Below are 144,179 nucleotides of genomic sequence, written 5' to 3'. Positions count from 1 at the left end.
TACGCCAGAACCACTCGGCAGACACGCCGGAACCACCTGCCGGGCATGCCGGAACCACCTCTCAGAGGTGCCAGAACCACATGCCGGACACTCCGGAATCACCTGCCGGGCATGCCGGAACCACCTGCCGGACATGCCGGAACCAGCGGCTCGACTCGCCGGAACCATTGCCGGACATGCAAAATCACCTGCCGGCTATGCCAGAACCACTTGGGGAACACTCCAGAATCACCTGCCGGGCATGGCCGAACCACCTCTCAGACATGCCGGAACCACATGCCGATGACACAGGAAGCACCTGCCGAGCAGGCCAGAACCACCTGCTCGACTCGCCAAAACCACCTGCTGGACATGCCAAAATCAACTTCCGGCTACTCCACAAGCATTTGGTGAACATTCGGAATCACATGCCGGGCTGACTGGAACCACCTGCCGGTCACGCCAACATCACCTGCCAGCTATGCCAGAACCACTTGGCGGACACCATGGAAACACCTGTCGGGCCGGCCGGAACCACCTATCAGACGTGCCAGAACCATGTGCCTGAGATGCCGGAACCACTCCCCGAACAGACCGAAACCACCTGCCAGACCCACCTGAACCACCTGCCGAGCACGCCGGAACCACCTACTCGACTCGCTGGAACCACCTACCTGACACGCTAAAATCATCTGCCGGGTATGCCACAACCACTTGGTGGACACTCCGGAATCATCTGCCAGACACGCCAGAACCAGCTCTCAGACACACCAGAACCACCTGCCAGACACGCCGGAAGCACCTGCTGAGCATGCCTGAGCCAAATGCTCGACTTGCAAGAAACACCTGCCAGACACGCCAAAATCACCTGCCGGGTACGCCAGAACCACGTGGCGGACACTCCGGAATCACCTGTCGGGCATGCCGGAACCAACTCTCAGACGTGCCAGAACCTCGTGCCGGTCACGCCAGAACCACCTGCCGGACACACCGGAACCACCGGCTCGACTCGCGGAACCACCGCCGGACATGCAAAATGACCTGCCGGCTACGCCAGAACCACTTGGCGAACACTCCGGAATCACCTGTCGGGCATGCCGGAACCGCCTCTCAGACTTGCCAGAACCATGTTCCGGACACGCCGGTACCACCTGCCGAGAATGCCGGAACCACCTGATCCACTCCCCAGAACCACCTGCTGGACACGCCAGAATCACCTGCCGACTACGCCAGAACCACTAGGCAGACACTCCGGAACCACCTGCCGGGCATGCTGGAACCACCTCGCAGAGGTGCCAGAACCACATGCCGAACACTCCGGAATCACCTGCCGGGCATGGGGGAACCACATCTCAGAGGTGCCAGAACCACATGCCGGACACTCCGGATTCACCTGCCGGGCATGACGGAACCATCTCTCAGCCGTGCCAGAACCATGTTCCGGACACGCTGGTACCACTTGCCGATCTCGCCGGAACCACCTGCTGGACACGCCAAAATCACCTGCCAGCTACGCCAGAACCACACGGCAGACACTCCGGCATCACCTGCCGGGCTGGCTGGAACCACCTACCGGTCACGCCAACGTCGCCTTTCACCTACGCCAGAACCACTTGGCGGACACTCCGGAAACACCTCTCCGGCCGGCCGGAACCACCTCTCAGACGTGCCAGAACCATGTGCCTGAGATGCCGGAACCACTCCCCGAACAGACCGAAACCACCTGCCAGACCCGCATGAACCCCCTGGCGAGCACGCCTGATCCACCTGCTCAACTAGCCGGAACCACCTTCCTGACACGCCAAAAGCAACTGCCTGCTACGCCGCAACCATTTGGTGAACTCTTCGGAACCACCTGCCGGGCATGCCGGAACCACCTCTCAGACATGCCGTTACCACATGCCAATGACACCGGAAGCACCAGCCGAGCACGCCAGAACCACCTGCTCGACTCGCCAAAACCACCTGCTGGACACGCCAAAATCACCTGCCGGCTACGCCACAACCATTTGGTGAACTCTTCGGAATCACCTGCCGGGCTTGCTGGAACCACCTGCTGGTCACGCCACCATCACCTGCCAGCTATGCCAGAACCACTTGGCGGACACCATGGAAACACCTGTCGGGCCGGCCGGAACCACCTCTCAGACGTGCCAGAACCATGAGCCTGAGATGCCGGAACCACTCCCCGAACAGACCAAAACCACCTGCCAGACCCGCCTGAACCCCCTGGCGAGCACGCCTTATCCACCTGCTCAACTAGCCGGAACCACCTTCCTGACACGCCAAAATCACCTGCCAGGTATACAAGAACCGCTTGGTGGACACTCCGGAATCATCTGCCGGAGATGCCAGAACCAGCTCTCAGACACACCAGAACCACGTGCCAGAGACGCCGGAAGCACCAGCTGAGCATGCCTGAGCCACCTGCTCGACTCGCAAGATACACCTGTCGGACAGGCGTAAATCACCCGCCGGGTACGCCAGAAACACTTGGCGGACGCTCCGGAATCACCTGTCGGGCGTGCCGGAACCACCTCTCAGACTTGCCAGAACCATGTTCTGGACACGCCGGTACCACCTGCCGAGTATGCCGGAACCAGCTGATCCACTCCACAGAACCACATAGTGGACACGCCAAAATCAACTGCCGGCTACGCCAGAACCACTCGGCAGACACTCCGGAATCACAGGCCACGCATTCCGGAACCACCTCTCAGAGGTGCCAGAACCAAATGCCGGACACTCCGGTATCACCTGCCGGGCATGCCGGAACCACCTCTCAGAGGTGCCAGAACCACATGCCGGACACTCCGGAATCACCTGCCAGGCATGCTGGAACCACGTGCTGGACATGCCGGAACCACCTGCCGGACATGCCGGAACCACCTGCCGGACATTCCAGAACCACCGGCTCGCCTCGCCGGAACCATTGCCGGACATGCAAAATCACCTGCCGGCTACGCCAGAACAACTTGGCGAACACTCCGGAATCACCTGCCGGGCATGGCGGAACCACCTATCAGACATGCCAGAACCACATGCCAATGACACCGGAAGCACCTGCCGAGCATGCCAGATCCACCTGCTCGACTCGCCAAAACCACCTGCTGGACACGCCAAAATCACCTGCCGGCTACGCCACAAACATTTGGTGAACTCTTTGGAATCACCTGCTTGGCTGGCTGGAACCACCTGCGGTTCACGCCAACATCACCTGCCAGCTATGCCAGAACCACTTGGTGGACACCATGGAAACACCTGTCGGGCCGGCCGGAACCACCTATCAGACGTGCCAGAACCATGCGCCTGAGATGCCGGAACCACACCCCGAACAGACCGAAACCACCTGCCAGACCCGCCTGAACCACCTGCCGAGCACGCCGGAACCACCTACTCGACTCGCCGGATCCAGCTACATGACACGCTAAAATCACCTGCCGGGTATGCCACAACCACTTGGTGGACACTCCGGAATCATCTGCCGGACATGCCAGAACCAGCTCTCAGACACACCAGAACCACGTGCCAGACACGCCGGAAGCACCTGCTGAGCATGCCTGAGCCAAATGCTCGACTTGCAAGAAACACCTGCCAGACACGCCAAAATCACCTGCCGGGTACGCCAGAACCACGTGGCGGACACTCCGGAATCACCTGTCGGGCATGCCGGAACCAGCTCTCCGACGTGCTAGAACCTCGTGCCGGTCACGCCAGAATCACCTGCCGGACAGACCGGAAACACCTGCTGGATACGCCGCAACCACCGGCTCGACTCGCCGGAACCACCGCCGGACATGCAAAATGACCTGCCGGCTACGCCAGAACCACTTGGCGAACACTCCGGAATCACCTGTCGGGCATGCCTGAACCACCTCTCAGAGGTGCCAGGACCAAATGACGGAGACTGCGGAATCACCTGCCGGGCATGCCAGAACCACCTGCCGGACATGCCAGAACCACCGGCTCGACTCGCCGGAACCATTGCCGGCCATGCAAAATCACCTGCCGGCTACGCCAGAACCACTTGGCGAACACTCCGGAATCACCTGCCGGGCATGGCGGAACCACCTCTCAGACATGCCGGAACCACATGCCAATGACACCGGAAGCACCTGCCGAGCACGCCAGAACCACCTGCTCGACTCGCCAAAACCACCTGCTGGACATGCAAAAATCAGACTCCGGCTACGCCACAACCATTTGGTGAAAACTTCGGAATCACCTGCCGGGCTGGCTGGAACCACCTGCCGGTCACGCCAACATCACCTGCCTGCTATTCCAGAACCACTTGGCGGACACCATGGAAACACCTGTCGGTCCGGCCGGAACCACCTATCATACGTGCCAGAACCATGTGCCTGAGATGCCGGAACCACTCCCCGAACAGACCGAAACCACCTGCCAGACCCGCCTGAACCACCTGCCGAGCACGCCGGAACCACCTACTCGACTCGCTGGAACCACCTACCTGACACGCTAAAATCACCTGCCGGGTATGCCACAACCACTTGGCGAACACTCCGGAATCACCTGTCGGGCATGCCGGAACCACCTCTCAGACTTGCCAGAACCATGTTCCAGACACGCCGGTACCACCTGCAGAGTATGCCGGAACCACCTGATCCACTCCTCAGAACCACCTGCTGGACACGCCACAATCACCTGCCGACTACGCCAGAACCACTCGGCAGACACGCCGGAACCACCTGCCGGGCATGCCGGAACCACCTCTCAGAGGTGCCAGAACCACATGCCGGACACTCCGGAATCACCTGCCGGGCATGCCGGAACCACCTGCCGGACATGCCGGAACCAGCGGCTCGACTCGCCGGAACCATTGCCGGACATGCAAAATCACCTGCCGGCTATGCCAGAACCACTTGGGGAACACTCCGGAATCACCTGCCGGGCATGGCGGAACCACCTCTCAGACATGCCGGAACCACATGCCGATGACACAGGAAGCACCTGCCGAGCACGCCAGAACCACCTGCTCGACTCGCCAAAACCACCTGCTGGACATGCCAAAATCAACTTCCGGCTACTCCACAAGCATTTGGTGAACATTCGGAATCACATGCCGGGCTGACTGGAACCACCTGCCGGTCACGCCAACATCACCTGCCAGCTATGCCAGAACCACTTGGCGGACACCATGGAAACACCTGTCGGGCCGGCCGGAACCACCTATCAGACGTGCCAGAACCATGTGCCTGAGATGCCGGAACCACTCCCCGAACAGACCGAAACCACCTGCCAGACCCGCCTGAACCACCTGCCGAGCACGCCGGAACCACCTACTCGACTCGCTGGAACCACCTACCTGACACGCTAAAATCATCTGCCGGGTATGCCACAACCACTTGGTGGACACTCCGGAATCATCTGCCAGACACGCCAGAACCAGCTCTCAGACACACCAGAACCACCTGCCAGACACGCCGGAAGCACCTGCTGAGCATGCCTGAGCCAAATGCTCGACTTGCAAGAAACACCTGCCAGACACGCCAAAATCACCTGCCGGGTACGCCAGAACCACGTGGCGGACACTCCGGAATCACCTGTCGGGCATGCCGGAACCAACTCTCAGACGTGCCAGAACCTCGTGCCGGTCACGCCAGAACCACCTGCCGGACACACCGGAACCACCGGCTCGACTCGCGGAACCACCGCCGGACATGCAAAATGACCTGCCGGCTACGCCAGAACCACTTGGCGAACACTCCGGAATCACCTGTCGGGCATGCCGGAACCGCCTCTCAGACTTGCCAGAACCATGTTCCGGACACGCCGGTACCACCTGCCGAGAATGCCGGAACCACCTGATCCACTCCCCAGAACCACCTGCTGGACACGCCAGAATCACCTGCCGACTACGCCAGAACCACTAGGCAGACACTCCGGAACCAACTGCCGGGCATGCTGGAACCACCTCGCAGAGGTGCCAGAACCACATGCCGAACACTCCGGAATCACCTGCCGGGCATGGGGGAACCACATCTCAGAGGTGCCAGAACCACATGCCGGACACTCCGGATTCACCTGCCGGGCATGACGGAACCATCTCTCAGCCGTGCCAGAACCATGTTCCGGACACGCTGGTACCACTTGCCGATCTCGCCGGAACCACCTGCTGGACACGCCAAAATCACCTGCCAGCTACGCCAGAACCACACCGCAGACACTCCGGCATCACCTGCCGGGCTGGCTGGAACCACCTACCGGTCACGCCAACGTCGCCTTTCACCTACGCCAGAACCACTTGGCGGACACTCCGGAAACACCTCTCCGGCCGGCCGGAACCACCTCTCAGACGTGCCAGAACCATGTGCCTGAGATGCCGGAACCACTCCCCGAACAGACCGAAACCACCTGCCAGACCCGCATGAACCCCCTGGCGAGCACGCCTGATCCACCTGCTCAACTAGCCGGAACCACCTTCCTGACACGCCAAAAGCAACTGCCTGCTACGCCGCAACCATTTGGTGAACTCTTCGGAACCACCTGCCGGGCATGCCGGAACCACCTCTCAGACATGCCGTTACCACATGCCAATGACACCGGAAGCACCAGCCGAGCACGCCAGAACCACCTGCTCGACTCGCCAAAACCACCTGCTGGACACGCCAAAATCACCTGCCGGCTACGCCACAACCATTTGGTGAACTCTTCGGAATCACCTGCCGGGCTTGCTGGAACCACCTGCTGGTCACGCCACCATCACCTGCCAGCTATGCCAGAACCACTTGGCGGACACCATGGAAACACCTGTCGGGCCGGCCGGAACCACCTCTCAGACGTGCCAGAACCATGAGCCTGAGATGCCGGAACCACTCCCCGAACAGACCAAAACCACCTGCCAGACCCGCCTGAACCCCCTGGCGAGCACGCCTTATCCACCTGCTCAACTAGCCGGAACCACCTTCCTGACACGCCAAAATCACCTGCCAGGTATACAAGAACCGCTTGGTGGACACTCCGGAATCATCTGCCGGAGATGCCAGAACCAGCTCTCAGACACACCAGAACCACGTGCCAGAGACGCCGGAAGCACCAGCTGAGCATGCCTGAGCCACCTGCTCGACTCGCAAGATACACCTGTCGGACAGGCGTAAATCACCCGCCGGGTATGCCAGAAACTCTTGGCGGACGCTCCGGAATCACCTGTCGGGCGTGCCGGAACCACCTCTCAGACTTGCCAGAACCATGTTCTGGACACGCCGGTACCACCTGCCGAGTATGCCGGAACCAGCTGATCCACTCCACAGAACCACAATGTGGACACGCCAAAATCAACTGCCGGCTACGCCAGAACCACTCGGCAGACACTCCGGAATCACAGGCCACGCATTCCGGAACCACCTCTCAGAGGTGCCAGAACCAAATGCCGGACACTCCGGTATCACCTGCCGGGCATGCCGGAACCACCTCTCAGAGGTGCCAGAACCACATGCCGGACACTCCGGAATCACCTGCCAGGCATGCTGGAACCACGTGCTGGACATGCCGGAACCACCTGCCGGACATGCCGGAACCACCTGCCGGACATTCCAGAACCACCGGCTCGCCTCGCCGGAACCATTGCCGGACATGCAAAATCACCTGCCGGCTACGCCAGAACCACTTGGCGAACACTCCGGAATCACCTGCCGGGCATGGCGGAACCACCTCTCAGACATGCCGGAACCACATGCCAATGAAACCGCAAGCACCTGCCGAGCACGCCAGAACGACCTGCTTGACTCGCCAAAACCACCTGCAGGACACGCCGAAATCACCTGCTGGCTAGGCTCACAACCATTTGGTGAACTCTTCGGAATCACCTGCCGGGCTTTCTGGAACCACGTGCCGGTCACACAAACATCACCTGCCAGCTATGCCAGAACCACTTGGCGGACACCATGGAAACACCTGTCGGGCCGGCCGGAACCACCTATCAGACGTGCCAGAACCATGTGCCTGAGACGCCGGAACCACACCCCGAACAGACCGAAACCACCTGCCAGACCCGCCTGAACCACCTGCCGAGCACGCCGGAACCACCTACTCGACTCGCCGGATCCAGCTACATGACACGCTAAAATCACCTGCCGGGTATGCCACAACCACTTGGTGGACACTCCGGAATCATCTGCCGGACATGCCAGAACCAGCTCTCAGACACACCAGAACCACCTGCCAGACACGCCGGAAGCACCTGCTGAGCATGCCTGAGCCAAATGCTCGACTTGCAAGAAACACCTGCCAGACACGCCAAAATCACCTGCCGGGTACGCCAGAACCACGTGGCGGACACTCCGGAATCACCTGTCGGGCATGCCGGAACCAGCTCTCCGACGTGCTAGAACCTCGTGCCGGTCACGCCAGAATCACCTGCCGGACAGACCGGAAACACCTGCTGGATACGCCGCAACCACCGGCTCGACTCGCCGGAACCACCGCCGGACATGCAAAATGACCTGCCGGCTACGCCAGAACCACTTGGCGAACACTCCGGAATCACCTGTCGGGCATGCCTGAACCACCTCTCAGAGGTGCCAGGACCAAATGACGGAGACTGCGGAATCACCTGCCGGGCATGCCAGAACCACCTGCCGGACATGCCGGAACCGCCTCTCAGACTTGCCAGAACCATGTTCCGGACACGCCGGTACCACATGCCGAGAATGCCGGAACCACCTGATCCACTCCCCAGAACCACCTGCTGGACACGCCAGAATCACCTGCCGACTACGCCAGAACCACTAGGCAGACACTCCGGAAACACCTGCCGGGCATGCTGGAACCACCTCTCAGAGATGCCAGAACCACATGCCGAACACTCCGGAATCACCTGCCGGGCATGGGGGAACCACATCTCAGAGGTGCCAGAACCACATGCCAGACACTCCGGATTCACCTGCCGGGCATGACGGAACCATCTCTCAGCCGTGCCAGAACCATGTTCCGGACACGCTGGTACCACCTGCCGATCTCGCCGGAACCACCTGCTGGACACGCCAAAATCACCTGCCAGCTACGCCAGAACCACACGGCAGACACTCCGGCATCACCTGCCGGGCTGGCTGGAACCACCTACCGGTCACGCCAACGTCGCCTTTCACCTACGCCAGAACCACTTGGCGGACACTCCGGAAACACCTCTCCGGCCGGCCGGAACCACCTCTCAGACGTGCCAGAACCATGTGCCTGAGATGCCGGAACCACTCCCCGAACAGACCGAAACCACCTGCCAGACCCGCATGAACCCCCTGGCGAGCACGCCTGATCCACCTGCTCAACTAGCCGGAACCACCTTCCTGACACGCCAAAAGCAACTGCCTGCTACGCCGCAACCATTTGGTGAACTCTTCGGAACCACATGCCGGGCATGCCGGAACCACCTCTCAGACATGCCGTTACCACATGCCAATGACACCGGAAGCACCAGCCGAGCACGCCAGAACCACCTGCTCGACTCGCCAAAACCACCTGCTGGACACGCCAAAATCACCTGCCGGCTACGCCACAACCATTTGGTGAACTCTTCGGAATCACCTGCCGGGCTTGCTGGAACCACCTGCTGGTCACGCCACCATCACCTGCCAGCTATGCCAGAACCACTTGGCGGACACCATGGAAACACCTGTCGGGCCGGCCGGAACCACCTCTCAGACGTGCCAGAACCATGAGCCTGAGATGCCGGAACCACTCCCCGAACAGACCAAAACCACCTGCCAGACCCGCCTGAACCCCCTGGCGAGCACGCCTTATCCACCTGCTCAACTAGCCGGAACCACCTTCCTGACACGCCAAAATCACCTGCCAGGTATACAAGAACCGCTTGGTGGACACTCCGGAATCATCTGCCGGAGATGCCAGAACCAGCTCTCAGACACACCAGAACCACGTGCCAGAGACGCCGGAAGCACCAGCTGAGCATGCCTGAGCCACCTGCTCGACTCGCAAGATACACCTGTCGGACAGGCGTAAATCACCCGCCGGGTACGCCAGAAACACTTGGCGGACGCTCCGGAATCACCTGTCGGGCGTGCCGGAACCACCTCTCAGACTTGCCAGAACCATGTTCTGGACACGCCGGTACCACCTGCCGAGTATGCCGGAACCAGCTGATCCACTCCACAGAACCACATAGTGGACACGCCAAAATCAACTGCCGGCTACGCCAGAACCACTCGGCAGACACTACGGAATCACAGGCCACGCATTCCGGAACCACCTCTCAGAGGTGCCAGAACCAAATGCCGGACACTCCGGTATCACCTGCCGGGCATGCCGGAACCACCTCTCAGAGGTGCCAGAACCACATGCCGGACACTCCGGAATCACCTGCCAGGCATGCTGGAACCACGTGCTGGACATGCCGGAACCACCTGCCGGACATGCCGGAACCACCTGCCGGACATTCCAGAACCACCGGCTCGCCTCGCCGGAACCATTGCCGGACATGCAAAATCACCTGCCGGCTACGCCAGAACCACTTGGCGAACACTCCGGAATCACCTGCCGGGCATGGCGGAACCACCTCTCAGACATGCCAGAACCACATGCCAATGACACCGGAAGCACCTGCCGAGCCCGCCAGATCCACCTGCTCGACTCGCCAAAACCACCTGCTGGACACGCCAAAATCACCTGCCGGCTACGCCACAAACATTTGGTGAACTCTTTGGAATCACCTGCTTGGCTGGCTGGAACCACCTGCGGGTCACGCCAACATCACCTGCCAGCTATGCCAGAACCACTTGTCGGACACCATGGAAACACCTGTCGGGCCGGCCGGAACCACCTATCAGACGTGCCAGAACCATGTGCCTGAGATGCCGGAACCACACCCCGAACAGACCGAAACCACCTGCCAGACCCGCCTGAACCACCTGCCGAGCACGCCGGAACCACCTACTCGACTCGCCGGATCCAGCTACATGACACGCTAAAATCACCTGCCGGGTATGCCACAACCACTTGGTGGACACTCCGGAATCATCTGCCGGACATGCCAGAACCAGCTCTCAGACACACCAGAACCACGTGCCAGACACGCCGGAAGCACCTGCTGAGCATGCCTGAGCCAAATGCTCGACTTGCAAGAAACACCTGCCAGACACGCCAAAATCACCTGCCGGGTACGCCAGAACCACGTGGCGGACACTCCGGAATCACCTGTCGGGCATGCCGGAACCAGCTCTCCGACGTGCCAGAACCTCGTGCCGGTCACGCCAGAATCACCTGCCGGACAGACCGGAAACACCTGCTGGATACGCCGCAACCACCGGCTCGACTCGCCGGAACCACCGCCGGACATGCAAAATGACCTGCCGGCTACGCCAGAACCACTTGGCGAACACTCCGGAATCACCTGTCGGGCATGCCGGTACCACCTCTCAGACTTGCCAGAACCATGTTCCGGAAACGCCGGTACCACCTGCCGAGTATGCCGGAACCACCTGATCCACTCCACAGGATCACCTGCTAGATACGCCAGAATCACCTGCCGGCTACTCCAGAACCACTCGGCAGACACTCCGTAACCAACTGCCGGGCTTGCCGGAACCACCTCTCAGAGGTGCCAGAACCACATGCCGGACAATCCGGAATCACCTGCCGGGCATGATGGAACCACGTGCTGGACATGCCGGAACCACCTGCCGGACATGCCGGAACCACCTGCCGGACATGCCGGAACCACCTGCCGGACATTCCGGAACCACCGGCTCGACTCGCCGGATCCATTGCCGGACATGCAAAATCACCTGCCGGATACGCCAGAACCACTTGGCGAACACTCCGGTATCACCTGCCGGTCATGCCGGAACCACCTGCCGGACATGCCGGAACCACCGGCTCGACTCGCCGGAACCATTGCCGGACATGCAAAATCACCTGCCGGCTACGCCAGAACCACTTGGCGAACACTCCGGAATCACCTGCCGGGCATGGCGGAACCACCTCTCAGACATGCCGGAACCACATGCTAATGACACCTGAAGCACCCGCCGAGCACGCCAGAACAACCTGCTTGACTCGCCAAAACCACCTGCTGGACACGCCAAAATCACCTGCCGGCTAGGCCACAACCATTTGGTGAACTCTTCGGAATCACATGCCAGGCTGGCTGGAACCACCTGCCGGTCACGCCAACATCACCTGCCAGCTATGCCAGAACCACTTGGCGGACACCATGGAAACACCTGTCGGGCCGGCCGGAACCACCTATCAGACGTGCCAGAACCATGTGCCTGAGATGCCGGAACCACTCCCCGAACAGACCGAAACCACCTGCCAGACCCGCCTGAACCACCTGCCGAGCATGCCGGAACCACCTACTCGACTCGCTGGAACCACCTACCTGACACGCTAAAATCACCTGCCGGGTATGCCACAACCACTTGGTGGACACTCCGGAATCATCTGCCAGACATGCCAGAACCAGCTCTCAGACACACCAGAACCACCTGCCAGACACGCCGGAAGCACCTGCTGAGCATGCCTGAGCCAAATGCTCGACTTGCAAGAAACACCTGCCAGACACGCCAAAATCACCTGCCGGGTACGCCAGAACCACGTGGCGGACACTCCGGAATCACCTGTCGGGCATGCCGGAACCAACTCTCAGACGTGCCAGAACCTCGTGCCGGTCACGCCAGAACCACCTGCTGGACATGCCAGAACCACCGGCTTGACTCGCCGGAACCACCGCCGGACATGCAAAATGACCTGCCGGCTACGCCAGAACCAGTTGGCGAACACTCCGGAATCACCTGTCGGGCATGCCGGAACCACCCCTCAGACTTGCCAGAACCATGTTCCGGACACGCCGGTACCACCTGCAGAGTATGCCGGAACCACCTGATCCACTCCTCAGAACCACCTGCTGGACACGCCACAATCACCTGCCGACTACGCCAGGACCACTCGGCAGACACGCCGGAACCACCTGCCGGGCATGCCGGAACCACCTCTCAGAGGTGCCAGAACCACATGCCGGACACTCCGGAATCACCTGCCGGGCATGCCGGAACCACCTGCCAGACATGCCGGAACCAGCGGCTCGACTCGCCGGAACCATTGCCGGACATGCAAAATCACCTGCCGGCTATGCCAGAACCACTTGGGGAACACTCCGGAATCACCTGCCGGGCATGGCGGAACCACCTCTCAGACATGCTGGAACCACATGCCGATGACACCGGAAGCACCTGCCGAGCACGCCAGAACCACCTGCTCGACTCGCCAAAACCACCTGCTGGACATGCCAAAATCAACTTCCGGCTACTCCACAAGCATTTGGTGAACACTTCGGAATCACCTGCCGGGCTGTCTGGAACCACCTGCCGGTTACGCCAACATCACCTGCCAGCTATGCCAAAACCACTTGGCGGACACCATGGAAACACCTGTCGGGCCGGCCGGAACCACCTATCAGACGTGCCAGATCCATGTGCCTGAGATGCCGGAACCACTCCCCGAACAGACGAAACCACCTTCCAGACCCGCCTGAACCACCTGCCGAGCACGCCGGAACCACCTACTCGACTCGCTGGAACCACCTACCTGACACGCTAAAATCACCTGCCGGGTATGCCACAACCACTTGGTGGACACTCCGCAATGATCTGCCAGACATGCCAGAACCAGCTCTCAGACACACCAGAACCACCTGCAGACACGCCGGAAGCACCTGCTGAGCATGCCTGAGCCAAATGCTCGACTTGCAAGAAACACCTGCCAGACACGCCAAAATCACCTGCCGGGTACGCCAGAACCGCGTTGCGGACACTCCGGAATCACCTGTTGGGCACGCCGGAACCAACTCTCAGACGTGCCAGAACCTCGTGCCGGTCACGCCAGAACCACCTGCCGGACACACCGGAACCACCGGCTCGACTCGCGGAACCACCGCCGGACATGCAAAATGACCTGCCGGCTACACCAGAACGACTTGGCGAACACTCCGGAATCACCTGTCGGGCATGCCGGAACCGCCTCTCAGACTTGCCAGAACCATGTTCCGGACACGCCGGTACCACCTGCCGAGAATGCCGGAACCACCTGATCCACTCCCCAGAACCACCTGCTGGACACGCCAGAATCACCTGCCGACTACGCCAGAACCACTAGGCAGACACTCCGGAAACACCTGCCGGGCATGCTGGAACCACCTCTCAGAGATGCCAGAACCACATGCCGGACACTCCGGATTCACCTGCCGGGCATGACGGAACCATCTCTCAGCCGTGCCAGAACCATGTTCCGGACACGCTGGTACCACCTGCCGATCTCGCCGGAACCACCTGCTGGACACGCCAAAATCACCTGCCAGCTACGCCAGAACCACACCGCAGACACTCTGGAATCACCTCCGGGCTGGCTGGAACCACCTACCGGTCACGCCAACGTCGCCTTTCACCTACGCCAGAACCACTTGGCGGACACTCTGGAAACACCTCTCCGCCGGCCGGAACCACCTCTCAGACGTGCCAGAACCATGTGCCTGAGATGCCGGAACCACTCCCCGAACAGACCGAAACCACCTGCCAGACCCGCATGAACCCCCTGGCGAGCACGCCTGATCCACCTGCTCAACTAGCCGGAACCACCTTCCTGACACGCCAAAATCACCTGCCAGGTATACCAGAACCACTTGGTGGACACTCCGGAATCATCTGCCGGACATGCCAGAACCAGCTCTCAGACACACCAGAACCACGTGCCAGAGACGCCGGAAGCACCAGCTGAGCATGCCTGAGCCACCTGCTCGACTCGCAAGAAACACCTGTCGGACATGCCAAAATCACCTGCCGGGTACGCCAGAAACACTTGGCGGACGCTCCGGAATCACCTGTCGGGCGTGCCGGAACCACCTCTCAGACTTGCCAGAACCATGTTCTGGACACGCCGGTACCACCTGCCGAGTATGCCGGAACCAGCTGATCCACTCCCCAGAACCACCTAGTGGACACGCCAAGAGCAACTGCCGGCTACGCCGGAACCACCGGCTCGACTCGCCGGAACCACCGCTAGACATGCAAAATGACCTGCCGGCAACGCCAGAACCACTTGGCGAACACTGCGGAATCACCTGTCGGGCATGCCTGAACCACCTCTCAGAGGTGCCAGGACCAAATGCCGGAGACTGCGGAATCACCTGCCGGGCATGCCGGAACCACCTGCCGGACATGCCGGAACCACCGGCTCGACTCGCCGGAACCATGGCCGGCCATGCAAAATCACATGCCGGCTACGCCAGAACCACTTGGCGAACACTCCGGAATCACCTGCCGGGCATGGCGGAACCACCTCTCAGACATGCCGGAACCACATGCCAATGACACCGGAAGCACCTGCCGAGCACGCCAGAACCACCTGCTCGACTCGCCAAAACCACCTGCTGGACATGCAAAAATCAGATTCCGGCTACGCCACAACCATTTGGTGAAAACTTCGGAATCACCTGCCGGGCTGGCTGGAACCACCTGCCGGTCACGCCAACGTCACCTGCCTGCTATGCCAGAACCACTTGGCGGACACCATGGAAACACCTGTCGGGCCGGCCGGAACCACCTATCAGACGTGCCAGAACCATGTGCCTGAGATGCCGGAACCACACACCGAACAGACCGAAACCACCTGCCAGACCCGCCTGAACCACCTGCCGAGCATGCCGGAACCACCAACTCGACTCGCCGGAACCACCTACCTGACACGCTAAAATCACCTGCCGGGTATGCCACAACCACTTGGTGGACACTCCGGAATCATCTGCCGGACATGCCAGAACCAGCTCTCAGACACACCAGAACCACGTGCCGGACAGGCCGGAAGCACCTGCTGATCATGCCTGAGCCACATGCTCGACTTGCAAGAAACACCTGCCAGACACGCCAAAATCACCTGCCGGGTACGCCAGAACCACGTGGCGGACACTCCGGAATCACCTGTCGGGCATGCCGGAACCAACTCTCAGACGTGCCAGAACCTCGTGCCGGTCACGCCAGAACCACCTGCTGGACACGCCAGAACCACCGGCTTGACTCGCCGGAACCACCGCCGGACATGCAAAATGACCTGCCGGCTACGCCAGAACCAGTTGGCGAACACTCCGGAATCACCTGTCGGGCATGCCGGAACCACCTCTCAGACTTGCCAGAACCATGTTCCGGACACGCCGGTACCACCTGCAGAGTATGCCGGAACCACCTGATCCACTCCTCAGAACCACCTGCTGGACACGCCACAATCACCTGCCGACTACGCCAGGACCACTCGGCAGACACGCCGGAACCACCTGCCGGGCATGCCGGAACCACCTCTCAGAGGTGCCAGAACCACATGCCGGACACTCCGGAATCACCTGCCGGGCATGCCGGAACCACCTGCCGGACATGCCGGAACCAGCGGCTCGACTCGCCGGAACCATTGCCGGACATGCAAAATCACCTGCCGGCTATGCCAGAACCACTTGGGGAACACTCCGGAATCACCTGCCGGGCATGGCGGAACCACCTCTCAGACATGCTGGAACCACATGCCGATGACACCGGAAGCACCTGCCGAGCACGCCAGAACCACCTGCTCGACTCGCCAAAACCACCTGCTGGACATGCCAAAATCAACTTCCGGCTACTCCACAAGCATTTGGTGAACACTTCGGAATCACCTGCCGGGCTGTCTGGAACCACCTGCCGGTTACGCCAACATCACCTGCCAGCTATGCCAAAACCACTTGGCGGACACCATGGAAACACCTGTCGGGCCGGCCGGAACCACCTATCAGACGTGCCAGATCCATGTGCCTGAGATGCCGGAACCACTCCCCGAACAGACGAAACCACCTTCCAGACCCGCCTGAACCACCTGCCGAGCACGCCGGAACCACCTACTCGACTCGCTGGAACCACCTACCTGACACGCTAAAATCACCTGCCGGGTATGCCACAACCACTTGGTGGACACTCCGCAATGATCTGCCAGACATGCCAGAACCAGCTCTCAGACACACCAGAACCACCTGCAGACACGCCGGAAGCACATGCTGAGCATGCCTGAGCCAAATGCTCGACTTGCAAGAAACACCTGCCAGACACGCCAAAATCACCTGCCGGGTACGCCAGAACCACGTTGCGGACACTCCAGAATCACCTGTTGAGCACGCCGGAACCAACTCTCAGACGTGCCAGAACCTCGTGCCGGTCACGCCAGAACCACCTGCCGGACACACCGGAACCACCGGCTCGACTCGCGGAACCACCGCCGGACATGCATAATGACCTGCCGGCTACACCAGAACGCCTTGGCGAACACTCCGGAATCACCTGTCGGGCATGCCGGAACCGCCTCTCAGACTTGCCAGAACCATGTTCCGGACACGCCGGTACCACCTGCCGAGAATGCCGGAACCACCTGATCCACTCCCCAGAACCACCTGCTGGACACGCCAGAATCACCTGCCGACTACGCCAGAACCACTAGGCAGACACTCCGGAAACACCTGCCGGGCATGCTGGAACCACCTCTCAGAGATGCCAGAACCACATGCCGGACACTCCGGATTCACCTGCCGGGCATGACGGAACCATCTCTCAGCCGTGCCAGAACCATGTTCCGGACACGCTGGTACCACCTGCCAATCTCGCCGGAACCACCTGCTGGACACGCCAAAATCACCTGCCAGCTACGCCAGAACCACACCGCAGACACTCTGGAATCACCTCCGGGCTGGCTGGAACCACCTACCGGTCACGCCAACGTCGCCTTTCACCTACGCCAGAACCACTTGGCGGACACTCTGGAAACACCTCTCCGGCCGGCCGGAACCACCTCTCAGACGTGCCAGAACCATGTGCCTGAGATGCCGGAACCACTCCCCGAACAGACCGAAACCACCTGCCAGACCCGCATGAACCCCCTGGCGAGCACGCCTGATCCACCTGCTCAACTAGCCGGAACCACCTTCCTGACACGCCAAAATCACCTGCCAGGTATACCAGAACCACTTGGTGGACACTCCGGAATCATCTGCCGGACATGCCAGAACCAGCTCTCAGACACACCAGAACCACGTGCCAGAGACGCCGGAAGCACCAGCTGAGCATGCCTGAGCCACCTGCTCGACTCGCAAGAAACACCTGTCGGACATGCCAAAATCACCTGCCGGGTACGCCAGAAACACTTGGCGGACGCTCCGGAATCACCTGTCGGGCGTGCCGGAACCACCTCTCAGACTTGCCAGAACCATGTTCTGGACACGCCGGTACCACCTGCCGAGTATGCCGGAACCAGCTGATCCACTCCCCAGAACCACCTAGTGGACACGCCAAGAGCAACTGCCGGCTACGCCGGAACCACCGGCTCGACTCGCCGGAACCACCGCTAGACATGCAAAATGACCTGCCGGCAACGCCAGAACCACTTGGCGAACACTCCGGAATCACCTGTCGGGCATGCCTGAACCACCTCTCAGAGGTGCCAGGACCAAATGCCGGAGACTGCGGAATCACCTGCCGGGCATGCCGGAACCACCTGCCGGACATGCCGGAACCACCGGCTCGACTCGCCGGAACCATTGCCGGACATGCAAAATCACCTGCCGGCTACGCCAGAACCACTTGGCGAACACTCCGGAATCACCTGCCGGGCATGGCGGAACCACCTCTCAGACATGCCGGAACCACATGCCAATGACACCGGAAGCACCTGCCGAGCACGCCAGAACCACCTGCTCGACTCGCCAAAACCACCTGCTGGACATGCAAAAATCAGATTCCGGCTACGCCACAACCATTTGGTGAAAACTTCGGAATCACCTGCCGGGCTGGCTGGAACCACCTGCCGGTCACGCCAACGTCACCTGCCTGCTATGCCAGAACCACTTGGCGGACACCATGGAAACACCTGTCGGGCCGGCCGGAACCACCTATCAGATGTGCCAGAACCATGTGCCTGAGATGCCGGAACCACACACCGAACAGACCGAAACCACCTGCCAGACCCGCCTGAACCACCTGCCGAGCACGCCGGAACCACCAACTCGACTCGCCGGAACCACCTACCTGACACGCTAAAATCACCTGCCGGGTATGCCACAACCACTTGGTGGACACTCCGGAATAATCTGCCGGACATGCCAGAACCAGCTCTCAGACACACCGGAACCACGTGCCGGACAGGCCGGAAGCACCTGCTGATCATGCCTGAGCCGCATGCTCGACTTGCAAGAAACACCTGCCAGACACGCCAAAATCACCTGCCGGGTACGCCAGAACCACGTGGCGGACACTCCGGAATCACCTGTCGGGCATGCCGGAACCAACTCTCAGACGTGCCAGAACCTCGTGCCGGACACGCCAGAACCACCTGCCGGAAAGACCGGAAACACCTGCTGGACACGCCAGAACCACTCGGCAGACACTCCGGAATCACATGCCAGGCATCCCGGAACCACCTGTCAGAGGTGCCAGAACAAAATGCCGGACACTGTGGTATCACCTGCCGGGCATGCCAGAACAAACTCTCAGAGGTGACAGAATCACATGCCGGACACTCCGGAATCACCTGCCGTGCCTGCCGGAACCACCTGATCCACTTCTCAGAACCACCTGCTGGACATGCCATAATCACCTGCCGGACATGCCGGAACCACCGGCTCGACTCGCCGGAACCATTGCCGGACATGCAAAATCACCTGCCGGCTACGCCAGAACCACTTGGCGAACACTCCGGAATCACCTGCCGGGCATGGCGGAACCACCTCTCAGACATGCCGGAACCACATGCCAATGAAACCGCAAGCACCTGCCGAGCACGCCAGAACGACCTGCTTGACTCGCCAAAACCACCTGCAGGACACGCCGAAATCACCTGCCGGCTAGGGCACAACCATTTGGTGAACTCTTCGGAATCACCTGCCGGGCTTTCTGGAACCACGTGCCGGTCACACAAACATCACCTGCCAGCTATGCCAGAACCACTTGGCGGACACCATGGAAACACCTGTCGGGCCGGCCGGAACCACCTATCAGACGTGCCAGAACCATGTGCCTGAGACGCCGGAACCAGACCCCGAACAGACCGAAACCACCTGCCAGACCCGCCTGAACCACCTGCCGAGCACGCCGGAACCACCAACTCGACTCGCTGGAACCACCTACCTGACACGCTAAAATCACCTGCCAGGTATGCCACAACCACTTGGTGGACACTCCGGAATCATCTGCCGGACATGCCAGAACCAGCTCTCAGACACACCAGAACCATGTGCCAGACACGCCGGAAGCACCTGCTGAGCATGCCTGAGCCAAATGCTCGACTTGCAAGAAACACCTGCCAGACACGCCAAAATCACCTGCCGGGTACGCCAGAACCACGTGGCGGACACTCCGGAATCACCTGTCGGGCATGCCGGAACCAACTCTCAGACGTGCCAGAACCTCGTGCCGGTCACGCCAGAACCACCTGCTGGACACGCCAGAACCACCGGCTCGACTCGCCGGAACCACCCCCGGACATGCAAAATGACCTGCCGGCTACGCCAGAACCACTTGGCGAACACTCCGGAATCACCTGTCGGGCATGCCGGTACCACCTCTCAGACTTGCCAGAACCATGTTCCGGACACGCCGGTACCACCTGCCGAGTATGCCGGAACCACCTGATCCACTCCACAGAACCACCTGCTGGATACCCCAGAATCACCTGCCGGCTACTCCAGAACCACTCGGCAGACACTCCGTAACCAACTGCCGGGCTTGCCGGAACCACCTCTCAGAGGTGCCAGAACCACATGCCGGACACTCCGGAATCACCTGCCGGGCATGCCAGAACCACCTCTCAGAGGTGCCAAAACCACATGCCGGACAATCCGGAATCACCTGCCGGGCATGCTGGAACCACGTGCTGGACATGCCGGAACCACCTGCCGGACATGCCGGAACCACCTGCCGGACATTCCGGAACCACCGGCTCAACTCGCCGGATCCATTGCCGGACATGCAAAATCACCTGCCGGCTACGCCAGAACCACTTGGCGAACACTCCGGTATCACCTGCCGGTCATGCCGGAACCACCTGCCGGACATGCCGGAACCACCGGCTCGACTCGCCGGAACCGTTGCCGGACATGCAAAATCACCTGCCGGCTTTGCCAGAACCACTTGGCGAACACTCCGGAATCACCTGCCGGGCATGGCGGAACCACCTCTCAGACATGCCGGAACCACATGCTAATGACACCTGAAGCACCCGCCGAGCACGCCAGAAAACCTGCTTGACTCGCCAAAACCACCTGCTGGACACGCCAAAATCACCTGCTAGCTACGCCAGAACCACACGGCAGACACTCTGGAATCACCTCCGGGCTGGCTGGAACCACCTACCGGTCACGCCAAAGTCGCCTTTCACCTACGCCAGAACCACTTGGCGGACACTCGGGAAACACCTCTCCGGCCGGCCGGAACCACCTCTCAGACGTGCCAGAACCATGTGCCTGAGATGCCGGAACCACTCCCCGAACAGACCGAAACCACCTGCCAGACCCGCCTGAACCCCCTGTCGAGCACGCCTGATCCACCTGCTCAACTAGCCGGAACCACCTTCCCGACACGCCAAAATCACCTTCCAGGTATACCAGAACCACTTGGTGGACACTCCGGAATCATCTGCCGGACATGCCAGAACCAGCTCTCAGACACACCAGAACCACGTGCCAGAGACGCCGGAAGCACCAGCTGAGCATGCCTCAGCCACCTGCTTGACTCGCAAGATACACCTGTCGGACAGGCGAAAATCACCCGCCGGGTACGCCAGAAACACTTGGCGGACGCTCCGGAATCACCTGTCGGGCGTGCCGGAACCACCTCTCAGACTTGCCAGAACCAAGTTCTGGACACGCCGGTACCACCTGCCGAGTATGCCAGAACCAGCTGATCCACTCCCCAGAACCACCTAGTGGACACGCCAAAATCAACTGCCGGCTACGCCAGAACCACTCGGCAGACACTCCGGAATCACATGACAGGCATTCCGGAACCACCTCTCAGAGGTGCCAGAACCAAATGCCGGAGACTCCGGTATCACCTGCCATGCATGCCGGAACCACCTCTCAGAGGTTCCAGAACCACATGCCGGACACTCCGGAATCACCTGCCGGGCATGCTGGAACCACGTGCTGGACATGCCGGAACCACCTGCCGGACATGCCGGAACCACCTGCCGGACATTCCGGAACCACCGGCTCGACTCGCCGGATCCATTGCCGGACATGCAAAATCACCTGCCGGCTACGCCAGAACCACTTGGCGAACACTCCGGTATCACCTGCCGGTCATGCCGGAACCACCTGCCGGACATGCCGGAACCACCTGCTCGACTCGCCGGAACCATTGCCGGACATGCAAAATCACCTGCCGGCTACGCCAGAACCACTTGGCGAACACTCCGGAATCACCTGCCGGGCATGGCGGAACCACCTCTCAGACATGCCGGAACCACATGCTAATGACACCTGAAGCACCCGCCGAGCACGCCAGAACAACCTGCTTGACTCGCCAAAACCACCTGCTGGACACGCCAAAATCACCTGCCGGCTAGGCCACAACCATTTGGTGAACTCTTCGGAATCACATGCCAGGCTGGCTGGAACCACCTGCCGGTCACGCCAACATCACCTGCCAGCTATGCCAGAACCACTTGGCGGACACCATGGAAACACCTGTCGGGCCGGCCGGAACCACCTATCAGACGTGCCAGAACCATGTGCCTGAGATGCCGGAACCACTCCCCGAACAGACCGAAACCACCTGCCAGACCCGCCTGAACCACCTGCCGAGCACGCCGGAACCACCTACTCGACTCGCTGGAACCACCTACCTGACACGCTAAAATCACCTGCCGGGTATGCCACAGCCACTTGGTGGACACTCCGGAATCATCTGCCAGACATGCCAGAACCAGCTCTCAGACACACCAGAACCACCTGCCAGACACGCCGGAAGCACCTGCTGAGCATGCCTGAGCCAAATGCTCGACTTGCAAGAAACACCTGCCAGACACGCCAAAATCACCTGCCGGGTACGCCAGAACCACGTGGCGGACACTCCGGAATCACCTGTCGGGCATGCCGGAACCAACTCTCAGACGTGCCAGAACCTCGTGCGGGTCACGCCAGAACCACCTGCCGGACACACCGGAACCACCGGCTCGACTCGCGGAACCACCGCCGGACATGCAAAATGACCTGCCGGCTACGCCAGAACCACTTGGCGAACACTCCGGAATCACCTGTCGGGCATGCCGGAACCACCTCTCAGACTTGCCAGAAACATGTTCCGGACACGCCGGTACCACCTGCAGAGTATGCCGGAACCACCTGATCCACTCCTCAGAACCACCTGCTGGACACGCCACAATCACCTGCCGACTACGCCAGAACCACTCGGCAGACACGCCGGAACCACCTGCCGGGCATGCCGGAACCACCTCTCAGAGGTGCCAGAACCACATGCCGGACACTCCGGAATCACCTGCCGGGCATGCCGGAACCACCTGCCGGACATGCCGGAACCAGCGGCTCGACTCGCCGGAACCATTGCCGGACATGCAAAATCACCTGCCGGCTATGCCAGAACCACTTGGGGAACACTCCGGAATCACCTGCCGGGCATGGCGGAACCACCTCTCAGACATGCCGGAACCACATGCCGATGACACAGGAAGCACCTGCCGAGCACGCCAGAACCACCTGCTCGACTCGCCAAAACCACCTGCTGGACATGCCAAAATCAACTTCCGGCTACTCCACAAGCATTTGGTGAACATTCGGAATCACATGCCGGGCTGACTGGAACCACCTGCCGGTCACGCCAACATCACCTGCCAGCTATGACAGAACCACTTGGCGGACACCATGGAAACACCTGTCGGGCCGGCCGGAAACACCTATCAGACGTGCCAGAACCATGTGCCTGAGATGCCGGAACCACTCCCCGAACAGACCGAAACCACGTGCCAGAACCGCCTGAACCACCTGCCGAGCACGCCGGAACCACCTACTCGACTTGCTGGAAACACCTTCCTGACACGCTAAAATCACCTGCCGGGTATGCCACAACCACTTGGTGGACACTCCGCAATGATCTGCCAGACATGCCAGAATCAGCTCTCAGACACACCAGAACCACCTGCCAGACACGCCGGAAGCACCTGCTGAGCATGCCTGAGCCACATGCTCGACTTGCAAGAAACACCTGCCAGACACGCCAAAATCACCTGCCGGGTACGCCAGAACCACGTGGCGGACACTCCGGAATCACCTGTCGGGCATGCCGGAACCAACTCTCAGACGTGCCAGAACCTCGTGCCGGACACACCAGAACCACGTGCCGGAAAGACCGGAAACACCTGCTGGACACGCCAGAACCACTCGGCAGACACTCCGGAATCACATGCCAGGCATCCCGGAACCACCTGTCAGAGGTGCCAGAACCAAATGCCGGACACTGTGGTATCACCTGCCGGGCATGCCAGAACAACCTCTCAGATGTGACAGAATCACATGCCGGACACTCCGGAATCACCTCCCGTGCCTGCCGGAACCACCTGATCCACTTCTCAGAACCACCTGCTGGACATGCCGGAATCACCTGCCGGACATGCCGGAACCACCGGCTCGACTCGCCGGAACCATTGCCGGACATGCAAAATCACCTGCCGGCTACGCCAGAACCACTTGGGGAACACTCCGGAATCACCTGACGGGCATGGCGGAACCACCTCTCAGACATGCCGGAACCACATGCCAATGAAACCGCAAGCACCTGCCGAGCACGCCAGAACGACCTGCTTGACTCGCCAAAACATGTCGGGCATGCCGGAACCAACTCTCAGACGTGCCAGAACCTCGTGCCGGTCACGCCAGAACCACCTGCCGGACACACCGGAACCACCGGCTCGACTCGCGGAACCACCGCCGGACATGCAAAATGACCTGCCGGCTACGCCAGAACCACTTGGCGAACACTCCGGAATCACCTGTCGGGCATGCCGGAACCGCCTCTCAGACTTGCCAGAACCATGTTCCGGACACGCCGGTACCACCTGCCGAGTATGCCAGAACCAGCTGATCCACTCCCCAGAACCACCTAGTGGACACGACAAAATCAACTGCCGGCTACGCCAGAACCACTCGGCAGACACTCCGGAATCACATGACAGGCATTCCGGAACCCCCTCTCAGAGGTGCCAGAACCAAATGCCGGAGACTCCGGTATCACCTGCCATGCATGCCGGAACCACCTCTCAGAGGTTCCAGAACCACATGCCGGACACTCCGGAATCACCTGCCGGGCATGCTGGAACCACGTGCTGGACATGCCGGAACCACCTGCCGGACATGCCGGAACCACCTGCCGGACATTCCGGAACCACCGGCTCGACTCGCCGGATCCATTGCCGGACATGCAAAATCACCTGCCGGCTACGCCAGAACCACTTGGCGAACACTCCGGTATCACCTGCCGGTCATGCCGGAACCACCTGCCGGACATGCCGGAACCACCGGCTCGACTCGCCGGAACCATTGCCGGACATGCAAAATCACCTGCCGGCTACGCCAGAACCACTTGGCGAACACTCCGGAATCACCTGCCGGGCATGGCGGAACCACCTCTCAGACATGCCGGAACCACATGCTAATGACACCTGAAGCACCCGCCGAGCACGCCAGAACAACCTGCTTGACTCGCCAAAACCACATGCTGGACACGCCAAAATCACCTGCCGGCTAGGCCACAACCATTTGGTGAACTCTTCGGAATCACATGCCAGGCTGGCTGGAACCACCTGCCGGTCACGCCAACATCACCTGCCAGCTATGCCAGAACCACTTGGCGGACACCATGGAAACACCTGTCGGGCCGGCCGGAACCACCTATCAGACGTGCCAGAACCATGTGCCTGAGATGCCGGAACCACTCCCCGAACAGACCGAAACCACCTGCCAGACCCGCCTGAACCACCTGCCGAGCACGCCAGAACCACCTACTCGACTCGCTGGAACCACCTACCTGACACGCTAAAATCACCTGCCGGGTATGCCACAACCACTTGGTGGACACTCCGGAATCATCTGCCAGACATGCCAGAACCAGCTCTCAGACACACCAGAACCACCTGCCAGACACGCCGGAAGCACCTGCTGAGCATGCCTGAGCCAAATGCTCGACTTGCAAGAAACACCTGCCAGACACGCCAAAATCACCTGCCGGGTACGCCAGAACCACGTGGCGGACACTCCGGAATCACCTGTCGGGCATGCCGGAACCAACTCTCAGACGTGCCAGAACCTCGTGCCGGTCACGCCAGAACCACCTGCCGGACACACCGGAACCACCGGCTCGACTCGCGGAACCACCGCCGGACATGCAAAATGACCTGCCGGCTACGCCAGAACCACTTGGCGAACACTCCGGAATCACCTGTCGGGCATGCCGGAACCACCTCTCAGACTTGCCAGAAACATGTTCCGGACACGCCGGTACCACCTGCAGAGTATGCCGGAACCACCTGATCCACTCCTCAGAACCACCTGCTGGACACGCCACAATCACCTGCCGACTACGCCAGAACCACTCGGCAGACACGCCGGAACCACCTGCCGGGCATGCCGGAACCACCTCTCAGAGGTGCCAGAACCACATGCCGGACACTCCGGAATCACCTGCCGGGCATGCCGGAACCACCTGCCGGACATGCCGGAACCAGCGGCTCGACTCGCCGGAACCATTGCCGGACATGCAAAATCACCTGCCGGCTATGCCAGAACCACTTGGGGAACAATCCGGAATCACCTGCCGGGCATGGCGGAACCACCTCTCAGACATGCCGGAACCACATGCCGATGACACAAGAAGCACCTGCCGAGCACGCCAGAACCACCTGCTCGACTCGCCAAAACCACCTGCTGGACATGCCAAAATCAACTTCCGGCTACTCCACAAGCATTTGGTGAACATTCGGAATCACATGCCGGGCTGACTGGAACCACCTGCCGGTCACGCCAACATCACCTGCCAGCTATGCCAGAACCACTTGGCGGACACCATGGAAACACCTGTCGGGCCGGCCGGAACCACCTATCAGACGTGCCAGAACCATGTGCCTGAGATGCCGGAACCACTCCCCGAACAGACCGAAACCACCTGCCAGACCCGCCTGAACCACCTGCCGAGCACGCCGGAACCACCTACTCGACTCGCTGGAACCACCTACCTGACACGCTAAAATCACCTGCCGGGTATGCCACAACCACTTGGTGGACACTCCGGAATCATCTGCCAGACACGCCAGAACCAGCTCTCAGACACACCAGAACCACCTGCCAGACACGCCGGAAGCACCTGCTGAGCATGCCTGAGCCAAATGCTCGACTTGCAAGAAACACCTGCCAGACACGCCAAAATCACCTGCCGGGTACGCCAGAACCACGTGGCGGACACTCCGGAATCACCTGTCGGGCATGCCGGAACCAACTCTCAGACGTGCCAGAACCTCGTGCCGGTCACGCCAGAACCACCTGCCGGACACACCGGAACCACCGGCTCGACTCGCGGAACCACCGCCGGACATGCAAAATGACCTGCCGGCTACGCCAGAACCACTTGGCGAACACTCCGGAATCACCTGTCGGGCATGCCGGAACCGCCTCTCAGACTTGCCAGAACCATGTTCCGGACACGCCGGTACCACCTGCCGAGAATGCCGGAACCACCTGATCCACTCCCCAGAACCACCTGCTGGACACGCCAGAATCACCTGCCGACTACGCCAGAACCACTAGGCAGACACTCCGGAACCACCTGCCGGGCATTCTGGAACCAACTCTCAGAGGTGCCAGAACCACATGCCGAACACTCCGGAATCACCTGCCGGGCATGGGGGAACCACATCTCAGAGGTGCCAGAACCACATGCCGGACACTCCGGATTCACCTGCCAGGCATGACGGAACCATCTCTCAGCCGTGCCAGAACCATGTTCCGGACACACTGGTACCACCTGCCGATCTCGCCGGAACCACCTGCTGGACACGCCAAAATCACCTGCCAGCTACGCCAGAACCACACGGCAGACACTCCGGCATCACCTGCCGGGCTGGCTGGAACCACCTACCGGTCACGCCAACGTCACCTTTCACCTACGCCAGAACCCCTTGGCGGACACTCTGGAAACACCTCTCCGGCCGGCCGGAACCACCTCTCAGACGTGCCAGAACCATGTGCCTGAGATGCCGGAACCACTCCCCGAACAGACCGAAAACACCTGCCAGACCTGCATGAACCCCCTGGCGAGCACGCCTGATCCACCTGCTCAACTAGCCGGAACCACCTTCCTGACACGCCAAAAGCAACTGCCTGCTACGCCGCAACCATTTGGTGAACTCTTCGGAACCACCTGCGGGGCATGCCGGAACCACCTCTCAGACATGCCGTTACCACATGCCAATGACACCGGAAGCACCTGCCGAGCACGCCAGAACCACCTGCTCGACTCGCCAAAACCACCTGCTGGACACGCCAAAATCACCTGCCGGCTACGCCACAACCATTTGGTGAACTCTTCGGAATCACCTGCCGGGCTTGCTGGAACCACCTGCTGGTCACGCCACCATCACCTGCCAGCTATGCCAGAACCACTTGGCGGACACCATGGAAACACCTGTCGGGCCGGCCGGAACCACCTCTCAGACGTGCCAGAACCATGAGCCTGAGATGCCGGAACCACTCCCCGAACAGACCAAAACCACCTGCCAGACCCGCCTGAACCCCCTGGCGAGCACGCCTGATCCACCTGCTCAACTAGCCGGAACCACCTTCCTGACACGCCAAAATCACCTGCCAGGTATACAAGAACCGCTTGGTGGACACTCCGGAATCATCTGCCGGAGATGCCAGAACCAGCTCTCAGACACACCAGAACCACGTGCCAGAGACGCCGGAAGCACCAGCTGAGCATGCCTGAGCCACCTGCTCGACTCGCAAGATACACCTGTCGGACAGGCGTAAATCACCCGCCGGGTACGCCAGAAACACTTGGCGGACGCTCCGGAATCACCTGTCGGGCGTGCCGGAACCACCTCTCAGACTTGCCAGAACCATGTTCTGGACACGCCGGTACCACCTGCCGAGTATGCCGGAACCAGCTGATCCACTCCACAGAACCACATAGTGGACACGCCAAAATCAACTGCCGGCTACGCCAGAACCACTCGGCAGACACTCCGGAATCACAGGCCACGCATTCCGGAACCACCTCTCAGAGGTGCCAGAACCAAATGCCGGACACTCCGGTATCACCTGCCGGGCATGCCGGAACCACCTCTCAGAGGTGCCAGAACCACATGCCGGACACTCCGGAATCACCTGCCAGGCATGCTGGAACCACGTGCTGGACATGCCGGAACCACCTGCCGGACATGCCGGAACCACCTGCCGGACATTCCAGAACCACCGGCTCGCCTCGCCGGAACCATTGCCGGACATGCAAAATCACCTGCCGGCTACGCCAGAACCACTTGGCGAACACTCCGGAATCACCTGCCGGGCATGGCGGAACCACCTCTCAGACATGCCGGAACCACATGCCGATGACACCGGAAGCACCTGCCGAGCACGCCAGATCCACCTGCTCGACTCGCCAAAACCACCTGCTGGACATGCCAAAATCAACTTCCGGCTACTCCACAAGCATTTGGTGAACACTTCGGAATCACCTGCCGGGCTGTCTGGAACCACCTGCCGGTCACGCCAAAATCACCTGCCAGCTATGCCAGAACCACTTGGCGGACACCATGGAAACACCTGTCAGGCCGGCCGGAACCACCTATCAGACGTGCCAGAACCATGTGCCTGAGATGCCGGAACCACTCCCCGAACAGACCGAAACCACTTGCTAGACCCGCCTGAACCACCTGCCGAGCACGCCGGAACCACCTACTCGACTCGCTGGAACCACCTACCTGACACGCTAAAATCACCTGCCGGGTATGCCACAACCACTTGGTGGACACTCCGGAATCATCTGCCAGACATGCCAGAACCAGCTCTCAGACACACCAGAACCACCTGCCAGACACGCCGGAAGCACCTGCTGAGCATGCCTGAGCCAAATGCTCGACTTGCAAGAAACACCTGCCAGACACGCCAAAATCACCTGCCGGGTATGCCAGAACCACGTGGCGGACACTCCGGAATCACCTGTCGGGCACGCCGGAACCAACTCTCAGACGTGCCAGAACCTCGTGCCGGTCACGCCAGAACCACCTGCCGGACACACCGGAACCACCGGCTCGACTCGCGGAACCACCGCCGGACATGCAAAATGACCTGCCGGCTACGCCAGAACCACTTGGCGAACACTCCGGAATCACCTGTCGGGCATGCCGGAACCGCATCTCAGACTTGCCAGATCCATGTTCCGGACACGCCGGTACCACCTGCCGAGAATGCCGGAACCACCTGATCCACTCCCCAGAACCACCTGCTGGACACGCCAGAATCACCTGCCGACTACGCCAGAACCACTAGGCAGACACTCCGGAACCACCTGCCGGGCATGCTGGAACCACCTCGCAGAGGTGCCAGAACCACATGCCGAACACTCCGGAATCACCTGCCGGGCATGGGGGAACCACATCTCAGAGGTGCCAGAACCACATGCCGGACACTCCGGATTCACCTGCCGGGCATGACGGAACCATCTCTCAGCCGTGCCAGAACCATGTTCCGGACACGCTGGTACCACCTGCCGATCTCGCCGGAACCACCTGCTGGACACGCCAAAATCACCTGCCAGCTACGCCAGAACCACACGGCAGACACTCCGGCATCACCTGCCGGGCTGGCTGGAACCACCTACCGGTCACGCCAACGTCGCCTTTCACCTACGCCAGAACCACTTGGCGGACACTCCGGAAACACCTCTCCGGCCGGCCGGAACCACCTCTCAGACGTGCCAGAACCATGTGCCTGAGATGCCGGAACCACTCCCCGAACAGACCGAAACCACCTGCCAGACCCGCATGAACCCCCTGGCGAGCACGCCTGATCCACCTGCTCAACTAGCCGGAACCACCTTCCTGACACGCCAAAAGCAACTGCCTGCTACGCCGCAACCATTTGGTGAACTCTTCGGAACCACCTGCCGGGCATGCCGGAACCACCTCTCAGACATGCCGTTACCACATGCCAATGACACCGGAAGCACCTGCCGAGCACGCCAGAACCACCTGCTCGACTCGCCAAAACCACCTGCTGGACACGCCAAAATCACCTGCCGGCTACGCCACAACCATTTGGTGAACTCTTCGGAATCACCTGCCGGGCTTGCTGGAACCACCTGCTGGTCACGCCACCATCACCTGCCAGCTATGCCAGAACCACTTGGCGGACACCATGGAAACACCTGTCGGGCCGGCCGGAACCACCTCTCAGACGTGCCAGAACCATGAGCCTGAGATGCCGGAACCACTCCCCGAACAGACCAAAACCACCTGCCAGACCCGCCTGAACCCCCTGGCGAGCACGCCTTATCCACCTGCTCAACTAGCCAGAACCACCTTCCTGACACGCCAAAATCACCTGCCAGGTATACAAGAACCGCTTGGTGGACACTCCGGAATCATCTGCCGGAGATGCCAGAACCAGCTCTCAGACACACCAGAACCACGTGCCAGAGACGCCGGAAGCACCAGCTGAGCATGCCTGAGCCACCTGCTCGACTCGCAAGATACACCTGTCGGACAGGCGTAAATCACCCGCCGGGTACGCCAGAAACACTTGGCGGACGCTCCGGAATCACCTGTCGGGCGTGCCGGAACCACCTCTCAGACTTGCCAGAACCATGTTCTGGACACGCCGGTACCACCTGCCGAGTATGCCGGAACCAGCTGATCCACTCCACAGAACCACATAGTGGACACGCCAAAATCAACTGCCGGCTACGCCAGAACCACTCGGCAGACACTCCGGAATCACAGGCCATGCATTCCGGAACCACCTCTCAGAGGTGCCAGAACCAAATGCCGGACACTCCGGTATCACCTGCCGGGCATGCCGGAACCACCTCTCAGAGGTGCCAGAACCACATGCCGGACACTCCGGAATCACCTGCCAGGCATGCTGGAACCACGTGCTGGACATGCCGGAACCACCTGCCGGACATGCCGGAACCACCTGCCGGACATTCCAGAACCACCGGCTCGCCTCGCCGGAACCATTGCCGGACATGCAAAATCACCTGCCAGCTACGCCAGAACCACTTGGCGAACACTCCGGAATCACCTGCCGGGCATGGCGGAACCACCTCTCAGACATGCCGGAACCGCATGCCAATGACACCGGAATCACCTGCCGAGCACGCCAGATCCACCTGCTCGACTCGCCAAAACCACCTGCTGGACATGCCAAAATCAACTTCCGGCTACTCCACAAGCATTTGGTGAACACTTCGGAATCACCTGCCGGGCTGTCTGGAACCACCTGCCGGTCACGCCAACATCACCTGCCAGCTATGCCAGAACCACTTGGCGGACACCATGGAAACACCTGTCAGGCCGGCCGGAACCACCTATCAGACGTGCCAGAACCATGTGCCTGAGATGCCGGAACCACTCCCCGAACAGACCGAAACCACTTGCTAGACCCGCCTGAACCACCTGCCGAGCACGCCGGAACCACCTACTCGACTCGCTGGAACCACCTACCTGACACACTAAAATCACCTGCCGGGTATGCCACAACCACTTGGTGGACACTCCGGAATCATCAGCCAGACATGCCAGAACCAGCTCTCAGACACACCAGAACCACCTGCCAGACACGCCGGAAGCACCTGCTGAGCATGCCTGAGCCAAATGCTCGACTTGCAAGAAACACCTGCCAGACACGCCAAAATCACCTGCCGGGTATGCCAGAACCACGTGGCGGACACTCCGGAATCACCTGTCGGGCACGCCGGAACCAACTCTCAGACGTGCCAGAACCTCGTGCCGGTCACGCCAGAACCACCTGCCGGACACACCGGAACCACCGGCTCGACTCGCGGAACCACCGCCGGACATGCAAAATGACCTGCCGGCTACGCCAGAACCACTTGGCGAACACTCCGGAATCACCTGTCGGGCATGCCGGAACCGCCTCTCAGACTTGCCAGAACCATGTTCCGGACACGCCGGTACCACCTGCCGAGAATGCCGGAACCACCTGATCCACTCCACAGAACCACCTGCTTGACACGCCAGAATCACCTGCCGACTACGCCAGAACCACTAGGCAGACACTCCGGAAACACCTGCCGGGCATGCTGGAACCACCTCTCAGAGGTGCCAGAACCACATGCCGAACACTCCGGAATCACCTGCCGGGCATGGGGGAACCACATCTCAGAGGTGCCAGAACCACATGCCGGACACTCCGGATTCACCTGCCGGGCATGACGGAACCATCTCTCAGCCGTGCCAGAACCATGTTCCGGACACGCTGGTACCACCTGCCGATCTCGCCGGAACCACCTGCTGGACACGCCAAAATCACCTGCCAGCTACGCCAGAACCACACCGCAGACACTCTGGAATCACCTTCGGGCTGGCTGGAACCACCTACCGGTCACGCCAACGTCGCCTTTCACCTACGCCAGAACCACTTGGCGGACACTCTGGAAACACCTCTCCGGCCGGCCGGAACCACCTCTCAGACGTGCCAGAACCATGTGCCTGAGATGCCGGAACCACTCCCCAAACAGACCGAAACCACCTGCCAGACCCGCATGAACCCCCTGGCGAGCACGCCTGATCCACCTGCTCAACTAGCCGGAACCACCTTCCTGACACGCCAAAATCACCTGCCAGGTATACCAGAACCACTTGGTGGACACTCCGGAATCATCTGCCGGACATGCCAGAACCAGCTCTCAGACACACCAGAACCACGTGCCAGAGACGCCGGAAGCACCAGCTGAGCATGCCTGAGCCACCTGCTCGACTCGCAAGAAACACCTGTCGGACATGCCAAAATCACCTGCCGGGTACGCCAGAAACACTTGGCGGACGCTCCGGAATCACTGTCGGGCGTGCCGGAACCACCTCTCAGACTTGCCAGAACCATGTTCTGGACACGCCGGGACCACCTGCCGAGTATCCCGGAACCAGCTGATCCACTCCCCAGAACCACCTAGTGGACACGCCAAGAGCAACTGCCGGCTACGCCGGAACCACCGGCTCGACTCGCCGGAACCACCGCTGGACATGCAAAATGACCTGCCGGCTACGCCAGAACCACTTGGCGAACACTCCGGAATCACCTGCCGGGCATGACGGAACCATCTCTCAGCCGTGCCAGAACCATGTTCCGGACACGCTGGTACCACCTGCCGATCTCGCCGGAACCACCTGCTGGACACGCCAAAATCACCTGCCAGCTACGCCAGAACCACACCGCAGACACTCTGGAATCACATCCGGGCTGGCTGGAACCACCTACCGGTCACGCCAACGTCGCCTTTCACCTATGCCAGAACCACTTGGCGGACACTCCGGAAACACCTCTCCGGCCGGCCGGAACCACCTCTCAGACGTGCCAGAACCATGTGCCTGAGATGCCGGAACCACTCCCCGAACAGACCGAAACCACCTGCCAGACCCGCATGAACCCCCTGGCGAGCACGCCTGATCCACCTGCTCAACTAGCCGGAACCACCTTCCTGACACGCCAAAATCACCTGCCAGGTATACCAGAACCACTTGGTGGACACTCCGGAATCATCTGCCGGACATGCCAGAACCAGCTCTCAGACACACCAGAACCACGTGCCAGAGACGCCGGAAGCACCAGCTGAGCATGCCTGAGCCACCTGCTCGACTCGCAAGAAACACCTGTCGGACATGCCAAAATCACCTGCCGGGTACGCCAGAAACACTTGGCGGACGCTCCGGAATCACCTGTCGGGCATGCCTGAACCACCTCTCAGAGGTGCCAGGACCAAATGCCGGAGACTGCGGAATCACCTGCCGTGCATGCCGGAACCACCTGCCGGACATTCCGGAACCACCGGCTCGACTCGCCGGAACCATTGCCGGCCATGCAAAATCACCTGCCGGCTACGCCAGAACCACTTGGCGAACACTCCGGAATCACGTGCCGGGCATGGCGGAACCACCTCTCAGACATGCCGGAACCACATGCCAATGACACCGGAAGCACCTGCCGAGCACGCCAGAACCACCTGCTCGACTCGCCAAAACCACCTGCTGGACATGCAAAAATCAGATTCCGGCTACGCCGCAACCATTTGGTGAACTCTTCGGAATCAACTGACGGGCTGGCTCCAGAACCACTCGGCAGAAACTCCGGAACCACCTGCCGGGCATGCCGGAATCACCTCTCAGAGGTGCCAGAACCAAAGGCCGGACTCCGGTATCACCTGCCGGGCATGCCGGAACCCCATGCCGGACATGCCGGAACCACCGGCTCGACTCGCCGGAACCATTGCGGGACATGCAAAATCACCTGCCGGCTTCGCCAGAACCACTTGGCGGACACTCCGGAAACACCTGTCGGGCCGGCCGGAACCACCTCTCAGACGTGCCAGAACCATGTGACTGAGATGCCGTAAACACACCCCGAACAGACCGAAACCACCTGCCAGACCTGCCTGAACCCCCTGGCGAGCACGCCTGATCCACCTGCTCAACTAGCCGGAACCACCTTCCTGACACGCCAAAATCACCTGCCAGGTATACCAGAACCACTTGGTGGACACTCCGGAATCATCTGCCGGACATGCCAGAACCAGCTCTCAGACTTGCCAGAACCATGTTCTGGACACGCCGGTACCACCTGCCGAGTAAGCCGGAACCAGCTGATCCACTCCCCAGAACCACATAGTGGACACGCCAAAATCAACTGCCGGCTACGCCAGAACCACTCGGCAGACACTCCGGAATCACAGGCCAGGCATTCCGGAACCACCTCTCAGAGGTGCCAGAACCAAATGCCGAAGACTCCGGTATCACCTGCCGGGCATGCCGGAACCACCTCTCAGAGGTGCCAGAACCACATGCCGGACACTCCGGAATCACCTGCCGGGCATGCTGGAACCACCTGCTGGACATGCCGAATTCACCTGCCGGACATGCCGGAACCACCGGCTCGACTCGCTGGAACCATTGCCGGACATGTAAAATCACCTGCCGGCTATGCCTGAACCACTTGGGGAACACTCTGGAATCACCTGCCGGGCATGGCGGAACCACCTCTCAGACATGCCGGAACCACATGCCAATGACACCGGAAGCACCTGCCGAGAACGCCAGAACCACCTGCTCGACTCGCCAAAACCACCTGCTGGACATGCAAAAATCAGATTCCGGATACGCCACACCCATTTGGTGAAAACTTCGGAATCGCCTGCCGGGCTGGCTGGAACCACCTGCCGGTTACGCCAACGTCACCTGCCTGCTATGCCAGAACCACTTGGCGGACACCATGGAAACACCTGTCGGGCCGGCCGGAACCACCTATCAGACGTGCCAGAACCATGTGCCTGAGATGCCGGAACCACACACCGAACAGACCGAAACCACCTGCCAGACCCGCCTGAACCACCTGCCGAGCACGCCGGAACCACCAACTCGACTCGCCGGAACCACCTACCTGACACGCTAAAATCACCTGCCGGGTATGCCACAACCACTTGGTGGACACTCCGGAATAATCTGCCGGACATGCCAGAACCAGCTCTCAGACACACCAGAACCACGGGCCGCACAGGCCGGAAGCACCTGCTGATCATGCCTGAGCCACATGCTCGACTTGCAAGAAACACCTGCCAGACACGCCAAAATCACCTGCCGGGTACGCCAGAACCACGTGGCGGACACTCCGGAATCACCTGTCGGGCATGCCAGAACCAACTCTCAGACGTGCCAGAACCTCGTGCCGGACACGCCAGAACCACCTGCCGGAAAGACCGGAAACACCTGCTGGACACGCCAGAACCACTCGGCAGACACTCCGGAATCACATGCCAGGCATCCCGGAACCACCTGTCAGAGGTCCCAGAACCAAATGCCGCACACTGTGGTATCACCTTCCGGGCATGCCAGAACAACCTCTCAGAGGTGACAGAATCACATGCCGGACACTCCGGAATCACCTGCCGTGCCTGCCGGAACCACCTGATCCACTTCTCAGAACCACCTGCTGGACATGCCGGAATCACCTGCCGGACATGCCGGAACCACCGGCTCGACTCGCCAGAACCATTGCCGGACATGCAAAATCACCTGCCGGCTACGCCAGAACCACTTGGCGAACACTCCGGAATCACCTGCCGGGCATGGCGGAACCACCTCTCAGACATGCCGGAACCACATGCCAATGAAACCGCAAGCACCTGCCGAGCACGCCAGAACGACCTGCTTGACTCGCCAAAACCACCTGCAGGACACGCCGAAATCACCTGCCGGCTAGGCCACAACCATTTGGTGAACTCTTCGGAATCACCTGCCGGGCTTTCTGGAACCACGTGCCGGTCACACAAACATCACCTGCCAGCTATGCCAGAACCACTTGGCGGACACCATGGAAACACCTGTCGGGCCGGCCGGAACCACCTATCAGACGTGCCAGAACCATGTGCCTGAGACGCCGGAACCACACCCCGAACAGACCGAGACCACCTGCCAGACCCGCCTGAACCACCTGCCGAGCACGCCGGAACCACCTACTCGACTCGCTGGAACCACCTACCTGACACGCTAAAATCACCTGCCAGGTATGCCACAACCACTTGGTGGACACTCCGGAATCATCTGCCGGACATGCCAGAACCAGCTCTCAGACACACCAGAACCATGTGCCAGACACGCCGGAAGCACCTGCTGAGCATGCCTGAGCCAAATGCTCGACTTGCAAGAAACACCTGCCAGACACGCCAAAATCACCTGCCGGGTACGCCAGAACCACGTGGCGGACACTCCGGAATCACCTGTCGGGCATGCCGGAACCAACTCTCAGACGTGCCAGAACCTCGTGCCGGTCACGCCAGAACCACCTGCCGGACACGCCAGAACCACCGGCTTGACTCGCCGGAACCACCGCCGGACATGCAAAATGACCTGCCGGCTACACCAGAACGACTTGGCGAACACTCCGGAATCACCTGTCGGGCATGCCGGAACCGCCTCTCAGACTTGCCAGAACCATGTTCCGGACACGCCGGTACCACCTGCCGAGAATGCCGGAACCACCTGATCCACTCCCCAGAACCACCTGCTGGACACGCCAGAATCACCTGCCGACTACGCCAGAACCACTAGGCAGACACTCCGGAAACACCTGCCGGGCATGCTGGAACCACCTCTCAGAGATGCCAGAACCACATGCCGAACACTCCGGAATCACCTGCCGGGCATGGGGGAACCACATCTCAGAGGTGCCAGAACCACATGCCGGACACTCCGGATTCACCTGCCGGGCATGACGGAACCATCTCTCAGCCGTGCCAGAACCATGTTCCGGACACGCTGGTACCACCTGCCGATCTCGCCGGAACCACCTGCTGGACACGCCAAAATCACCTGCCAGCTACGCCAGAACCACACCGCAGACACTCTGGAATCACCTCCGGGCTGGCTGGAACCACCTACCGGTCACGCCAACGTCGCCTTTCACCTATGCCAGAACCACTTGGCGGACACTCCGGAAACACCTCTCCGGCCGGCCGGAACCACCTCTCAGACGTGCCAGAACCATGTGCCTGAGATGCCGGAACCACTCCCCGAACAGACCGAAACCACCTGCCAGACCCGCATGAACCCCCTGGCGAGCACGCCTGATCCACCTGCTCAACTAGCCGGAACCACCTTCCTGACACGCCAAAATCACCTGCCAGGTATACCAGAACCACTTGGTGGACACTCCGGAATCATCTGCCGGACATGCCAGAACCAGCTCTCAGACACACCAGAACCACGTGCCAGAGACGCCGGAAGCACCAGCTGAGCATGCCTGAGCCACCTGCTCGACTCGCAAGAAACACCTGTCGGACATGCCAAAATCACCTGCCGGGTACGCCAGAAACACTTGGCGGACGCTCCGGAATCCCCTGTCGGGCATGCCTGAACCACCTCTCAGAGGTGCCAGGACCAAATGCCGGAGACTGCGGAATCACCTGCCGTGCATGCCGGAACCACCTGCCAGACATGCCGGAACCACCGGCTCGACTCGCCGGAACCATTGCCGGCCATGCAAAATCACCTGCCGGCTACGCCAGAACCACTTGGCGAACACTCCGGAATCACGTGCCGGGCATGGCGGAACCACCTCTCAGACATGCCGGAACCACATGCCAATGACACCAGAAGCACCTGCCGAGCACGCCAGAACCACCTTCTCGACTTGCCAAAACCACCTGCTGGACATGCAAAAATCAGATTCCGGCTACGCCGCAACCATTTGGTGAACTCTTCGGAATCAACTGACGGGCTGGCTCCAGAACCACTCGGCAGAAACTCCGGAACCACCTGCCGGGCATGCCGGAACCACCTCTCAGAGGTGCCAGAACCAAAGGCCGGACTCCGGTATCACCTGCCGGGCATGCCGGAACCCCATGCCGGACATGCCGGAACCACCAGCTCGACTCGCCGGAACCATTGCCGGACATGCAAAATCACCTGCCGGCTTCGCCAGAACCACTTGGCGGACACTCCGGAAACACCTGTCGGGCCGGCCGGAACCACCTCTCAGACGTGCCAGAACCATGTGACTGAGATGCCGTAAACACACCCCGAACAGACCGAAACCACCTGCCAGACCTGCCTGAACCCCCTGGCGAGCACGCCTGATCCACCTGCTCAACTAGCCGGAACCACCTTCCTGACACGCCAAAATCACCTGCCAGGTATACCAGAACCACTTGGTGGACACTCCGGAATCATCTGCCGGACATGCCAGAACCAGCTCTCAGACTTGCCAGAACCATGTTCTGGACACGCCGGTACCACCTGCCGAGTAAGCCGGAACCAGCTGATCCACTCCCCAGAACCACATAGTGGACACGCCAAAATCAACTGCCGGCTACGCCAGAACCACTCGGCAGACACTCCGGAATCACAGGCCAGGCATTCCGGAACCACCTCTCAGAGGTGCCAGAACCAAATGCCGAAGACTCCGGTATCACCTGCCGGGCATGCCGGAACCACCTCTCAGAGGTGCCAGAACCACATGCCGGACACTCCGGAATCACCTGCCGGGCATGCTGGAACCACCTGCTGGACATGCCGAATTCACCTGCCGGACATGCCGGAACCACCGGCTCGACTCGCTGGAACCATTGCCGGACATGTAAAATCACCTGCCGGCTATGCCTGAACCACTTGGGGAACACTCTGGAATCACCTGCCGGGCATGGCGGAACCACCTCTCAGACATGCCGGAACCACATGCCAATGACACCGGAAGCACCTGCCGAGCACGCCAGAACCACCTGCTCGACTCGCCAAAACCACCTGCTGGACATGCAAAAATCAGACTCCGGCTACGCCACAACCATTTGGTGAAAACTTCGGAATCACCTGCCGGGCTGGCTGGAACCACCTGCCGGTTACGCCAACGTCACCTGCCTGCTATGCCAGAACCACTTGGTGGACACCATGGAAACACCTGTCGTGCCGGCCGGAACCACCTATCTGACGTGCCAGAACCATGTGCCTGAGATGCCGGAACCACACACCGAACAGACCGAAACCACCTGCCAGACCCGCCTGAACCACCTGCCGAGCACGCCGGAACCACCAACTCGACTCGCCGGAACCACCTACCTGACACGCTAAAATCACCTGCCGGGTATGCCACAACCACTTGGTGGACACTCCGGAATCATCTGCCGGACATGCCAGAACCAGCTCTCAGACACACCAGAACCCTGTGCCAGACTCGCTGGAAGCACCTGCTGAGCATGCCTGAGCCAAATGCTCGACTTGCAAGACACACCTGCCAGACACGCCAAAATGACCTGCCGGGTACACCAGAACCACGTGGCGGACACTCCGGAATCACCTGTCGGGCATGCCGTAACCACCTCTCAGAGGTGCCAGAACCACATGCCGGACACTCCGGAATCACCTGCCTCGCATGCCGGAACCATCTCTCAGACGTGCCAGAACCATGTTCCGGACACGCCGGTACCACCTGCCGAGCTCGCAGGAACCACCTGCTGGACACGCCAGAACCACCGGCTCAACTCGCCGGAACCACCGCCGGACATGCAAAATGACCTGCCGGCTACGCCAGAACCACTTGGCGAACACTCCGGAATCACCTGCCGGGCATGCAGGAACCACCTCTCAGAGGTGCCAGAACCACATGCCGGACACTCCGGAATCACCTGTCGGGCATGCCGGAACCACCTCTCAGACTTGCCAGAACCATGTTCCGGACACGCCGGTACCGCCTGCAGAGTATGCCGGAACCACCTGATCCACTCCTCAGAACCACCTGCTGGACACGCCACAATCACCTGCCGACTACGCCAGAACCACTCGGCAGACACTCCGGAACCACCTCCTGGGCATGCCGGAACCACCTCTCAGAGGTGCCAGAACCACATGCCGGACACTCCGGAATCACCTGCCGGGCATGCCGGAACCACCTGCCGGACATGCCGGAACCAGCGGCTCGACTCGCCGGAACCATTGCCGGACATGCAAAATCACCTGCCGGCTATGCCAGAACCACTTGGGGAACACTCCGGAATCACCTGCCGGGCATGGCGGAACCACCTCTCAGACATGCCGGAACCACATGCCGATGACACCGGAAGCACCTGCCGAGCACGCCAGAACCACCTGCTCGACTCGCCAAAACCACCTGCTGGACATGCCAAAATCAACTTCCGGCTACTCCACAAGCATTTGGTGAACACTTTGGAATCACCTGCCGGGCTGTCTGGAACCACCTGCCGGTCACGCCAACATCACCTGCCAGCTATGCCAGAACCACTTGGCGGACACCATGGAAACACCTGTCGGGCCGGCCGGAACCACCTATCACACGTGCCAGAACCATGTGCCTGAGATGCCGGAACCACACACCGAACAGACCGAAACCACCTGCCAGACCCGCCTGAACCACCTGCCGAGCACGCCGGAACCACCTACTCGACTCGCTGGAACCACCTACCTGACACGCTAAAATCACCTGCCGGGTATGCCACAACCACTTGGTGGACACTCCGGAATCATCTGCCAGACATGCCAGAACCAGCTCTCAGACACACCAGAACCACCTGCCAGACACGCCGGAAGCACCTGCTGAGCATGCCTGAGCCAAATGCTCGACTTGCAAGAAACACCTGCCAGACACGCCAAAATCACCTGCCGGGTACGCCAGAACCACGTGGCGGACACTCCGGAATCACCTGTCGGGCACGCCGGAACCAACTCTCAGACGTGCCAGAACCTCGTGCCGGTCACGCCAGAACCACCTGCCGGACACACCGGAACCACCCGCTCGACTCGCGGAACCACTGCCGGACATGCAAAATGACCTGCCGGCTACGCCAGAACGACTTGGCGAACACTCCGGAATCACCTGTCGGGCATGCTGGAACCACCTCTCAGAGATGCCAGAACCACATGCCGAACACTCCGGAATCACCTGCCGGGCATGGGGGAACCAAATCTCAGAGGTGCCAGAACCACATGCCGGACACTCCGGATTCACCTGCCGGGCATGACGGAACCATCTCTCAGCCGTGCCAGAACCATGTTCCGGACACGCTGGTACCACCTGCCGATCTCGCCGGAACCACCTGCTGGACACGCCAAAATCACCTGCCAGCTACGCCAGAACCACACCGCAGACACTCTGGAATCACCTCCGGGCTGGCTGAAACCACCTACCGGTCACGCCAACGTCGCCTTTCACCTACGCCAGAACCACTTGGCGGACACTCTGGAAACACCTCTCCGGCCGGCCGGAACCACCTCTCAGACGTGCCAGAACCATGTGCCTGAGATGCCGGAACCACTCCCCGAAAAGACCGAAACCACCTGCCAGACCCGCATGAACCCCCTGGCGAGCACGCCTGATCCACCTGCTCAACTAGCCGGAACCACCTTCCTGACACGCCAAAATCACCTGCCAGGTATACCAGAACCACTTGGTGGACACTCCGGAATCATCTGCCGGACATGCCAGAACCAGCTCTCAGACACACCAGAACCACGTGCCAGAGACGCCGGAAGCACCAGCTGAGCATGCCTGAGCCACCTGCTCGACTCGCAAGAAACACCTGTCGGACATGCCAAAATCACCTGCCGGGTACGCCAGAAACACTTGGCAGACGCTCCGGAATCACTGTCGGGCGTGCCGGAACCACCTCTCAGACTTGCCAGAACCATGTTCTGGACACGCCGGTACCACCTGCCGAGTATGCCGGAACCAGCTGATCCACTCCCCAGAACCACCTAGTGGACACGCCAAGAGCAACTGCCGGCTACGCCGGAACCACCGGCTCGACTCGCCGGAACCACTGCTGGACATGCAAAATGACCTGCCGGCTACGCCAGAACCACTTGGCGAACACTCCGGAATCACCTGTCGGGCATGCCTGAACCACCTCTCAGAGGTGCCAGGACCAAATGCCGGAGACTGCGGAATCACCTGCCGGGCATGCCGGAACCACCTGCCGGACATGCCGGAACCACCTGCTCGACTCGCCAAAACCACCTGCTGGACATGCAAAAATCAGATTCCGGATACGCCACACCCATTTGGTGAAAACTTCGGAATCGCCTGCCGGGCTGGCTGGAACCACCTGCCGGTCACGCCAACGTCACCTGCCTGCTATGCCAGAACCACTTGGCGGACACCATGGAAACACCTGTCGGGCCGGCCGGAACCACCTATCAGACGTGCCAGAACCATGTGCCTGAGATGCCGGAACCACACACCGAACAGACCGAAACCACCTGCCAGACCCGCCTGAACCACCTGCCGAGCACGCCGGAACCACCAACTCGACTCGCCGGAACCACCTACCTGACACGCTAAAATCACCTGCCGGGTATGCCACAACCACTTGGTGGACACTCCGGAATAATCTGCCGGACATGACAGAACCAGCTCTCAGACACACCAGAACCACGGGCCGCACAGGCCGGAAGCACCTGCTGATCATGCCTGAGCCACATGCTCGACTTGCAAGAAACACCTGCCAGACACGCCAAAATCACCTGCCGGGTACGCCAGAACCACGTGGCGGACACTCCGGAATCACCTGTCGGGCATGCCGGAACCAACTCTCAGACGTGCCAGAACCTCGTGCCGGACACGCCAGAACCACCTGCCGGAAAGACCGGAAACACCTGCTGGACACTTCAGAACCACTCGGCAGACACTCTGGAATCACATGCCAGGCATCCCGGAACCACCTGTCAGAGGTGCCAGAACCAAATGCCGCACACTGTGGTATCACCTGCCGGGCATGCCAGAACAACCTCTCAGAGGTGACAGAATCACATGCCGGACACTCCGGAATCACCTGCCCTGCCTGCCGGAAACACCTGATCCACTTCTCAGAACCACCTGCCGGACATGCCGGAATCACCTGCCGGACATGCCGGAACCACCGGCTCGACTCGCCGGAACCATTGCCGGACATGCAAAATCACCTGCCGGCTACGCCAGAACCACTTGGCGAACACTCCGGAATCACCTGCCGGGCATGGCGGAACCACCTCTCAGACATGCCGGAACCACATGCCAATGAAACCACAAGCACCTGCCGAGCACGCCAGAACGACCTGCTTGACTCGCCAAAACCACGTGCAGGACACGCCGAAATCACCTGCCGGCTAGGCCACAACCATTTGGTGAACTCTTCGGAATCACCTGCCGGGCTTTCTGGAACCACGTGACGGTCACACAAACATCACCTGCCAGCTATGCCAGAACCACTTGGCGGACACCATGGAAACACCTGTCGGGCCGGCCAGAACCACCTATCAGACGTGCCAGAACCATGTGCCTGAGACGCCGGAACCACACCCCGAACAGACCGAAACCACCTGCCGGACCCGCCTGAACCACCTGCCGATCTCGCCGGAACCACCTGCTGGACACGCCAAAATCACCTGCCAGCTACGCCAGAACCAGACCGCAGACACTCTGGAATCACCTCCGGGCTGGCTGGAACCACCTACCGGTCACGCCAACGTCGCCTTTCACCTACGCCAGAACCACTTGGCGGACACTCCGGAAACACCTCTCCGGCCGGCCGGAACCACCTCTCAGACGTGCCAGAAGCATGTGCCTGAGATGCCGGAACCACTCCGCGAACAGACCGAAACCACCTGCCAGACCCGCCTGAACCACCTGCCGAGCACGCCGGAACCACCTACTCGACTCGCTGGAACCACCTACCTGACACGCTAAAATCACCTGCCAGGTATGCCACAACCACTTGGTGGACACTCCGGAATCATCTGCCGGACATGCCAGAACCAGCTCTCAGACACACCAGAACCATGTGCAAGACACGCTGGAAGCACCTGCTGAGCATGCCTGAGCCAAATGCTCGACTTGCAAGAAACACCTGCCAGACACGCCAAAATCACCTGCCGGGTACGCCAGAACCACGTGGCGGACACTCCGGAATCACCTGTAGGGCATGCCGGAACCAACTCTCACACGTGCCAGAACCTCGTGCCGGTCACGCCAGAACCACCTGCCGGACACGCCAGAACCACCGGCTCGACTCGCCGGAACCACCCCCGGACATGCAAAATGACCTGCCGGCTACGCCAGAAACACTTGGCGAACACTCCGGAATCACCTGTCGGGCATGCCGGAACCACCTCTCAGACTTGCCAGAACCATGTTCCGGACACGCCGGTACCACCTGCAGAGTATGCCGGAACCACCTGATCCACTCCTCAGAACCACCTGCTGGACACGCCACAATCACCTGCCGACTACGCCAGAACCACTCGGCAGACACACCGGAACCACCTGCCGGGCATGCCGGATCCACCTCTCAGAGGTGCCAGAACCACATGCCGGACACTCCGGAATCACCTGCCGGGCATGCCGGAACCACCTGCCGGACATGCCGGAACCAGCGGCTCGACTCGCCGGAACCATTGCCGGACATGCAAAATCACCTGCCGGCTATGCCAGAACCACTTGGGGAACACACCGGAATCACCTGCGGGGCATGGCGGAACCACCTCTCAGACATGCCGGAACCACATGCCGATGACACCGGAAGCACCTGCCGAGCACGCCAGAACCACCTGCTCGACTCGCCAAAACCACCTGCTGGACATGCCAAAATCAACTTCCGGCTACTCCACAAGCATTTGGTGAACACTTCGGAATGACCTGCCGGGCTGTCTGGAACCACCTGCCGGTCACGCCAACATCACCTGCCAGCTATGCCAGAACCACTTGGCGGACACCATGGAAACACCTGTCGGGCCGGCCGGAACCACCTATCAGATGTGCCAGAACCATGTGCCTGAGATGCCGGAACCACTCCCCGAACAGACCGAAACCACCTGCCAGACCCGCCTGAACCACCTGCCGAGCACGCCGGAACCACCTACTCGACTCGCTGGAACCACCTACCTGACACGCTAAAATCACCTGCCAGGTATGCCACAACCACTTGGTGGACACTCCGGAATCATCTGCCGGACATGCCAGAACCAGCTCTCAGACACACCAGAACCACGTGCCAGACACGCCGGAAGCACCGGCTCGACTCGCCGGAACCACCGCCGGACATGCAAAATGATGTGCCGGCTACGCCAGAACCACTTGGCGAACACTCCTGAATCACCTGTCGGGCATGCCGGAACAGCCTCTCAGACTTGCCACAACCATGTTCCGGACACGCCGGTACCACCTGCCGAGTATGCCGGAACCACCTGATCCACTCCCCAGAACCACCTGGTGGACACGCCAAAATCAACTGCCGGCTACGCCAGGACCATTTGGTGAACTCTTCGGAATCACCTGCCGGGCTTGCTGGAACCACCTGCTGGTCACGCCAACATCACCTGCCAGCTATGCCAGAACCACTTGGCGGACACCATGGAAACACCTGTCGGGCCGGCCTGAACCACCTCTCAGACGTGCCAGAACCATGAGCCTGAGATGCCGGAACCACTCCCCGAACAGACCAAAACCACCTGCCAGACCCGCCTGAACCCCCTGGCGAGCACGCCTGATCCACCTGCTCAACTAGCCGGAACCACCTTCCTGACACGCCAAAATCACCTGCCAGGTATACAAGAACCGCTTGGTGGACACTCCGGAATCATCTGCCGGAGATGCCAGAACCAGCTATCAGACACACCAGAACCACGTGCCAGAGACGCCGGAAGCACCAGCTGAGCATGCCTGAGCCACCTGCTCGACTCGCAAGATACACCTGTCGGACAGGCGTAAATCACCCGCCGGGTACGCCAGAAACACTTGGCGGACGCTCCGGAATCACCTGTCGGGCGTGCCGGAACCACCTCTCAGACTTGCCAGAACCATGTTCTGGACACGCCGGTACCACCTGCCGAGTATGCCGGAACCAGCTGATCCACTCCCCAGAACCACCTGGTGGACACGCCAAAATCAACTGCCGGCTACGCCAGAACCACTCGGCAGACACTCCGGAATCACAGGCCACGCATTCCGGAACCACCTATCAGAGGTGCCAGAACCACATGCCGGACACTCCGGAATCACCTGCCAGGCATGCTGGAACCACGTGCTGCACATGCCGGAACCACCTGCCGGACATGCCGGAACCACCTGCCGGACATTCCAGAACCACCGGCTCGCCTCGCCGGAACCATTGCCGGACATGCAAAATCACCTGCCGGCTACGCCAGAACCACTTGGCGAACACTCCGGAATCACCTGCCGGGCATGGCGGAACCACCTCTCAGACATGCCAGAACCACATGCCAATGACACCGGAAGCACCTGCCGAGCCCGCCAGATCCACCTGCTCGACTCGCCAAAACCACCTGTGGGTCACGCCAACATCACCTGCCAGCTATGCCAGAACCGCTTGTCGGACACCATGGAAACACCTGTCGGGCCGGCCGGAACCACCTATCAGACGTGCCAGAACCATGTGCCTGAGATGCCGGAACCACACCCCGAACAGACCGAAACCACCTGCCAGACCCGCCTGAACCACCTGCCGAGCACGCCGGAACCACCTACTCGACTCGCCGGATCAAGCTACATGACACGCTAAAATCACCTGCCAGGTATGCCACAACCACTTGGTGGACACTCCGGAATCATCTGCCGGACATGCCAGAACCAGCTCTCAGACACACCAGAACCACGTGCCAGACACGCCGGAAGCACCTGCTGAGCATGCCTGAGCCAAATGCTCGACTTGCCAGAAACACCTGCCAGACACGCCAAAATCACCTGCCGGGTACGCCAGAACCACGTGGCGGACACTCTGGAATCACCTGTCGGGCAGGCCGGAACCAGCTCTCCGACGTGCCAGAACCTCGTGCCGGTCACGCCAGAATCACCTGCCGGACAGACCGGAAACACGTGCTGGATACGCCGCAACCAGCGGCTCGACTCGCCGGAACCACCGCCGGACATGCAAAATGACCTGCCGGCTACGCCAGAACCACTTGGCGAACACTCCGGAATCACCTGTCGGGCATGCCGGTACCACCTCTCAGACTTGCCAGAACCATGTTCCGGACACGCCGGTACCACCTGCCGAGTATGCCGGAACCACCTGATCCACTCCACAGAACCACCTGCTGGATACGCCAGAATCACCTGCCAGCTACTCCAGAACCACTCGGCAGACACTCCGTAACCAACTGCCGGGCTTGCCGGAACCACCTCTCAGAGGTGCCAGAACCACATGCCGGACACTCCGGAATCACCTGCCGGGCATGCCGGAACCACCTCTCAGAGGTGCCAGAACCACATGCCAAACACTCCGGAATCACTTGCCGGGCATGACGGAACCATCTCTCAGCCGTGCCAGAACCATGTTCCGGACACGCTGGTACCACCTGCCGATCTCGCCGGAACCACCTGCTGGACATGCCAAAATCACCTGCCAGCTACGCCAGAACCACACGGCAGACACTCCGGAATCACCTGCCGGGCTGGCTGGAACCACCTACCGGTCACGCCAACGTCGCCTTTCACCTACGCCAGAACCACTTGGCGGACACTCCGGAAACACCTCTCCGGCCGGCCGGAACCACCTCTCAGACGTGCCAGAACCATGTGCCTGAGATGCCGGAACCACTCCCCGAACAGACCGAAACCACCTGCCAGACCCGCATGAACCCCCTGGCGAGCACGCCTGATCCACCTGCTCAACTAGCCGGAACCACCTTCCTGACACGCCAAAAGCAACTGCCTGCTACGCCGCAACCATTTGGTGAACTCTTCGGAATCACCTGACGGGCTGGCTCCAGAACCACTCGGCAGACACTCCGGAACCACCTGCCGGGCATGCCGGAACCACCTCTCAGAGGTGCCAGAACCAAATGTGGGACTCCGGTATCACCTGCCGGGCATGCCGGAAACACCTGCCGGACATGCCGGAACCACCGGCTCGACTCGCCGGAACCATTGCCGGACATGCAAAATCACCTGCCGGCTTCGCCAGAACCACTTGGCGGACACTCCGGAAACACCTGTCGGGCCGGCCGGAACCACCTCATAGACGTGCCAGAACCATGTGCCTGAGATGCCGGAAACACACCCCGAACAGACCGAAACCAACTGCCAGACCTGCCTGAACCCCCTGGCGAGCACCCCTGATCCACCTGCTCAACTAGCCGGAACCACCTTCCTGACATGCCAAAATCACCTGCCAGGTATACCAGAACCACTTGGTGGACACTCCGGAATCATCTGCCGGACATGCCAGAACCAGCTCTCAGACTTGCCAGAACCATGTTCTGGACACACCGGTACCACCTGCCGAGTAAGCCGGAACCAGCTGATCCACTCCCCAGAACCACCTAGTGGACACGCCAAAATCAACTGCCGGCTACGCCAGAACCACTAGGCAGACACTCCGGAATCACATGCCAGGCATTCCGGAACCACCTCTCAGAGGTGCCAGAACCAAATGCCGGGCACTCCGGTATCACCTGCCGGGCATGCCGGAACCACCTCTCAGAGGTGCCAGAACCACATGCCGGACACTCCGGAATCACCTGCCGGGCATGCCGGAACCACCTGCCGGACATGCCGGAACCACCGCCTCGACTCGCCGGAACCGTTGCCGGACATGCAAAATCACCTGCCGGCTATGCCAGAACCACTTGGGGAACACTCCGGAATCACCTGCCGGGCATGGCGGAACCACCTCTCAGACATTCCGGAACCACATGCCAATGACACTGGAAGCACCTGCCGAGCACGCCAGAACCACCTGCTCGAGTCGCCAAAACCACCTGCTGGACACGCCAAAATCACCTGCCGGCCACGCCACAACCATTTGGTGAACACTTCGGAATCACCTTCCGGGCTGGCTGGAACCACCTGCCGGTCACGCCCACATCACCTCTCAGCTACGCCAGAACCAATAGGCGGACACTCCGTAAACACCTCTCCGGCAGGCCGTAACCACCTCCCAGACGTGCCAGAACCATGTGCCTGAGACGCCGGAACCACTCCCCGAACAGACCGAAACCACCTGCCAGACCCGCCTGAACCCCCTGGCGAGCACGCCTGATCCACCTGCTCAACTAGCCGGAACCACCTTCCTGACACGCCAAAATAACCTGCCGGCTACGTCACAACCATTTGGTGAACTCTTAGGAATCACCTGCCGGGCTGGCTCCAGAACCACTCGGCAGACACTTCGGAACCACCTACCGGGCATGCCGGAACCACCTCTCAGACATGCCGGAACCACATGCCAATGACACCGGAAGCACCTGCAGAGCACGCGAGAACCACCTACTCGACTCGCCAAAACCACCTGCTGGACACGCCAAAATCACCTGCCGGCTACGCCACAACCATTTGGTGAACACTTCGGAGTCACCTGCCGGGATTGCTGGAACCACCTGCCGGTCACGCCAACATCACCTGCCAGCTATGCCAGAACCACTTGGCGGACACCATGGAAACACCTGTCGGGCCGGCCGGAACCACCTATCAGATGTGCCAGAACCATGTGCCTGAGATGCCGGAACCACACCCCGAACAGACCGAAACCACCTGCCAGACCCGCCTGAACCACCTGCCGAGCACTCCGGAACCACCTACTCGACTCGCCGGAACCACCTACCTGACACGCTAAAATCACCTGCCGGGTTTGACAGAACCACTTGGTGGACACTCCGGAATCATCTGCCGGAGATGCCAGAACCAGCTCTCAGACACACCAGAACCACGTTCCAGACACGCCGGAAGCACCTGCTGAGCATGCCTGAGCCAAATGCTCGACTTGCAAGAAACACCTGCCAGACACGCCAAAATCACCTGCCGGGTACGCCAGAACCACGTGGCGGACACTCCAGAATCACCTGTCGGGCATGCCGGAACCAACTCTCAGACGTGCCAGAACCTCGTGCCGGTCACGCCAGAACCACCTTCCGGACAGACCGGAAACACCTGCTGGATAGGCCGGAACCACCGGCTCGACTCGCCGGAACCACCGCCGGACATGCAAAATGACCTGCCGGCTACGCCAGAACCACTTGGCGAACACTCCGGTATCACCTGCCGGGCATGACGGAAGCACCTCTCAGAGGTGCCAGAACCACATGCCGGACATGCCGGAACCACCGGCTCGACTCGCCGGAACCAATGCCGGACATGCAAAATCACCTGCCGGCTATGCCAGAACCACTTGGGGAACACTCCGGAATCACCTTCCGGGCATGGCGGAACCACCTGTCAGACATGCTGGAACCACATGCCAATGACACCGGAAGCACCTGCCGAGCACGCGAGAACCACCTGCTCGACTCGCCAAAACGACCTTCTGGACACGCCAAAATCACCTGCCAGGTATACCAGAACCACTTGGTGGACACTCCGGAATCATCTGCCGGACATGCCAGAACCACCTCTCAGACTTGCCAGAACCATGTTCCGGACACGCCGGTACCACCTGCCGAGTATGCCGGAACCACATGATCCACACCCCAGAACCACCTGCTGTAGACGCCAGAATCACCTGCCGGCTACGCCAGAAGCACTCGGCAGACACTCCGGAACCACCTGCCGGGCATGCCGGAACCACCTCTCAGAGGTGCCAGAACCACATGCCGGACACTCCGGAATCACCTGCCAGGCATGCCGGAACCATCTCTCAGATGTGCCAGAACCATGTTCCGGACACGCCGCTACCACCTGCCGAGCTCGCCGGAACCACCTGCTGGACACACCAAAATCACCTGCCGGCTACGCCAGAACCACACGGCAGAAACTCCGGAATCACCTGCCGGGCTGGGTGGAACCACCTGCTGGTCACGCCAACATCACCTTTCAGCTACGCCAGAACCACTTGGCGGACACTCCGGAAACACCTGTCGGGCCAACCGCAACCACCTCTCAGAGGTGCCAGAACAAAATGCCTGACACTCCGGAATCACCTGCCGGGCATGCCAGAACCAACTGCTGGACATGCCGGAACCACCGGCTCGACTCGCCGGAACCATTGCCGGACATGCAAAATCACCTGCCGGCTGCGCCAGAACCACTTGGCGAACACTCCGGAATCACCTGCCGGGCATGGCGGAACCACCTCTCAGACATGCCAGAACCACATGCCAATGACACGGGAAGCACCTGCCGAGCACGCCAGAACCACCTGCTCGACTCGCCAAAACCACCCTATGGACACGCCAAAATCACCTGCCGGCTACGCCAGAACCACACGGCAGACACTCCGGAATCACCACCCTGGCTGGCTGGAACCACCTGCCGGTCACGCCAACATCACCTTTCAGCTACACCAGAACAACTTGGCGGACACTCCGGAAACACCTCTCCGGCCGGCCGGAACCACCTCTCAGAATTGCCAGAACCATGTTCTGGACACGCCGGTACCACCTGCCGAGTATGCCGGAACCAGCTGATCCACTCCCCAAAACCACCTAGTGGACACGCCAAAATCAACTGCCGGCTACGCCAGAACCACTCGGCAGACACTCCGGAATCACATGCCAGGCATTCCGGAACCACCTCTCAGAGGTGCCAGAACCAAATTCCGGACACTCCGGTATCACCTGCCGGGCATGTCGGATCCACCTCTCAGAGGTGCCAGAACGGAATGCCGGACACTCCGGTATCACCTGCCGGGCATGCCGGAACCACCTCTCAGAGATGCCAGAACCACATGCCGGACACTCCGGAATCACCTGCCGGGCATGACGGAACCACCTGCCGGTCATGCCGGAACCACCAGCTCGACTCGCCGGAAACATGGCCGGACATGCAAAATCACCTGCCGGCTATGCCAGAACCACTTGGGGAACACTCCGGAATCACCTGCCGGGCATGGCAGAACCACCTCTCAGACATGCCGGAACCACATGCCAATGACACCAGAAGCACCTGCCGAGCACGTCAGAACCACCTGCTCGACTCGCCAAAACCACGTGCTGGACACGCCAAAATCACCTTCCAGCTACGCCACAACCATTTGGTGAACACTTCGGAATCACCTGCCGGGCTGGCTGGAACCACTTGCCGGTCACGCCAACATCACCTGCCGGCTATGCCAGAACCACTTGGCGGACACCATGGAAACACCTGTCGGGCCGGCCGGAACCACCTATCAGACGTGCCAGAACCATGTGCCTGAGATGCCGGAACCACACCCCGAACAGACCGAAACCACCTGCCAGACCTGCCTGAACCCCCTGCCGAGCACGCCGGAACCACCTACACGACTCGCTGGAACCACCTACCTGACACGCTAAAATCACCTGCCGGGTATGCCACAACCACGTGGCGGACACTCGGGAATAACCTGTCGGGCATGCCGGAACCAACTCTGAGACGTGCCAGAACCTCGTGCCGGTCACGCCAGAACCACCTGCCGGACAGACCGGAAACACCTGCTGGACACGCCGGAACCACCGGCTCGAGTCGCCAGAACCACAGCCGCACATGCAAAATGACCTGCCGGCTACGCCAGAACCACTTGGCGAACACTCCGGAATCACCTGTCGGGCATGCCAGAACCACCTCTCAGAGGTGCCAAAACCACATGCCAGACAATCCGGAATCACCTGCCGGACATACCGGAACCACCTGCTGGACATGCCAGAACCACCGGCTCGACTCGCCGGAACCAGTGCCGGACAGGCAAAATCACCTGCCGGCTACGCCAGAACCACTTGGCGAACACTCCGGAATCACCTGCCGGGCATGGCGGAACCACCTCTCAGACATGCCGGAACCGCATGTCAATGACACCGGAAGCACCTGCCGAGCACGCCAGAACCACCTGCTTGACTTGCCAAAACCACCCGCTGGACACGCCAAAATCACCTGCCGGCTACTCCAGAACCACTCGGCAGACACTCCGGAATCACCTGCCGGTCTGGCTGGAACCACCTGTCGGTCACGCCAACATCACCTTTCACCTACGCCAGAACCACTTGGAGGACACTCCGGAAACACCTGTCGGGCCGGCCAGAACCACCTCTCAGACGTGCCAGAACCATGTGCCTGAGATGCCGGAACCACTCCCCGAACAGACCGAAACCACCTGCCAGACCCGCCTGAACCCCCTGTCGAGCACGCCTGATCCACCTGCTCAACTAGCCGGAACCACCTTCCTGACACGCCAAAATCACCTTGCAGGTATACCAGAACCACTTGGTGGACACTCCGGAATCATCTGCCGGACATGCCAGAACCAGCTCTCAGACACACCAGAACCACGTGCCAGAGACCCCAGAAGCACCAGCTGAGCATGCCTCAGCCACCTGCTTGACTCGCAAGATACACCTGTCGGACAGGCGAAAATCACCCGCCGGGTACGCCAGAAACACTTGGCGGAGGCTCCGGTTTCACCTGTCGGGCGTGCCGGAACCACCTCTCAGACTTGCCAGAACCAAGTTCTGGACACGCCGGTACCACCTGCCGAGTATGCCAGAACCAGCTGATCCACTCCCCAGAACCACCTAGTGGACACGCCAAAATCAACTGCCGGCTACGCCAGAACCACTCGGCAGACACTCCGGAATCACATGCCAGGCATTCCGGAACCACCTCTCAGAGGTGCCACAACCAAATGCCGGACACTCCGGTATCACCCACCGGGCATGCCGGAACTATCTCTCAGAGGTGCCAGAACCACATGCCGGACACTCCGGAATCACCTGCCGGGCATGCTGGAACCACGTGCTACACATGCCGGAACCACCTGCCGGACATGCCGGAACCACCTGCCGGACATTCCGGAACCACTGGCTCGACTCGCCGGAACCATTGCCGGACATGCAATATCACCTGCCAGCTACGCCAGAACCACTTGGCGAACACTCCGGTATCACCTGCTGGGCATGCCGGAACCACCTCTCAGAGGTGCCAGAACCACATGCCGGACACTCCGGAATCACCTGACGGGCATGCCAGAACCACATGCCGGACATGCCGGAACCACCGGCTCGACTCGCCGGAACCAATGCCGGACATGCAAAATCACCTGCCGGCTATGCCAGAACCACTTGGGGAACACTCCGGAATCACCTTCCGGGCATGGCGGAACCACCTGTCAGACATGCTGGAACCACATGCCAATGACACCGGAAGCACCTGCCGAGCACGCGAGAACCACCTGTCCGACTCGCCAAAACCACCTTCTGGACACGCCAAAATCACCTGCAGGCTACGCCACAACCATTTGGTGAACACTTCGGAATCACATGCCGGGCTGGCTGGAACCACCTGCCGGTCACGCCAACATCACCTGCAAGCTATGCCAGAATCACTTGGCGGACACCATGGAAACACCTGTCGGGCCGGCCGGAACCACCTATCAGACGTGCCAGAACCATGTGCCTGAGATGCCGGAACCACACCCCGAACAGACCGAAACCACCTGCCAGACCCGCCTGAAGCACCTGTCGAGCACGCCGGAACCACCTACTCGACTCGCTGGAACCACCTACCTGACACGCTAAAATCACCTGCCGGGTATGCCACAACCACTTGGTGGACACTCCGGAATCATCTGCCGGAGATGCCAGTACAAGCTCTCAGACACACCAGAACGACGTGCCAGACACGCCCGAATCACCTGCTGAGCATGCCTGAGCCAAATGCTCGACTTGCAAGAAACACCTGCCAGACACGCCAAAATCACCTGCCGGGTACGCCAGGACCACGTGCCGGACACTCCGGCATCACCTGTCAGGCATGCCAGAACCAACTCTCAGACGTGCCAGAACGTCGTGCCGGTCACGCCAGAACCACCTGCCGGACACGCCGGAACCACCGGCTTGACTCGCCGGAACCACCGCCAGACATGCAAAATGACCTGCCGGCTACGCCAGAACCACTTGGCGAACACTCCGGAATCACCTGTCGGGCATGCCGGAACCGCCTCTCAGACTTGCCAGAACCATGTTCCGGACAAGACGGTACCACCTGCCGAGTATGCTGGAACCACCTGATCCACTCCCCAGAGCCACCTGCTGGACACGCCAGAATCACCTGCCGACTACGCCAGAACCACTCGGCAGACACTCCGGAATCACCTGCGGGGCTGGCTGGAACCACCTGCCGGTCACGCCAACATCACCTTTCAGCTACGCCAGAACCACTTGGCGGACACTCCGGAATCACCTGTCGGGCCGGCCGCAACCACCTCTCAGATGTGCCAGAACCATGTGCCTGAGATGCCGGAACCACTCCCCGAACAGACCAAAACCACCTGCCAGACCCGCCTGAACCCCCTGGCGAGCACGCCTGATCCACCTGCTCAACTAGCCGGAACCACTTTCCAGACACGCCAAAATCACCTGCCAGGTATACCAGAACCACTTGGTGGACACTCCGGAATCATCTGCCGGACATGCCAGAACCAGCTCTCAGACACACAAGAACCACGTGCCAGAGACGCCGGAAGCACCAGCTGAGCATGCCTGAGCCAAATGCTCGACTTGCAAGAAACACCTGCCAGACACGCCAAAATCACCTGCCGGGTACGCCAGAACCACGTGGCGGACACTAAAGAATCTCCTGTCGGGCATGCCGGAAGCAACTCTCAGACATGCCAGAACCTCGTTCCGGTCACGCCAGAACCACCTGCCGGACACGCCGGAACGTCCGGCTCGACTCGCCGGAACCACCGCCGGACATGCAAAATGACCTGCCGGCTCCACCACAACCACTTGGCGAAAACTCCGGAATCACCTGTCGGGCATGCCGGAACCGCCTCTCAGACTTGCCAGAACCATGTTCTGGACACGCCGGTACGACCTGCCGAGTATGCCGGAACCACATGATGCACTCCCCAGAACCACCTGCTGGACATGCCAGAATCACCTGCCGACTATGCCAGAACCACTCGGCAGACACTCCGGAACCACCTGCCGGGCATGCCTGAACCACCTCTCAGAGGTGCGAGAACCACATGCCAGACACTACGGAATCACCTGCCGGGCATGCCGGAACCACCTCTCAGAGGTGCCAGAACCACATGCCGGACACTCCGGAATCACCTGCCGGGGTTGCTGGAACCATCTCTCAGACGTGCCAGAACCATGTTCCGGACAGGCCGGTACCACCTGCCGAGCTCGCGGGAACCACCTGCTGGACACGCCAAAATCACCTGTCGGCTACACCAGAACCACGCGGCAGACACTCCGGAATCACCTGCCGGGCTGGCTGGAACCACCTGCCCGTCACGCTAACATCACCTTTCAGCTACGCCGGAAGCACTTGGCGGACACTCCGGAAACACCTGTCGGGCCGGCCGGAACCACCTCTCAGACGTGCGAGAACCATGTGCCTGAGATGCCGGAACCACACCCCGAACAGACCGAAACCACCTGCCTGACCCGCCTGAACCACCTGCCGGGCAGGCCGGAACCACCTACTCGACTCGCTGGAACCACCTACCTGACACGCTAAAATCACCTGCCGGGTATGCCACAACCACTTGGTGGACACTCCGGAATCATCTGCCGGACATGCCAGAACCAGCTCTCACACACACAAGAACCACGTGCCAGACACGCCGGAAGCACCTGCCGGATATGCCGGATCCACCTGCCGGACATGCCGGAACCACCGGCTCGACTCGCCGGAACCATTGCCGGACATGCAAAATCATCTGCCGGCTATGCCTGAACCACTTGGGGAACACTCCGGAATCACCTGCCGGGCATGGCGGAAGCACCTCACAGACATGCCGGAACCACATGCCAATGACACCGGAAGCACCTGCCGAGCACGCCAGAACCACCTGCTCGACTCGCCAAAACCACCTGCTGGACACGCCAAAATCACCTGCCGGCTACGCCACAACCATTTGGTGAACACTTCGGAATCACCTGCCGGGCTGGCTGGAACCACCTGCCGGTCACGCCAACATCACCTGCCAGCTATGCCAGAATCACTTGGCAGACACCATGGAAACACCTGTCGGGCCGGCCGGAACCACCTCTCAGACGTGCCAGAACCATGTGCCTGAGATGCCAGAACCACTCCCCGAACAGACCGAAACCACCTGCCAGACCCGCCTGAACCACCTGCCGAGCACGCCGGAACCACCTACTCGACTCGCTGGAACCACCTACCTGACACGCTAAAACCACCTGCCGGGTATGCCACAACCACTTGGTGGACACTCCGGAATCGTCTGCTGGACATGCCAGAACCAGCTCTCAGACACACCAGAACCACGTGCCGGTCATGCCAGAACCACCTGCCGGACACGCCGGAACCACCGGCTCGACTCGCCGGAACCACCGTCGGACATGCAAAATGACCTGCCGGCTACGCCAGAACCACTTGGCGAACACTCCGGAATCACCTGTCGGGCATGCCGGAACCACCTCTCAGACTTGCCAGAACCATGTTCGGGACACGCCGGTACCACCAGCCGAGTATGCCGGAACCAGCTGATCCACTCCCCAGAACCACCTAGTGGACACGCCGAAATCAACTGCCGGCTACGCCAGAACCACTCGGCAGACACTCCGGAATCACATGCCTGGCATTCCGGAAACACCTCTCAGAGGTGCCAGAACCAAATGCCGGACACTCTGGAATCACATGCCAGGCATTCCGGAACCACCTCTCTGAGGTGCCAGAACCACATGCCAGACACTGCGGAATCACCTGCCGGGCATGCCGGAACCACCTGCTGTACATGCCGGAATCACCTGCCGGACATGCCGGAACCACCGGCTCGACTCGCTAGAACCATTGCCGGACATGCAAAATAACCTGACGGCTACACCAGAACTACTTGGCGAACACTCCGGAATCACCTGCCGGGCATGGCGGAACCACCTCTCAGACATTCTGGAACCACATGGCAATGACACTGGAAGCACCTGCCGAGCACGCCAGAACCACCTGCTCGACTCGCTAAAACCACCTGCCGGCTACGCCAGAACCACTCGGCAGACACTCCGGAATCACATGCCGGGCATTCCGGAACCACCTCTCACAGGTGCCAGAACGAAATGCTGGACACTCCGGTGTCACCTGCCGGGCATGCCGGAACCACCTCTCAGAGGTGCCAGAACCACATGCCGGACACTCCGGAATCACGTGCCGGGCATGCCGGAACCACCTGCCGGACATGCCGGAACCACCGGCTCGACTCGCCGGAACCATTGCCGGACATGCAAAATCACCTGCCGGCTACGCCAGAACCACTTGGCCAACACTCCGGAATCACCTGCCGGGCATGGCGGAACCACCTGTCAAACATGCCGGAATCACATGTCAATGACACCGGAAGCACCTGCCGAGCATGCCAGAACCACCTGCTCAACTCGCCAAAACCACACGCTGGACACGCCAAAATCACATGCCGGCTACGCCAGAACCACTCGGCAGACACTCCGGAATCACCTGCCAGGCTGGCTGGAACCACCTGCCGGTCACGCCAACATCACCTTTCAGCTACGCCAGAACCACTTGGCGGACACTCCGGAAACACCTGTCGGGCCGGCCGCAACCACCTCTCAGACGTGCTAGAACCATGTGCCTGAGATGCCGGAACCACACCCCGAACAGACCGAAACCACCTGCCAGACCCGCCTGAACCCCCCGGCGAGCACACCTGATCCACCTGCTCAACTAGCCGGAACCACCTTCCTGACACGCCAAAATCACCTGCCAGTTATACCAGAACCACTTGGTGGACACTCCGGAATCATCTGCCGGACATGCCAGAACCAGCTCTCAGACACACCAGAACCACGTGCCAGAGACGCCGGAAGCACCAGCTGAGCATGCATCAGCCACCTGCTCGACTCGCAAGAAACACCTGTCGGACATGCCAAAATCACCTGCCGGGTACGCCAGAAACACATGGCGGACGCTCCGTAATCACCTGTCGGGCGTGCCGGAACCACCTCTCAGATTTGCCAGAACCATGTTCTGGACACGCCGGTACCACCTGCCGAGTATGCCGGAACCAGCTGATCCACTCACCAGAACCACCTAGTGGACACGCCAAAATCAACTGCCGGCTACGCCAGAACCACTCGGCAGACACTCCGGAATCACATGCCAGGCATTCCGGAACAACCTCTCAGAGGTGCCAGAACCAAATGCCGGACACTCTGGTATCACCTGCCGGGCATGCCGGAACCACGTCTCAGAGGTGCCAGAACCACATGCCGGACACTCCGGAATCACCTGCCGGGCATTGCGGAACCACCTCTCAGACATGCCGGAACCACATGCCAATGACACCGGAAGCACCTGCCGAGCACGCCAGAACCACCTGCTCGACTCGCCAAAACCACCCGCTGGACACAAAAAAATCACCTGCCGGCTACGCCACAACCATTTGGTGAACTCTTCGGAATCACCTGCCGGGCTTGCTGGAACCACCTGCCGGTCATGCCAACATCACCTTTCAGCTACGCCAGAACCTCACGGCAGACACTCCGGAATCACCTGCCGGGCTGGCTGGAACCACCTGCCGGTCACGCCAACATCACCTTTCAGCTACGCCAGAATCACTTGGCGGACACTCCGGAATCACCTGCCGGGCATGCCGGAACCACCTACCAGACATGCCGGAACCACAGGCTCGACTCGCCGGAACCATTGCCAGACATGCAAAATCACCTGCCGGCTATGCCTGAACCACTTGGGGAACACTCCGGAATCACCTGCCGGGCATGGCGGAAGCACGTCACAGACATCCCGGAACCACATGCCAATGACACCGGAAGCACCTGCCGAGCACGCCAGAACCACCTGCTCGACTCGCCAAAACCACCTGCTGGACACGCCAAAATCACCTGCCGGCTACGCCACAACCATTTGGTGAACACATCGGAATCACCTGCCGGGCTGGCTGGAACCACCTGCCGGTCACGCCAACATCACCTCTCAGCTACGCCAGAACCACTTGGCGGACACTCCGGAAACACCTCTCCGGCCGGCCGGAACCACCTCTCAGACGTGCCAGAACCATGTGCCTGAGATGCCGGAACCACTCCCCGAACAGACCGAAACCACCTGCCAGACCCGACTGAACTCCCTGGCGAGCACGCCTGATCCACCTGCTCAACTAGCCGGAACCAACTTCCTGACACGCCAAAATAACCTTCCGGCTACGCCACAACCATTTGGTGAACTCTTCGGAATCACCTGCCGGGCTGTCTCCACAACCACTCGGCAGACACTCCAGAATCACCTGCAGGGCTGGCAGGAACCACCTGCCAGTCACGCCAACATCACCTGCCAGCTATGCCAGAACCACTTGGCGGACACCATGGAAACACATGTCGGGCCGGCCGGAACCACCTATCAGACGTGCCAGAACCATGTGCCTGAGATGCCGGAACCACACCCCGAACAGACCGAAACCACCTGCCAGACCCGCCTGAACCACCTGCCGAGCACGCCGGAACCACCTACTCGACTCGCCGGAACCACCTACCTGACACGCTAAAATCACCTGCCGGGTATGCCACAACCACTTGGTGGACACTCCGGAATCATCTGCCGGACATGCCAGAACCAGCTCTCAGAAACACCAGAACCACGGGCCGGACAGGCCGGAAGCACCTGCTGATCATGCCTGAGCCAATGCTCGACTTGCAAGGAACACCTGCCAGACACGCCAAAATCACCTGCCGGGTACGCCAGAACCACGTGGCGCACACTCCGGAATCACCTTTCGGGCATGCCGGAACCAACTCTCAGACATGCCAGAACCTCGTGCCGGACACGCCAGAACCACGTGCCGGACAGACCGGAAACACCTGCCGGACACGCCGGAACCACCGGCTTGACTAGCCAGAACCACCGCCGGACATGCAAAATGACCTGCCGGCTACGCCAGAACCACTTGGCGAACACTCCGGAATCATCTTCCGGACATGCCCGAACCAGCTCTCAGACACACCTGAACCAAGTGCCAGAGACGCCGGAAGCACCAGCTGAGCATGCCTGAGCCACCTGCTCGACTCGCAAGAAACAGCTGTGGGACATGCCAACATCACCTGCCGGGTACGCCAGAACCACTCGGCAGACACTCCGGAATCACCTGCCGGGCTGGCTGGAACCACCTTCCGGTCACGCCAACATCACCTTTCAGCTACGCCAGAACCACTTGGCGGACACTCCGGAAACACCTGTAGAGCCGGCAGGGACCACCTCTCAGGGGTGCCAGAACCACATGCCGGAAACTCCGGAATCACCTGCCGGGCATGCTGAACCATCTCTCACACGTGCCAGAAACATGTTCCGGAACCGCCGGTACCACCTGCCGAGCACGCCGGAACCACCTGCTGGACATGCCAAAATCACCTGCCGGCTACGCCAGAACCACTCGGCAGGCACTCCGGAATCAGCTGCGGGGCTGGCTGGAACCACCTGCTGGTCACGCCAACATCACCTTTCAGCTACTCCAGAACCACTTGGCGGGCTCTCCGGAAACACCTGTCGGGCCGGCCGGAACCACCTCTCAGATGTGCCAGAACCATGTGCCTCAGATGCCAGAACCACTGCCCGAACAGACCGAAACCACCTGCCAGACCCACCTGAACCCCCTGGCGAGCATGCCTGATCCACCTGCTCAACTAGCCGGAACGACCTTCCTGACACGCCAAAATCACCTGCCAGGTATACCAGAACCACTTGGTGGACACTCCGGAATCATCTGCCGCACATGCCAGAACCAGCTCTCAGACACACCAGAACCACGTGCCAGAGACGCCGGAAGCAGCAGCTGAGCATGCCTGAGCCACCTGCTCGACTCGCAAGAAACACCTGTCGGACATGCCAAAATCACCTGCCGGGTACGCCAGAAACACTTGGCGGACGCTCCGGAATCACCTGTCGGGCGTGCCGGAACCACCTCTCAAATTGCCAAAACCATGTTCTGGACACGCCGGTACCACCTGCCGAGTATGCCGGAACCAGCTGATCCACTCCCCAGAACCACCTAGTGGACACGCCAAGAGCAACCGCCGGCTACGCCGGAACAACCGGCTTGACTCGCCGGTACCACCGCCGGACATGCAAAATGACCTGCCGGCTACGCAAGAACCACTTGGCGAACACTCCGGAATCACCTGTCTGGCAGGCCGGAACCACCTCTCAGAGGTGCCAGGACCAAATGACGGGGACTGCGGAATCACCTGCCGGGCATGCCGGAACCAGCTGATCCACTCCCCAGAACCACCTAGTGGACACGCCAAAATCAACTGCCGGCTACGCCAGAACCACTCGGCAGACACTCCGGAATCACAGGCCAGGCATTCCGGAACCACCTCTCAGAGCTGCCAGAACCACATGCCGGACACTCCGGAAACACCTGCCGGGCATGCTGGAACCACGTGCTGGACATGCCGGAACCACCTGCCGGACATGCCGGAACCAACTTTCAGACGTGCCAGAAACTCGTGCCGGTCACGCCAGAACCACCTGCCGGACACGCAGGAACCACCGGCTGGACTCACCGGAACCACCGCTGGACATGCAAAATGACCTGCCTGCCACGCCAGAACCACTTGGCGAACACTCCGGAATCACCTGTCGGGCATGCCGGAACCACCTCTCAGACTTGCAAGAACCATGTTCTGGACACGCCGGTACCACCTGCAGAGTATGCCGGAACCACCTGATCCACTCCCCAGAACCACCTGCTGGACACGCCAGAATCACCTGCCGACTACGCCTGAACCACTCGGCAGACACTCCGGAACCACCTGCCGGGCATGCCGGAACCACCTCTCAGAGGTGCCAGAACCACATGCCGGACACTCCGGATTCACCTGCCGGGCATGCCGGAAACATCTCTCAGACGTGCCATAACCATGTTCCGGACACGCCGGTACCACCTGCCGAGCTGGCCAGAACCACCTGCTGGACACGCCAAAATCACCTTTCAGCTACGCCAGAACCACTTGGCGGACACTCCGGAAACACCTCACCGGCCGGCCGGAAACACCTCTCAGACGTGCCAGAACCATGTGCCTGAGATGCCGGAACCACTCCCCGAACAGACCGAAACCACCTGGCAGACCCGCCTGAACCCACTGGCGAGCACGCCTGATCCACCTGCTCAACTAGCCGGAACCCCCTTCCTGACACGCCAAAATAACCTGCCGGCTAAGCCACAACCATTTGGTGAACTCTTCGGAATCACCTGCCGGGCTGGCTCCAGAACCACTCGGCAGACTCTCCGGAACCACCTGCCGGGCATGCCGGAACCACCTCTCAGACATGCCGGAACCACATGCCAATGACACCGGAAGCACCTGCCGAGAACGCCAGAACCACCTGATCGACTCGCCAAAACCACCTGCTGGACACGCCAAAATCACCTGCCGGCTACGCCACAACCATTTGGTGAACTCTTCGGAATCACCTGCCGGGCTGGCTGGAACCACCTGCCGGTCACGCCAACATCACCTGCCAGCTATGCCAGAACCACTTGGCGGACACCATGGAAACACCTTTCGGGCCGGCCGGAACCACATATCAGACGTGCCAGAACCATGTGCCTGAGATGCCGGAACCACACCCCGAACAGACCGAAACCACCTGCGAGACCCGCCTGAACCACCTGCTCAACTAGCCGGAACCAACTTCCTGACACGCCAAAATCACCTGCCAGGTATACCAGAACCACATGGTGGACACTCCGGAATCAAATGCCGGGCATGCCGGAACCATCTCTCAGACGTGCCAGAAGCATGTTCCAGACACACTGGTACCACCTGCCGATCTCGTCGGAACCACCTGCTGGACACGCCAAAATCAGCTGCCTGGTACGCCAGAACCACTCGGCAGACACTCCGGAATCACCTGCCGGGCCGGCTGGAACCACCTGCCGGTCACGCCAACATCACCTTTCAGCTACGCCAGAACCAATTGGCGGACACTCCGGAAACACCTGTTGAGCCGGCCGGAACCACCTCTCAGACGTGCCAGAACCATGTGCCTCAGATGCCGGAAACACTCCCCGAACAGACCGAAACCACCTGCCAGACCCGCCTGAACCCCCTGGCGAGCACGCCTGATCCACCTGCTCAACTACCCGGAACCACCTTCCTGACACGCCAAAATCACCTGCCAGGTATACCAGAACCACTTGGTGGACACTCCGGAATCATCTGCCGGACATGCCAGAACCAGCTCTCAGACACACCTGAACCACGTGCCAGAGACGCCGGAAGCACCAGCTGAGCATGCCTGAGCCACCTGCTCGACTCCCAAGAAACACCTGTCGGACATGCCAAAATCACCTGCCGGGTACGCCAGAAACACTTGGCGGATGCTCCGGAATCACCTGTCGGGCGTGCCGGAACCACCTCTCAGACTTGCCAGAACCATGTTCTGGACACGCCGATACCACCTGCCGAGTAAGCCGGAACCAGCTGATCCACTCCCCAGAACCACCTAGTGGACACGCCAAAATCAACTGCCGGCTACGCCAGAAGCACTCGGCAGATACTACGGAATCACATGACAGGCATTCCGGAACCACCTCTCAGAGGTGCCAGAACCAAATGCCGGACACTCCGGTATCACCTGCCGGGCATGCCGGAACTACCTCTCAGAGGTGTCAGAACCACATGCCGGACACTCCGGCATCACCTGCCGGGCATGCCGGAGCCACCTGCTGGACATGCCGGAACCACCGGCTCGACTCGCCGGAACCATTGCTGGACATGCAAAATCACCTGCCGGCTACACCAGAACCACTTGGCGAACTCTCCGGAATCACCTGCCAGGCATGGCGGAACCACCTCTCAGACATGCCGGAACCACATGCCAATGACCCCGGAAGCACCTGGCGAGCACGCCAGAACCACCTGCTCGACTCGCCAAAACCACCCGCTGGACACGCCAAAATCACCTGTCAGCTACGCCAGAACCACTCGGCAGACACTCCGGAATCACCTGCCGGGCTGGCTGGAACCACCTGCCGGTCACGCCAACAGCACCTTTCAGCTACGCCAGAACCACTTGGCGGACACTCCGGAAACACATGTCGAGCCGGCAGGGACCACCTCTCAGAGGTGCCAGAACCACATGCCGGACACTCCGGAATCACCTGCCAGGCATGCCGGAACCATCTCTCAGACGTGCCAGAACCATGTTCCGGACACGCCGGTACCACCTGCCGAGCTCGCCGGAACCACCTGCTGGACACGCCAAAATCACCTGCCGGCTACGCCAGAACCACTCGGCAGACACTCCGGAATCACATGCCGGCCTGTCTGGAACCACCTGCCGGTCACGCCAACATCACCTGCCAGCTATGCCAGAACCACTTGGCGGACACCATGGAAACACCTGTCGGGCCGGCCGGAACCACCTCTCAGACGTGCCAGAACCATGAGCCTGAGATGCCGGAACCACTCCCCGACAGATCGAAACCACCTGCCAGACCCGCCTGAACCCCCTGGCGAGCACGCTTGATAGACCTGCTCAACTAGCCGGAACCACCTTCCTGACATGCCAAAATCACCTGCCAATTATACCAGAACCACTTGGTGGACACTCCGGAATCATCTGCCGGAGATGCCAGAACCAGCTCTCAGACACACCAGAACCACGTGCCAGACACGCCGGAAGCACCTGCTGAGCATGCCTGAGCCAAATGCTCGACTTGCAAGAAACACCTGCCAGACACGCCAAAATCACCTGCCTGGTACGCCAGAACCACGTGGCGGACACTCCGTAATCACCTGTCGGGCATGCCGGAACCAACTCTCAGATGTGCCAGAACCTCGTGCCGGTCACGCCAGAACCACCTGCCGGACACGCCAGAACCACCGGCTCGACTCACCGGAACCACCGCCGGACATGCAAAATGACCTGCCGGCTACGCCAGAACCACTTGGCGAACACTCCGGAATCACCTGTCGGGCATGCCGGAACCGCCTCTCAGACTTGCCAGAACCATGTTACGGACACGCCGGTACCACCTGCCGAGTATGCCGGAACCACCTGATCCACTCCCTAGAACCACCTGTTGGACACGCCAGAACCACTCGGCAGACACTCCGGAACCACCTGCCGGGCATGCCGGAACCATCCCTCAGAAGTGCCAGAACCGCATGCCGGACACTCCGGAATCACCTGCCGTGCATGCCGGAACCATCTCTCAGACGTGCCAGAACCATGTTCCGGACACGCCGGTACCACCTGCCGAGCTCGCCGGAACCACATGCTGGACACGCCAAAATCACCTGCCGGCTACACCAGAACCACTCGGCAGACACTCCGGAATCACCTGCGGGGCTGGCTGGAACCACCTGCCGGTCACGCCAACATCACCTTTCAGCTACGCCAGAACCACTTGGCAGACACTCCGGAAACACCTGTCGGGCCGGCCGGAACCACCTCTCAGACGTGCCAGAACCATGTGCCTGAGATGCCGGAACCACTCCCCGAACAGACCGAAACCACCTGCCAGACCCGCATGAACACCCTGGCGAGCACGCCTGATCCACCTGCTCAACTAGCCGGAACCACCTTCCTGACACGCCAAAATCACCTGCCAGGTATACCAGAACCACTTGTTGGACACTCCGGAATCATCTGCCGGACATGCCAGAACCAGCTCTCAGACACACCTGAACCACGTGCCAGAGACGCCGGAAGCACCAGCTGAGCATGCCTGAGCCACCTGCTCGACTCCCAAGAAACACCTGTCGGACATGCCAAAATCACCTGCCGGGTACGCCAGAAACACTTGGCGGACGCTCCGGAATCACCTGTCGGGCGTGCCGGAACCACCTCTCAGACTTGCCAGAACCATGTTCTGGACACGCCGGTACCACCTGCCGAGTAAGCCGGAACCAGCTGATCCACTCCCCAGAACCACCTAGTGGAGACGCCAAAATCAACTGCCAGCTACGCCAGAAGCACTCGGCAGATACTCCGGAATCACATGCCAGGCATTCCGGAACCACCTCTCAGAGGTGCCAGAACCAAATGCCGGACACTCCGGTATCACCTGCCGGGCATGCCGGAACCAGCTGATCCACTCCCCAGAACCACCTAGTGGACACGACAAGAGCAACCGCCGGCTACGCCGGAACCACCGGCTCGACTCGCCGGAACCACCGCCGGACATGCAAAATGACCTGCCGGCTACGCCAGAACCACTTGGCGAACACTCCGGAATCACCTGTCGGGCATGCCGGAACCACCTCTCAGAGGTGCCAGGACGAATTGCCGGGGACTGCGGAATCACCTGCCGGGCATCCCGGAACCAGCTGATCCACTCCCCAGAACCACCTAGTGGACACGCCAAAATCAACTGCCGGCTACGCCAGAACCACTCGGCAGACACTCCGGAATCACATGCCAGGCATTCCGGAACCACCTCTCAGAGGTGCCACAACCAAATGCCGGACACTCCGGTATCACCTGCCGGGCATGCCGGAACCACCTCTCAGAGGTGCCAGAACCACATGCCGGACACTCCGGCATCACCGGCCGAGCATGCCGGAACCACCTGCTGGACATGTCGGAACCAACAGCCGGACATGCCGGAACCACCTGCCGGACATTCCGGAACCACCGGCTCGACTCTCCGGAACCATTGCCGGACATGCAAAATCACCTGCCGGCTACGCCAGAACCACTTGGCGAACACTCCGGTATCACCTGCCGGGCATGCCGGAACCACCTCTCAGAGGTGCCAGAACCACATGCCGGACACTCCGGAATCACCTGCCGGGAATGCAGGAACCACCTGCCAGACATGCCCAAACCACCGGCTCGACTCGCCGGAACCATTGCCGGCCATGCAAAATCACCTGCCGGCTACGCCAGAACCACTTGGCGAACACTCCGGAATCACCTGCCGGGCATGGCGGAACCACCTCTCAACATGACGGAACCACATGCCAATGACACCGGAAGCACCTGCCGAGCACGCCAGAACCACCTGCTCGACTCGCCAAAACCACCTGCTGGACACGCCAAAATCACCTGCCGGCTACGCCACAACCATTTGGTGAACACTTCGGAATCACCTGCCAGGCTGGCTGGAACCACCTGCCGGTCAAGCCAACATCACCTGCCAGCTATGCCAGAACCACTTGGCGGACACCATGGAAACACCTGTCGGGCCGGCCGCAACCACCTCTCAGACGTGCCAGAACCATGTGCCTGAGATGCCGGAACCACACCCCGAACAGACTGAAACCACCTGCCAGACCCGCCTGAACCACCTAGCGAGCACGCCGGAACCACTTACTCGACTCGCTGGAACAACCTACCTGACACGCTAAAATCACCTGCCGGGTACGCCAGAACCATGTGGCAGACACTCCGGAATCACCTGTCGGGCATGCCGGAACCAACTCTCAGACGTGCCAGAAACTCGTGCCGGTCACGCCAGAACCACCTGCCGGACACGCCGGAACCACCGGCTCGACTCGCCGGAACCACCGCTGGACATGCAAAATGACCTGCCTGCCACGCCAGAACCACTTGGCGAACACTCCGGAACCACCTGTCGGGCATGCCGGAACCACCTCTCAGACTTGCAAGAACCATGTTCTGGACACGCCGGTACCACCTGCAGAGTATGCCGGAACCACCTGATCCACTCCCCAGAACCACCTGCTGGACACGCCAGAATCACCTGCCCACTACGCCTGAACCACTCGGCAGACACTCCGGAACCACCTGCCGGGCATGCCGGAACCACCTCTCAGAGGTGCCAGAACCACATGCCGGACACTCCGGAATCACCTGCCGGGCATGACGGAACCATCTCTCAGACGTGCCAGAACCATGTTCCGGACACGCCGGTACAACCTGCCGAGCTGGCCAGAACCCCCTCTGGACACGCCAAAATCACCTTTCAGCTACGCCAGAACCACTTGGCGGACACTCCGGAAACACCTCACCGGCCTGCCGGAAACACCTCTCAGACGTGCCAGAACCATGTGCCTAAGAAGATTTAACCACTCCCCGAACAGACCGAAACCACCTGGCAGACCCGCCTGAACCCACTGGCGAGCACGCCTGATCCACCTGCTCAACTAGCTGGAACCCCCTTCCTGACACGCCAAAATAACCTGCCGGCTAAGCCACAACCATTTGGTGAACTCTTCGGAATCACCTGCCGGGCTGGCTCCAGAACCACTCGGCAGACTCTCCGGAACCACCTGCCGGGCATGCCGGAACCACCTCTCAGACATGCCGGAACCACATGCCAATGACACCGGAAGCACCTGCCGAGAACGCCAGAACCACCTGATCGACTCGCCAAAACCACCTGCTGGACACGCCAAAATCACCTGCCGGCTACGCCACAACCATTTGGTGAACTCTTCGGAATCACCTGCCGGGCTGGCTGGAACCACCTGCCGGTCACGCCAACATCACCTGCCAGCTATGCCAGAACCACTTGGCGGACACCATGGAAACACCTGTCGGGCCGGCCGGAACCACATATCAGACGTGCCAGAACCATGTGCCTGAGATGCCGGAACCACACCCCGAACAGACCGAAACCACCTGCCAGACCCGCCTGAACCACCTGCTCAACTAGCCGGAACCAACTTCCTGACACGCCAAAATCACCTGCCAGGTATACCAGAACCACATGGTGGACACTCCGGAATCAAATGCCGGGCATGCCGGAACCACCTCTCAGAGGTGCCAGAACCACATGCCAAACACTCCGGAATCACTTGCCGGGCATGACGGAACCATCTCTCAGCCGTGCCAGAACCATGTTCCGGACACGCTGGTACCACCTGCCGATCTCGCCGGAACCACCTGCTGGACATGCCAAAATCACCTGCCAGCTACGCCAGAACCACACGGCAGACACTCCGGAATCACCTGCCGGGCTGGCTGGAACCACCTACCGGTCACGCCAACGTCGCCTTTCACCTACGCCAGAACCACTTGGCGGACACTCCGGAAACACCTCTCCGGCCGGCCGGAACCACCTCTCAGACGTGCCAGAAGCATGTGCCTGAGATGCCGGAACCACTCCGCGAACAGACCGAAACCACCTGCCAGACCCGCCTGAACCACCTGCCGAGCACGCCGGAACCACCTACTCGACTCGCTGGAACCACCTACCTGACACGCTAAAATCACCTGCCAGGTATGCCACAACCACTTGGTGGACACTCCGGAATCATCTGCCGGACATGCCAGAACCAGCTCTCAGACACACCAGAACCATGTGCAAGACACGCTGGAAGCACCTGCTGAGCATGCCTGAGCCAAATGCTCGACTTGCAAGAAACACCTGCCAGACACGCCAAAATCACCTGCCGGGTACGCCAGAACCACGTGGCGGACACTCCGGAATCACCTGTAGGGCATGCCGGAACCAACTCTCACACGTGCCAGAACCTCGTGCCGGTCACGCCAGAACCACCTGCCGGACACGCCAGAACCACCGGCTCGACTCGCCGGAACCACCCCCGGACATGCAAAATGACCTGCCGGCTACGCCAGAAACACTTGGCGAACACTCCGGAATCACCTGTCGGGCATGCCGGAACCACCTCTCAGACTTGCCAGAACCATGTTCCGGACACGCCGGTACCACCTGCAGAGTATGCCGGAACCACCTGAGCCACTCCTCAGAACCACCTGCTGGACACGCCACAATCACCTGCCGACTACGCCAGAACCACTCGGCAGACACACCGGAACCACCTGCCGGGCATGCCGGATCCACCTCTCAGAGGTGCCAGAACCACATGCCGGACACTCCGGAATCACCTGCCGGGCATGCCGGAACCACCTGCCGGACATGCCGGAACCAGCGGCTCGACTCGCCGGAACCATTGCCGGACATGCAAAATCACCTGCCGGCTATGCCAGAACCACTTGGGGAACACACCGGAATCACCTGCGGGGCATGGCGGAACCACCTCTCAGACATGCCGGAACCACATGCCGATGACACCGGAAGCACCTGCCGAGCACGCCAGAACCACCTGCTCGACTCGCCAAAACCACCTGCTGGACATGCCAAAATCAACTTCCGGCTACTCCACAAGCATTTGGTGAACACTTCGGAATGACCTGCCGGGCTGTCTGGAACCACCTGCCGGTCACGCCAACATCACCTGCCAGCTATGCCAGAACCACTTGGCGGACACCATGGAAACACCTGTCGGGCCGGCCGGAACCACCTATCAGATGTGCCAGAACCATGTGCCTGAGATGCCGGAACCACTCCCCGAACAGACCGAAACCACCTGCCAGACCCGCCTGAACCACCTGCCGAGCACGCCGGAACCACCTACTCGACTCGCTGGAACCACCTACCTGACACGCTAAAATCACCTGCCAGGTATGCCACAACCACTTGGTGGACACTCCGGAATCATCTGCCGGACATGCCAGAACCAGCTCTCAGACACACCAGAACCACGTGCCAGACACGCCGGAAGCACCGGCTCGACTCGCCGGAACCACCGCCGGACATGCAAAATGATGTGCCGGCTACGCCAGAACCACTTGGCGAACACTCCTGAATCACCTGTCGGGCATGCCGGAACAGCCTCTCAGACTTGCCACAACCATGTTCCGGACACGCCGGTACCACCTGCCGAGTATGCCGGAACCACCTGATCCACTCCCCAGAACCACCTGGTGGACACGCCAAAATCAACTGCCGGCTACGCCAGGACCATTTGGTGAACTCTTCGGAATCACCTGCCGGGCTTGCTGGAACCACCTGCTGGTCACGCCAACATCACCTGCCAGCTATGCCAGAACCACTTGGCGGACACCATGGAAACACCTGTCGGGCCGGCCTGAACCACCTCTCAGACGTGCCAGAACCATGAGCCTGAGATGCCGGAACCACTCCCCGAACAGACCAAAACCACCTGCCAGACCCGCCTGAACCCCCTGGCGAGCACGCCTGATCCACCTGCTCAACTAGCCGGAACCACCTTCCTGACACGCCAAAATCACCTGCCAGGTATACAAGAACCGCTTGGTGGACACTCCGGAATCATCTGCCGGAGATGCCAGAACCAGCTATCAGACACACCAGAACCACGTGCCAGAGACGCCGGAAGCACCAGCTGAGCATGCCTGAGCCACCTGCTCGACTCGCAAGATACACCTGTCGGACAGGCGTAAATCACCCGCCGGGTACGCCAGAAACACTTGGCGGACGCTCCGGAATCACCTGTCGGGCGTGCCGGAACCACCTCTCAGACTTGCCAGAACCATGTTCTGGACACGCCGGTACCACCTGCCGAGTATGCCGGAACCAGCTGATCCACTCCCCAGAACCACCTGGTGGACACGCCAAAATCAACTGCCGGCTACGCCAGAACCACTCGGCAGACACTCCGGAATCACAGGCCACGCATTCCGGAACCACCTATCAGAGGTGCCAGAACCACATGCCGGACACTCCGGAATCACCTGCCAGGCATGCTGGAACCACGTGCTGCACATGCCGGAACCACCTGCCGGACATGCCGGAACCACCTGCCGGACATTCCAGAACCACCGGCTCGCCTCGCCGGAACCATTGCCGGACATGCAAAATCACCTGCCGGCTACGCCAGAACCACTTGGCGAACACTCCGGAATCACCTGCCGGGCATGGCGGAACCACCTCTCAGACATGCCAGAACCACATGCCAATGACACCGGAAGCACCTGCCGAGCCCGCCAGATCCACCTGCTCGACTCGCCAAAACCACCTGTGGGTCACGCCAACATCACCTGCCAGCTATGCCAGAACCGCTTGTCGGACACCATGGAAACACCTGTCGGGCCGGCCGGAACCACCTATCAGACGTGCCAGAACCATGTGCCTGAGATGCCGGAACCACACCCCTAACAGACCGAAACCACCTGCCAGACCCGCCTGAACCACCTGCCGAGCACGCCGGAACCACCTACTCGACTCGCCGGATCAAGCTACATGACACGCTAAAATCACCTGCCAGGTATGCCACAACCACTTGGTGGACACTCCGGAATCATCTGCCGGACATGCCAGAACCAGCTCTCAGACACACCAGAACCACGTGCCAGACACGCCGGAAGCACCTGCTGAGCATGCCTGAGCCAAATGCTCGACTTGCCAGAAACACCTGCCAGACACGCCAAAATCACCTGCCGGGTACGCCAGAACCACGTGGCGGACACTCTGGAATCACCTGTCGGGCAGGCCGGAACCAGCTCTCCGACGTGCCAGAACCTCGTGCCGGTCACGCCAGAATCACCTGCCGGACAGACCGGAAACACGTGCTGGATACGCCGCAACCAGCGGCTCGACTCGCCGGAACCACCGCCGGACATGCAAAATGACCTGCCGGCTACGCCAGAACCACTTGGCGAACACTCCGGAATCACCTGTCGGGCATGCCGGTACCACCTCTCAGACTTGCCAGAACCATGTTCCGGACACGCCGGTACCACCTGCCGAGTATGCCGGAACCACCTGATCCACTCCACAGAACCACCTGCTGGATACGCCAGAATCACCTGCCAGCTACTCCAGAACCACTCGGCAGACACTCCGTAACCAACTGCCGGGCTTGCCGGAACCACCTCTCAGAGGTGCCAGAACCACATGCCGGACACTCCGGAATCACCTGCCGGGCATGCCGGAACCACCTCTCAGAGGTGCCAGAACCACATGCCAAACACTCCGGAATCACTTGCCGGGCATGACGGAACCATCTCTCAGCCGTGCCAGAACCATGTTCCGGACACGCTGGTACCACCTGCCGATCTCGCCGGAACCACCTGCTGGACATGCCAAAATCACCTGCCAGCTACGCCAGAACCACACGGCAGACACTCCGGAATCACCTGCCGGGCTGGCTGGAACCACCTACCGGTCACGCCAACGTCGCCTTTCACCTACGCCAGAACCACTTGGCGGACACTCCGGAAACACCTCTCCGGCCGGCCGGAACCACCTCTCAGACGTGCCAGAACCATGTGCCTGAGATGCCGGAACCACTCCCCGAACAGACCGAAACCACCTGCCAGACCCGCATGAACCCCCTGGCGAGCACGCCTGATCCACCTGCTCAACTAGCCGGAACCACCTTCCTGACACGCCAAAAGCAACTGCCTGCTACGCCGCAACCATTTGGTGAACTCTTCGGAATCACCTGACGGGCTGGCTCCAGAACCACTCGGCAGACACTCCGGAACCACCTGCCGGGCATGCCGGAACCACCTCTCAGAGGTGCCAGAACCAAATGTGGGACTCCGGTATCACCTGCCGGGCATGCCGGAAACACCTGCCGGACATGCCGGAACCACCGGCTCGACTCGCCGGAACCATTGCCGGACATGCAAAATCACCTGCCGGCTTCGCCAGAACCACTTGGCGGACACTCCGGAAACACCTGTCGGGCCGGCCGGAACCACCTCATAGACGTGCCAGAACCATGTGCCTGAGATGCCGGAAACACACCCCGAACAGACCGAAACCAACTGCCAGACCTGCCTGAACCCCCTGGCGAGCACCCCTGATCCACCTGCTCAACTAGCCGGAACCACCTTCCTGACATGCCAAAATCACCTGCCAGGTATACCAGAACCACTTGGTGGACACTCCGGAATCATCTGCCGGACATGCCAGAACCAGCTCTCAGACTTGCCAGAACCATGTTCTGGACACACCGGTACCACCTGCCGAGTAAGCCGGAACCAGCTGATCCACTCCCCAGAACCACCTAGTGGACACGCCAAAATCAACTGCCGGCTACGCCAGAACCACTAGGCAGACACTCCGGAATCACATGCCAGGCATTCCGGAACCACCTCTCAGAGGTGCCAGAACCAAATGCCGGGCACTCCGGTATCACCTGCCGGGCATGCCGGAACCACCTCTCAGAGGTGCCAGAACCACATGCCGGACACTCCGGAATCACCTGCCGGGCATGCCGGAACCACCTGCCGGACATGCCGGAACCACCGCCTCGACTCGCCGGAACCGTTGCCGGACATGCAAAATCACCTGCCGGCTATGCCAGAACCACTTGGGGAACACTCCGGAATCACCTGCCGGGCATGGCGGAACCACCTCTCAGACATTCCGGAACCACATGCCAATGACACTGGAAGCACCTGCCGAGCACGCCAGAACCACCTGCTCGAGTCGCCAAAACCACCTGCTGGACACGCCAAAATCACCTGCCGGCCACGCCACAACCATTTGGTGAACACTTCGGAATCACCTTCCGGGCTGGCTGGAACCACCTGCCGGTCACGCCCACATCACCTCTCAGCTACGCCAGAACCAATAGGCGGACACTCCGTAAACACCTCTCCGGCAGGCCGTAACCACCTCCCAGACGTGCCAGAACCATGTGCCTGAGACGCCGGAACCACTCCCCGAACAGACCGAAACCACCTGCCAGACCCGCCTGAACCCCCTGGCGAGCACGCCTGATCCACCTGCTCAACTAGCCGGAACCACCTTCCTGACACGCCAAAATAACCTGCCGGCTACGTCACAACCATTTGGTGAACTCTTAGGAATCACCTGCCGGGCTGGCTCCAGAACCACTCGGCAGACACTTCGGAACCACCTACCGGGCATGCCGGAACCACCTCTCAGACATGCCGGAACCACATGCCAATGACACCGGAAGCACCTGCAGAGCACGCGAGAACCACCTACTCGACTCGCCAAAACCACCTGCTGGACACGCCAAAATCACCTGCCGGCTACGCCACAACCATTTGGTGAACACTTCGGAGTCACCTGCCGGGATTGCTGGAACCACCTGCCGGTCACGCCAACATCACCTGCCAGCTATGCCAGAACCACTTGGCGGACACCATGGAAACACCTGTCGGGCCGGCCGGAACCACCTATCAGATGTGCCAGAACCATGTGCCTGAGATGCCGGAACCACACCCCGAACAGACCGAAACCACCTGCCAGACCCGCCTGAACCACCTGCCGAGCACTCCGGAACCACCTACTCGACTCGCCGGAACCACCTACCTGACACGCTAAAATCACCTGCCGGGTTTGACAGAACCACTTGGTGGACACTCCGGAATCATCTGCCGGAGATGCCAGAACCAGCTCTCAGACACACCAGAACCACGTTCCAGACACGCCGGAAGCACCTGCTGAGCATGCCTGAGCCAAATGCTCGACTTGCAAGAAACACCTGCCAGACACGCCAAAATCACCTGCCGGGTACGCCAGAACCACGTGGCGGACACTCCAGAATCACCTGTCGGGCATGCCGGAACCAACTCTCAGACGTGCCAGAACCTCGTGCCGGTCACGCCAGAACCACCTTCCGGACAGACCGGAAACACCTGCTGGATAGGCCGGAACCACCGGCTCGACTCGCCGGAACCACCGCCGGACATGCAAAATGACCTGCCGGCTACGCCAGAACCACTTGGCGAACACTCCGGTATCACCTGCCGGGCATGACGGAAGCACCTCTCAGAGGTGCCAGAACCACATGCCGGAAATGCCGGAACCACCGGCTCGACTCGCCGGAACCAATGCCGGACATGCAAAATCACCTGCCGGCTATGCCAGAACCACTTGGGGAACACTCCGGAATCACCTTCCGGGCATGGCGGAACCACCTGTCAGACATGCTGGAACCACATGCCAATGACACCGGAAGCACCTGCCGAGCACGCGAGAACCACCTGCTCGACTCGCCAAAACGACCTTCTGGACACGCCAAAATCACCTGCCAGGTATACCAGAACCACTTGGTGGACACTCCGGAATCATCTGCCGGACATGCCAGAACCACCTCTCAGACTTGCCAGAACCATGTTCCGGACACGCCGGTACCACCTGCCGAGTATGCCGGAACCACATGATCCACACCCCAGAACCACCTGCTGTAGACGCCAGAATCACCTGCCGGCTACGCCAGAAGCACTCGGCAGACACTCCGGAACCACCTGCCGGGCATGCCGGAACCACCTCTCAGAGGTGCCAGAACCACATGCCGGACACTCCGGAATCACCTGCCAGGCATGCCGGAACCATCTCTCAGATGTGCCAGAACCATGTTCCGGACACGCCGCTACCACCTGCCGAGCTCGCCGGAACCACCTGCTGGACACACCAAAATCACCTGCCGGCTACGCCAGAACCACACGGCAGAAACTCCGGAATCACCTGCCGGGCTGGGTGGAACCACCTGCTGGTCACGCCAACATCACCTTTCAGCTACGCCAGAACCACTTGGCGGACACTCCGGAAACACCTGTCGGGCCAACCGCAACCACCTCTCAGAGGTGCCAGAACAAAATGCCTGACACTCCGGAATCACCTGCCGGGCATGCCAGAACCAACTGCTGGACATGCCGGAACCACCGGCTCGACTCGCCGGAACCATTGCCGGACATGCAAAATCACCTGCCGGCTGCGCCAGAACCACTTGGCGAACACTCCGGAATCACCTGCCGGGCATGGCGGAACCACCTCTCAGACATGCCAGAACCACATGCCAATGACACGGGAAGCACCTGCCGAGCACGCCAGAACCACCTGCTCGACTCGCCAAAACCACCCTATGGACACGCCAAAATCACCTGCCGGCTACGCCAGAACCACACGGCAGACACTCCGGAATCACCACCCTGGCTGGCTGGAACCACCTGCCGGTCACGCCAACATCACCTTTCAGCTACACCAGAACAACTTGGCGGACACTCCGGAAACACCTCTCCGGCCGGCCGGAACCACCTCTCAGAATTGCCAGAACCATGTTCTGGACACGCCGGTACCACCTGCCGAGTATGCCGGAACCAGCTGATCCACTCCCCAAAACCACCTAGTGGACACGCCAAAATCAACTGCCGGCTACGCCAGAACCACTCGGCAGACACTCCGGAATCACATGCCAGGCATTCCGGAACCACCTCTCAGAGGTGCCAGAACCAAATTCCGGACACTCCGGTATCACCTGCCGGGCATGTCGGATCCACCTCTCAGAGGTGCCAGAACGGAATGCCGGACACTCCGGTATCACCTGCCGGGCATGCCGGAACCACCTCTCAGAGATGCCAGAACCACATGCCGGACACTCCGGAATCACCTGCCGGGCATGACGGAACCACCTGCCGGTCATGCCGGAACCACCAGCTCGACTCGCCGGAAACATGGCCGGACATGCAAAATCACCTGCCGGCTATGCCAGAACCACTTGGGGAACACTCCGGAATCACCTGCCGGGCATGGCAGAACCACCTCTCAGACATGCCGGAACCACATGCCAATGACACCAGAAGCACCTGCCGAGCACGTCAGAACCACCTGCTCGACTCGCCAAAACCACGTGCTGGACACGCCAAAATCACCTTCCAGCTACGCCACAACCATTTGGTGAACACTTCGGAATCACCTGCCGGGCTGGCTGGAACCACTTGCCGGTCACGCCAACATCACCTGCCGGCTATGCCAGAACCACTTGGCGGACACCATGGAAACACCTGTCGGGCCGGCCGGAACCACCTATCAGACGTGCCAGAACCATGTGCCTGAGATGCCGGAACCACACCCCGAACAGACCGAAACCACCTGCCAGACCTGCCTGAACCCCCTGCCGAGCACGCCGGAACCACCTACACGACTCGCTGGAACCACCTACCTGACACGCTAAAATCACCTGCCGGGTATGCCACAACCACGTGGCGGACACTCGGGAATAACCTGTCGGGCATGCCGGAACCAACTCTGAGACGTGCCAGAACCTCGTGCCGGTCACGCCAGAACCACCTGCCGGACAGACCGGAAACACCTGCTGGACACGCCGGAACCACCGGCTCGAGTCGCCAGAACCACAGCCGCACATGCAAAATGACCTGCCGGCTACGCCAGAACCACTTGGCGAACACTCCGGAATCACCTGTCGGGCATGCCAGAACCACCTCTCAGAGGTGCCAAAACCACATGCCAGACAATCCGGAATCACCTGCCGGACATACCGGAACCACCTGCTGGACATGCCAGAACCACCGGCTCGACTCGCCGGAACCAGTGCCGGACAGGCAAAATCACCTGCCGGCTACGCCAGAACCACTTGGCGAACACTCCGGAATCACCTGCCGGGCATGGGGGAACCACCTCTCAGACATGCCGGAACCGCATGCCAATGACACCGGAAGCACCTGCCGAGCACGCCAGAACCACCTGCTTGACTTGCCAAAACCACCCGCTGGACACGCCAAAATCACCTGCCGGCTACTCCAGAACCACTCGGCAGACACTCCGGAATCACCTGCCGGTCTGGCTGGAACCACCTGTCGGTCACGCCAACATCACCTTTCACCTACGCCAGAACCACTTGGAGGACACTCCGGAAACACCTGTCGGGCCGGCCAGAACCACCTCTCAGACGTGCCAGAACCATGTGCCTGAGATGCCGGAACCACTCCCCGAACAGACCGAAACCACCTGCCAGACCCGCCTGAACCCCCTGTCGAGCACGCCTGATCCACCTGCTCAACTAGCCGGAACCACCTTCCTGACACGCCAAAATCACCTTGCAGGTATACCAGAACCACTTGGTGGACACTCCGGAATCATCTGCCGGACATGCCAGAACCAGCTCTCAGACACACCAGAACCACGTGCCAGAGACCCCAGAAGCACCAGCTGAGCATGCCTCAGCCACCTGCTTGACTCGCAAGATACACCTGTCGGACAGGCGAAAATCACCCGCCGGGTACGCCAGAAACACTTGGCGGAGGCTCCGGTTTCACCTGTCGGGCGTGCCGGAACCACCTCTCAGACTTGCCAGAACCAAGTTCTGGACACGCCGGTACCACCTGCCGAGTATGCCAGAACCAGCTGATCCACTCCCCAGAACCACCTAGTGGACACGCCAAAATCAACTGCCGGCTACGCCAGAACCACTCGGCAGACACTCCGGAATCACATGCCAGGCATTCCGGAACCACCTCTCAGAGGTGCCACAACCAAATGCCGGACACTCCGGTATCACCCACCGGGCATGCCGGAACTATCTCTCAGAGGTGCCAGAACCACATGCCGGACACTCCGGAATCACCTGCCGGGCATGCTGGAACCACGTGCTACACATGCCGGAACCACCTGCCGGACATGCCGGAACCACCTGCCGGACATTCCGGAACCACTGGCTCGACTCGCCGGAACCATTGCCGGACATGCAATATCACCTGCCAGCTACGCCAGAACCACTTGGCGAACACTCCGGTATCACCTGCTGGGCATGCCGGAACCACCTCTCAGAGGTGCCAGAACCACATGCCGGACACTCCGGAATCACCTGACGGGCATGCCAGAACCACATGCCGGACATGCCGGAACCACCGGCTCGACTCGCCGGAACCAATGCCGGACATGCAAAATCACCTGCCGGCTATGCCAGAACCACTTGGGGAACACTCCGGAATCACCTTCCGGGCATGGCGGAACCACCTGTCAGACATGCTGGAACCACATGCCAATGACACCGGAAGCACCTGCCGAGCACGCGAGAACCACCTGTCCGACTCGCCAAAACCACCTTCTGGACACGCCAAAATCACCTGCAGGCTACGCCACAACCATTTGGTGAACACTTCGGAATCACATGCCGGGCTGGCTGGAACCACCTGCCGGTCACGCCAACATCACCTGCAAGCTATGCCAGAATCACTTGGCGGACACCATGGAAACACCTGTCGGGCCGGCCGGAACCACCTATCAGACGTGCCAGAACCATGTGCCTGAGATGCCGGAACCACACCCCGAACAGACCGAAACCACCTGCCAGACCCGCCTGAAGCACCTGTCGAGCACGCCGGAACCACCTACTCGACTCGCTGGAACCACCTACCTGACACGCTAAAATCACCTGCCGGGTATGCCACAACCACTTGGTGGACACTCCGGAATCATCTGCCGGAGATGCCAGTACAAGCTCTCAGACACACCAGAACGACGTGCCAGACACGCCCGAATCACCTGCTGAGCATGCCTGAGCCAAATGCTCGACTTGCAAGAAACACCTGCCAGACACGCCAAAATCACCTGCCGGGTACGCCAGGACCACGTGCCGGACACTCCGGCATCACCTGTCGGGCATGCCAGAACCAACTCTCAGACGTGCCAGAACGTCGTGCCGGTCACGCCAGAACCACCTGCCGGACACGCCGGAACCACCGGCTTGACTCGCCGGAACCACCGCCAGACATGCAAAATGACCTGCCGGCTACGCCAGAACCACTTGGCGAACACTCCGGAATCACCTGTCGGGCATGCCGGAACCGCCTCTCAGACTTGCCAGAACCATGTTCCGGACAAGACGGTACCACCTGCCGAGTATGCTGGAACCACCTGATCCACTCCCCAGAGCCACCTGCTGGACACGCCAGAATCACCTGCCGACTACGCCAGAACCACTCGGCAGACACTCCGGAATCACCTGCGGGGCTGGCTGGAACCACCTGCCGGTCACGCCAACATCACCTTTCAGCTACGCCAGAACCACTTGGCGGACACTCCGGAATCACCTGTCGGGCCGGCCGCAACCACCTCTCAGATGTGCCAGAACCATGTGCCTGAGATGCCGGAACCACTCCCCGAACAGACCAAAACCACCTGCCAGACCCGCCTGAACCCCCTGGCGAGCACGCCTGATCCACCTGCTCAACTAGCCGGAACCACTTTCCAGACACGCCAAAATCACCTGCCAGGTATACCAGAACCACTTGGTGGACACTCCGGAATCATCTGCCGGACATGCCAGAACCAGCTCTCAGACACACAAGAACCACGTGCCAGAGACGCCGGAAGCACCAGCTGAGCATGCCTGAGCCAAATGCTCGACTTGCAAGAAACACCTGCCAGACACGCCAAAATCACCTGCCGGGTACGCCAGAACCACGTGGCGGACACTAAAGAATCTCCTGTCGGGCATGCCGGAAGCAACTCTCAGACATGCCAGAACCTCGTTCCGGTCACGCCAGAACCACCTGCCGGACACGCCGGAACGTCCGGCTCGACTCGCCGGAACCACCGCCGGACATGCAAAATGACCTGCCGGCTCCACCACAACCACTTGGCGAAAACTCCGGAATCACCTGTCGGGCATGCCGGAACCGCCTCTCAGACTTGCCAGAACCATGTTCTGGACACGCCGGTACGACCTGCCGAGTATGCCGGAACCACATGATGCACTCCCCAGAACCACCTGCTGGACATGCCAGAATCACCTGCCGACTATGCCAGAACCACTCGGCAGACACTCCGGAACCACCTGCCGGGCATGCCTGAACCACCTCTCAGAGGTGCGAGAACCACATGCCAGACACTACGGAATCACCTGCCGGGCATGCCGGAACCACCTCTCAGAGGTGCCAGAACCACATGCCGGACACTCCGGAATCACCTGCCGGGGTTGCTGGAACCATCTCTCAGACGTGCCAGAACCATGTTCCGGACAGGCCGGTACCACCTGCCGAGCTCGCGGGAACCACCTGCTGGACACGCCAAAATCACCTGTCGGCTACACCAGAACCACGCGGCAGACACTCCGGAATCACCTGCCGGGCTGGCTGGAACCACCTGCCCGTCACGCTAACATCACCTTTCAGCTACGCCGGAAGCACTTGGCGGACACTCCGGAAACACCTGTCGGGCCGGCCGGAACCACCTCTCAGACGTGCGAGAACCATGTGCCTGAGATGCCGGAACCACACCCCGAACAGACCGAAACCACCTGCCTGACCCGCCTGAACCACCTGCCGGGCAGGCCGGAACCACCTACTCGACTCGCTGGAACCACCTACCTGACACGCTAAAATCACCTGCCGGGTATGCCACAACCACTTGGTGGACACTCCGGAATCATCTGCCGGACATGCCAGAACCAGCTCTCACACACACAAGAACCACGTGCCAGACACGCCGGAAGCACCTGCCGGATATGCCGGATCCACCTGCCGGACATGCCGGAACCACCGGCTCGACTCGCCGGAACCATTGCCGGACATGCAAAATCATCTGCCGGCTATGCCTGAACCACTTGGGGAACACTCCGGAATCACCTGCCGGGCATGGCGGAAGCACCTCACAGACATGCCGGAACCACATGCCAATGACACCGGAAGCACCTGCCGAGCACGCCAGAACCACCTGCTCGACTCGCCAAAACCACCTGCTGGACACGCCAAAATCACCTGCCGGCTACGCCACAACCATTTGGTGAACACTTCGGAATCACCTGCCGGGCTGGCTGGAACCACCTGCCGGTCACGCCAACATCACCTGCCAGCTATGCCAGAATCACTTGGCAGACACCATGGAAACACCTGTCGGGCCGGCCGGAACCACCTCTCAGACGTGCCAGAACCATGTGCCTGAGATGCCAGAACCACTCCCCGAACAGACCGAAACCACCTGCCAGACCCGCCTGAACCACCTGCCGAGCACGCCGGAACCACCTACTCGACTCGCTGGAACCACCTACCTGACACGCTAAAACCACCTGCCGGGTATGCCACAACCACTTGGTGGACACTCCGGAATCGTCTGCTGGACATGCCAGAACCAGCTCTCAGACACACCAGAACCACGTGCCGGTCATGCCAGAACCACCTGCCGGACACGCCGGAACCACCGGCTCGACTCGCCGGAACCACCGTCGGACATGCAAAATGACCTGCCGGCTACGCCAGAACCACTTGGCGAACACTCCGGAATCACCTGTCGGGCATGCCGGAACCACCTATCAGACTTGCCAGAACCATGTTCGGGACACGCCGGTACCACCAGCCGAGTATGCCGGAACCAGCTGATCCACTCCCCAGAACCACCTAGTGGACACGCCGAAATCAACTGCCGGCTACGCCAGAACCACTCGGCAGACACTCCGGAATCACATGCCTGGCATTCCGGAAACACCTCTCAGAGGTGCCAGAACCAAATGCCGGACACTCTGGAATCACATGCCAGGCATTCCGGAACCACCTCTCTGAGGTGCCAGAACCACATGCCAGACACTGCGGAATCACCTGCCGGGCATGCCGGAACCACCTGCTGTACATGCCGGAATCACCTGCCGGACATGCCGGAACCACCGGCTCGACTCGCTAGAACCATTGCCGGACATGCAAAATAACCTGACGGCTACACCAGAACTACTTGGCGAACACTCCGGAATCACCTGCCGGGCATGGCGGAACCACCTCTCAGACATTCTGGAACCACATGGCAATGACACTGGAAGCACCTGCCGAGCACGCCAGAACCACCTGCTCGACTCGCTAAAACCACCTGCCGGCTACGCCAGAACCACTCGGCAGACACTCCGGAATCACATGCCGGGCATTCCGGAACCACCTCTCACAGGTGCCAGAACGAAATGCTGGACACTCTGGTGTCACCTGCCGGGCATGCCGGAACCACCTCTCAGAGGTGCCAGAACCACATGCCGGACACTCCGGAATCACGTGCCGGGCATGCCGGAACCACCTGCCGGACATGCCGGAACCACCGGCTCGACTCGCCGGAACCATTGCCGGACATGCAAAATCACCTGCCGGCTACGCCAGAACCACTTGGCCAACACTCCGGAATCACCTGCCGGGCATGGCGGAACCACCTGTCAAACATGCCGGAATCACATGTCAATGACACCGGAAGCACCTGCCGAGCATGCCAGAACCACCTGCTCAACTCGCCAAAACCACACGCTGGACACGCCAAAATCACATGCCGGCTACGCCAGAACCACTCGGCAGACACTCCGGAATCACCTGCCAGGCTGGCTGGAACCACCTGCCGGTCACGCCAACATCACCTTTCAGCTACGCCAGAACCACTTGGCGGACACTCCGGAAACACCTGTCGGGCCGGCCGCAACCACCTCTCAGACGTGCTAGAACCATGTGCCTGAGATGCCGGAACCACACCCCGAACAGACCGAAACCACCTGCCAGACCCGCCTGAACCCCCCGGCGAGCACACCTGATCCACCTGCTCAACTAGCCGGAACCACCTTCCTGACACGCCAAAATCACCTGCCAGTTATACCAGAACCACTTGGTGGACACTCCGGAATCATCTGCCGGACATGCCAGAACCAGCTCTCAGACACACCAGAACCACGTGCCAGAGACGCCGGAAGCACCAGCTGAGCATGCATCAGCCACCTGCTCGACTCGCAAGAAACACCTGTCGGACATGCCAAAATCACCTGCCGGGTACGCCAGAAACACATGGCGGACGCTCCGTAATCACCTGTCGGGCGTGCCGGAACCACCTCTCAGATTTGCCAGAACCATGTTCTGGACACGCCGGTACCACCTGCCGAGTATGCCGGAACCAGCTGATCCACTCACCAGAACCACCTAGTGGACACGCCAAAATCAACTGCCGGCTACGCCAGAACCACTCGGCAGACACTCCGGAATCACATGCCAGGCATTCCGGAACAACCTCTCAGAGGTGCCAGAACCAAATGCCGGACACTCTGGTATCACCTGCCGGGCATGCCGGAACCACGTCTCAGAGGTGCCAGAACCACATGCCGGACACTCCGGAATCACCTGCCGGGCATTGCGGAACCACCTCTCAGACATGCCGGAACCACATGCCAATGACACCGGAAGCACCTGCCGAGCACGCCAGAACCACCTGCTCGACTCGCCAAAACCACCCGCTGGACACAAAAAAATCACCTGCCGGCTACGCCACAACCATTTGGTGAACTCTTCGGAATCACCTGCCGGGCTTGCTGGAACCACCTGCCGGTCATGCCAACATCACCTTTCAGCTACGCCAGAACCTCACGGCAGACACTCCGGAATCACCTGCCGGGCTGGCTGGAACCACCTGCCGGTCACGCCAACATCACCTTTCAGCTACGCCAGAATCACTTGGCGGACACTCCGGAATCACCTGCCGGGCATGCCGGAACCACCTACCAGACATGCCGGAACCACAGGCTCGACTCGCCGGAACCATTGCCAGACATGCAAAATCACCTGCCGGCTATGCCTGAACCACTTGGGGAACACTCCGGAATCACCTGCCGGGCATGGCGGAAGCACGTCACAGACATCCCGGAACCACATGCCAATGACACCGGAAGCACCTGCCGAGCACGCCAGAACCACCTGCTCGACTCGCCAAAACCACCTGCTGGACACGCCAAAATCACCTGCCGGCTACGCCACAACCATTTGGTGAACACATCGGAATCACCTGCCGGGCTGGCTGGAACCACCTGCCGGTCACGCCAACATCACCTCTCAGCTACGCCAGAACCACTTGGCGGACACTCCGGAAACACCTCTCCGGCCGGCCGGAACCACCTCTCAGACGTGCCAGAACCATGTGCCTGAGATGCCGGAACCACTCCCCGAACAGACCGAAACCACCTGCCAGACCCGACTGAACTCCCTGGCGAGCACGCCTGATCCACCTGCTCAACTAGCCGGAACCAACTTCCTGACACGCCAAAATAACCTTCCGGCTACGCCACAACCATTTGGTGAACTCTTCGGAATCACCTGCCGGGCTGTCTCCACAACCACTCGGCAGACACTCCAGAATCACCTGCAGGGCTGGCAGGAACCACCTGCCAGTCACGCCAACATCACCTGCCAGCTATGCCAGAACCACTTGGCGGACACCATGGAAACACATGTCGGGCCGGCCGGAACCACCTATCAGACGTGCCAGAACCATGTGCCTGAGATGCCGGAACCACACCCCGAACAGACCGAAACCACCTGCCAGACCCGCCTGAACCACCTGCCGAGCACGCCGGAACCACCTACTCGACTCGCCGGAACCACCTACCTGACACGCTAAAATCACCTGCCGGGTATGCCACAACCACTTGGTGGACACTCCGGAATCATCTGCCGGACATGCCAGAACCAGCTCTCAGAAACACCAGAACCACGGGCCGGACAGGCCGGAAGCACCTGCTGATCATGCCTGAGCCAATGCTCGACTTGCAAGGAACACCTGCCAGACACGCCAAAATCACCTGCCGGGTACGCCAGAACCACGTGGCGCACACTCCGGAATCACCTTTCGGGCATGCCGGAACCAACTCTCAGACATGCCAGAACCTCGTGCCGGACACGCCAGAACCACGTGCCGGACAGACCGGAAACACCTGCCGGACACGCCGGAACCACCGGCTTGACTAGCCAGAACCACCGCCGGACATGCAAAATGACCTGCCGGCTACGCCAGAACCACTTGGCGAACACTCCGGAATCATCTTCCGGACATGCCCGAACCAGCTCTCAGACACACCTGAACCAAGTGCCAGAGACGCCGGAAGCACCAGCTGAGCATGCCTGAGCCACCTGCTCGACTCGCAAGAAACAGCTGTGGGACATGCCAACATCACCTGCCGGGTACGCCAGAACCACTCGGCAGACACTCCGGAATCACCTGCCGGGCTGGCTGGAACCACCTTCCGGTCACGCCAACATCACCTTTCAGCTACGCCAGAACCACTTGGCGGACACTCCGGAAACACCTGTAGAGCCGGCAGGGACCACCTCTCAGGGGTGCCAGAACCACATGCCGGAAACTCCGGAATCACCTGCCGGGCATGCTGAACCATCTCTCACACGTGCCAGAAACATGTTCCGGAACCGCCGGTACCACCTGCCGAGCACGCCGGAACCACCTGCTGGACATGCCAAAATCACCTGCCGGCTACGCCAGAACCACTCGGCAGGCACTCCGGAATCAGCTGCGGGGCTGGCTGGAACCACCTGCTGGTCACGCCAACATCACCTTTCAGCTACTCCAGAACCACTTGGCGGGCTCTCCGGAAACACCTGTCGGGCCGGCCGGAACCACCTCTCAGATGTGCCAGAACCATGTGCCTCAGATGCCAGAACCACTGCCCGAACAGACCGAAACCACCTGCCAGACCCACCTGAACCCCCTGGCGAGCATGCCTGATCCACCTGCTCAACTAGCCGGAACGACCTTCCTGACACGCCAAAATCACCTGCCAGGTATACCAGAACCACTTGGTGGACACTCCGGAATCATCTGCCGCACATGCCAGAACCAGCTCTCAGACACACCAGAACCACGTGCCAGAGACGCCGGAAGCAGCAGCTGAGCATGCCTGAGCCACCTGCTCGACTCGCAAGAAACACCTGTCGGACATGCCAAAATCACCTGCCGGGTACGCCAGAAACACTTGGCGGACGCTCCGGAATCACCTGTCGGGCGTGCCGGAACCACCTCTCAAATTGCCAAAACCATGTTCTGGACACGCCGGTACCACCTGCCGAGTATGCCGGAACCAGCTGATCCACTCCCCAGAACCACCTAGTGGACACGCCAAGAGCAACCGCCGGCTACGCCGGAACAACCGGCTTGACTCGCCGGTACCACCGCCGGACATGCAAAATGACCTGCCGGCTACGCAAGAACCACTTGGCGAACACTCCGGAATCACCTGTCTGGCAGGCCGGAACCACCTCTCAGAGGTGCCAGGACCAAATGACGGGGACTGCGGAATCACCTGCCGGGCATGCCGGAACCAGCTGATCCACTCCCCAGAACCACCTAGTGGACACGCCAAAATCAACTGCCGGCTACGCCAGAACCACTCGGCAGACACTCCGGAATCACAGGCCAGGCATTCCGGAACCACCTCTCAGAGCTGCCAGAACCACATGCCGGACACTCCGGAAACACCTGCCGGGCATGCTGGAACCACGTGCTGGACATGCCGGAACCACCTGCCGGACATGCCGGAACCAACTTTCAGACGTGCCAGAAACTCGTGCCGGTCACGCCAGAACCACCTGCCGGACACGCAGGAACCACCGGCTGGACTCACCGGAACCACCGCTGGACATGCAAAATGACCTGCCTGCCACGCCAGAACCACTTGGCGAACACTCCGGAATCACCTGTCGGGCATGCCGGAACCACCTCTCAGACTTGCAAGAACCATGTTCTGGACACGCCGGTACCACCTGCAGAGTATGCCGGAACCACCTGATCCACTCCCCAGAACCACCTGCTGGACACGCCAGAATCACCTGCCGACTACGCCTGAACCACTCGGCAGACACTCCGGAACCACCTGCCGGGCATGCCGGAACCACCTCTCAGAGGTGCCAGAACCACATGCCGGACACTCCGGATTCACCTGCCGGGCATGCCGGAAACATCTCTCAGACGTGCCATAACCATGTTCCGGACACGCCGGTACCACCTGCCGAGCTGGCCAGAACCACCTGCTGGACACGCCAAAATCACCTTTCAGCTACGCCAGAACCACTTGGCGGACACTCCGGAAACACCTCACCGGCCGGCCGGAAACACCTCTCAGACGTGCCAGAACCATGTGCCTGAGATGCCGGAACCACTCCCCGAACAGACCGAAACCACCTGGCAGACCCGCCTGAACCCACTGGCGAGCACGCCTGATCCACCTGCTCAACTAGCCGGAACCCCCTTCCTGACACGCCAAAATAACCTGCCGGCTAAGCCACAACCATTTGGTGAACTCTTCGGAATCACCTGCCGGGCTGGCTCCAGAACCACTCGGCAGACTCTCCGGAACCACCTGCCGGGCATGCCGGAACCACCTCTCAGACATGCCGGAACCACATGCCAATGACACCGGAAGCACCTGCCGAGAACGCCAGAACCACCTGATCGACTCGCCAAAACCACCTGCTGGACACGCCAAAATCACCTGCCGGCTACGCCACAACCATTTGGTGAACTCTTCGGAATCACCTGCCGGGCTGGCTGGAACCACCTGCCGGTCACGCCAACATCACCTGCCAGCTATGCCAGAACCACTTGGCGGACACCATGGAAACACCTTTCGGGCCGGCCGGAACCACATATCAGACGTGCCAGAACCATGTGCCTGAGATGCCGGAACCACACCCCGAACAGACCGAAACCACCTGCGAGACCCGCCTGAACCACCTGCTCAACTAGCCGGAACCAACTTCCTGACACGCCAAAATCACCTGCCAGGTATACCAGAACCACATGGTGGACACTCCGGAATCAAATGCCGGGCATGCCGGAACCATCTCTCAGACGTGCCAGAAGCATGTTCCAGACACACTGGTACCACCTGCCGATCTCGTCGGAACCACCTGCTGGACACGCCAAAATCAGCTGCCTGGTACGCCAGAACCACTCGGCAGACACTCCGGAATCACCTGCCGGGCCGGCTGGAACCACCTGCCGGTCACGCCAACATCACCTTTCAGCTACGCCAGAACCAATTGGCGGACACTCCGGAAACACCTGTTGAGCCGGCCGGAACCACCTCTCAGACGTGCCAGAACCATGTGCCTCAGATGCCGGAAACACTCCCCGAACAGACCGAAACCACCTGCCAGACCCGCCTGAACCCCCTGGCGAGCACGCCTGATCCACCTGCTCAACTACCCGGAACCACCTTCCTGACACGCCAAAATCACCTGCCAGGTATACCAGAACCACTTGGTGGACACTCCGGAATCATCTGCCGGACATGCCAGAACCAGCTCTCAGACACACCTGAACCACGTGCCAGAGACGCCGGAAGCACCAGCTGAGCATGCCTGAGCCACCTGCTCGACTCCCAAGAAACACCTGTCGGACATGCCAAAATCACCTGCCGGGTACGCCAGAAACACTTGGCGGATGCTCCGGAATCACCTGTCGGGCGTGCCGGAACCACCTCTCAGACTTGCCAGAACCATGTTCTGGACACGCCGATACCACCTGCCGAGTAAGCCGGAACCAGCTGATCCACTCCCCAGAACCACCTAGTGGACACGCCAAAATCAACTGCCGGCTACGCCAGAAGCACTCGGCAGATACTACGGAATCACATGACAGGCATTCCGGAACCACCTCTCAGAGGTGCCAGAACCAAATGCCGGACACTCCGGTATCACCTGCCGGGCATGCCGGAACTACCTCTCAGAGGTGTCAGAACCACATGCCGGACACTCCGGCATCACCTGCCGGGCATGCCGGAGCCACCTGCTGGACATGCCGGAACCACCGGCTCGACTCGCCGGAACCATTGCTGGACATGCAAAATCACCTGCCGGCTACACCAGAACCACTTGGCGAACTCTCCGGAATCACCTGCCGGGCATGGCGGAACCACCTCTCAGACATGCCGGAACCACATGCCAATGACCCCGGAAGCACCTGGCGAGCACGCCAGAACCACCTGCTCGACTCGCCAAAACCACCCGCTGGACACGCCAAAATCACCTGTCAGCTACGCCAGAACCACTCGGCAGACACTCCGGAATCACCTGCCGGGCTGGCTGGAACCACCTGCCGGTCACGCCAACAGCACCTTTCAGCTACGCCAGAACCACTTGGCGGACACTCCGGAAACACATGTCGAGCCGGCAGGGACCACCTCTCAGAGGTGCCAGAACCACATGCCGGACACTCCGGAATCACCTGCCAGGCATGCCGGAACCATCTCTCAGACGTGCCAGAACCATGTTCCGGACACGCCGGTACCACCTGCCGAGCTCGCCGGAACCACCTGCTGGACACGCCAAAATCACCTGCCGGCTACGCCAGAACCACTCGGCAGACACTCCGGAATCACATGCCGGCCTGTCTGGAACCACCTGCCGGTCACGCCAACATCACCTGCCAGCTATGCCAGAACCACTTGGCGGACACCATGGAAACACCTGTCGGGCCGGCCGGAACCACCTCTCAGACGTGCCAGAACCATGAGCCTGAGATGCCGGAACCACTCCCCGACAGATCGAAACCACCTGCCAGACCCGCCTGAACCCCCTGGCGAGCACGCTTGATAGACCTGCTCAACTAGCCGGAACCACCTTCCTGACATGCCAAAATCACCTGCCAATTATACCAGAACCACTTGGTGGACACTCCGGAATCATCTGCCGGAGATGCCAGAACCAGCTCTCAGACACACCAGAACCACGTGCCAGACACGCCGGAAGCACCTGCTGAGCATGCCTGAGCCAAATGCTCGACTTGCAAGAAACACCTGCCAGACACGCCAAAATCACCTGCCTGGTACGCCAGAACCACGTGGCGGACACTCCGTAATCACCTGTCGGGCATGCCGGAACCAACTCTCAGATGTGCCAGAACCTCGTGCCGGTCACGCCAGAACCACCTGCCGGACACGCCAGAACCACCGGCTCGACTCACCGGAACCACCGCCGGACATGCAAAATGACCTGCCGGCTACGCCAGAACCACTTGGCGAACACTCCGGAATCACCTGTCGGGCATGCCGGAACCGCCTCTCAGACTTGCCAGAACCATGTTACGGACACGCCGGTACCACCTGCCGAGTATGCCGGAACCACCTGATCCACTCCCTAGAACCACCTGTTGGACACGCCAGAACCACTCGGCAGACACTCCGGAACCACCTGCCGGGCATGCCGGAACCATCCCTCAGAAGTGCCAGAACCGCATGCCGGACACTCCGGAATCACCTGCCGTGCATGCCGGAACCATCTCTCAGACGTGCCAGAACCATGTTCCGGACACGCCGGTACCACCTGCCGAGCTCGCCGGAACCACATGCTGGACACGCCAAAATCACCTGCCGGCTACACCAGAACCACTCGGCAGACACTCCGGAATCACCTGCGGGGCTGGCTGGAACCACCTGCCGGTCACGCCAACATCACCTTTCAGCTACGCCAGAACCACTTGGCAGACACTCCGGAAACACCTGTCGGGCCGGCCGGAACCACCTCTCAGACGTGCCAGAACCATGTGCCTGAGATGCCGGAACCACTCCCCGAACAGACCGAAACCACCTGCCAGACCCGCATGAACACCCTGGCGAGCACGCCTGATCCACCTGCTCAACTAGCCGGAACCACCTTCCTGACACGCCAAAATCACCTGCCAGGTATACCAGAACCACTTGTTGGACACTCCGGAATCATCTGCCGGACATGCCAGAACCAGCTCTCAGACACACCTGAACCACGTGCCAGAGACGCCGGAAGCACCAGCTGAGCATGCCTGAGCCACCTGCTCGACTCCCAAGAAACACCTGTCGGACATGCCAAAATCACCTGCCGGGTACGCCAGAAACACTTGGCGGACGCTCCGGAATCACCTGTCGGGCGTGCCGGAACCACCTCTCAGACTTGCCAGAACCATGTTCTGGACACGCCGGTACCACCTGCCGAGTAAGCCGGAACCAGCTGATCCACTCCCCAGAACCACCTAGTGGAGACGCCAAAATCAACTGCCAGCTACGCCAGAAGCACTCGGCAGATACTCCGGAATCACATGCCAGGCATTCCGGAACCACCTCTCAGAGGTGCCAGAACCAAATGCCGGACACTCCGGTATCACCTGCCGGGCATGCCGGAACCAGCTGATCCACTCCCCAGAACCACCTAGTGGACACGACAAGAGCAACCGCCGGCTACGCCGGAACCACCGGCTCGACTCGCCGGAACCACCGCCGGACATGCAAAATGACCTGCCGGCTACGCCAGAACCACTTGGCGAACACTCCGGAATCACCTGTCGGGCATGCCGGAACCACCTCTCAGAGGTGCCAGGACGAATTGCCGGGGACTGCGGAATCACCTGCCGGGCATCCCGGAACCAGCTGATCCACTCCCCAGAACCACCTAGTGGACACGCCAAAATCAACTGCCGGCTACGCCAGAACCACTCGGCAGACACTCCGGAATCACATGCCAGGCATTCCGGAACCACCTCTCAGAGGTGCCACAACCAAATGCCGGACACTCCGGTATCACCTGCCGGGCATGCCGGAACCACCTCTCAGAGGTGCCAGAACCACATGCCGGACACTCCGGAATCACCTGCCGGGCATGCTGGAACCACGTGCTGGACATGCCGTAACCACCTGCCGGACATGCCGGATCCACCTGCCGGACATTCCGGAACCATGGGTCGACTCGCCGGAACCATTGCCGGACATGCAAAATCACCTGCCGGCTACACCAGAACCACTTGGCGAACACTCCGGTATCACCTGCCGGGCATGCCGGAACCACCTCTCAGAGGTGCCAGAACCACATGACGGACACTCCGGAATCACCTGCCGGGCATGCCGGAACCACCGGCTCGACTCGCCGGAACCATTGCAGGCCATGCAAAATCACCTGCCGGCTACACCAGAACCACTTGGCGAACACTCCGGAATCACCTGCCGGGCATGCCGGAACCATCTCTCAGACGTGCCAGAACCATGTTCCGGACACGCCGGTACCACCTGCCGAGCTCGCCGGAACCACCTGCTGGACACGCCAAAATCACCTGCCGGCTACGCCAGAACCACTCGGCAGACACTCCGGAATCACCTGCGGGGCTGGCTGCAACCACCTGCCGGTCACGCCAACATCACCTTTCAGCTACGCCAGAACCACTTGTCGGACACTCCGGAAACACCTGTCGGGCTGGCCGCAACCACCTCTCAGAGGTGCCAGAACCATGTGCCTGAGATGCCGGAACCACTCCCCGAACAGACCGAAACCACCTGCCAGACCCGCCTGAACCCCCTGGCGAGCACGCCTGATCCACCTGCTCAACTAGCCGGAACCACCTTCCTGACACGCCAAAATCACCTGCCAGGTATACAAGAACCACTTGGTGGACACTCCGGAATCATCTGCCGGACATGCCAGAACCAGCTCTCAGACACACCAGAACCACGTGCCAGAGACGCCGGAAGCACCAGCTGAGCATGCCTGAGCCACCTGCTCGACTCCCAGGAAACACCTGTCGGACATGCCAAAATCACCTGCCGGGTACGCCAGAAACACTTGGCGGACGCTCCGGAATCACCTGTCGGGCATACCGGAACCACCTCTCAGACTTGCCAGAACCATGTTCTGGACACACCGGTACAACCTGCCGAGTATGCCGGAACCAGCTGATCCACTCCCCAGAACCACCTAGTGGACACGCCAAAATCAACTGCCGGCTACGCCAGAAACACTCGGCAGACACTCCGGAATCACATGCCAGGCATTCTGGAACCACCTCTCAGAGGTGCCAGAACCAAATGCCGGATACTCCGGTATCACCTGCCGGGCATGCCGGAACCACCTCTCAGAGGTGCCAGAACCACATGCCGGACACTCCGGCATCACCGGCCGAGCATGCCGGAACCACCTGCTGGACATGTCGGAACCAACAGCCGGACATGCCGGAACCACCTGCCGGACATTCCGGAACCACCGGCTCGACTCTCCGGAACCATTGCCGGACATGCAAAATCACCTGCCGGCTACGCCAGAACCACTTGGCGAACACTCCGGTATCACCTGCCGGGCATGCCGGAACCACCTCTCAGAGGTGCCAGAACCACATGCCGGACACTCCGGAATCACCTGCCGGGAATGCAGGAACCACCTGCCAGACATGCCCAAACCACCGGCTCGACTCGCCGGAACCATTGCCGGCCATGCAAAATCACCTGCCGGCTACGCCAGAACCACTTGGCGAACACTCCGGAATCACCTGCCGGGCATGGCGGAACCACCTCTCAACATGACGGAACCACATGCCAATGACACCGGAAGCACCTGCCGAGCACGCCAGAACCACCTGCTCGACTCGCCAAAACCACCTGCTGGACACGCCAAAATCACCTGCCGGCTACGCCACAACCATTTGGTGAACACTTCGGAATCACCTGCCAGGCTGGCTGGAACCACCTGCCGGTCAAGCCAACATCACCTGCCAGCTATGCCAGAACCACTTGGCGGACACCATGGAAACACCTGTCGGGCCGGCCGCAACCACCTCTCAGACGTGCCAGAACCATGTGCCTGAGATGCCGGAACCACACCCCGAACAGACTGAAACCACCTGCCAGACCCGCCTGAACCACCTAGCGAGCACGCCGGAACCACTTACTCGACTCGCTGGAACAACCTACCTGACACGCTAAAATCACCTGCCGGGTACGCCAGAACCATGTGGCAGACACTCCGGAATCACCTGTCGGGCATGCCGGAACCAACTCTCAGACGTGCCAGAAACTCGTGCCGGTCACGCCAGAACCACCTGCCGGACACGCCGGAACCACCGGCTCGACTCGCCGGAACCACCGCTGGACATGCAAAATGACCTGCCTGCCACGCCAGAACCACTTGGCGAACACTCCGGAACCACCTGTCGGGCATGCCGGAACCACCTCTCAGACTTGCAAGAACCATGTTCTGGACACGCCGGTACCACCTGCAGAGTATGCCGGAACCACCTGATCCACTCCCCAGAACCACCTGCTGGACACGCCAGAATCACCTGCCCACTACGCCTGAACCACTCGGCAGACACTCCGGAACCACCTGCCGGGCATGCCGGAACCACCTCTCAGAGGTGCCAGAACCACATGCCGGACACTCCGGAATCACCTGCCGGGCATGACGGAACCATCTCTCAGACGTGCCAGAACCATGTTCCGGACACGCCGGTACAACCTGCCGAGCTGGCCAGAACCCCCTCTGGACACGCCAAAATCACCTTTCAGCTACGCCAGAACCACTTGGCGGACACTCCGGAAACACCTCACCGGCCTGCCGGAAACACCTCTCAGACGTGCCAGAACCATGTGCCTAAGAAGATTTAACCACTCCCCGAACAGACCGAAACCACCTGGCAGACCCGCCTGAACCCACTGGCGAGCACGCCTGATCCACCTGCTCAACTAGCTGGAACCCCCTTCCTGACACGCCAAAATAACCTGCCGGCTAAGCCACAACCATTTGGTGAACTCTTCGGAATCACCTGCCGGGCTGGCTCCAGAACCACTCGGCAGACTCTCCGGAACCACCTGCCGGGCATGCCGGAACCACCTCTCAGACATGCCGGAACCACATGCCAATGACACCGGAAGCACCTGCCGAGAACGCCAGAACCACCTGATCGACTCGCCAAAACCACCTGCTGGACACGCCAAAATCACCTGCCGGCTACGCCACAACCATTTGGTGAACTCTTCGGAATCACCTGCCGGGCTGGCTGGAACCACCTGCCGGTCACGCCAACATCACCTGCCAGCTATGCCAGAACCACTTGGCGGACACCATGGAAACACCTGTCGGGCCGGCCGGAACCACATATCAGACGTGCCAGAACCATGTGCCTGAGATGCCGGAACCACACCCCGAACAGACCGAAACCACCTGCCAGACCCGCCTGAACCACCTGCTCAACTAGCCGGAACCAACTTCCTGACACGCCAAAATCACCTGCCAGGTATACCAGAACCACATGGTGGACACTCCGGAATCAAATGCCGGGCATGCCGGAACCACCTCTCAGAGGTGCCAGAACCACATGCCAAACACTCCGGAATCACTTGCCGGGCATGACGGAACCATCTCTCAGCCGTGCCAGAACCATGTTCCGGACACGCTGGTACCACCTGCCGATCTCGCCGGAACCACCTGCTGGACATGCCAAAATCACCTGCCAGCTACGCCAGAACCACACGGCAGACACTCCGGAATCACCTGCCGGGCTGGCTGGAACCACCTACCGGTCACGCCAACGTCGCCTTTCACCTACGCCAGAACCACTTGGCGGACACTCCGGAAACACCTCTCCGGCCGGCCGGAACCACCTCTCAGACGTGCCAGAAGCATGTGCCTGAGATGCCGGAACCACTCCGCGAACAGACCGAAACCACCTGCCAGACCCGCCTGAACCACCTGCCGAGCACGCCGGAACCACCTACTCGACTCGCTGGAACCACCTACCTGACACGCTAAAATCACCTGCCAGGTATGCCACAACCACTTGGTGGACACTCCGGAATCATCTGCCGGACATGCCAGAACCAGCTCTCAGACACACCAGAACCATGTGCAAGACACGCTGGAAGCACCTGCTGAGCATGCCTGAGCCAAATGCTCGACTTGCAAGAAACACCTGCCAGACACGCCAAAATCACCTGCCGGGTACGCCAGAACCACGTGGCGGACACTCCGGAATCACCTGTAGGGCATGCCGGAACCAACTCTCACACGTGCCAGAACCTCGTGCCGGTCACGCCAGAACCACCTGCCGGACACGCCAGAACCACCGGCTCGACTCGCCGGAACCACCCCCGGACATGCAAAATGACCTGCCGGCTACGCCAGAAACACTTGGCGAACACTCCGGAATCACCTGTCGGGCATGCCGGAACCACCTCTCAGACTTGCCAGAACCATGTTCCGGACACGCCGGTACCACCTGCAGAGTATGCCGGAACCACCTGATCCACTCCTCAGAACCACCTGCTGGACACGCCAGAATCACCTGCCGACTACGCCAGAACCACTCGGCAGACACACCGGAACCACCTGCCGGGCATGCCGGATCCACCTCTCAGAGGTGCCAGAACCACATGCCGGACACTCCGGAATCACCTGCCGGGCATGCCGGAACCACCTGCCGGACATGCCGGAACCAGCGGCTCGACTCGCCGGAACCATTGCCGGACATGCAAAATCACCTGCCGGCTATGCCAGAACCACTTGGGGAACACACCGGAATCACCTGCGGGGCATGGCGGAACCACCTCTCAGACATGCCGGAACCACATGCCGATGACACCGGAAGCACCTGCCGAGCACGCCAGAACCACCTGCTCGACTCGCCAAAACCACCTGCTGGACATGCCAAAATCAACTTCCGGCTACTCCACAAGCATTTGGTGAACACTTCGGAATGACCTGCCGGGCTGTCTGGAACCACCTGCCGGTCACGCCAACATCACCTGCCAGCTATGCCAGAACCACTTGGCGGACACCATGGAAACACCTGTCGGGCCGGCCGGAACCACCTATCAGATGTGCCAGAACCATGTGCCTGAGATGCCGGAACCACTCCCCGAACAGACCGAAACCACCTGCCAGACCCGCCTGAACCACCTGCCGAGCACGCCGGAACCACCTACTCGACTCGCTGGAACCACCTACCTGACACGCTAAAATCACCTGCCAGGTATGCCACAACCACTTGGTGGACACTCCGGAATCATCTGCCGGACATGCCAGAACCAGCTCTCAGACACACCAGAACCACGTGCCAGACACGCCGGAAGCACCGGCTCGACTCGCCGGAACCACCGCCGGACATGCAAAATGATGTGCCGGCTACGCCAGAACCACTTGGCGAACACTCCTGAATCACCTGTCGGGCATGCCGGAACAGCCTCTCAGACTTGCCACAACCATGTTCCGGACACGCCGGTACCACCTGCCGAGTATGCCGGAACCACCTGATCCACTCCCCAGAACCACCTGGTGGACACGCCAAAATCAACTGCCGGCTACGCCAGGACCATTTGGTGAACTCTTCGGAATCACCTGCCGGGCTTGCTGGAACCACCTGCTGGTCACGCCAACATCACCTGCCAGCTATGCCAGAACCACTTGGCGGACACCATGGAAACACCTGTCGGGCCGGCCTGAACCACCTCTCAGACGTGCCAGAACCATGAGCCTGAGATGCCGGAACCACTCCCCGAACAGACCAAAACCACCTGCCAGACCCGCCTGAACCCCCTGGCGAGCACGCCTGATCCACCTGCTCAACTAGCCGGAACCACCTTCCTGACACGCCAAAATCACCTGCCAGGTATACAAGAACCGCTTGGTGGACACTCCGGAATCATCTGCCGGAGATGCCAGAACCAGCTATCAGACACACCAGAACCACGTGCCAGAGACGCCGGAAGCACCAGCTGAGCATGCCTGAGCCACCTGCTCGACTCGCAAGATACACCTGTCGGACAGGCGTAAATCACCCGCCGGGTACGCCAGAAACACTTGGCGGACGCTCCGGAATCACCTGTCGGGCGTGCCGGAACCACCTCTCAGACTTGCCAGAACCATGTTCTGGACACGCCGGTACCACCTGCCGAGTATGCCGGAACCAGCTGATCCACTCCCCAGAACCACCTGGTGGACACGCCAAAATCAACTGCCGGCTACGCCAGAACCACTCGGCAGACACTCCGGAATCACAGGCCACGCATTCCGGAACCACCTATCAGAGGTGCCAGAACCACATGCCGGACACTCCGGAATCACCTGCCAGGCATGCTGGAACCACGTGCTGCACATGCCGGAACCACCTGCCGGACATGCCGGAACCACCTGCCGGACATTCCAGAACCACCGGCTCGCCTCGCCGGAACCATTGCCGGACATGCAAAATCACCTGCCGGCTACGCCAGAACCACTTGGCGAACACTCCGGAATCACCTGCCGGGCATGGCGGAACCACCTCTCAGACATGCCAGAACCACATGCCAATGACACCGGAAGCACCTGCCGAGCCCGCCAGATCCACCTGCTCGACTCGCCAAAACCACCTGTGGGTCACGCCAACATCACCTGCCAGCTATGCCAGAACCGCTTGTCGGACACCATGGAAACACCTGTCGGGCCGGCCGGAACCACCTATCAGACGTGCCAGAACCATGTGCCTGAGATGCCGGAACCACACCCCGAACAGACCGAAACCACCTGCCAGACCCGCCTGAACCACCTGCCGAGCACGCCGGAACCACCTACTCGACTCGCCGGATCAAGCTACATGACACGCTAAAATCACCTGCCAGGTATGCCACAACCACTTGGTGGACACTCCGGAATCATCTGCCGGACATGCCAGAACCAGCTCTCAGACACACCAGAACCACGTGCCAGACACGCCGGAAGCACCTGCTGAGCATGCCTGAGCCAAATGCTCGACTTGCCAGAAACACCTGCCAGACACGCCAAAATCACCTGCCGGGTACGCCAGAACCACGTGGCGGACACTCTGGAATCACCTGTCGGGCAGGCCGGAACCAGCTCTCCGACGTGCCAGAACCTCGTGCCGGTCACGCCAGAATCACCTGCCGGACAGACCGGAAACACGTGCTGGATACGCCGCAACCAGCGGCTCGACTCGCCGGAACCACCGCCGGACATGCAAAATGACCTGCCGGCTACGCCAGAACCACTTGGCGAACACTCCGGAATCACCTGTCGGGCATGCCGGTACCACCTCTCAGACTTGCCAGAACCATGTTCCGGACACGCCGGTACCACCTGCCGAGTATGCCGGAACCACCTGATCCACTCCACAGAACCACCTGCTGGATACGCCAGAATCACCTGCCAGCTACTCCAGAACCACTCGGCAGACACTCCGTAACCAACTGCCGGGCTTGCCGGAACCACCTCTCAGAGGTGCCAGAACCACATGCCGGACACTCCGGAATCACCTGCCGGGCATGCCGGAACCACCTCTCAGAGGTGCCAGAACCACATGCCAAACACTCCGGAATCACTTGCCGGGCATGACGGAACCATCTCTCAGCCGTGCCAGAACCATGTTCCGGACACGCTGGTACCACCTGCCGATCTCGCCGGAACCACCTGCTGGACATGCCAAAATCACCTGCCAGCTACGCCAGAACCACACGGCAGACACTCCGGAATCACCTGCCGGGCTGGCTGGAACCACCTACCGGTCACGCCAACGTCGCCTTTCACCTACGCCAGAACCACTTGGCGGACACTCCGGAAACACCTCTCCGGCCGGCCGGAACCACCTCTCAGACGTGCCAGAACCATGTGCCTGAGATGCCGGAACCACTCCCCGAACAGACCGAAACCACCTGCCAGACCCGCATGAACCCCCTGGCGAGCACGCCTGATCCACCTGCTCAACTAGCCGGAACCACCTTCCTGACACGCCAAAAGCAACTGCCTGCTACGCCGCAACCATTTGGTGAACTCTTCGGAATCACCTGACGGGCTGGCTCCAGAACCACTCGGCAGACACTCCGGAACCACCTGCCGGGCATGCCGGAACCACCTCTCAGAGGTGCCAGAACCAAATGTGGGACTCCGGTATCACCTGCCGGGCATGCCGGAAACACCTGCCGGACATGCCGGAACCACCGGCTCGACTCGCCGGAACCATTGCCGGACATGCAAAATCACCTGCCGGCTTCGCCAGAACCACTTGGCGGACACTCCGGAAACACCTGTCGGGCCGGCCGGAACCACCTCATAGACGTGCCAGAACCATGTGCCTGAGATGCCGGAAACACACCCCGAACAGACCGAAACCAACTGCCAGACCTGCCTGAACCCCCTGGCGAGCACCCCTGATCCACCTGCTCAACTAGCCGGAACCACCTTCCTGACATGCCAAAATCACCTGCCAGGTATACCAGAACCACTTGGTGGACACTCCGGAATCATCTGCCGGACATGCCAGAACCAGCTCTCAGACTTGCCAGAACCATGTTCTGGACACACCGGTACCACCTGCCGAGTAAGCCGGAACCAGCTGATCCACTCCCCAGAACCACCTAGTGGACACGCCAAAATCAACTGCCGGCTACGCCAGAACCACTAGGCAGACACTCCGGAATCACATGCCAGGCATTCCGGAACCACCTCTCAGAGGTGCCAGAACCAAATGCCGGGCACTCCGGTATCACCTGCCGGGCATGCCGGAACCACCTCTCAGAGGTGCCAGAACCACATGCCGGACACTCCGGAATCACCTGCCGGGCATGCCGGAACCACCTGCCGGACATGCCGGAACCACCGCCTCGACTCGCCGGAACCGTTGCCGGACATGCAAAATCACCTGCCGGCTATGCCAGAACCACTTGGGGAACACTCCGGAATCACCTGCCGGGCATGGCGGAACCATCTCTCAGACATTCCGGAACCACATGCCAATGACACTGGAAGCACCTGCCGAGCACGCCAGAACCACCTGCTCGAGTCGCCAAAACCACCTGCTGGACACGCCAAAATCACCTGCCGGCCACGCCACAACCATTTGGTGAACACTTCGGAATCACCTTCCGGGCTGGCTGGAACCACCTGCCGGTCACGCCCACATCACCTCTCAGCTACGCCAGAACCAATAGGCGGACACTCCGTAAACACCTCTCCGGCAGGCCGTAACCACCTCCCAGACGTGCCAGAACCATGTGCCTGAGACGCCGGAACCACTCCCCGAACAGACCGAAACCACCTGCCAGACCCGCCTGAACCCCCTGGCGAGCACGCCTGATCCACCTGCTCAACTAGCCGGAACCACCTTCCTGACACGCCAAAATAACCTGCCGGCTACGTCACAACCATTTGGTGAACTCTTAGGAATCACCTGCCGGGCTGGCTCCAGAACCACTCGGCAGACACTTCGGAACCACCTACCGGGCATGCCGGAACCACCTCTCAGACATGCCGGAACCACATGCCAATGACACCGGAAGCACCTGCAGAGCACGCGAGAACCACCTACTCGACTCGCCAAAACCACCTGCTGGACACGCCAAAATCACCTGCCGGCTACGCCACAACCATTTGGTGAACACTTCGGAGTCACCTGCCGGGATTGCTGGAACCACCTGCCGGTCACGCCAACATCACCTGCCAGCTATGCCAGAACCACTTGGCGGACACCATGGAAACACCTGTCGGGCCGGCCGGAACCACCTATCAGATGTGCCAGAACCATGTGCCTGAGATGCCGGAACCACACCCCGAACAGACCGAAACCACCTGCCAGACCCGCCTGAACCACCTGCCGAGCACTCCGGAACCACCTACTCGACTCGCCGGAACCACCTACCTGACACGCTAAAATCACCTGCCGGGTTTGACAGAACCACTTGGTGGACACTCCGGAATCATCTGCCGGAGATGCCAGAACCAGCTCTCAGACACACCAGAACCACGTTCCAGACACGCCGGAAGCACCTGCTGAGCATGCCTGAGCCAAATGCTCGACTTGCAAGAAACACCTGCCAGACACGCCAAAATCACCTGCCGGGTACGCCAGAACCACGTGGTGGACACTCCAGAATCACCTGTCGGGCATGCCGGAACCAACTCTCAGACGTGCCAGAACCTCGTGCCGGTCACGCCAGAACCACCTTCCGGACAGACCGGAAACACCTGCTGGATAGGCCGGAACCACCGGCTCGACTCGCCGGAACCACCGCCGGACATGCAAAATGACCTGCCGGCTACGCCAGAACCACTTGGCGAACACTCCGGTATCACCTGCCGGGCATGACGGAAGCACCTCTCAGAGGTGCCAGAACCACATGCCGGACATGCCGGAACCACCGGCTCGACTCGCCGGAACCAATGCCGGACATGCAAAATCACCTGCCGGCTATGCCAGAACCACTTGGGGAACACTCCGGAATCACCTTCCGGGCATGGCGGAACCACCTGTCAGACATGCTGGAACCACATGCCAATGACACCGGAAGCACCTGCCGAGCACGCGAGAACCACCTGCTCGACTCGCCAAAACGACCTTCTGGACACGCCAAAATCACCTGCCAGGTATACCAGAACCACTTGGTGGACACTCCGGAATCATCTGCCGGACATGCCAGAACCACCTCTCAGACTTGCCAGAACCATGTTCCGGACACGCCGGTACCACCTGCCGAGTATGCCGGAACCACATGATCCACACCCCAGAACCACCTGCTGTAGACGCCAGAATCACCTGCCGGCTACGCCAGAAGCACTCGGCAGACACTCCGGAACCACCTGCCGGGCATGCCGGAACCACCTCTCAGAGGTGCCAGAACCACATGCCGGACACTCCGGAATCACCTGCCAGGCATGCCGGAACCATCTCTCAGATGTGCCAGAACCATGTTCCGGACACGCCGCTACCACCTGCCGAGCTCGCCGGAACCACCTGCTGGACACACCAAAATCACCTGCCGGCTACGCCAGAACCACACGGCAGAAACTCCGGAATCACCTGCCGGGCTGGGTGGAACCACCTGCTGGTCACGCCAACATCACCTTTCAGCTACGCCAGAACCACTTGGCGGACACTCCGGAAACACCTGTCGGGCCAACCGCAACCACCTCTCAGAGGTGCCAGAACAAAATGCCTGACACTCCGGAATCACCTGCCGGGCATGCCAGAACCAACTGCTGGACATGACGGAACCACCGGCTCGACTCGCCGGAACCATTGCCGGACATGCAAAATCACCTGCCGGCTGCGCCAGAACCACTTGGCGAACACTCCGGAACCACCTGCCGGGCATGCCGGAACCACCTCTCAGAGGTGCCAGAACCACATGCCGGACACTCCGGAATCACCTGCCAGGCATGCCGGAACCATCTCTCAGATGTGCCAGAACCATGTTCCGGACACGCCGCTACCACCTGCCGAGCTCGCCGGAACCACCTGCTGGACACACCAAAATCACCTGCCGGCTACGCCAGAACCACACGGCAGAAACTCCGGAATCACCTGCCGGGCTGGGTGGAACCACCTGCTGGTCACGCCAACATCACCTTTCAGCTACGCCAGAACCACTTGGCGGACACTCCGGAAACACCTGTCGGGCCAACCGCAACCACCTCTCAGAGGTGCCAGAACAAAATGCCTGACACTCCGGAATCACCTGCCGGGCATGCCAGAACCAACTGCTGGACATGCCGGAACCACCGGCTCGACTCGCCGGAACCATTGCCGGACATGCAAAATCACCTGCCGGCTGCGCCAGAACCACTTGGCGAACACTCCGGAATCACCTGCCGGGCATGGCGGAACCACCTCTCAGACATGCCAGAACCACATGCCAATGACACGGGAAGCACCTGCCGAGCACGCCAGAACCACCTGCTCGACTCGCCAAAACCACCCTATGGACACGCCAAAATCACCTGCCGGCTACGCCAGAACCACACGGCAGACACTCCGGAATCACCACCCTGGCTGGCTGGAACCACCTGCCGGTCACGCCAACATCACCTTTCAGCTACACCAGAACAACTTGGCGGACACTCCGGAAACACCTCTCCGGCCGGCCGGAACCACCTCTCAGAATTGCCAGAACCATGTTCTGGACACGCCGGTACCACCTGCCGAGTATGCCGGAACCAGCTGATCCACTCCCCAAAACCACCTAGTGGACACGCCAAAATCAACTGCCGGCTACGCCAGAACCACTCGGCAGACACTCCGGAATCACATGCCAGGCATTCCGGAACCACCTCTCAGAGGTGCCAGAACCAAATTCCGGACACTCCGGTATCACCTGCCGGGCATGTCGGATCCACCTCTCAGAGGTGCCAGAACGGAATGCCGGACACTCCGGTATCACCTGCCGGGCATGCCGGAACCACCTCTCAGAGATGCCAGAACCACATGCCGGACACTCCGGAATCACCTGCCGGGCATGACGGAACCACCTGCCGGTCATGCCGGAACCACCAGCTCGACTCGCCGGAAACATGGCCGGACATGCAAAATCACCTGCCGGCTATGCCAGAACCACTTGGGGAACACTCCGGAATCACCTGCCGGGCATGGCAGAACCACCTCTCAGACATGCCGGAACCACATGCCAATGACACCAGAAGCACCTGCCGAGCACGTCAGAACCACCTGCTCGACTCGCCAAAACCACGTGCTGGACACGCCAAAATCACCTTCCAGCTACGCCACAACCATTTGGTGAACACTTCGGAATCACCTGCCGGGCTGGCTGGAACCACTTGCCGGTCACGCCAACATCACCTGCCGGCTATGCCAGAACCACTTGGCGGACACCATGGAAACACCTGTCGGGCCGGCCGGAACCACCTATCAGACGTGCCAGAACCATGTGCCTGAGATGCCGGAACCACACCCCGAACAGACCGAAACCACCTGCCAGACCTGCCTGAACCCCCTGCCGAGCACGCCGGAACCACCTACACGACTCGCTGGAACCACCTACCTGACACGCTAAAATCACCTGCCGGGTATGCCACAACCACGTGGCGGACACTCGGGAATAACCTGTCGGGCATGCCGGAACCAACTCTGAGACGTGCCAGAACCTCGTGCCGGTCACGCCAGAACCACCTGCCGGACAGACCGGAAACACCTGCTGGACACGCCGGAACCACCGGCTCGAGTCGCCAGAACCACAGCCGCACATGCAAAATGACCTGCCGGCTACGCCAGAACCACTTGGCGAACACTCCGGAATCACCTGTCGGGCATGCCAGAACCACCTCTCAGAGGTGCCAAAACCACATGCCGGACAATCCGGAATCACCTGCCGGACATACCGGAACCACCTGCTGGACATGCCAGAACCACCGGCTCGACTCGCCGGAACCAGTGCCGGACAGGCAAAAGAACCTGCCGGCTACGCCAGAACCACTTGGCGAACACTCCGGAATCACCTGCCGGGCATGGCGGAACCACCTCTCAGACATGCCGGAACCGCATGCCAATGACACCGGAAGCACCTGCCGAGCACGCCAGAACCACCTGCTTGACTTGCCAAAACCACCCGCTGGACACGCCAAAATCACCTGCCGGCTACTCCAGAACCACTCGGCAGACACTCCGGAATCACCTGCCGGTCTGGCTGGAACCACCTGTCGGTCACGCCAACATCACCTTTCACCTACGCCAGAACCACTTGGAGGACACTCCGGAAACACCTGTCGGGCCGGCCAGAACCACCTCTCAGACGTGCCAGAACCATGTGCCTGAGATGCCGGAACCACTCCCCGAACAGACCGAAACCACCTGCCAGACCCGCCTGAACCCCCTGTCGAGCACGCCTGATCCACCTGCTCAACTAGCCGGAACCACCTTCCTGACACGCCAAAATCACCTTGCAGGTATACCAGAACCACTTGGTGGACACTCCGGAATCATCTGCCGGACATGCCAGAACCAGCTCTCAGACACACCAGAACCACGTGCCAGAGACCCCAGAAGCACCAGCTGAGCATGCCTCAGCCACCTGCTTGACTCGCAAGATACACCTGTCGGACAGGCGAAAATCACCCGCCGGGTACGCCAGAAACACTTGGCGGAGGCTCCGGTTTCACCTGTCGGGCGTGCCGGAACCACCTCTCAGACTTGCCAGAACCAAGTTCTGGACACGCCGGTACCACCTGCCGAGTATGCCAGAACCAGCTGATCCACTCCCCAGAACCACCTAGTGGACACGCCAAAATCAACTGCCGGCTACGCCAGAACCACTCGGCAGACACTCCGGAATCACATGCCAGGCATTCCGGAACCACCTCTCAGAGGTGCCACAACCAAATGCCGGACACTCCGGTATCACCCACCGGGCATGCCGGAACTATCTCTCAGAGGTGCCAGAACCACATGCCGGACACTCCGGAATCACCTGCCGGGCATGCTGGAACCACGTGCTACACATGCCGGAACCACCTGCCGGACATGCCGGAACCACCTGCCGGACATTCCGGAACCACTGGCTCGACTCGCCGGAACCATTGCCGGACATGCAATATCACCTGCCAGCTACGCCAGAACCACTTGGCGAACACTCCGGTATCACCTGCTGGGCATGCCGGAACCACCTCTCAGAGGTGCCAGAACCACATGCCGGACACTCCGGAATCACCTGACGGGCATGCCAGAACCACATGCCGGACATGCCGGAACCACCGGCTCGACTCGCCGGAACCAATGCCGGACATGCAAAATCACCTGCCGGCTATGCCAGAACCACTTGGGGAACACTCCGGAATCACCTTCCGGGCATGGCGGAACCACCTGTCAGACATGCTGGAACCACATGCCAATGACACCGGAAGCACCTGCCGAGCACGCGAGAACCACCTGTCCGACTCGCCAAAACCACCTTCTGGACACGCCAAAATCACCTGCAGGCTACGCCACAACCATTTGGTGAACACTTCGGAATCACATGCCGGGCTGGCTGGAACCACCTGCCGGTCACGCCAACATCACCTGCAAGCTATGCCAGAATCACTTGGCGGACACCATGGAAACACCTGTCGGGCCGGCCGGAACCACCTATCAGACGTGCCAGAACCATGTGCCTGAGATGCCGGAACCACACCCCGAACAGACCGAAACCACCTGCCAGACCCGCCTGAAGCACCTGTCGAGCACGCCGGAACCACCTACTCGACTCGCTGGAACCACCTACCTGACACGCTAAAATCACCTGCCGGGTATGCCACAACCACTTGGTGGACACTCCGGAATCATCTGCCGGAGATGCCAGTACAAGCTCTCAGACACACCAGAACGACGTGCCAGACACGCCCGAATCACCTGCTGAGCATGCCTGAGCCAAATGCTCGACTTGCAAGAAACACCTGCCAGACACGCCAAAATCACCTGCCGGGTACGCCAGGACCACGTGCCGGACACTCCGGCATCACCTGTCGGGCATGCCAGAACCAACTCTCAGACGTGCCAGAACGTCGTGCCGGTCACGCCAGAACCACCTGCCGGACACGCCGGAACCACCGGCTTGACTCGCCGGAACCACCGCCAGACATGCAAAATGACCTGCCGGCTACGCCAGAACCACTTGGCGAACACTCCGGAATCACCTGTCGGGCATGCCGGAACCGCCTCTCAGACTTGCCAGAACCATGTTCCGGACAAGACGGTACCACCTGCCGAGTATGCTGGAACCACCTGATCCACTCCCCAGAGCCACCTGCTGGACACGCCAGAATCACCTGCCGACTACGCCAGAACCACTCGGCAGACACTCCGGAATCACCTGCGGGGCTGGCTGGAACCACCTGCCGGTCACGCCAACATCACCTTTCAGCTACGCCAGAACCACTTGGCGGACACTCCGGAATCACCTGTCGGGCCGGCCGCAACCACCTCTCAGATGTGCCAGAACCATGTGCCTGAGATGCCGGAACCACTCCCCGAACAGACCAAAACCACCTGCCAGACCCGCCTGAACCCCCTGGCGAGCACGCCTGATCCACCTGCTCAACTAGCCGGAACCACTTTCCAGACACGCCAAAATCACCTGCCAGGTATACCAGAACCACTTGGTGGACACTCCGGAATCATCTGCCGGACATGCCAGAACCAGCTCTCAGACACACAAGAACCACGTGCCAGAGACGCCGGAAGCACCAGCTGAGCATGCCTGAGCCAAATGCTCGACTTGCAAGAAACACCTGCCAGACACGCCAAAATCACCTGCCGGGTACGCCAGAACCACGTGGCGGACACTAAAGAATCTCCTGTCGGGCATGCCGGAAGCAACTCTCAGACATGCCAGAACCTCGTTCCGGTCACGCCAGAACCACCTGCCGGACACGCCGGAACGTCCGGCTCGACTCGCCGGAACCACCGCCGGACATGCAAAATGACCTGCCGGCTCCACCACAACCACTTGGCGAAAACTCCGGAATCACCTGTCGGGCATGCCGGAACCGCCTCTCAGACTTGCCAGAACCATGTTCTGGACACGCCGGTACGACCTGCCGAGTATGCCGGAACCACATGATGCACTCCCCAGAACCACCTGCTGGACATGCCAGAATCACCTGCCGACTATGCCAGAACCACTCGGCAGACACTCCGGAACCACCTGCCGGGCATGCCTGAACCACCTCTCAGAGGTGCGAGAACCACATGCCAGACACTACGGAATCACCTGCCGGGCATGCCGGAACCACCTCTCAGAGGTGCCAGAACCACATGCCGGACACTCCGGAATCACCTGCCGGGGTTGCTGGAACCATCTCTCAGACGTGCCAGAACCATGTTCCGGACAGGCCGGTACCACCTGCCGAGCTCGCGGGAACCACCTGCTGGACACGCCAAAATCACGTGTCGGCTACACCAGAACCACGCGGCAGACACTCCGGAATCACCTGCCGGGCTGGCTGGAACCACCTGCCCGTCACGCTAACATCACCTTTCAGCTACGCCGGAAGCACTTGGCGGACACTCCGGAAACACCTGTCGGGCCGGCCGGAACCACCTCTCAGACGTGCGAGAACCATGTGCCTGAGATGCCGGAACCACACCCCGAACAGACCGAAACCACCTGCCTGACCCGCCTGAACCACCTGCCGGGCAGGCCGGAACCACCTACTCGACTCGCTGGAACCACCTACCTGACACGCTAAAATCACCTGCCGGGTATGCCACAACCACTTGGTGGACACTCCGGAATCATCTGCCGGACATGCCAGAACCAGCTCTCACACACACAAGAACCACGTGCCAGACACGCCGGAAGCACCTGCCGGATATGCCGGATCCACCTGCCGGACATGCCGGAACCACCGGCTCGACTCGCCGGAACCATTGCCGGACATGCAAAATCATCTGCCGGCTATGCCTGAACCACTTGGGGAACACTCCGGAATCACCTGCCGGGCATGGCGGAAGCACCTCACAGACATGCCGGAACCACATGCCAATGACACCGGAAGCACCTGCCGAGCACGCCAGAACCACCTGCTCGACTCGCCAAAACCACCTGCTGGACACGCCAAAATCACCTGCCGGCTACGCCACAACCATTTGGTGAACACTTCGGAATCACCTGCCGGGCTGGCTGGAACCACCTGCCGGTCACGCCAACATCACCTGCCAGCTATGCCAGAATCACTTGGCAGACACCATGGAAACACCTGTCGGGCCGGCCGGAACCACCTCTCAGACGTGCCAGAACCATGTGCCTGAGATGCCAGAACCACTCCCCGAACAGACCGAAACCACCTGCCAGACCCGCCTGAACCACCTGCCGAGCACGCCGGAACCACCTACTCGACTCGCTGGAACCACCTACCTGACACGCTAAAACCACCTGCCGGGTATGCCACAACCACTTGGTGGACACTCCGGAATCGTCTGCTGGACATGCCAGAACCAGCTCTCAGACACACCAGAACCACGTGCCGGTCATGCCAGAACCACCTGCCGGACACGCCGGAACCACCGGCTCGACTCGCCGGAACCACCGTCGGACATGCAAAATGACCTGCCGGCTACGCCAGAACCACTTGGCGAACACTCCGGAATCACCTGTCGGGCATGCCGGAACCACCTCTCAGACTTGCCAGAACCATGTTCGGGACACGCCGGTACCACCAGCCGAGTATGCCGGAACCAGCTGATCCACTCCCCAGAACCACCTAGTGGACACGCCGAAATCAACTGCCGGCTACGCCAGAACCACTCGGCAGACACTCCGGAATCACATGCCTGGCATTCCGGAAACACCTCTCAGAGGTGCCAGAACCAAATGCCGGACACTCTGGAATCACATGCCAGGCATTCCGGAACCACCTCTCTGAGGTGCCAGAACCACATGCCAGACACTGCGGAATCACCTGCCGGGCATGCCGGAACCACCTGCTGTACATGCCGGAATCACCTGCCGGACATGCCGGAACCACCGGCTCGACTCGCTAGAACCATTGCCGGACATGCAAAATAACCTGACGGCTACACCAGAACTACTTGGCGAACACTCCGGAATCACCTGCCGGGCATGGCGGAACCACCTCTCAGACATTCTGGAACCACATGGCAATGACACTGGAAGCACCTGCCGAGCACGCCAGAACCACCTGCTCGACTCGCTAAAACCACCTGCCGGCTACGCCAGAACCACTCGGCAGACACTCCGGAATCACATGCCGGGCATTCCGGAACCACCTCTCACAGGTGCCAGAACGAAATGCTGGACACTCCGGTGTCACCTGCCGGGCATGCCGGAACCACCTCTCAGAGGTGCCAGAACCACATGCCGGACACTCCGGAATCACGTGCCGGGCATGCCGGAACCACCTGCCGGACATGCCGGAACCACCGGCTCGACTCGCCGGAACCATTGCCGGACATGCAAAATCACCTGCCGGCTACGCCAGAACCACTTGGCCAACACTCCGGAATCACCTGCCGGGCATGGCGGAACCACCTGTCAAACATGCCGGAATCACATGTCAATGACACCGGAAGCACCTGCCGAGCATGCCAGAACCACCTGCTCAACTCGCCAAAACCACACGCTGGACACGCCAAAATCACATGCCGGCTACGCCAGAACCACTCGGCAGACACTCCGGAATCACCTGCCAGGCTGGCTGGAACCACCTGCCGGTCACGCCAACATCACCTTTCAGCTACGCCAGAACCACTTGGCGGACACTCCGGAAACACCTGTCGGGCCGGCCGCAACCACCTCTCAGACGTGCTAGAACCATGTGCCTGAGATGCCGGAACCACACCCCGAACAGACCGAAACCACCTGCCAGACCCGCCTGAACCCCCCGGCGAGCACACCTGATCCACCTGCTCAACTAGCCGGAACCACCTTCCTGACACGCCAAAATCACCTGCCAGTTATACCAGAACCACTTGGTGGACACTCCGGAATCATCTGCCGGACATGCCAGAACCAGCTCTCAGACACACCAGAACCACGTGCCAGAGACGCCGGAAGCACCAGCTGAGCATGCATCAGCCACCTGCTCGACTCGCAAGAAACACCTGTCGGACATGCCAAAATCACCTGCCGGGTACGCCAGAAACACATGGCGGACGCTCCGTAATCACCTGTCGGGCGTGCCGGAACCACCTCTCAGATTTGCCAGAACCATGTTCTGGACACGCCGGTACCACCTGCCGAGTATGCCGGAACCAGCTGATCCACTCACCAGAACCACCTAGTGGACACGCCAAAATCAACTGCCGGCTACGCCAGAACCACTCGGCAGACACTCCGGAATCACATGCCAGGCATTCCGGAACAACCTCTCAGAGGTGCCAGAACCAAATGCCGGACACTCTGGTATCACCTGCCGGGCATGCCGGAACCACGTCTCAGAGGTGCCAGAACCACATGCCGGACACTCCGGAATCACCTGCCGGGCATTGCGGAACCACCTCTCAGACATGCCGGAACCACATGCCAATGACACCGGAAGCACCTGCCGAGCACGCCAGAACCACCTGCTCGACTCGCCAAAACCACCCGCTGGACACAAAAAAATCACCTGCCGGCTACGCCACAACCATTTGGTGAACTCTTCGGAATCACCTGCCGGGCTTGCTGGAACCACCTGCCGGTCATGCCAACATCACCTTTCAGCTACGCCAGAACCTCACGGCAGACACTCCGGAATCACCTGCCGGGCTGGCTGGAACCACCTGCCGGTCACGCCAACATCACCTTTCAGCTACGCCAGAATCACTTGGCGGACACTCCGGAATCACCTGCCGGGCATGCCGGAACCACCTACCAGACATGCCGGAACCACAGGCTCGACTCGCCGGAACCATTGCCAGACATGCAAAATCACCTGCCGGCTATGCCTGAACCACTTGGGGAACACTCCGGAATCACCTGCCGGGCATGGCGGAAGCACGTCACAGACATCCCGGAACCACATGCCAATGACACCGGAAGCACCTGCCGAGCACGCCAGAACCACCTGCTCGACTCGCCAAAACCACCTGCTGGACACGCCAAAATCACCTGCCGGCTACGCCACAACCATTTGGTGAACACATCGGAATCACCTGCCGGGCTGGCTGGAACCACCTGCCGGTCACGCCAACATCACCTCTCAGCTACGCCAGAACCACTTGGCGGACACTCCGGAAACACCTCTCCGGCCGGCCGGAACCACCTCTCAGACGTGCCAGAACCATGTGCCTGAGATGCCGGAACCACTCCCCGAACAGACCGAAACCACCTGCCAGACCCGACTGAACTCCCTGGCGAGCACGCCTGATCCACCTGCTCAACTAGCCGGAACCAACTTCCTGACACGCCAAAATAACCTTCCGGCTACGCCACAACCATTTGGTGAACTCTTCGGAATCACCTGCCGGGCTGTCTCCACAACCACTCGGCAGACACTCCAGAATCACCTGCAGGGCTGGCAGGAACCACCTGCCAGTCACGCCAACATCACCTGCCAGCTATGCCAGAACCACTTGGCGGACACCATGGAAACACATGTCGGGCCGGCCGGAACCACCTATCAGACGTGCCAGAACCATGTGCCTGAGATGCCGGAACCACACCCCGAACAGACCGAAACCACCTGCCAGACCCGCCTGAACCACCTGCCGAGCACGCCGGAACCACCTACTCGACTCGCCGGAACCACCTACCTGACACGCTAAAATCACCTGCCGGGTATGCCACAACCACTTGGTGGACACTCCGGAATCATCTGCCGGACATGCCAGAACCAGCTCTCAGAAACACCAGAACCACGGGCCGGACAGGCCGGAAGCACCTGCTGATCATGCCTGAGCCAATGCTCGACTTGCAAGGAACACCTGCCAGACACGCCAAAATCACCTGCCGGGTACGCCAGAACCACGTGGCGCACACTCCGGAATCACCTTTCGGGCATGCCGGAACCAACTCTCAGACATGCCAGAACCTCGTGCCGGACACGCCAGAACCACGTGCCGGACAGACCGGAAACACCTGCCGGACACGCCGGAACCACCGGCTTGACTAGCCAGAACCACCGCCGGACATGCAAAATGACCTGCCGGCTACGCCAGAACCACTTGGCGAACACTCCGGAATCATCTTCCGGACATGCCCGAACCAGCTCTCAGACACACCTGAACCAAGTGCCAGAGACGCCGGAAGCACCAGCTGAGCATGCCTGAGCCACCTGCTCGACTCGCAAGAAACAGCTGTGGGACATGCCAACATCACCTGCCGGGTACGCCAGAACCACTCGGCAGACACTCCGGAATCACCTGCCGGGCTGGCTGGAACCACCTTCCGGTCACGCCAACATCACCTTTCAGCTACGCCAGAACCACTTGGCGGACACTCCGGAAACACCTGTAGAGCCGGCAGGGACCACCTCTCAGGGGTGCCAGAACCACATGCCGGAAACTCCGGAATCACCTGCCGGGCATGCTGAACCATCTCTCACACGTGCCAGAAACATGTTCCGGAACCGCCGGTACCACCTGCCGAGCACGCCGGAACCACCTGCTGGACATGCCAAAATCACCTGCCGGCTACGCCAGAACCACTCGGCAGGCACTCCGGAATCAGCTGCGGGGCTGGCTGGAACCACCTGCTGGTCACGCCAACATCACCTTTCAGCTACTCCAGAACCACTTGGCGGGCTCTCCGGAAACACCTGTCGGGCCGGCCGGAACCACCTCTCAGATGTGCCAGAACCATGTGCCTCAGATGCCAGAACCACTGCCCGAACAGACCGAAACCACCTGCCAGACCCACCTGAACCCCCTGGCGAGCATGCCTGATCCACCTGCTCAACTAGCCGGAACGACCTTCCTGACACGCCAAAATCACCTGCCAGGTATACCAGAACCACTTGGTGGACACTCCGGAATCATCTGCCGCACATGCCAGAACCAGCTCTCAGACACACCAGAACCACGTGCCAGAGACGCCGGAAGCAGCAGCTGAGCATGCCTGAGCCACCTGCTCGACTCGCAAGAAACACCTGTCGGACATGCCAAAATCACCTGCCGGGTACGCCAGAAACACTTGGCGGACGCTCCGGAATCACCTGTCGGGCGTGCCGGAACCACCTCTCAAATTGCCAAAACCATGTTCTGGACACGCCGGTACCACCTGCCGAGTATGCCGGAACCAGCTGATCCACTCCCCAGAACCACCTAGTGGACACGCCAAGAGCAACCGCCGGCTACGCCGGAACAACCGGCTTGACTCGCCGGTACCACCGCCGGACATGCAAAATGACCTGCCGGCTACGCAAGAACCACTTGGCGAACACTCCGGAATCACCTGTCTGGCAGGCCGGAACCACCTCTCAGAGGTGCCAGGACCAAATGACGGGGACTGCGGAATCACCTGCCGGGCATGCCGGAACCAGCTGATCCACTCCCCAGAACCACCTAGTGGACACGCCAAAATCAACTGCCGGCTACGCCAGAACCACTCGGCAGACACTCCGGAATCACAGGCCAGGCATTCCGGAACCACCTCTCAGAGCTGCCAGAACCACATGCCGGACACTCCGGAAACACCTGCCGGGCATGCTGGAACCACGTGCTGGACATGCCGGAACCACCTGCCGGACATGCCGGAACCAACTTTCAGACGTGCCAGAAACTCGTGCCGGTCACGCCAGAACCACCTGCCGGACACGCAGGAACCACCGGCTGGACTCACCGGAACCACCGCTGGACATGCAAAATGACCTGCCTGCCACGCCAGAACCACTTGGCGAACACTCCGGAATCACCTGTCGGGCATGCCGGAACCACCTCTCAGACTTGCAAGAACCATGTTCTGGACACGCCGGTACCACCTGCAGAGTATGCCGGAACCACCTGATCCACTCCCCAGAACCACCTGCTGGACACGCCAGAATCACCTGCCCACAACGCCTGAACCACTCGGCAGACACTCCGGAACCACCTGCCGGGCATGCCGGAACCACCTCTCAGAGGTGCCAGAACCACATGCCGGACACTCCGGATTCACCTGCCGGGCATGCCGGAAACATCTCTCAGACGTGCCATAACCATGTTCCGGACACGCCGGTACCACCTGCCGAGCTGGCCAGAACCACCTGCTGGACACGCCAAAATCACCTTTCAGCTACGCCAGAACCACTTGGCGGACACTCCGGAAACACCTCACCGGCCGGCCGGAAACACCTCTCAGACGTGCCAGAACCATGTGCCTGAGATGCCGGAACCACTCCCCGAACAGACCGAAACCACCTGGCAGACCCGCCTGAACCCACTGGCGAGCACGCCTGATCCACCTGCTCAACTAGCCGGAACCCCCTTCCTGACACGCCAAAATAACCTGCCGGCTAAGCCACAACCATTTGGTGAACTCTTCGGAATCACCTGCCGGGCTGGCTCCAGAACCACTCGGCAGACTCTCCGGAACCACCTGCCGGGCATGCCGGAACCACCTCTCAGACATGCCGGAACCACATGCCAATGACACCGGAAGCACCTGCCGAGAACGCCAGAACCACCTGATCGACTCGCCAAAACCACCTGCTGGACACGCCAAAATCACCTGCCGGCTACGCCACAACCATTTGGTGAACTCTTCGGAATCACCTGCCGGGCTGGCTGGAACCACCTGCCGGTCACGCCAACATCACCTGCCAGCTATGCCAGAACCACTTGGCGGACACCATGGAAACACCTTTCGGGCCGGCCGGAACCACATATCAGACGTGCCAGAACCATGTGCCTGAGATGCCGGAACCACACCCCGAACAGACCGAAACCACCTGCGAGACCCGCCTGAACCACCTGCTCAACTAGCCGGAACCAACTTCCTGACACGCCAAAATCACCTGCCAGGTATACCAGAACCACATGGTGGACACTCCGGAATCAAATGCCGGGCATGCCGGAACCATCTCTCAGACGTGCCAGAAGCATGTTCCAGACACACTGGTACCACCTGCCGATCTCGTCGGAACCACCTGCTGGACACGCCAAAATCAGCTGCCTGGTACGCCAGAACCACTCGGCAGACACTCCGGAATCACCTGCCGGGCCGGCTGGAACCACCTGCCGGTCACGCCAACATCACCTTTCAGCTACGCCAGAACCAATTGGCGGACACTCCGGAAACACCTGTTGAGCCGGCCGGAACCACCTCTCAGACGTGCCAGAACCATGTGCCTCAGATGCCGGAAACACTCCCCGAACAGACCGAAACCACCTGCCAGACCCGCCTGAACCCCCTGGCGAGCACGCCTGATCCACCTGCTCAACTACCCGGAACCACCTTCCTGACACGCCAAAATCACCTGCCAGGTATACCAGAACCACTTGGTGGACACTCCGGAATCATCTGCCGGACATGCCAGAACCAGCTCTCAGACACACCTGAACCACGTGCCAGAGACGCCGGAAGCACCAGCTGAGCATGCCTGAGCCACCTGCTCGACTCCCAAGAAACACCTGTCGGACATGCCAAAATCACCTGCCGGGTACGCCAGAAACACTTGGCGGATGCTCCGGAATCACCTGTCGGGCGTGCCGGAACCACCTCTCAGACTTGCCAGAACCATGTTCTGGACACGCCGATACCACCTGCCGAGTAAGCCGGAACCAGCTGATCCACTCCCCAGAACCACCTAGTGGACACGCCAAAATCAACTGCCGGCTACGCCAGAAGCACTCGGCAGATACTACGGAATCACATGACAGGCATTCCGGAACCACCTCTCAGAGGTGCCAGAACCAAATGCCGGACACTCCGGTATCACCTGCCGGGCATGCCGGAACTACCTCTCAGAGGTGTCAGAACCACATGCCGGACACTCCGGCATCACCTGCCGGGCATGCCGGAGCCACCTGCTGGACATGCCGGAACCACCGGCTCGACTCGCCGGAACCATTGCTGGACATGCAAAATCACCTGCCGGCTACACCAGAACCACTTGGCGAACTCTCCGGAATCACCTGCCGGGCATGGCGGAACCACCTCTCAGACATGCCGGAACCACATGCCAATGACCCCGGAAGCACCTGGCGAGCACGCCAGAACCACCTGCTCGACTCGCCAAAACCACCCGCTGGACACGCCAAAATCACCTGTCAGCTACGCCAGAACCACTCGGCAGACACTCCGGAATCACCTGCCGGGCTGGCTGGAACCACCTGCCGGTCACGCCAACAGCACCTTTCAGCTACGCCAGAACCACTTGGCGGACACTCCGGAAACACATGTCGAGCCGGCAGGGACCACCTCTCAGAGGTGCCAGAACCACATGCCGGACACTCCGGAATCACCTGCCAGGCATGCCGGAACCATCTCTCAGACGTGCCAGAACCATGTTCCGGACACGCCGGTACCACCTGCCGAGCTCGCCGGAACCACCTGCTGGACACGCCAAAATCACCTGCCGGCTACGCCAGAACCACTCGGCAGACACTCCGGAATCACATGCCGGCCTGTCTGGAACCACCTGCCGGTCACGCCAACATCACCTGCCAGCTATGCCAGAACCACTTGGCGGACACCATGGAAACACCTGTCGGGCCGGCCGGAACCACCTCTCAGACGTGCCAGAACCATGAGCCTGAGATGCCGGAACCACTCCCCGACAGATCGAAACCACCTGCCAGACCCGCCTGAACCCCCTGGCGAGCACGCTTGATAGACCTGCTCAACTAGCCGGAACCACCTTCCTGACATGCCAAAATCACCTGCCAATTATACCAGAACCACTTGGTGGACACTCCGGAATCATCTGCCGGAGATGCCAGAACCAGCTCTCAGACACACCAGAACCACGTGCCAGACACGCCGGAAGCACCTGCTGAGCATGCCTGAGCCAAATGCTCGACTTGCAAGAAACACCTGCCAGACACGCCAAAATCACCTGCCTGGTACGCCAGAACCACGTGGCGGACACTCCGTAATCACCTGTCGGGCATGCCGGAACCAACTCTCAGATGTGCCAGAACCTCGTGCCGGTCACGCCAGAACCACCTGCCGGACACGCCAGAACCACCGGCTCGACTCACCGGAACCACCGCCGGACATGCAAAATGACCTGCCGGCTACGCCAGAACCACTTGGCGAACACTCCGGAATCACCTGTCGGGCATGCCGGAACCGCCTCTCAGACTTGCCAGAACCATGTTACGGACACGCCGGTACCACCTGCCGAGTATGCCGGAACCACCTGATCCACTCCCTAGAACCACCTGTTGGACACGCCAGAACCACTCGGCAGACACTCCGGAACCACCTGCCGGGCATGCCGGAACCATCCCTCAGAAGTGCCAGAACCGCATGCCGGACACTCCGGAATCACCTGCCGTGCATGCCGGAACCATCTCTCAGACGTGCCAGAACCATGTTCCGGACACGCCGGTACCACCTGCCGAGCTCGCCGGAACCACATGCTGGACACGCCAAAATCACCTGCCGGCTACACCAGAACCACTCGGCAGACACTCCGGAATCACCTGCGGGGCTGGCTGGAACCACCTGCCGGTCACGCCAACATCACCTTTCAGCTACGCCAGAACCACTTGGCAGACACTCCGGAAACACCTGTCGGGCCGGCCGGAACCACCTCTCAGACGTGCCAGAACCATGTGCCTGAGATGCCGGAACCACTCCCCGAACAGACCGAAACCACCTGCCAGACCCGCATGAACACCCTGGCGAGCACGCCTGATCCACCTGCTCAACTAGCCGGAACCACCTTCCTGACACGCCAAAATCACCTGCCAGGTATACCAGAACCACTTGTTGGACACTCCGGAATCATCTGCCGGACATGCCAGAACCAGCTCTCAGACACACCTGAACCACGTGCCAGAGACGCCGGAAGCACCAGCTGAGCATGCCTGAGCCACCTGCTCGACTCGCAAGAAACACCTGTCGGACATGCCAAAATCACCTGCCGGGTACGCCAGAAACACTTGGCGGACGCTCCGGAATCACCTGTCGGGCGTGCCGGAACCACCTCTCAGACTTGCCAGAACCATGTTCTGGACACGCCGGTACCACCTGCCGAGTAAGCCGGAACCAGCTGATCCACTCCCCAGAACCACCTAGTGGAGACGCCAAAATCAACTGCCAGCTACGCCAGAAGCACTCGGCAGATACTCCGGAATCACATGCCAGGCATTCCGGAACCACCTCTCAGAGGTGCCAGAACCAAATGCCGGACACTCCGGTATCACCTGCCGGGCATGCCGGAACCAGCTGATCCACTCCCCAGAACCACCTAGTGGACACGACAAGAGCAACCGCCGGCTACGCCGGAACCACCGGCTCGACTCGCCGGAACCACCGCCGGACATGCAAAATGACCTGCCGGCTACGCCAGAACCACTTGGCGAACACTCCGGAATCACCTGTCGGGCATGCCGGAACCACCTCTCAGAGGTGCCAGGACGAATTGCCGGGGACTGCGGAATCACCTGCCGGGCATCCCGGAACCAGCTGATCCACTCCCCAGAACCACCTAGTGGACACGCCAAAATCAACTGCCGGCTACGCCAGAACCACTCGGCAGACACTCCGGAATCACATGCCAGGCATTCCGGAACCACCTCTCAGAGGTGCCACAACCAAATGCCGGACACTCCGGTATCACCTGCCGGGCATGCCGGAACCACCTCTCAGAGGTGCCAGAACCACATGCCGGACACTCCGGAATCACCTGCCGGGCATGCTGGAACCACGTGCTGGACATGCCGTAACCACCTGCCGGACATGCCGGATCCACCTGCCGGACATTCCGGAACCATGGGTCGACTCGCCGGAACCATTGCCGGACATGCAAAATCACCTGCCGGCTACACCAGAACCACTTGGCGAACACTCCGGTATCACCTGCCGGGCATGCCGGAACCACCTCTCAGAGGTGCCAGAACCACATGACGGACACTCCGGAATCACCTGCCGGGCATGCCGGAACCACCGGCTCGACTCGCCGGAACCATTGCAGGCCATGCAAAATCACCTGCCGGCTACACCAGAACCACTTGGCGAACACTCCGGAATCACCTGCCGGGCATGCCGGAACCATCTCTCAGACGTGCCAGAACCATGTTCCGGACACGCCGGTACCACCTGCCGAGCTCGCCGGAACCACCTGCTGGACACGCCAAAATCACCTGCCGGCTACGCCAGAACCACTCGGCAGACACTCCGGAATCACCTGCGGGGCTGGCTGCAACCACCTGCCGGTCACGCCAACATCACCTTTCAGCTACGCCAGAACCACTTGTCGGACACTCCGGAAACACCTGTCGGGCTGGCCGCAACCACCTCTCAGAGGTGCCAGAACCATGTGCCTGAGATGCCGGAACCACTCCCCGAACAGACCGAAACCACCTGCCAGACCCGCCTGAACCCCCTGGCGAGCACGCCTGATCCACCTGCTCAACTAGCCGGAACCACCTTCCTGACACGCCAAAATCACCTGCCAGGTATACAAGAACCACTTGGTGGACACTCCGGAATCATCTGCCGGACATGCCAGAACCAGCTCTCAGACACACCAGAACCACGTGCCAGAGACGCCGGAAGCACCAGCTGAGCATGCCTGAGCCACCTGCTCGACTCCCAGGAAACACCTGTCGGACATGCCAAAATCACCTGCCGGGTACGCCAGAAACACTTGGCGGACGCTCCGGAATCACCTGTCGGGCATACCGGAACCACCTCTCAGACTTGCCAGAACCATGTTCTGGACACACCGGTACAACCTGCCGAGTATGCCGGAACCAGCTGATCCACTCCCCAGAACCACCTAGTGGACACGCCAAAATCAACTGCCGGCTACGCCAGAAACACTCGGCAGACACTCCGGAATCACATGCCAGGCATTCTGGAACCACCTCTCAGAGGTGCCAGAACCAAATGCCGGATACTCCGGTATCACCTGCCGGGCATGCCGGAACCACCTCTCAGAGGTGCCAGAACCACATGCCGGACACTCCGGCATCACCGGCCGAGCATGCCGGAACCACCTGCTGGACATGTCGGAACCAACAGCCGGACATGCCGGAACCACCTGCCGGACATTCCGGAACCACCGGCTCGACTCTCCGGAACCATTGCCGGACATGCAAAATCACCTGCCGGCTACGCCAGAACCACTTGGCGAACACTCCGGTATCACCTGCCGGGCATGCCGGAACCACCTCTCAGAGGTGCCAGAACCACATGCCGGACACTCCGGAATCACCTGCCGGGAATGCAGGAACCACCTGCCAGACATGCCCAAACCACCGGCTCGACTCGCCGGAACCATTGCCGGCCATGCAAAATCACCTGCCGGCTACGCCAGAACCACTTGGCGAACACTCCGGAATCACCTGCCGGGCATGGCGGAACCACCTCTCAACATGACGGAACCACATGCCAATGACACCGGAAGCACCTGCCGAGCACGCCAGAACCACCTGCTCGACTCGCCAAAACCACCTGCTGGACACGCCAAAATCACCTGCCGGCTACGCCACAACCATTTGGTGAACACTTCGGAATCACCTGCCAGGCTGGCTGGAACCACCTGCCGGTCAAGCCAACATCACCTGCCAGCTATGCCAGAACCACTTGGCGGACACCATGGAAACACCTGTCGGGCCGGCCGCAACCACCTCTCAGACGTGCCAGAACCATGTGCCTGAGATGCCGGAACCACACCCCGAACAGACTGAAACCACCTGCCAGACCCGCCTGAACCACCTAGCGAGCACGCCGGAACCACTTACTCGACTCGCTGGAACAACCTACCTGACACGCTAAAATCACCTGCCGGGTACGCCAGAACCATGTGGCAGACACTCCGGAATCACCTGTCGGGCATGCCGGAACCAACTCTCAGACGTGCCAGAAACTCGTGCCGGTCACGCCAGAACCACCTGCCGGACACGCCGGAACCACCGGCTCGACTCGCCGGAACCACCGCTGGACATGCAAAATGACCTGCCTGCCACGCCAGAACCACTTGGCGAACACTCCGGAACCACCTGTCGGGCATGCCGGAACCACCTCTCAGACTTGCAAGAACCATGTTCTGGACACGCCGGTACCACCTGCAGAGTATGCCGGAACCACCTGATCCACTCCCCAGAACCACCTGCTGGACACGCCAGAATCACCTGCCCACTACGCCTGAACCACTCGGCAGACACTCCGGAACCACCTGCCGGGCATGCCGGAACCACCTCTCAGAGGTGCCAGAACCACATGCCGGACACTCCGGAATCACCTGCCGGGCATGACGGAACCATCTCTCAGACGTGCCAGAACCATGTTCCGGACACGCCGGTACAACCTGCCGAGCTGGCCAGAACCCCCTCTGGACACGCCAAAATCACCTTTCAGCTACGCCAGAACCACTTGGCGGACACTCCGGAAACACCTCACCGGCCTGCCGGAAACACCTCTCAGACGTGCCAGAACCATGTGCCTAAGAAGATTTAACCACTCCCCGAACAGACCGAAACCACCTGGCAGACCCGCCTGAACCCACTGGCGAGCACGCCTGATCCACCTGCTCAACTAGCTGGAACCCCCTTCCTGACACGCCAAAATAACCTGCCGGCTAAGCCACAACCATTTGGTGAACTCTTCGGAATCACCTGCCGGGCTGGCTCCAGAACCACTCGGCAGACTCTCCGGAACCACCTGCCGGGCATGCCGGAACCACCTCTCAGACATGCCGGAACCACATGCCAATGACACCGGAAGCACCTGCCGAGAACGCCAGAACCACCTGATCGACTCGCCAAAACCACCTGCTGGACACGCCAAAATCACCTGCCGGCTACGCCACAACCATTTGGTGAACTCTTCGGAATCACCTGCCGGGCTGGCTGGAACCACCTGCCGGTCACGCCAACATCACCTGCCAGCTATGCCAGAACCACTTGGCGGACACCATGGAAACACCTGTCGGGCCGGCCGGAACCACATATCAGACGTGCCAGAACCATGTGCCTGAGATGCCGGAACCACACCCCGAACAGACCGAAACCACCTGCCAGACCCGCCTGAACCACCTGCTCAACTAGCCGGAACCAACTTCCTGACACGCCAAAATCACCTGCCAGGTATACCAGAACCACATGGTGGACACTCCGGAATCAAATGCCGGGCATGCCGGAACCATCTCTCAGACGTGCCAGAAGCATGTTCCAGACACACTGGTACCACCTGCCGATCTCGCCGGAACCACCTGCTGGACACGCCAAAATCAGCTGCCTGGTACGCCAGAACCACTCGGCAGACACTCCGGAATCACCTGCCGGGCCGGCTGGAACCACCTGCCGGTCACGCCAACATCACCTTTCAGCTACGCCAGAACCACTTGGCGGACACTCCGGAAACACCTGTTGAGCCGGCCGGAACCACCTCTCAGACGTGCCAGAACCATGTGCCTCAGATGCCGGAAACACTCCCCGAACAGACCGAAACCACCTGCCAGACCCGCCTGAACCCCCTGGCGAGCACGCCTGATCCACCTGCTCAACTACCCGGAACCACCTTCCTGACACGCCAAAATCACCTGCCAGGTATACCAGAACCACTTGGTGGACACTCCGGAATCATCTGCCGGACATGCCAGAACCAGCTCTCAGACACACCTGAACCACGTGCCAGAGACGCCTGAAGCACCAGCTGAGCATGCCTGAGCCACCTGCTCGACTCCCAAGAAACACCTGTCGGACATGCCAAAATCACCTGCCGGGTACGCCAGAAACACTTGGCGGACGCTCCGGAATCACCTGTCGGGCGTGCCGGAACCACCTCTCAGACTTGCCAGAACCATGTTCTGGACACGCCGATACCACCTGCCGAGTAAGCCGGAACCAGCTGATCCACTCCCCAGAACCACCTAGTGGACACGCCAAAATCAACTGCCGGCTACGCCAGAAGCACTCGGCAGATACTACGGAATCACATGCCAGGCATTCCGGAACCACCTCTCAGAGGTGCCAGAACCAAATGCCGGACACTCCGGTATCACCTGCCGGGCATGCCGGAACTACCTCTCAGAGGTGTCAGAACCACATGCCGGACACTCCGGAATCACCTGCCGGGCATGCCGGAGCGACCTGCTGGACATGCCGGAACCACCGGCTCGACTCGCCGGAACCATTGCTGGACATGCAAAATCACCTGCCGGCTACACCAGAACCACTTGGCGAACTCTCCGGAATCACCTGCCGGGCATGGCGGAACCACCTCTCAGACATGCCGGAACCACATGCCAATGACCCCGGAAGCACCTGGCGAGCACGCCAGAACCACCTGCTCGACTCGCCAAAACCACCCGCTGGACACGCCAAAATCACCTGTCAGCTACGCCAGAACCACTCGGCAGACACTCCGGAATCACCTGCCGGGCTGGCTGGAACCACCTGCCGGTCACGCCAACAGCACCTTTCAGCTACGCCAGAACCACTTGGCGGACACTCCGGAAACACATGTCGAGCCGGCAGGGACCACCTCTCAGAGGTGCCAGAACCACATGCCGGACACTCCGGGTTCACCTGCCAGGCATGCCGGAACCATCTCTCAGAGGTGCCAGAACCATGTTCCGGACACGCCGGTACCACCTGCCGAGCTCGCCGGAACCACCTGCTGGACACGCCAAAATCACCTGCCGGCTACGCCAGAACCACTCGGCAGACACTCCGGAATCACATGCCGGCCTGTCTGGAACCACCTGCCGGTCACGCCAACATCACCTGCCAGCTATGCCAGAACCACTTGGCGGACACCATGGAAACACCTGTCGGGCCGGCCGGAACCACCTCTCAGACGTGCCAGAACCATGAGCCTGAGATGCCGGAACCACTCCCCGACAGATCGAAACCACCTGCCAGACCCGCCTGAACCCCCTGGCGAGCACGCCTGATCCACCTGCTCAACTAGCCGGAACCACCTTCCTGACATGCCAAAATCACCTGCCAATTATACCAGAACCACTTGGTGGACACTCCGGAATCATCTGCCGGAGATGCCAGAACCAGCTCTCAGACACACCAGAACCACGTGCCAGACACGCCGGAAGCACCTGCTGAGCATGCCTGAGCCAAATGCTCGACTTGCAAGAAACACCTGCCAGACACGCCAAAATCACCTGCCTGGTACGCCAGAACCACGTGGCGGACACTCCGTAATCACCTGTCGGGCATGCCGGAACCAACTCTCAGATGTGCCAGAACCTCGTGCCGGTCACGCCAGAACCACCTGCCGGACACGCCAGAACCACCGGCTCGACTCACAGGAACCACCGCCGGACATGCAAAATGACCTGCCGGCTACGCCAGAACCACTTGGCGAACACTCCGGAATCACCTGTCGGGCATGCCGGAACCGCCTCTCAGACTTGCCAGAACCATGTTACGGACACGCCGGTACCACCTGCCGAGTATGCCGGAACCACCTGATCCACTCCCTAGAACCACCTGCTGGACACGCCAGAACCACTCGGCAGACACTCCGGAACCACCTGCCGGGCATGCCGGAACCATCCCTCAGAAGTGCCAGAACCGCTGCCGGACACTCCGGAATCACCTGCCGTGCATGCCGGAACCATCTCTCAGACGTGCCAGAACCATGTTCCGGACACGCCGGTACCAACTGCCGAGCTCGCCGGAACCACCTGCTGGACACGCCAAAATCACCTGCCGGCTACGCCAGAACCACTCGGCAGACACTCCGGAATCACCTGCGGGGCTGGCTGGAACCACCTGCCGGTCACGCCAACATCACCTTTCAGCTACGCCAGAACCACTTGGCAGACACTCCGGAAACACCTGTCGGGCCGGCCGGAACCACCTCTCAGACGTGCCAGAACCATGTGCCTGAGATGCCGGAACCACTCCCCGAACAGACCGAAACCACCTGCCAGACCCGCCTGAACCCCCTGGCGAGCACGCCTGATCCACCTGCTCAACTACCCGGAACCACCTTCCTGACACGCCAAAATCACCTGCCAGGTATACCAGAACCACTTGTTGGACACTCCGGAATCATCTGCCGGACATGCCAGAACCAGCTCTCAGACACACCTGAACCACGTGCCAGAGACACCTGAAGCACCAGCTGAGCATGCCTGAGCCACCTGCTCGACTCCCAAGAAACACCTGTCGGACATGCCAAAATCACCTGCCGGGTACGCCAGAAACACTTGGCGGACGCTCCGGAATCACCTGTCGGGCGTGCCGGAACCACCTCTCAGACTTGCCAGAACCATGTTCTGGACACGCCGGTACCACCTGCCGAGTAAGCCGGAACCAGCTGATCCACTCCCCAGAACCACCTAGTGGAGACGCCAAAATCAACTGCCGGCTACGCCAGAAGCACTCGGCAGATACTCCGGAATCACATGCCAGGCATTCCGGAACCACCTCTCAGAGGTGCCAGAACCAAATGCCGGACACTCCGGTATCACCTGCCGGGCATGCCGGAACCAGCTGATCCACTCCCCAGAACCACCTAGTGGACACGACAAGAGCAACCGCCGGCTACGCCGGAACCACCGGCTCGACTCGCCGGAACCACCGCCGGACATGCAAAATGACCTGCCGGCTACGCCAGAACCACTTGGCGAACACTCCGGAATCACCTGTCTGGCATGCCGGAACCACCTCTCAGAGGTGCCAGAACCAAATGCCGAACACTCCGGTATCACCTGCCGGGCATGCCGGAACCACATCTCAGTGGTGCCAGAACCACATGCCGGACACTCCGGATTCACCTGCCGGGCATGCCGGATCCACCTGCCGGACATGCCGGAACTACAGGCTCGACTCTCCGGAACCATTGCCGGACATGCAGAATCACCTGCCGGCTACGGCAGAACCACTTGGCGAACACTCCGGAATCACGTGCCGGGCATGGCGGAACCACCTCTCAGACATGCCGGAACCACATGCCAATGACACCGGAAGCACAGGCCGAGCACGCCAGAACCACCTGCTCGACTCGCCAAAACCACCTTCTGGACATGCAAAATCACATGCCGGCTACGCCAGAACCACTCGGCAGACACTCCGGAATCACATGCCAGGCATTCCGGAACCACCTCTCAGAGGTGCCAGAACCAAATGCCGGAGACTCCGGTATCACCTGCCGGGCATGCCGGAACCGCCTCTAAGAGGTGCCAGAGCCACATGCCGGACACTCCGGGATCACCTGCCGAGCATGCCGGAATCACCTGCCGGGCATGCCGGAACCACCTGCTGGACATGCCGGAACCACCGGCTCGACTCGCCGGAACCATTGCCGGACATGCAAAATCACCTGCCGGCTACGCCAGAACCCCTTGTCGAACACTCCAGAATCACCTGCCGGGCATGGCGGAACCACCTCTCAGACATGCCGGAACCACATGCCAATGACACCGGAAGCACCTGCCGAGCACGCCAGAACCACCTTCTCGACTCGCCAAAACCACCTGCTGGATACGCCAAAATCACCTGGCGGCTGCGCCACAACCATTTGGTGAACTCTTCCGAATCACCTGCCGGGCTGGCTGGAACCACCTGCCGGTCACGACAACATCACCTGCCAGCTATGCCAGAACCACTTGGCGGAGACCATGGAAACACCTGTCGGGCTGGCCGGAACCACCTATCAGATGTGCCAGAACCATGTGCCTGAGATGCCGGAACCACACACCGAACAGACCGATACCACCTGCCAGACCTGCCTGAACCACCTGCCGAGCACGCCGGAACCACCTACTCGACTCGCCGGAACCGCCTACCTGACACGCTAAAATCACCTGCCGGGTATGCCACAACCACTTGGTGGACACTCCGGAATCATCTGCTGGACATGCCAGAACCAGGTCTCAGACGTGCCAGAACCTCGTGCCAGTCACGCCAGAACAACCTGCCGGACAGACCAGAAACACCTGCTGGACACGCCGGAAGCCCCGGCTCGACTTGCCGGAACCACCGCCGGACATGCAAAATGACCTGCCGGCTGCGCCAGAACCACTTGGCGAACACTCCGGAATCAACTGTCGGGCATTCCGGAACCAGCTCTCAGACTTTCCGGAACCATGTTTCGGACACGCCGGTACCACCTGCCGAGTATGCCGGACCACCTGATCCACTCCCCAGAACCACCTGCTGGACACGCCAGAATCACCTGCCGGCTACGCCAGAACCACTTGGCAGACCCTCCGGAACCACCTGCCGGGCATGCCGGAACCACCTCTCAGAGGTGGCAGAATCACATGCCGGACACTCCGGAATCACCTGCCGGGCATGCCGGAACCATCTCTCAGACGTGCCAGAACCATGTTCCGCACACGCCGGTACCACCTGCCGAGCTCGCCGGAACCACCTGCTGGACACGCCAAAATCACCTGCCGGCTACGCAAGAACCACGCGGCAGACACTCCGGAATCACCTGCAGGGCTGGCTGGAACCCCCTGCCAGTCACGCCAACATCACCTTTCAGCTACGCCAGAACCACTTGGCGGACACTCTGGAAAAACCTGTCGGGGCGGCCGGAACCATCTCTCAGACGTGCCGGAACTATGTGCCTGAGATGCCGGAACCACTCCCCGAACAGACCGAAACCTCCTGCCTGACCCGCCTGAACCCCATGGCGAGCACGCCTGATCCACCTGCTCAACTAGCCGGAACCACCTTCCTGACACGCCAAAATCACCTGCCAGGTATACCAGAACCACTTGGTGGACACTCCGGAATCATCTGCCAGACATGCCAAAACCAGCTCTCAGACACAACAGAACCACGTGCCGGAGACTCCGGAAGCACCAGTTGAGCATGCCTGAGCCACCTGCTCCCCTCGCAAGGTACACCTGTCGGACATGCCAAAATCACCTGCTGGACACGCCAGAACCACTTGGCAGACACTCCGGAATCACACGCCAGGCATCCCGGAACCACCTCTCAGAGGTGCCAGGACCAAATGCCGGACACTCCGGTATCACCTGCCGGGCATGCCAGAACAACCTCTCAGAGGTGCCAGAATCACATGCCGGACACTCCGGAATCACCTGCCGGGCCTGCCGGAACCACCTGACCCACTCCCCAGAACCACCTGCTGGACATGCCGGAATCACCTGCCGGGTAGCCAGAAACACTTGGCGGATGCTCCGGAATCACCTGCCGGGCATGCCGGAAACACCTGCCGGTCATGCCGGAACCACCGGCTCGACTCGCCGGAACCATTGACGGACATGCAAAATCACCTGCCGGCTATGCCTGAACCACTTGGGGAACACTCCGGAATCACCTGCCGGGCATGGCGCAACCACCTCTAAGACATGCCGGAACCTCGTGCCGGTCACGCCAGAACCACCTGCCGAGTATGCTGGAACCACCTGATACACTACCCAGAACCACCTGCTGGACACACCAGAATCACCTGCCGACTACTCCAGAACCACTCGGCAGACACTCCGGAACCACCTGCCGGGCATGCTGGAACCACCTCTCAGACATGCCGGAACCACATGCCAATGACACCGGAAGCACCTGCCGAGCTCGCCAGAACCACCTGCTCGACTCGCCAAAACCACCTGCTGGACCCGCCAAAATCGCCTGCCGGCTACGCCACAACCATAAGGTGAACTCTTCGGAATCACCTGCCGGGCTTGCTGGAACCACCTGCCGGTCACGCCAACATCACCTGTCAGCTATGCCAGAACCACTTGGCGGACACCATGGAAACACCTGTCGGGCCTGCCGCAACCACCTCTCAGACGTGCCAGAACCATGTGCCTGAGATGCCGGAACCACTCCCCGAGCAGACCGAAACCACCTGCCAGACCCGCCTGAACCCCCTGGCGAGCACGCCTGATCCACCTGCTCAACTAGCCGGAACCAACTTCCTGACACGCCAAAATCACCTGCCAGGTATACCAGAACCACTTGGTGGACACTCCGGAATCATCTGCCGGAGATGCCAGAACCAGCTCTCAGACACACCAGAACCACGTGCCAGAGACGCCGGAAGCACCAGTTGAGCATGCCTGAGCTACCTGCTCGACTCCCAAGAAACACATGTCGGACATGCCAAAATCACCTGCCGGGTACGCCAGAAACATTTGGCGGACGCTCCGGAATCACCTGTCGGGCGTGCCGCAACCTCCTCTCAGACTTGCCAGAACCATGTTCTGGACACGCCGGTACCACCTGCCAAGTATGCCGGAACCAGCTGATGCACTCCCCAGAACCACCTAGTGCACACGCCAAAATCAACTGCCGGCTACGCCAGAACCACTTGTCAGACACTCCGGAATCACAGGCTAGGCATTCCGGAACCACCTCTCTGAGGTGCCAGAACCAAATGCCGGACACTCCGGAATCACCTGCCGGGCATGCTGGAACCTCGTTGTGGACATGCCGGAACCACCTGCCGGACATGTCAGAACCACCTGCCGGACATTCCGCAACCACCGGCTCGACTCGCCGGAACCATTGCCGGAAATGCAAAATCACCTGCCGGCTACGCCAGAACCACTTGGCGAACACTCCGGTATCACCTGCCGGGCATGCCGGAACCACCTCTCAGAGGTGCCAGAACCACATGCCGGACACTTCGGAATCACCTGCCGGGCTGGCTGGAACCACCTGCCGGTCACACCAACATCACCTGCCAGCTACGCCAGAACCACTTGGCGGACACCATGGAAACACCTGTCGGTCCGGCCGGAACCACCTATCAGAGGTGCCAGAACCATGTGCCTGAGATGCCGGAACCACATCCCGAACAGACCGAAACCACCTGCCAGACCCGCCTGAACCACATGCCGAGCACGCCGGAACCACCTACTCGACTCGCCGGAACCACCTACCTGACACGCTAAAATCACCTGCCGGGTTTGACAGAACCACTTGGTGGACTCTCCGGAATCATCTGCCGGAGATGCCAGAACCAGCTCTCAGACACACCAGAACCACGTGCCAGACACGCCGGAAGCACCTGCTGACCATGCCTGAGCAAAATGCTCGACTTGCTAGAAACACCTGCCAGACACGCCAAAATCACCAGCCGGGTACGCCAGAACCACGTGGCGGACACTCCAGAATCACCTGTCGGTCAAGCCGGAACCAACTCTCAGACGTGCCAGAACCTCGTGCCGGTCACGCCAGAACCACCTGCCGGACAGACCGGAAACACCTGCTGGATACGCCGGAACCACCGGCTCGACTCGCCGGAACCACCGCCGGACATGCAAAATGACCTGCCGGCTACGCCAGAACCACTTGGCGAACACTCCGGAATCACCTGTCGGGCATGCCGGAACCACCTCTCAGACTTGAGAGAACCATGTTCCGGACACGCCTGTACCACCTGCCGAGTATGCCGGAACCACCTGATCCACTCCCCAGAACCACCTGCTGGACACCCCAGAATCACCTGCCGACTACGCCAGAACCACTCGGCAGACACTCCGGAACCACCTGCCGGGCATGTCGGAACCACCTCTCAGAGGTGCCAGAACCACATGCCGGACACTCCGGAATCACCTGCCGGGCATGCCGGAACCACCTCTCAGAGGTGCCGGAACCACATGCCGGACACTCCCGAATCACCTGTCGGGCATGCCGGAACCAACTTTCAGACGTGCCAGAAACTCGTGCCGGTCACGCCAGAACCACCTGCCGGACACGCAGGAACCACCGGCTGGACTCACCGGAACCACCGCTGGACATGCAAAATGACCTGCCTGCCACACCAGAACCACTTGGCGAACACTCCGGAATCACCTGTCGGGCATGCCGGAACCACCTCTCAGACTTGCAAGAACCATGTTCTGGACACGCCGGTACCACCTGCAGAGTATGCCGGAACCACCTGATCCACTCCCCAGAACCACCTGCTGGACACGCCAGAATCACCTGCCGACTACGCCTGAACCACTCGGCAGACACTCCGGAACCACCTGCCGGGCATGCCGGAACCACCTCTCAGAGGTGCCAGAACCACATGCCGGACACTCCGGATTCACCTGCCGGGCATGCCGGAAACATCTCTCAGACGTGCCATAACCATGTTCCGGACACGCCGGTACCACCTGCCGAGCTGGCCAGAACCACCTGCTGGACACGCCAAAATCACCTTTCAGCTACGCCAGAACCACTTGGCGGACACTCCGGAAACACCTCACCGGCCGGCCGGAAACACCTCTCAGACGTGCCAGAACCATGTGCCTGAGATGCCGGAACCACTCCCCGAACAGACCGAAACCACCTGGCAGACCCGCCTGAACCCACTGGCGAGCACGCCTGATCCACCTGCTCAACTAGCCGGAACCCCCTTCCTGACACGCCAAAATAACCTGCCGGCTAAGCCACAACCATTTGGTGAACTCTTCGGAATCACCTGCCGGGCTGGCTCCAGAACCACTCGGCAGACTCTCCGGAACCACCTGCCGGGCATGCCGGAACCACCTCTCAGACATGCCGGAACCACATGCCAATGACACCGGAAGCACCTGCCGAGAACGCCAGAACCACCTGATCGACTCGCCAAAACCACCTGCTGGACACGCCAAAATCACCTGCCGGCTACGCCACAACCATTTGGTGAACTCTTCGGAATCACCTGCCGGGCTGGCTGGAACCACCTGCCGGTCACGCCAACATCACCTGCCAGCTATGCCAGAACCACTTGGCGGACACCATGGAAACACCTTTCGGGCCGGCCGGAACCACATATCAGACGTGCCAGAACCATGTGCCTGAGATGCCGGAACCACACCCCGAACAGACCGAAACCACCTGCGAGACCCGCCTGAACCACCTGCTCAACTAGCCGGAACCAACTTCCTGACACGCCAAAATCACCTGCCAGGTATACCAGAACCACATGGTGGACACTCCGGAATCAAATGCCGGGCATGCCGGAACCATCTCTCAGACGTGTCAGAAGCATGTTCCAGACACACTGGTACCACCTGCCGATCTCGTCGGAACCACCTGCTGGACACGCCAAAATCAGCTGCCTGGTACGCCAGAACCACTCGGCAGACACTCCGGAATCACCTGCCGGGCCGGCTGGAACCACCTGCCGGTCACGCCAACATCACCTTTCAGCTACGCCAGAACCAATTGGCGGACACTCCGGAAACACCTGTTGAGCCGGCCGGAACCACCTCTCAGACGTGCCAGAACCATGTGCCTCAGATGCCGGAAACACTCCCCGAACAGACCGAAACCACCTGCCAGACCCGCCTGAACCCCCTGGCGAGCACGCCTGATCCACCTGCTCAACTACCCGGAACCACCTTCCTGACACGCCAAAATCACCTGCCAGGTATACCAGAACCACTTGGTGGACACTCCGGAATCATCTGCCGGACATGCCAGAACCAGCTCTCAGACACACCTGAACCACGTGCCAGAGACGCCGGAAGCACCAGCTGAGCATGCCTGAGCCACCTGCTCGACTCCCAAGAAACACCTGTCGGACATGCCAAAATCACCTGCCGGGTACGCCAGAAACACTTGGCGGATGCTCCGGAATCACCTGTCGGGCGTGCCGGAACCACCTCTCAGACTTGCCAGAACCATGTTCTGGACACGCCGATACCACCTGCCGAGTAAGCCGGAACCAGCTGATCCACTCCCCAGAACCACCTAGTGGACACGCCAAAATCAACTGCCGGCTACGCCAGAAGCACTCGGCAGATACTACGGAATCACATGACAGGCATTCCGGAACCACCTCTCAGAGGTGCCAGAACCAAATGCCGGACACTCCGGTATCACCTGCCGGGCATGCCGGAACTACCTCTCAGAGGTGTCAGAACCACATGCCGGACACTCCGGCATCACCTGCCGGGCATGCCGGAGCCACCTGCTGGACATGCCGGAACCACCGGCTCGACTCGCCGGAACCATTGCTGGACATGCAAAATCACCTGCCGGCTACACCAGAACCACTTGGCGAACTCTCCGGAATCACCTGCCGGGCATGGCGGAACCACCTCTCAGACATGCCGGAACCACATGCCAATGACCCCGGAAGCACCTGGCGAGCACGCCAGAACCACCTGCTCGACTCGCCAAAACCACCCGCTGGACACGCCAAAATCACCTGTCAGCTACGCCAGAACCACTCGGCAGACACTCCGGAATCACCTGCCGGGCTGGCTGGAACCACCTGCCGGTCACGCCAACAGCACCTTTCAGCTACGCCAGAACCACTTGGCGGACACTCCGGAAACACATGTCGAGCCGGCAGGGACCACCTCTCAGAGGTGCCAGAACCACATGCCGGACACTCCGGAATCACCTGCCAGGCATGCCGGAACCATCTCTCAGACGTGCCAGAACCATGTTCCGGACACGCCGGTACCACCTGCCGAGCTCGCCGGAACCACCTGCTGGACACGCCAAAATCACCTGCCGGCTACGCCAGAACCACTCGGCAGACACTCCGGAATCACATGCCGGCCTGTCTGGAACCACCTGCCGGTCACGCCAACATCACCTGCCAGCTATGCCAGAACCACTTGGCGGACACCATGGAAACACCTGTCGGGCCGGCCGGAACCACCTCTCAGACGTGCCAGAACCATGAGCCTGAGATGCCGGAACCACTCCCCGACAGATCGAAACCACCTGCCAGACCCGCCTGAACCCCCTGGCGAGCACGCTTGATAGACCTGCTCAACTAGCCGGAACCACCTTCCTGACATGCCAAAATCACCTGCCAATTATACCAGAACCACTTGGTGGACACTCCGGAATCATCTGCCGGAGATGCCAGAACCAGCTCTCAGACACACCAGAACCACGTGCCAGACACGCCGGAAGCACCTGCTGAGCATGCCTGAGCCAAATGCTCGACTTGCAAGAAACACCTGCCAGACACGCCAAAATCACCTGCCTGGTACGCCAGAACCACGTGGCGGACACTCCGTAATCACCTGTCGGGCATGCCGGAACCAACTCTCAGATGTGCCAGAACCTCGTGCCGGTCACGCCAGAACCACCTGCCGGACACGCCAGAACCACCGGCTCGACTCACCGGAACCACCGCCGGACATGCAAAATGACCTGCCGGCTACGCCAGAACCACTTGGCGAACACTCCGGAATCACCTGTCGGGCATGCCGGAACCGCCTCTCAGACTTGCCAGAACCATGTTACGGACACGCCGGTACCACCTGCCGAGTATGCCGGAACCACCTGATCCACTCCCTAGAACCACCTGTTGGACACGCCAGAACCACTCGGCAGACACTCCGGAACCACCTGCCGGGCATGCCGGAACCATCCCTCAGAAGTGCCAGAACCGCATGCCGGACACTCCGGAATCACCTGCCGTGCATGCCGGAACCATCTCTCAGACGTGCCAGAACCATGTTCCGGACACGCCGGTACCACCTGCCGAGCTCGCCGGAACCACATGCTGGACACGCCAAAATCACCTGCCGGCTACACCAGAACCACTCGGCAGACACTCCGGAATCACCTGCGGGGCTGGCTGGAACCACCTGCCGGTCACGCCAACATCACCTTTCAGCTACGCCAGAACCACTTGGCAGACACTCCGGAAACACCTGTCGGGCCGGCCGGAACCACCTCTCAGACGTGCCAGAACCATGTGCCTGAGATGCCGGAACCACTCCCCGAACAGACCGAAACCACCTGCCAGACCCGCATGAACACCCTGGCGAGCACGCCTGATCCACCTGCTCAACTAGCCGGAACCACCTTCCTGACACGCCAAAATCACCTGCCAGGTATACCAGAACCACTTGTTGGACACTCCGGAATCATCTGCCGGACATGCCAGAACCAGCTCTCAGACACACCTGAACCACGTGCCAGAGACGCCGGAAGCACCAGCTGAGCATGCCTGAGCCACCTGCTCGACTCCCAAGAAACACCTGTCGGACATGCCAAAATCACCTGCCGGGTACGCCAGAAACACTTGGCGGACGCTCCGGAATCACCTGTCGGGCGTGCCGGAACCACCTCTCAGACTTGCCAGAACCATGTTCTGGACACGCCGGTACCACCTGCCGAGTAAGCCGGAACCAGCTGATCCACTCCCCAGAACCACCTAGTGGAGACGCCAAAATCAACTGCCAGCTACGCCAGAAGCACTCGGCAGATACTCCGGAATCACATGCCAGGCATTCCGGAACCACCTCTCAGAGGTGCCAGAACCAAATGCCGGACACTCCGGTATCACCTGCCGGGCATGCCGGAACCAGCTGATCCACTCCCCAGAACCACCTAGTGGACACGACAAGAGCAACCGCCGGCTACGCCGGAACCACCGGCTCGACTCGCCGGAACCACCGCCGGACATGCAAAATGACCTGCCGGCTACGCCAGAACCACTTGGCGAACACTCCGGAATCACCTGTCGGGCATGCCGGAACCACCTCTCAGAGGTGCCAGGACGAATTGCCGGGGACTGCGGAATCACCTGCCGGGCATCCCGGAACCAGCTGATCCACTCCCCAGAACCACCTAGTGGACACGCCAAAATCAACTGCCGGCTACGCCAGAACCACTCGGCAGACACTCCGGAATCACATGCCAGGCATTCCGGAACCACCTCTCAGAGGTGCCACAACCAAATGCCGGACACTCCGGTATCACCTGCCGGGCATGCCGGAACCACCTCTCAGAGGTGCCAGAACCACATGCCGGACACTCCGGAATCACCTGCCGGGCATGCTGGAACCACGTGCTGGACATGCCGTAACCACCTGCCGGACATGCCGGATCCACCTGCCGGACATTCCGGAACCATGGGTCGACTCGCCGGAACCATTGCCGGACATGCAAAATCACCTGCCGGCTACACCAGAACCACTTGGCGAACACTCCGGTATCACCTGCCGGGCATGCCGGAACCACCTCTCAGAGGTGCCAGAACCACATGACGGACACTCCGGAATCACCTGCCGGGCATGCCGGAACCACCGGCTCGACTCGCCGGAACCATTGCAGGCCATGCAAAATCACCTGCCGGCTACACCAGAACCACTTGGCGAACACTCCGGAATCACCTGCCGGGCATGCCGGAACCATCTCTCAGACGTGCCAGAACCATGTTCCGGACACGCCGGTACCACCTGCCGAGCTCGCCGGAACCACCTGCTGGACACGCCAAAATCACCTGCCGGCTACGCCAGAACCACTCGGCAGACACTCCGGAATCACCTGCGGGGCTGGCTGCAACCACCTGCCGGTCACGCCAACATCACCTTTCAGCTACGCCAGAACCACTTGTCGGACACTCCGGAAACACCTGTCGGGCTGGCCGCAACCACCTCTCAGAGGTGCCAGAACCATGTGCCTGAGATGCCGGAACCACTCCCCGAACAGACCGAAACCACCTGCCAGACCCGCCTGAACCCCCTGGCGAGCACGCCTGATCCACCTGCTCAACTAGCCGGAACCACCTTCCTGACACGCCAAAATCACCTGCCAGGTATACAAGAACCACTTGGTGGACACTCCGGAATCATCTGCCGGACATGCCAGAACCAGCTCTCAGACACACCAGAACCACGTGCCAGAGACGCCGGAAGCACCAGCTGAGCATGCCTGAGCCACCTGCTCGACTCCCAGGAAACACCTGTCGGACATGCCAAAATCACCTGCCGGGTACGCCAGAAACACTTGGCGGACGCTCCGGAATCACCTGTCGGGCATACCGGAACCACCTCTCAGACTTGCCAGAACCATGTTCTGGACACACCGGTACAACCTGCCGAGTATGCCGGAACCAGCTGATCCACTCCCCAGAACCACCTAGTGGACACGCCAAAATCAACTGCCGGCTACGCCAGAAACACTCGGCAGACACTCCGGAATCACATGCCAGGCATTCTGGAACCACCTCTCAGAGGTGCCAGAACCAAATGCCGGATACTCCGGTATCACCTGCCGGGCATGCCGGAACCACCTCTCAGAGGTGCCAGAACCACATGCCGGACACTCCGGCATCACCGGCCGAGCATGCCGGAACCACCTGCTGGACATGTCGGAACCAACAGCCGGACATGCCGGAACCACCTGCCGGACATTCCGGAACCACCGGCTCGACTCTCCGGAACCATTGCCGGACATGCAAAATCACCTGCCGGCTACGCCAGAACCACTTGGCGAACACTCCGGTATCACCTGCCGGGCATGCCGGAACCACCTCTCAGAGGTGCCAGAACCACATGCCGGACACTCCGGAATCACCTGCCGGGAATGCAGGAACCACCTGCCAGACATGCCCAAACCACCGGCTCGACTCGCCGGAACCATTGCCGGCCATGCAAAATCACCTGCCGGCTACGCCAGAACCACTTGGCGAACACTCCGGAATCACCTGCCGGGCATGGCGGAACCACCTCTCAACATGACGGAACCACATGCCAATGACACCGGAAGCACCTGCCGAGCACGCCAGAACCACCTGCTCGACTCGCCAAAACCACCTGCTGGACACGCCAAAATCACCTGCCGGCTACGCCACAACCATTTGGTGAACACTTCGGAATCACCTGCCAGGCTGGCTGGAACCACCTGCCGGTCAAGCCAACATCACCTGCCAGCTATGCCAGAACCACTTGGCGGACACCATGGAAACACCTGTCGGGCCGGCCGCAACCACCTCTCAGACGTGCCAGAACCATGTGCCTGAGATGCCGGAACCACACCCCGAACAGACTGAAACCACCTGCCAGACCCGCCTGAACCACCTAGCGAGCACGCCGGAACCACTTACTCGACTCGCTGGAACAACCTACCTGACACGCTAAAATCACCTGCCGGGTACGCCAGAACCATGTGGCAGACACTCCGGAATCACCTGTCGGGCATGCCGGAACCAACTCTCAGACGTGCCAGAAACTCGTGCCGGTCACGCCAGAACCACCTGCCGGACACGCCGGAACCACCGGCTCGACTCGCCGGAACCACCGCTGGACATGCAAAATGACCTGCCTGCCACGCCAGAACCACTTGGCGAACACTCCGGAACCACCTGTCGGGCATGCCGGAACCACCTCTCAGACTTGCAAGAACCATGTTCTGGACACGCCGGTACCACCTGCAGAGTATGCCGGAACCACCTGATCCACTCCCCAGAACCACCTGCTGGACACGCCAGAATCACCTGCCCACTACGCCTGAACCACTCGGCAGACACTCCGGAACCACCTGCCGGGCATGCCGGAACCACCTCTCAGAGGTGCCAGAACCACATGCCGGACACTCCGGAATCACCTGCCGGGCATGACGGAACCATCTCTCAGACGTGCCAGAACCATGTTCCGGACACGCCGGTACAACCTGCCGAGCTGGCCAGAACCCCCTCTGGACACGCCAAAATCACCTTTCAGCTACGCCAGAACCACTTGGCGGACACTCCGGAAACACCTCACCGGCCTGCCGGAAACACCTCTCAGACGTGCCAGAACCATGTGCCTAAGAAGATTTAACCACTCCCCGAACAGACCGAAACCACCTGGCAGACCCGCCTGAACCCACTGGCGAGCACGCCTGATCCACCTGCTCAACTAGCTGGAACCCCCTTCCTGACACGCCAAAATAACCTGCCGGCTAAGCCACAACCATTTGGTGAACTCTTCGGAATCACCTGCCGGGCTGGCTCCAGAACCACTCGGCAGACTCTCCGGAACCACCTGCCGGGCATGCCGGAACCACCTCTCAGACATGCCGGAACCACATGCCAATGACACCGGAAGCACCTGCCGAGAACGCCAGAACCACCTGATCGACTCGCCAAAACCACCTGCTGGACACGCCAAAATCACCTGCCGGCTACGCCACAACCATTTGGTGAACTCTTCGGAATCACCTGCCGGGCTGGCTGGAACCACCTGCCGGTCACGCCAACATCACCTGCCAGCTATGCCAGAACCACTTGGCGGACACCATGGAAACACCTGTCGGGCCGGCCGGAACCACATATCAGACGTGCCAGAACCATGTGCCTGAGATGCCGGAACCACACCCCGAACAGACCGAAACCACCTGCCAGACCCGCCTGAACCACCTGCTCAACTAGCCGGAACCAACTTCCTGACACGCCAAAATCACCTGCCAGGTATACCAGAACCACATGGTGGACACTCCGGAATCAAATGCCGGGCATGCCGGAACCATCTCTCAGACGTGCCAGAAGCATGTTCCAGACACACTGGTACCACCTGCCGATCTCGCCGGAACCACCTG

This window comes from Equus caballus, unplaced genomic scaffold, assembly GCF_041296265.1.
Source record: "Equus caballus isolate H_3958 breed thoroughbred unplaced genomic scaffold, TB-T2T haplotype2-0000440, whole genome shotgun sequence".
NCBI lineage: Eukaryota > Metazoa > Chordata > Mammalia > Perissodactyla > Equidae > Equus > Equus caballus.
The sequence above is the reverse complement of the archived record's forward strand: the minus strand, read 5'-3'. Positions refer to the sequence as shown.